The sequence below is a fragment of the Chelonia mydas genome, chromosome 7, assembly GCF_015237465.2.
Source record: "Chelonia mydas isolate rCheMyd1 chromosome 7, rCheMyd1.pri.v2, whole genome shotgun sequence".
Classification (NCBI taxonomy): Eukaryota; Metazoa; Chordata; order Testudines; family Cheloniidae; genus Chelonia; species Chelonia mydas.
In genome coordinates this window covers 103,163,254-103,307,432 of record NC_057853.1, presented here as the reverse complement: position 1 = coordinate 103,307,432, position 144,179 = coordinate 103,163,254, and the positions used below count along the sequence as shown (strand labels likewise).

At 41.0% G+C, this 144,179-nt stretch overlaps 1 protein-coding gene across 9 annotated transcripts; it reads right to left on the bottom strand.

The window, feature by feature from the left end:
• Positions 1–25,080: 25,080 nt before the first annotated feature.
• Positions 25,081–134,692, bottom strand: CHST15 (carbohydrate sulfotransferase 15). 9 transcript variants are annotated; one of them, XM_043551073.1, is made up of 9 exons: positions 122,599–122,698; positions 120,882–121,044; positions 64,589–65,666; positions 61,838–62,177; positions 55,985–56,131; positions 52,249–52,405; positions 36,901–37,057; positions 30,850–30,997; positions 25,081–29,604 (listed from the first exon to the last, which is right to left on the bottom strand). In XM_043551073.1, the coding sequence occupies exons 3-9, from the start codon at positions 65,129–65,131 to the stop codon at positions 29,414–29,416; spliced, it is 1,683 nt and encodes a 560-aa protein (XP_043407008.1). In that variant the 5' UTR covers positions 65,132–65,666; positions 120,882–121,044; positions 122,599–122,698; the 3' UTR covers positions 25,081–29,413. The 9 variants fall into 9 exon arrangements, with proteins under 9 accessions (XP_043407008.1, XP_043407011.1, XP_037759990.1 ...); XM_043551076.1 differs by lacking the exons at positions 120,882–121,044; positions 122,599–122,698 and adding an exon at positions 134,405–134,692; XM_037904062.2 differs by lacking the exons at positions 120,882–121,044; positions 122,599–122,698 and adding an exon at positions 123,917–124,399.
• Between the last annotated feature and the right edge of the window lie 9,487 nt (positions 134,693–144,179).

Below are 144,179 nucleotides of genomic sequence, written 5' to 3'. Positions count from 1 at the left end.
GAGTGTGGCGTACTCGCAGAGATTTTCCCATTTAAATACACTGAAGACGGACTGAAGGGCTGTGCGTCTGTGAAGATAGTATAAAATGACTATTATTCGTTTACGATCCAAGAAAATATTATTTGAACATTCGCAGTAATATTAATTTATATCGGAAACAATATAATGAATATAATAAAAGTTGGCAGACATTTTTTAGGGGGCTTATCTGCTCCCACCCGACAACCTGCTGCAGTGTCTTTTTCCTCCACCAGCTCCGCTGATCAGTGCGGATGCCGTCAAATTTCACGGAGCAACAACACCAACAATAATAATTAATCTGCCTCTCCCCAAACCTGCGCTAAACTGTCTTCCAGCATCACAGGGCTACTTTTTTTTTTTTTTGGAGTGGGGTGGAGGGGTGAGGAAAGGAGAGGGGATGACAGCCAAGCCCAAGAAATTGCCAGAGATTAATGAGTCTTCTCCTTATGAGTGTGTCCATGGGCTTTGTCTGCTCGGGGCTGGGCGGGGGGCAGCGTGAATGGATGGCATAATGTGCAGGAAACACACATACATTACACACGCTGCAGCTCGGGCAGCGCCTCTCCCTCTCCGAGGTGTAAGGGTGGGGGTTGGGGGGGGGGGCGACCTGGCCAATGGCAGCGGCCACGGCAGAGTTGCTGGCAGCTACTGCTGCGGTGGCCGGGGTCGAGCCAGCATGAGCCGGGTCAGCACGCGTGGACCACCACTTTGAGCAGCACGGCCCTAAAGTAGGCGAGATTAGGGATCATGGTTAAAACATAACATGCAGTAAGCCTTAGTAAACCACATGGGGAAATGGCTCCCATTTAATTAGTTTCAGAGGTGCACAGATTGGTGTAGAACTTGCTCACAGGGTTTTTGTGTATATATTATGTCTATTCATTGTCTGAATTATATTCTGCAGTGTCAGTCTGGGTCAAATTTATCATTGCTATTCATGCAATATATCTTGCAGAGCTTGATACACATATATCTGTAGATACTAACTGAAAATTGAATTTAAGAGGATAATTCGGAATTGTTTGGTATTTTACTCAACTACCCTAAGTTATTATTGAGATATTTATTATTTATTGTTCTTTGCAAACATTTATAAGGCTGCCAAACCAGAGTATTTGGACACATTTTAAATGGGAGCAGTTCTCATTATATTTGGGTAAAGTTTAAATACATCACTACCCACACCCTACTCTCGTCCCCTGCTCCAGCAGTATAATGCATCAAAAGCAATGATTCAAACAAACCTAGGAGGTTTAAGTTTACACTGGACATGCTCAGAAACTTAATATAGTCACTCCCTCATTAACATTACATCATCTCTTTAAGTGTATTCACTCCCACACTAGTAACATAATACCGTTTCTTACATCTTTCAGAGTGCAAAGCATAGCCCTGCTCTTTTCTCAAATATTTCCCTGCAGCGTATGCGGAAGCACGGTTACAGAAAGAATCATGTATCTGTAGAGACAGAAGGGATGATTAGCTTTTTTGGTTCACTTTTCAAACATATGGAGTAATACATAATTGTGTGTTTATTTAATTTTGTACATCCTCAGCACAGCTAATATTAACAGCAAGGGGTAGGAATGCAAGCCAAAATAGGGAAAGAACAGCTTAAAGAATATTTAAATAAGTTAGATGTACTCAAGTTGGCAGGACTTGATGAAATTCATCCTAGGGTACAAAAGGATCTAGCTGAAGCAATCTCAGAACCATTTGCAATTATCTTTAAGAACTACTGGAGGAAGAGTGAGGTCCCAGAGGACTGGAGAAGAGCAAATATAGTACCTACCTTTAAAGGGGGGAACAAAGAGGACACCAGGAATTATAGACCAGTCAGCCTAACTTTGATACCTGGAAAGATACCGGAACAAATTATTAATCAATCAGTTTGTAAGCACCTAGAGGATAATAGGGCTACAAGGAATAGACAGCATGTGTAACGCCGACAGACCCTGGTCATTGGCGGGATCGAACCGGACACCTCTGGAGCTTCGCGCATGAGCCTCTACAGCATGAGCTAAAAGCTAACTAGCTGTTAGCTAGGGCTGTAGAGCAGACTTACTTAACTCTCTCTAAGGGTATGTCTACACTACCTGCAGGATCAGCGGGCAGCAATCGATCCAGTGGGGATCGATTTATTGCATCTAGTCTAGACGCGATAAATCGACCCCCGAGCTCTCTTCCGTCGACTCCTGTACTCCAGCTCAGCGAGAGGTGCAGGCAGAGTCAACGGGAGAGCGGCAGCAGTCGACTCACCATAGTGAAGACACCGTGGTAAGTCGATCTAAGTACGTCGACTTCAGCTACATCATTCACGTAGCTGAAGTTCTGTAACTTAGATCCAACCCCCCGCCCTCCCCCCGCAGTGTAGACTAGGCATGAATGGTCTCGGTGCCACTAGATGGGGCAAAACACCACACACAGGAGGTGTGTGGGTTACACATGGATGTGTCAAGAACAAATCATGCCAAACCAACTTAATTTCCTTCTTTGACCGAGTTACTGGCCTAGTGGATGAGGGAAATCTGTAGACATGATATATCTTGACTTTAGTATGGCTTTTTACACAGTCTCTTGTGATATTCTCATAAGCAAATGCGGGAAATGCAGTCGAGATGAAATTTCTGTAAGGTGGGTGCACAACTGGTTGAAAATGTAATTATCAGTGGTTCACTGTCAAACTCGGGGGATGTAACTAGTGGCAACCCACAGGGGTCAGTTCTGGGCCTGGCACTATTAGATATTTTCACTAATGACTTGGATGAAGTGGCAAGTATGCTTATAAAATTTGTGCATAACACCAACCTGGAGAACAGTACTTTGGAGGACAGGATTAAAATTCAGAATAATCTTGACAAGTTGTAGAATCAGTCTGAATGCAACATGATGCAATTCAATAAAAGATAAGTGCAAAGTATTTCACTTAGGAAGGAAAAAACAAATGGACAACTACAGGATAGGGAATAACTAGCGAAGTGTTTTAACTTCTGAAAAGCATCTGTGGTTATAGTGGATCACAAATTGAATGAGAGTCAACAATGTCAGGCAGTTGTGAAAAAGGCTAATATCACTCTGGGGTATATTAGCAGGAATTTTTCCATGTAAGATATGGGAACTAACTGTCCCGCGCTACTTGGCACTAGTAAGGCCTCAGCTGGAGTACTGGGTCCAGTTTTGGGTTCCACCCTTTAGCAAAGATGTGGACAAATTGGAAAGAGTCTAGAAGCGAGAAACAGAATTGAAAAAAAAGTTTAGAAAAACCTGACCTATGAGGAAATGTTTTAAAAAAAACCCTGGATATATTTAGTCTTGAGAAAAAAAAAGACTCAGGTAGGACCTGATGCCAGTCTTCAAATAGGGCTGTTAGAAAGAAGAGGGTGATCAATTGTTCTTGATGTCCACTGAAGGTAGAACAAGAAGTAATGCGTTTAATCGCAGCAAGGGAGATTTAGGTAAGATATTAGGCAAAACTTTCTAACTATAAGGATAGTTAAGCATTGGACTAGATTTCCAAGGGAGGTTGTGGACTCCTCATCACTGGAGCCTGGGTTGGACAAACATCTGACAGGGATGGTTCAGGTTTACGTGCTCCTGCCTCAGTAGAGGGGGCTGGACTTGATTACTTCTTAAGGTCCCCTCGTGATGTCCTGTACCTTTAAATGTTTGAGCACTCTTCCCCTCCCCAGTGAAATGCATCAGTCTCCTGCTGGCTTCAATTGTGAACAATTAACATTTCCACAGCAGGTAGCTGTGCTTAAATGAGCTCCTCTGTGTCTGAATCACCTTCTCTACTGGGGCCAGAGAGAACACCTTCCATCCCTACCTTTCTATGCTTGTATGATTTACAAGGAGCTTCATGGAAGAGACTCATTATATAGTGGAATAATGTTCTTATGGTGGAGCACTCAGTTTGGACTTAGGAGAGGTGTGTTCAAAGCCTGACTCCACTATGGAGTTCCTGTGTGAACTTGGGCAAGTCATTTAATCCCTTGGTGACTAATTTTCCCTGTATATCATGGGGATATGTTAATATCCTCATCCTCTGTCTTGTATATTCAGACTGTAACTTCTTTGGGAGAGGGATTGTCCTCCTATGCGTATGTACAGTGCCTGGTATACTAGGGATCCAATCTTGACCTCTACGCACTGCAATAATAATTATTCTTATATATCTTATAAATAAAACATATAGATGTAGTGACTGATACACATGACGAACAGAGGGGTAAATATTGATTGCACCCACAGGAAATCGCACAGCTAAATCGGACATTAAGAATCTCCTACAGTCATGAAAAGCTAAATTTTCAGCTGGGTTTCACTAAAGTCACCATTGGCAGCCTCCATTTCAAGAAAACGTTTCGCAACCCCCTAATTTTGTTGCTACGTGTGTGTGTGTGCGCGTGCATGCAAGTGAATTCCAAGCACAAACCCTAAGCATTAAATAGCTAAGTACAGTATGTATTTAGCTAATACTTGTGTTTGTAAATTTTGTGGGTAGCAAAAAGTATGGGTTGAAATTGTGGTCACAAAAGAAAGGCCATTAAAACTAGTAGAAAAATTCTGAATTTAAAAATTCTTTAACAAATAAAAGGACTTCTCTTTGGGCAAAATTTCACAACTAGCTCTGGAAGCTAACCTTTTGAAAACGTAGGCTGAGATGTCATATTAGGGTGAAAGTGAGCAAAAAATTACAATAACCCTCTGTGCACGATGCACGAGGACTTACTGTGGTCATCTAGACTCTATAAATGACTAAATATAAGGAAAGCAAAGGAAACTCTGAGCCCAACTGCGAAGATTATTCATGATGATTTATTCATTTCAGATGTAGCTTCCACATGCACCTACATCAGTCTAACCTGCAAACCTGATGCTTTGTTATTTGTATCAGTTCTGCTCATTAAAACAAGGCCAGTGTGAAAGATGCTTTGAAGATCACAAGGAACAAAAGTCTGCTTATCATGGTGGGCTGCAGAAATGAAAATCTATAGAACTTGTCCAGGTTTCAGCCACTTTGAGGAAACCTAGGACAAAAGTATAACGGCAAAATGGGACTAAGTGCAAATAAATAAAATACAATACTTTCTTTGTAGTTGAAATACCGTAGACTAACAATAAATTCTATACAGCCTAAACAAATTAGGAATTTTGCTCGTTAGATACTCCCATAGACATAGTACCAAACAGAAGTTAAACAAGGCCTCCTAAAAGAGCAATAGCACACAAAAGAAAGTTCATAGGCCTTTGTTAATCTTGCTGACATGCTCTAGGGAAAATGTGAGGTACTGCACTGGTAACCTGTGCTGTTAATTGAAACATTCTAAGCCCTGAAAGCAGGGAAGTTGATATTTGCTATGGACATTGCTCCATTGCATTGAGTTCTGTTACTGCTTTCTGACCGTTTGAAGCATTAGTACAGAAGACTCATATCTTCGGAGGGGAGGGATAGCTCAGTGGTTTGAGCATTGGCCTGCTAAACCCAGGATTGTGAGCTCAATCCTTGAGGGGGCCATTTAGGGATCTGGGGCAAAAATTGGGGATTGGTCCTGCTTTGAGCAGGGGGTTGGACTAGATGACCTCCTGAGGTCCCTTCCAACCCTGATATTCTATGATTCTGTTTGCAATTATTCCATACAAGATAAATAATGGATATATAATAAAAAATATTCAGTAAGAAACTAGGCTCAATTGCATGTCTATCAACCACATGACTCCTTTGGGAGAGGGAAAAACTGTGTGTAAAATGACAGTTAAGAAAAGAAAAGTATGTTTATCTTCTCTGGACAGAAATTTGATAAAGCAGCCAAAGTGATTTCATTACACTTAGCTTCAAAGACACACAGTAGCTGGCTGCTTTCAGATTGTTATACTGTTGTACCCCTACTGTGTGAAAAAGTCTAATTTTAAAAGGACATGGTGAAGTATTTGAAGCCCAGCTTGAATATATTTTTCAAGTTGCATAGTTTAAAGGGTTTTTCTGTTCGTCATATTACACTTCAGTGTTGTTGGTTTTAAGCCCATTGATACAGCAGGAAACAAGCTGGTCATTTGCAGCAGTAAAATTTCTCCCGACATTACCCCATACCACAGGCCTTACAAAGCTAGGCTAGGCTCTCTGAAAGCAGACTTTGCTTTTCTCTGCGGCATCTGACTTTGTGCTTGTACAGCCCTCTATTAGAGCAGAATCTCAACACCTGAAAAGTGGTCATGAATTCTGCCTCACAACACCCCATGTGAGGGAGGGAACTTTTATTGTCTCTGCAGGGCACAGAGAGAATTCCTGGCATGCCCAAGATCACATACGAACTGTGTGACAGAAGCAGGAATTGAACCACCCTCTCTTGAGTCCTAATGTAGTGTCTCAGCTGCAAGACCCTCCTTCCCCTGCGTTAGTTACTGGCTACTGCCTACATAGTTGATTCGCTGGAGCAAATCTCTGATCCAACAAGGCACTTAATAAAAATTAAGAAAATTTAAACAAAAACATGTGCATATAGCACCACATGTTCAATAGAGCTCAGGACCACATTTTCAAGCACTCGGCGTTCACCACTGGGGACACCGTCAGCTTCACTATTATATATTATAAAATAGTTTAAATTAAAAATCATCAGTTAAAACGACATAGCTTTAGATCGAAGCTAATTCACCTTGGACTATAGCAGGTCTTGTGGGGATACCATATAAACGCCCCTGGTTGGCACACTTACAGTTTCAACCATTCTAATCTCTGAGTCTCAACCCAGGATCATTTCTTAATTCCCTGAAGCCAAGTGAGGACAAGCAGCAGCCCATATTGTTCGAATGAAGAGTTCTTCAGTTCTCTTTACAAGACAGCCAAACTATTCCGGCGTGCTGGTAGAATCCCACTGGAATAAAGTGGCCTCTGCTGCATACTAGAGCTGTATCTGGCCCTTTCATGGGTCTGGATCTTAAATCTTCTACTCCTTCAAGTTCCTGAACCTTACTACTAAAACAGTAAACTTCCTGCCTCCTACAGCTCCTGTCTCCTAAGGGTTTTATCACACCCAAATTCTGAATGCTCAGAATCTTCTGGATGCAGAAGCTTCTGATTTTGATTGATTGCTGAGTTGTTGTCTTTCAAACACTCTTCTTAGTTCATGTTGTGTGTCTTTCAGCCCCCACCTCAGCTTACATAAAAATGCTCCCTTACAGGTATGTTAATTTCTGCTTAAGTAATACAGACTTCTATACTCATAAGAATAAAGACCTTTTAAAAACATTTCAGATGAATGTAAGCACATGAAAACATTCTATCACAAATACAATAATCATAAATCATTACAAAAGTTATATTGTCCTTAAACCAAAGTTAAACTGCTCAGGACTGCCATCTAGTGACACTAAGGAGTACATTTAACATACAATCAAACTTCCAGAGCTGCCATAATAAGAGTTATAATTATCCTTGTAGACAGCATGGCTACTTAGCTTTGTGTTTGGAATAAAAGCTTGGGGAACGATCCTGTTCTGTGATACACAGCGCTAACCGAGTCTTTCATGGTACATGCCTATGCAAGGATGGGGGCCTTAAGTGTCTTTTGGGGAATTATTTAGGTCGGTTTTTAAAGTGTATTTACTTCTGAGGCATGGTAAAACTGAAACCTGCAAAAGATAAACAATCATTTCTTATTTTAATGTACAAATATAAAGCCAAAATATGTTTGGGGCCTTAATACCAGACACATTTGGTATATGACTTTGCTGGAAAATAAAAATTTTAAATACCTTTAAATAATTCTGTAAAGTCATAAGCTGATGGCTTTATATAAACACCAATGTGTTACAGAATAAATGCATCTGTGAAGTAGATATATATAACAGATGTGTCAGTAGGGATGATGAGTATGTCTTTTTTCTGTTATACGATGCTGTGGGATATATAAATAATGCATCTGAATAATAAACTGACAGAAGTAAGGCTGTCAGATTTAGGTTTGCCTCCAATATTGCTTGGCATCATAGGAAAATGAAGTTGTCACTTAGTGCCATCTAAATACTGTAATTTATTGTGTACAGATTTGGGGCCAGATTCTTCAGTGCACTGGATTGGAGTTATTTTTAATTTATACTGGTGTAGCTGAATGGCCAGAATGTGGCTGTTGCTCTGTATATCAATTTGCCTTTTAAGTGATCGACGAGTGTGTGTGTTATGTATGAGAGAAACAGGGGAAAAATCATAGCTAATGTAAATATCTATGTTTGGATACAGTCAATACTAGGTCAAGTCTCTCAGGCCTTACACTAAAAACCCAGAGATTAATGCTGTTCCAGTTCTTTTGTTTTTGTCTTTTCCACAACTCTCCCAAGGAACTTTTTATGCTGGTGAAATTGAATCTTCAAGTGGAGGAAAGGAAAGTAATAAATGTAACTGAAGTTGCCCCTCATGCTTTCCTTTGGGGCTTTCAGACAAAACCAAAAGAATGTGAATTCACAACACTCTCATCTCATTTTTGTGGCCCAGGTTGTCTTCCAACATTACCCTCATGGAGAATCCCCCTCCGCACCGCTATCCAAGGATCCCATTTTTCCACACAGAATATATTTGGTGGGGAAGAGAGTCCCCTATAGCACCATTCCCTTTCCCTGGATGTCACAGAGCTAACAGTGTGACGGAGGAATGGGTGGGGCATAAAGTGGAAGGCTGGGGTGGGCTACTGGACTTCAGAAAAGCAGACTTTGACTCCCTCAGGGAATTGATGGGCAGGATCTCCTGGGAGAATAACATAAGGGGGAAAGGAGTCCAGGAGAGCTGGCTGTATTTTAAAGAATCCTTCTTGAGGTTACAGGGACAAACCATCCCGATGTGTAGAAAGAATAGTAAATATGGCAGGCGACCAGCTTGGCTTAACAGTGAAATCCTAGCGGATCTTAAACACAAAAAAGAAGCTTACAAGAAGTGGCAGATTGGACAAATGACCAGGGATGAGTATAAAAATATTGCTCGGGCATGCAGGAGTGAAATCAGGAAGGCCAAATCACACCTGGAGTTGCAGCTAGCAAGAGATGTTAAGAGTAACAAGAAGGGTTTCTTCAGGTATGTTAGCAACAAGAATAAAGTCAAGGAAAGTGTGGGCCCCTTACTGAATGAGGGAGGCAACCTAGTGACAGAGGATGTGGAAAAAGCTAATGTACTCAATGCTTTTTTTGCCTCTGTCTTCACGAACAAGGTCAGTTCCCAGACTACTGCACTGGGCAGCACAGCATGGGGAGGAGGTGACCAGCCCTCTGTGGAGAAAGAAGTGGTTCAGGACTATTTAGAAAAGCTGGACAAGCACAAGTCCATGGGGCCGGATGCGCTGCATCCGAGAGCGCTAAGGGAGTTGGCGGATGTGATTGCAGAGCCATTGTCCATTATCTTTGAAAACTCATGGCGAACGGGGGAAGTCCCGGACGACTGGAAAAAGGCTAATGTAGTGCCCATCTTTAAAAAAGGGAAGGAGGAGGATCCTGGGAACTACAGGCCAGTCAGCCTCACCTCAGTCCCTGGAAAAATCATGGAGCAGGTACTCAAGGAATCAATTCTGAAGCACTTAGAGGAGAGGAAAGTGATCAGGAACAGTCAGCATGGATTCACCAAGGGCAAGTCATGCCTGACTAATCTAATTGCCTGCTATGACGAGATAACTGGTTCTGTGGATGAGGGGAAAGCAGTGGACGTGTTGTTCCTGACTTTAGCAAAGCTTTTGACACGGTCTCCCACGGTATTCTTGCCAGCAAGTTAAAGAAGTATGGGCTGGATGAATGGACTATAAGGTGGATAGAAAGTTGGCTAGATTGTCAGGCTCAACGGGTAGTGATCAATGGCTCCATGTCTAGTTGAAAGCCGGTATCAAGTGGAGTGCCCCAAGGGTCGGTCCTCGGGCTGGTTTTGTTCAATATCTTCATTAATGATCTGGAGGATGGTGTGGATTGCACCCTCAGCAAGTTTGCAGATGATACTAAAGTGGGAGGAGAGGTAGATACGCTGGAGGGTAGGGATAGGATACAGAGGGCCCTAGACAAATTAGAGGATTGGGCCAAAAGAAATCTGATGAGGTTCAACAAGGACAAGTGCAGAGTCCTGCACTTAGGACGGAAGAATCCCATGCACGGCTACAGACTAGGGACAGAATGGCTCGGCAGCAGTTCTGCAGAAAATGACCTAGGGGTTACAGTGGACGAGAAGCTGGATATGAGTCAACAGTGTGCCGTTGTTGCCAAGAAGGCCAATGGCATTTTGGGATGTATAAGTAGGGGCATTGCCAGCAGATCGAGGGACGTGATCATTCCCCTCTATTCGACATTGGGGAGGCCTCATCTGGAGTACTGTGTCCAGTTTTGGGCCCCACAGTACAAGAAGGATGTGGAAAAATTGGAAAGAGTCCAGCGGAGGGCAACAGAAATGATTAGGGGACTGGAACACATGACTTATGAGGAGAGGCTGAGGGAACTGGGATTGTTTAGTCTGCAGAAGAGAAGAATGAGGGGGGATTTGATAGCTGCTTTCAACTACCTGAAAGGGGGTTCCAAAGAGGATGGCTCTAGACTGTTCTCAGTGGTAGCAGATGACACAACAAAGAGTAATGGTCTCAAGTTGCAGTGGGGGAGGTTTAAGTTGGATATTAGGAAAAACTTTTTCACTAGGAGCGTGGTGAAACACTGGAATGCGTTACCTAGGGAGATGGTGGAATCTCCTTCCTTAGATATTTTTAAGGTCAGGCTTGAAAAAGCCCTGGCTGGGATGATTTAGTTGGGGATTGGTCCTGCTTTGAGCAGGGGGTTGGACTAGATGACCTCCTGAAGTCCCTTCCAATCCTGATATTCTATGATTCTATGATAATAGAACATGCATTCCCAAGGCCCTCAGAAAAGTCAGCAGAGACTCAGTGCTGCTTGTGGGTTCATTAACAGATCCACCACAGCCCTCTGCACTGGGGAAACCTTTACAGAGGTGTGTGTGTCCTGCATGGTGGCAGCTGGGGGAAGGACTAGAAGTTCAGTGCCACTGGAACTATGCTCTTAGGGTGCCAAGGAGAGCCACATGGGGTCTCGGAGACAGTGGGGAAAGCCCCTGTGATGTGCAACAGAACCACTGCTCATTTTTTAGAAGGGAGGAGCAGAACCCATCCTCAACCCTCTCCAGAAGAAATGACTCAAGGCAAATTCCATGATGGAATCTTCCCAGAGATTTCTTCTTCCATGCATACTTCCATGGCAGGTTGTGACCAGTTCAGTTTGATTAGCCATGAACTCATAGTAAAGTAACTTTCCAAATGCCATTCCTTTCCCTTACATTCCTTCCATCAGAAAGGGACCCAATGAAATCCACCACCAGCAGCATCACTCTGGTGTTAGCCTGTGCTGAACTTTCTCTAGTTCTTACATTAATAAGTCATTTCTGATACTGCTAAATTTCCAGGTGTATCCTGCCCTTTTGTGGTACTTTGTTTTGTTAATCCTACGCAAGTCCTCAATGATACTGTAAAGGTACCAGAAGTTTTAAAATTCTAAGCTATATTTGTGTGCATAGGGGAGATGGATCATTGACCATCCTTGTTGTCCTTTGAGAACATTGCTTTGAAAGGCCCTGTAAGATGCAGCAGGCTGTTAGAAATTACATTTTTGTAATTTCCACCTACAGGCCCAGCATCCCATCATTTCCATCAACAGCTTCACATTGGGAAATCCAAAATTGTGAGGATGGCCTTTAAAATAAAAATTAAAACCTTCTTTTTGGCATCTGTAAATCCACTGTGTTCCAACTTCCCCCAATCAGAACCTGCTTCTCTTGAACAGCTACATCACTGAAATGTCTCTATCTATGAGTCAGGACAGAGAGTCACCTGAAAAAACTACCGGTATGGACCACAAAACAATGCCAATCTGAGTAAGGTCATACAATCTAGTCCTTCCATGTGGAGTAGGGTGGTACTAACCCTACAACAGTCACAGGACAAAACCATCCTTCTGGTGCTGGGCAGAATGGCTCAAGATGGACAGCAGCAGCACTCGCTGCTGGTAGAGCTGGGAGAGAAACAGTTTTCCCATCCCACAAAACTTTTCAAGATTTCAACAATTTTCCCATTGCACATCAAGACAAAGCCAACACCTTCCAAAGTTTTCCACCAACACACGCGCACACACACACACAAACACCCAGAATAGCCAACAACCCATTGGTCATACACTCCATTAAATATTCATTGGGCCAAAGAGCTAGGATGACTGACTCTATAGCCCAGTGGGTGGGTCACTCATTTAGGATGTAGGAGACCTAGGGCCAAGTTCCTGCTCCAATGAACATTTATTTATACAAAGTGGAATAGCTCCACCAGGGAAGACTGAGAAAGCACCCACTCCATAATAGCCAACAGTCTGGTGGTTAGGGAACTGTGACCCAAAGACCTCTTGGCACCAGAGGGCAAAGCAGGGCAGCGAAAGGGTGACAGGGATCCCCTGGGTCTTGCATCTACATACTAGTTCACCAAAGGATGCCATATAAGGTCTGTACTGAAAGCCTGTGTCACACTGGACCTCATAATCATTGTGAAATGTACATATAAACATGAGCGAGCAGTTATGAATATATACGACAAATTATGTTCTCTATGTCTGAGAGCTAAGGCAAGTCACCAAAAGGTGATCCACATACTCCTGTTAGGCAGGGGGGATGCTTGTCTCTCTCTGGCTGTTCCTGGACAAATGAAGTACAGTAGAACCTCAGAGTTACAAACACTTCGGGAATGGAGGTTGTTCATTATTCTGAAATGTTCATAACTCTGAATAAAATGTTATGGTTGTTCTTTCAAAAGTTTACAACTGAACATTGACTTACTACAGCTTTGAAACTTTACTATGCAGAAGAAAAATGCTGCTTTTAAGAATCTTCATTTAAATGAAACACTCACAGAAGCAGTTTCCTTACCATGTCAAATCTTTTTTATAAACTTTCCCTTTTTTTAGTTGTTTACATTTAACACAGTACTGTACTATATTTGCTTTTGTGTGTGTGCGTCCCTGCTGCTTCCTGATTGCATACTTCTGGTTCCAAATGAGGTGTGTGGTTGACCGGTCAGTTCGTAATTCTGGTGTTCATAACTCTCTGAGGTTCACAGTAGATGTTTATTTACCAGCAGGCTACTGGCTATTCTGGTCTCTCTCTGGTTTTGACCAGACATTCCATCCTGTGCCTGAGAACTCTTTCCTGACAAAGTTTCGTAAAAACTGGCACATTCCCGCAAATAGTTTTGATTTTGATAAATTGGTATTTTCCAATGAAAAAATGGTTTGTCAAGAAACTCCCTACCAGCTGTAACTACTGGTCTTCTGTAACAGTGTGCCCTGCGCTCCAACTAGCTTGATGGAAGCTTGTTTACAAACTGGTTGGCTAACTGGCTATGCTCCCTGAGCTGGACAACTGCACTCCTATAATGGCTCCTGACTTCTCAAGGAGTCCATCTACACGGCAACATTTCACACCTGGTTTTCCAGTAGCTGTGCAGCTGCAGGGTGCTACGAACAGCATGAGTACTAGTGCAGAGAGGGACCAGGTGTTTTTATCACCATGTCATGGAATTCCCTGCCCTGTGCCTACTCTGGCAGGAACGCTGTGGCTAGCACTTTCACCCACCATAAGATCTGCCACATTATGCGCCTTCATGGGGATATTTCATGTAATCTCAATGAACTGTCCACCAGCACCACCAATGCCAAACACTGTCATTCAGTAAATATCTCCTCCAATGTTGTTGCAGCTGTGTTGGCCCCAGGATACAAGCATCCTGAAATAAATCTTTCCCAACTCCCCTCTTCTGGCCTTCAAACAAACCCTGAATCTCACTAAGCCCATCATCCAAAGCAAGTTCCCCACAGACCAGGGCACTCCAACTCAAAGCAGCACCAGACCCCACCAGAAAAGCAGATGCAAAACCTGTAGACAATCTCCACGGCTACAATGATCAACACCCCCCACGACACACCTTTCAAGATTCATGGTTCTTACACATGCCTATCAGACCATGTAGTATACCTCATGCAGTGCATCAAATGCCCCAATAACAACTGTATGGGTGAAACCAAACAATCAGTACATCCTTGAATGAACTCGCTTTATAAAAATGATAAAAGACACCATATCATTTGTGGGTGAACATTTTTCACAAAGTGATCACTTCGTATTTGATTGTTCAATACTCGTCCTCAGAGGAAACCAGCACAACACCTTCAAAATACAAACCAGGAACTTAAATTCATAACTCTTCTAGACACCAAAAACCATGGACTTAACAGGAACACTGGTTTCATTTCTCATTATAACAATTTGTAACTCACCCCACTGCTTGATTCTTAATTGCCTACTTCATTTTAAATGGTTTCCTACAATGTTTCAACTCCTTATGCATAATCATCTAAATTATAATCCTCAGTTGCCCACTTCAACATAGTGATTTATGCTTAACAATTTGTCTCAACTTGTATTTAGTTCAGACACTCTGATTTCTTTCCCCCAACCTGTAGAAGAGCTCTGTGTCTTGTCCCTTCCATCAAAAGAAGTTGGTCCAATAAAAGATATCACCTGACCCACCTTGTCTCTTCATCATAAATGGTAATACAGAAATACGAGAGAGAGGTCATGGCCTATTCTTTGAGTTAATAGCTTTACCCCTGCAATATTTGTTACCCAAATATTTGTCAGGCTCTTTACAATGATTTATAATAGTGACTTGTCTGGCTGACACTGTCCTTGATAGTTTTAAACTATATATTAAATAACTTGTGTAAGTGTCACACAGAATATCTCTAACACCCACTCTTTCCTCTTCTTAAATTCATATGTAGATTAAGCCTCTCTCCAGAATTCTTAATACTGCAGAATATCCCTTAATTGTGTTTTCCCACAGAGAATACAGATCAGAACTTTCTAACTCTTCATAATTTGTTCTTTCCCCAACTTGAATGTATACAGTGCTTATTAAAGTAAGGACATGAAAGCACTTGCTGGAAGCAGTTGTAATGCAGTTAGACAGTGTGCAAGAATTTCTAGGGACCCTTTCTATCATGCCTCATTCCAGACCTGCACCTCCTTTGGTATTGTGTGGCCAACTCTTACGATTTTGTCAGAAATCTCATTATAATTATTGTTTTCCTTAAAGCCCCAGCTCCTGAAGTCAAGTGGATATGTGATGATTTCAGTATTCATTCTTAAAGAAAAAGTAAGTTTCTAGCCCTCATGGCTTTGGAAAAAGCTTCATAATGTGGCCCCAGTGCACCCTAAAGGCTCAAAAAGCAGAAGGCAAATAAAAAGAACACCAAATCTATTATTTTTACATAATCTCATGATTTTAAAGCCAATATCATGATTTTTTTTTGTGAGCCGGACTCATGGTTTTTGAATATGTGGAGTTGGCAAAACTGTTTGGTAGTTATTTCTGGGGCATTTCTGCAGTAGAGAATGACAGTGGTTCTGCGCAATGAAGTGCAGAATGGTTTTGATATTCTCTGGGGGTCTAAAATGAAACCTCCAGGGTCATGTTCACATTGAGACTGAGGACCCAATTCATCCTTAAGTTATTCTATTATCAATATTTATTTGTATTACCAAAGGAACTAGGAGCCCTAGTCATGGCCCAAGACTCCATTGTGCTAGGCACTGTACAAACGCAGAACAAATGGACAGTCCCTGCCCCAAGGAATTTACAATCTACGTATAAAACAGGAGACAACAGACTGACAGACTGTGAGCGATGAGAACAAACTGGTGAGTATGATAGGCAGTGGTATCCGTGTACCAACAGCCTAACCGCTGTCAAGTTTGTTTTGGCATCCCAGCAAAGGAGAGTTTTGAGGAGGGATTTGAAGGTGAATAATGAGGCAGTTTTGCAGATGTCCACAGTGAGCATCTCTCAAGCTGTGAGGCAGCATGGGAGAAAGCACAAAGGTACTTGTATGAAATTTAACAAATGATCAGAGGTGAGCACTGACAGCTCAATAACGAATGAGAGATGATAGATAGGGTGGGGATTAACCATCAAGGGCCTTGAAAATGAATGCAAGCAGCTTATGTTTTATTCAATAGACAGCGGGGAGCCCCTGGAGGGTTTCAAAGAGAGAGGTAGCATGATCAAAGTGACGGGTTAGGAAAGTGATCTTTGCAATAGCTTTCTCAATGGACCTGAATGGGGAAAATTGCATTTGTCAAGGCCAGAGAGAAGGATATTTACAATAACATAGATGCAAGGGATGAGAGCTTGGATAAGAGTTTTAACTGTATGAATAGACAGAATGGCTGTCTCTTAAAGATTTTATGCCGAAAGAATCTGCAAAATGTAGACATAATGAGGATCTAGAGGGAAGTCCAAGTAAAAGATGATGCCCAGGTTGCTGATCTGGGGGACAGACAGATGGTTGTGTTGGCCATAGTGATCAAGTCTATCCCTATTCAGAAAAATCCTTAAGAATATGCTTAAAAGTCCCACTAAAGTCTGGGATTTAAGCACATGCCAAAGGTTAATCATACACTTAAGTGCTTTGCGGAATAAGGATGGATGACTGACTAGTTGGCAATAATTATTCTTTACTTAATAATCTTGTTCCGTTACCCTTTCTCCTAAATTGATGTCACATAAACCCTGAGAACCATGACCACGTACATAAATAATGTCAATATTACCTTTTTCCTCTGATGAACTGCTCCTATTCCACGTGTCCCAAGCTAAAGGAAAATTTTTATTAATACAAGGTTAGAATCCCAAATAATCACTTGAAATAATAAATCACAATACACCTCACTAAAATGTTATAAACATAGGACCAGTGCCACTAAGGGCATTCCAACTACATCCATTTACAACACCCAGAGATATGGCATGTTTGGTGTTATAAGGTTTTTGTTAGTTTATTTTTTCTTCTTTCTTGCAGCCATTTCAGCTTATCAAAAATTCCATTTTTCTTTTTCCCACCTCCCCCCCTACAAAAAATAGGTCTTTACTCTTTTTCTTAATTCTCAGTCTGATTTCTTCATTCTTCTTTTTTTTTTTTTTTTTTTTGACTACATCTCCTGGTTTTATTTTCCACAGTGCAATTTTGACCTATCAATTTCTCTTACCACTCTAAGTTTTTATTTGGCTCAAGTGCATTTTTATGAGCTTGCTTTCTTCATTTTCACTCCTTTATGCTATTTTGTAAACGTTATATGTTGCATCTTTTTATTGCTCTTTTATTTAGAATTACACTGTTATTCCATATACTTCAGGAGAGTTATTCTGCACTGTGTCCTCTTTATGCATAGCTGATATAAGGTTGGGTAGTGCTTAGGGTTTGATTTTATGGAGGCCCATAATTATTTCTAACTCTCAAATCAAGTATTTCAATGTGTACTTCATTTTTTCAGGTTTCAGAGTGGTAGCCGTGTTAGTCTGTATCAGCAAAAAGAACGAGGAGTTCTTGTGGCACCTCAGAAACTAACAAATTTATTTGAGCATAAGCTTATGCTCAAATAAATTTCTTAGTCTCTAAGGTGCCACAAGTACTCTGCATTCTTTTCATTTTTTCAGTCTCTTTATCTTTTATTTTGGTATAAACCTTAGAGAATCATAGAACCATAGGGTTAGAAGGGACCACAAAACTCATCTTGTCTAACCCCCTGCCAAGATGAAGGATTTGTTGTATCTAAACCAGTGATACTCAGACCTCAGTGGTTCAGGAGTCAAATTATCAACCAACATTAACCAAAAGAGCCACAGTCGTGTGAATTCACTGTTTCATTTACTATAGTACAATATATTCAAATTTATACAGTATGACAGGGGAAATATTTAGTTATATATAATTCTCACCACAAAATGACTGATCAAGTATTATTATTTTATCAACTACAATTGGTTAATAACATAGTAAAAGCATCCTGATTGGTTAATCACTTAGATTGGTTAATAATTAAGTCACACAGTGTTTTAATATCATGTGCTGCAAAGAGCCACAGGAGACACTTTAAAGAACCATTTGCGGCTCCTGAGCCTCAGTTTGAGTATCACTGGTCTAAACCATCCAACACAGATGGCTATCCAGCCTCTTTTTGAAAACTTCCAGTGAAGGAGCCTCCATGACTTGCCTAGGCAGTTTGTTCCACTGTCCTACAGTTCTTACAGTTAAGAAGTTTTTCCTGAGATTTAATATAAATCTGCTATGCTGTAGTTTGAACCCACTGCCTCTTGTCCTGCCCTCTGTGGCAAGAGAGAACAATTTTTCTCCATCTTTTTTATGGCAGCCTTTCAAGTGTTGGAAGACTGCTATCATGCCCACCCTTAATCTCCTCTTTTCCATACTAAACATATCCAGTTCCTTCAGCCTTTGCTCATATGGCTTGCATTCCATCCCTTTAACCATCTTTGATGCTCACCTCTGGATCCTTTCCAGTTTTTCTACATCCTTTCTATACATTGGTGTCCAAAATTGGACATAGTGTTCCAGCTGAGGCCTAACCAGTACCAAGTAAAGTGGTACTATCACCTCCCGTGACTTCCATGTTATGCCTCTGTTAATGCAAGCCAAAACTGCATTTGCATTTTTTGCAAAAGCATTGCTGTTTTCTTATTTTCTTCTTTTATTTATTTTGTACTAGTTTATCTTCAGGCATATTTTATGGTAGTATGATTTTTTTAATCTAACCATTTTTTTAAATTTGTAACTCAATGTCCCACTTAAAGTTGGTTTCTTGAGCTCTGTCTATGATCTCGTTTGACAGAATGACCAGATTGAATTATAGAAACTTGTAGCATGTTCAGTTTAGCCAGCTTTTGGATACTGCATGAGGAGGAGGATCTGAAGGGGCTACAGCCAGTTGGCTAGATTTGATTCAGGGCTGAAGTAAGGAGTAGCTACAACTGGGTGTCACCCTGAGGATAGGATTGAGATGATAACAAAATTATGAAGAGAAATAAGTATATAAATAACGCTGACCCCTTCTATGGCTCCTTCCATATCAGAATTTCAAAGGTTAGGTTGAAAACTAGACAGAATTTTTAAAAAAATAATTCTCAACATTATTGCAAATGATGACTACTGTACAAACTGGTAAAAACCAAAACCGAAAAAAAAAGTGTTATAAAATATTTTGAATTTTTCCCCACAAATCATTTGTTTGAAATTTCAAAATCTGAAAACTTTTTCCCACTCAACTCTTTGCAAACAATAATCAATTGGGACTCACAGTACCCCAGGATATAGGTAACCCCAACTATCTGATGGTCTCTGGGGAAATCCAAACATTTTGCACAATGACGGGGACTGACCAACAGGTTTTAAGTCTGACCCCTCAGAGTTGCATTTCCCTGGAGCTCACCCTTCAAATCCTGTTTACTGGCTTCCTTGATAATATATATTGTGAGACAACTTCTTCAAGGCCACAGATAGCTAGGCTGTGAGAGTCCCCCTAGCTTGGAGTTCAGTGAACAGGACCCTCTGCAGCAATCTAGCAACGCTGGTTGTCTTGGCTGGAGGAGACTGGAGCTGTGCTGTGGAAGGTGTGGAGCACAGTTGAGAGAGGATATATTGGCTTGGGAAGTAAAATAACCACCAAGATGCATAATCGTGCTCTGGTTCACCATGTTGGTATTGTATTAATTCCTTTTTCACGGTAAAGAGAGGTTAGGTAATTTACCCAATATCAAAGTCAAATCCATGACACAGTTGGGAAGAGAAAATTTGAAAATCTTGAGAACTAGTCTTTAGCTCTAATCCCTAGATGATACTGCAGTATAAGCTAGGTGAGGGTTGGGGAGAGGGTGGTTTGGCAGAGAAGAATCATACGCAAATATGTGAGCAACACCTGAAATTCACACAGGCAGTATCCTCATGAGTCACCATTTCTGTGTGTTATTAAGGCCTGAATCAAAGCCACGGAAGTCAATGGAAAGATCCCAGTTGATTTTAAATGGGCTTTGATCAGGATTTGGCCCTTCCAAATGCCATAGGAGCTATTGTCACATCACAGCACTGACTCCAGCCCCTTCCCATCCAACTTCAAATGCAACGCTTCCCCTTTCTTAACATAGAGGGACATATTTTTCAAAGTGTGCAGCACCCCAAATGTATTTCATTTAAAGAGAACATGTGGCTTAAACCGTATTATTTTGTGACACTAAGAAGCAGTGTTCTCTAATAGCACATCTGTATTTTTCTTTAAAAAGGTGTCATGTACAGTAGCTCTCAGGTACCACAAGTGCCATGTGATGAGTTACCACAGCAACTGCTGCTTTGGTAACAAATAGCCGGCTGAAAGCTCTTGTAGTTTGTATGTGCTCTTTCATCATTTTCACCCTAGGTTTTCCATGTCTGCTATGCATAACCAAAAGGTAGCCACATCGTGTACCATGTAAGGGGGGGGAAGGAATTGGTAAGCTTCAGGAAATAGTAAATTGTGCTTACAGCACGTTCTGTGCTCTCTAAGCTTCTGCCCACCCATTTCTGCAATCTACATGGAAAATAATAAAATGATCTATGCATAAATACAGGCCTGAGAGAATTGTTGTTTTTTTAATCTGACTTCACAGGTTCAAACTCAGACTGAATGCTACTGTTAAGATGTTTATCCATAGCTAGATACCAGTTATAATCAGGGGCATCGTTTGTAGGGGGCAGGTCCGGATTATCTCTCCTGTGGGCCTGGGGCTATGACATTTTGTGGGGGCCCTGTATACAAGTTTTTTTCCTGGGAGGGACTTTGGTGCAGGAGGGGGCTGAGGCAGGGGATTGGGATGCAGGAGGAGGTGTGGGGTCTGGGGCAGGAGAGGGTGTGGAGTTTGGGTGCAGGAGGGGATTCTGAGCTGGGGCAGGGGGTTGGGATGCAGAAGGGGGTGCGAGGTGCAGGCTCCGGCTGGGAGGCGCTTACCACAAATGGCTCCTGGCTGGCGGCGCAGCAGAGGTCAGGATGCCTGCCTGCCTGCCATAGCCCCACACTGCTCCTGGAAGCGTCTGGCTGCTGGCAAGTTTCTGTGTGCCCCTTGGGGGGAGGGGGACAGCGGGTCTCCATACGCTGCCCGCGCCCACAAGCTGCAGGGATGGTGCTGGGGGCAGGGGCAGTGCACAGAGCAGCCTCCCCTGCACTTGCCAGGGGCCACAGAGACGTGCCAGCAGCTGGCTGATTCAAGGAGCAGCGTGGGACTATCCTATTGGGATCCAGGAAGTGGATGCTGCTAAAGGATCCCCCTCCAGCCTAAGAGGGGGATCCACAGGACCTGGAAGGCAAATGGGTACGGGGGACAACTAATGAAATATCAGGGACAGGAGTGCAGTCAAAGGGTCAAACAAAGGGGAACTAGATGGGGGACTATGGCAGGCAGGTAGCCTGCCTGAGCACCCTTTTTAGTGGCCCAGAGATCGCTTCCTGTAATTTATTTTTGCGGGGCCCCCCACCCCTTGAGCGAGGGTCCTGGGCTGCAGTCCTAAAGCCCCTGCCTTAATCCAGCCCTGGCAGGGGGCCAGAGGAGATGGCTACCTCCCACCCAGACTTCATGCAAAGATTAAAGGAGCAAAAATGCCATACATTTCTTATTTCTCCTCCAGTATGGTTCTGCTTATTTTCTGTGGCCTGAATTCCTTCTCTGCCCCCACTCCCCAACCATTGCCTGCCTTCCTGGAGCAACTTTAAGACAACCCCACAAAGCTGAGTTGTCAGTTACAGCAAAAGCAGCATTTCAAATCTTCTGACAGTCTAGTAAGCTGGAAAATAGCTCTTGTGCATGACCGTTGGAAACGCATTACAAATGAGAAGGGTTTTTGTCGTTGTTTTGTAAAGTGAGCTTTTCCAACGTCACTTCCAATGGGGAGCTACTCACCATTTCTCACATAAGACACTAACCAGTGAGCTGGGGCATTTTAGAGTACTTACAACACTATGGACCTGTTTTAGAGCCCACTGGAGTCAATGGAGATTCCCGTTGACTTAAATGAGCTTTGGACCAATCTGTACAAACTCAGGTTTAAACACTGCAGCTTTGCACCCCATGCTGGGCTGCTGCCTCTGTATAATTTAGGCCGAGGAGCCCAGCTAAGTTATGGTAACCTCCTTGGGCTGCCTTATGGACTGCAGCACTGCTTGGAATTGCTCCAGCACTGTGTTATGGCTCTGCTCCAGATATGCTCCTGTGTCAAGTCACCTGCCCTAGCCTGCTCCCCCTACACTTGGGCTCCTGAGAGGATCCTCTGAGGTTAGCCTTATGGCTGCCTTCTGCAGTGCCTATGCAGGAAGAATCCTGCCTTGCCAATTCCAGAACACTGAGAGCCCCTTTCTGCTATTCCAGCCCTTTTACCCAGAAGTATCCTCCAGCACCGCAGAGTACACGGATCACAAATATCCTTGCCCAAGAGGATTAGCCTGTGCCTTGTACCTCAGAATCTGAACTATTTTTATTTTGTTTTACTTTGCCATATCAAAAAAGCCTAGCCTCCAAGAGCAAGTCGTTACAGTGAAATATATGCTTGCCCTGGAAGCAAGAGGTTGAGGACTAAGGGCCTGCAGTGGTGCTGAAATGCATACAGCTCACTACAACTCCCTGCCGAAGGTGTACTAGTGAGAGCAGCACTTGTTCTTATGAAATGTTTTTGCTGTGCATTTAACTGACTGAGGCATTAAGAAAATTATATGTACTTTACACAAGCAATTGTTTTTATTGAGCATATGGATACTAAAATGGCAAAAAAAATCTCCTTCCCGTGAAATGTAATGTGGTGATTACCGCTTGGATCTTTTAAAAAAATTATTTCTGTTAAATGCAGCTTAATATATACACTGCAGGATCCTAATGCTGTACCGCAGACTTGAGCCTGGCAGTCATTAGACCCCTGCCATGCAGACTTGACCAATAATCATTTTAAATGCCTTTGTATTGATTGATGCAGAGCAGAGAGCAAGCAGAGTTTTTACGAAAGTTGATATTTAAGAACAGAGGTTCCCTGCAGAAGCTTACCAGTGCTGAAATCAACTGAGGCTAGTATCTGTCAAGGGATTGCACATGTGGGGCCTGATTCAACGCTCAGAGACTTATACTGTAGTCTTTAAGGCCAGAAGAGACCGTCCTGATCATCTAGGCTGACCTGCCCATCACAGGCCATAGAACCTCACCCCCCACTCCTGCAATAGGCTCATAACCTGGCTGAGTTACTGAAGCCCTCAAATCTTGATTTAAAGAATTCAGGTAACAGAGAATCCACCATTTACTCAAGTTCAAACCAGCAAGTGACCTGTGCCACACTCTACAGAGAAAGGTGACCCCCCGCCCCAGGTCTCTGGGGAAAATTCCTTCTGACCCCACAATATGGCATTGTTAGCCCCTGAGCATATGGGCAAGACTCACCGGCTAGACACCTGGAAAAAATTCTCTATAGTATCTCAGAGCCCACCCCATCTAGTGTCCCATCTCCGGCCGTTGGAGATATTTGCTAATAGCAGTCGCAGATAAGCCATATGATATTGTAGGCAATGTCATCACACCATCCCCTTCGTAAATGTATCAAGCTCAATCTTTAAACAAATGGAGTCTTTCCATGGGCTTCAATGGGTGTTGAATCAGGGTGATAAAGAACAATGTAGATTGCCAGTGGAAGTGCTGACCGTCTCCTTACCAGAGCTGGCTTTAGGATTTTACACCAGCACCCCCATAGCCACAAGAATATTTTTGGCAGCTGCTCTGCCCCATTCAGTCTTCTCTGCCTAAGGGTAAGCCCATCTACAAGTACTGATTACTATTACTAAGCAGCAGACTTCACAGTCCTATGTTGAATTAAGACTTTTGGGTCCCTGGCACAGGATTGGCAATTGCCAGAAGTTGGCTCTACCTTTAACGAGATCTGCACTAATGAACCCTTCTGTACAGAAGTCGACATTTTATCATAGTCTGTTATTTGAGCTACAGTAAAAAAGGATCTTTCAGAATGAGGCAACATGGTCTAGAGCCTCAGTTTCCCCACTTCTATAATGGGGATAACAATACTTTTCCTCTAAGAAGCATTGTGAAGAATCATTACTCAGTGGACATAATCCTGAGAGCCAGACATACACGGAACTCCCACTGACTGTACAGGGGAGCTTGGTGAGTGCCAATTGCTGCCAATGTCAAAGCTCCCACTGATTTAACTGGCGCTGGAACAAAGTCATGGTATTCTTACGGGATCAGGTCCTATGTGTGAACAGTCCTCCACAAATGGTTCGGCTTGGGCTCACAGTGGATTGTACCAATGGAATCTTGGGGACAAGGGCCTCTGGTGGGGGAAAGCCCACTTGGAAGGCATTTGTTGCAGCACGATGTGCCTGCAGTGACTTCTCTGAAGGGAACCCCCCATGGACAGAAACAGACTCAGCTCATCTCCCAGATAGTATCTCCTGGCAGGGCTCAGAAGGCGCCTGAACTAAAATGTAAAGCTATCCTCACCCATGGTGGAGCCCCTGGGGAAGAGCAGCTGTGCAAATGCTGCACATCATGCTCCAGTGCATGGTCTCCATTACTGGAAGGATGTGCAATTTAAATCTTTCTGCACCAGCAGGGATGAATTAAATCCCTGAAATGTTAAGCATCATTATTGTATCAAAGACTGAAAATGTATCCATGGAGTGGACATTAGCAAATATGCATAAGTCCTCATGACAGTAATTAAAAAAGGTTTCGCACCTCTTTTTCCATCCGCTGCAGACACAGGGTTGAGAAATAAATTCCTGTTTTATACAGTAGGACAAATATTTGTTACTGAAATATTCTTATTTTACTCCTTAGAAGAAATAGAAGTTGGTTTATTGGACAAATAATATTTCCCCACATTGACCATACGGTGGCACTGCAACATAAGCATTTTTTTTTCTAAACGAGGCACCATAATATTTCAAAACCATGACGAAACACAGTCACTCACACAGTACAGCATGTTAATATTACACATGCCTGTATTAGATTTACATGTTGTATCTACATGAATCACTTTCTGCCACACAATTTTGTCTTGCCTGTTATAAAAGACCCTTTGGCTTAGTTGGAAATTATATTAATTCTTGGCAGGAAGACATTTTCAAAGCTGTAACAACTTCATTGTTTAATCGCCAGTTTATTAAGCTGAAGCATACAAGCCTATATACTGGAATCAATAGACAACAATGTATCATTTTCTATGTAAATAAGAAAGTCTGTCTATCTTGGTAAGAGGCTTTTGTTGTTGTGTTTTTACTTCATTTTTTTTCCACCTATCAAAAATTCGTAGATTTAATGCCGAGGGTCTTACAGAAAGCACATTTTGCATTCTTCTGCCGTGTTGTTGAACTTTACTACAGTGGAGACAACATTTGGAAATGGCCCTTCCCTTAGTGACTCTGGGACCAGGGTATCTCCAGCTTTCCTGATTACTATTATTCAAGAGGAATAAGTGAAAACAGTGGGTGAGACATATGTATTCTATGTATTTCAGGTTGTAAAGAGCCACTGACACACTTTGGCAAGCCTTAAAACACACTATACTGAAAATATATACATATTTTAAACTGAAGTACCATTATGGGGTTGCTGGATGGCTCTGTACTAGAGCAAACAGCACTACTACTTATGCCTCCCCTACCTGGTTTACCCCATCCATAGTGTCCAACAGTTACCATCACTGAATTATTGTCCAGCAGAGGAACAAAGGGTCTTGGGAACTGAACTATCCATCTTCTGACCCACAGAGAGCTTCTTGCCAAGTCAGGCTTCAAGTCCCTGGATAGGCAGCACTGGGAAGCTTGCATGATGCTGCCCATACTATACCTGTCCTCTGGCTAAACAGAGGGTTTGGATCTCGAGAACTGTCAGTGTGGCATCTTTGAAGACTACTAATTTACCAAACGCTATTCTACTGAGAGAGACACTAGTTTGATATTTTCTTTCCAATTCTGGGAATCAACAGTGATATCTGCACATAAATGGAAAAGTCCCATCTTACCAACCTGCTCCTGCTGTTTTACCCAGTGATGTCATAAACCTGTGTTATGATGCCGCAATTTGTCAAATTGTGATGTCACTTTTAGGCAGCACCTGAAGAGATGGGGCAATAAAAGCAGCCTAGTTAGAAAGAAGGTCACTTCCATTTTCCTCATGACTACAGTAACCTGAGAAATCAGTAATAATAATTGGCATTTGATAAAGTACAGAGTTTGTTGGAGCGCAGCAATACATCTTAAATCCAACCTTAGGACACAAAACCATGTATAAAACACCCTAGCTCTTCTCAGATATTTCTCTTTGTTTTTACATTCAATGAAGGCAAACGTAGACAGAGATCTAGCCTGTGTACATTTAGCAGCACTTCTTTTGAGCACAAGTGAAATCTGATCTTTCCAAATCTTCAATCAATCATTTTTTGGAGTATACTAGTTCCCCCCCCCCCGTTTTCCATTTTTGAATCCATAAACTTTGTACCAATTATCAGCTGGCATCCTTCCGATATGTTGCTGTACATGATCTGGTTGTGACCCAATGGTCTCTGGCTGTGGTCCCATTATTGTCCAAACTTGAGTAGGAATCCTCCAACACAAAGTCAGGGTGCTCTGGGCAATAATGTTGGTGAACAGGTAGGATGTGTTCTTCTGTACCATGAGTTAGAATTGAGTAATGCCCCAGCATGGTGCTGGGGGCAAACAAGTCTTAATACAAAAGTGTTGATCACTAAAGGTTAGACTGTGATTCAGGTTATGCCCCACAGACTGGAACTAGGGCAGGAAGCCTGGAACGCAGCATTCCCCAAGGACGGACGACAGCCAGCTGGAATACAGAAGGAGGCAGGAAGTAACCCAGGGAAGCTGACTTGAGGCTGACACAAGATACCACAGGGTGAGCGAAGGTGGAACCTGGTGGAGCGGGAGGGCCCATGTTCCTCTTCCCTCACCAAGAATTGTACCCATTTGGTGGAGCTGCTGCCTGGAAACTGAAGCCACTAGGTGGGGTTGCCGCCAAAAACTGTATCCATTAGGCAAAGCTGCTGTTTGTGGACTGCACTCACAAGGCGAGGTTGTCACCAGAGATGAACCACTGGGTGTAACAGCCACCTGGGGCCCTAACTGCCTCCCGCCCACAACCCTTTGCAACCACTGAATTCAATGGGACTATTTATGTGAGCTAGCACTGCTCAACATGGATGAATGCTGTACAATTCTAGCTCAATGCAATTTGGTCACAGTCATTCCTGATACAAAGTGCTAACAAAAATATCTTTAGCATTTATCACTGGCAAATCTGTACCACCAGTTCAGGATCTGTGCTATTGACAACTGAATGGAAACCAGAGAAAACGAACCAGTACAATGAACTCCCACAGAAAAATGTTTTTGGTAGTTTTCATCCACCTTTCCTGACTACTGATTCTGGTATACAATAGGGCTGACCACATTATTCAGTGTAAATAATATTTGTTGAAAATTTAGACCTTATTTCTGTTCACAGAATGTTTGAATCAATTCTGATTTCAGCAAATATGTCAAATATCGTAAGTATTAATTGAATAGTTCTCATGAACAATTTTGAATATAAAATGTTTGTGACCTAAAGAAGAGCTCTGTTTAAGCTTGTCTCTTTCACCAGCAGAAGTTGGTCCAATAGAAGATATTACTTCTCCCAACTTGTCTCTAAACTATTAACATTTGCTGTGTGAGAATGGGTCACCTGCATCCCATGGTATTGTTTCTGCTCTCAGATTGGATGACTGAATCTTTTTAAACAGGAGATTTGCAAATAGTGAATACCCAATGATGAACTTCTGACATGAATTTTCATTTGTGAAATGTTCAGAATTTGTGAACAATTTCCACACTATATGTCAGTCAAGGGAGAGGTGGTAAATAATAAATATGACTGCACAGACAGCAACGCAGTGAAGTCAGTATAATTATTTGCAAATATGTTTGCGCATCTGTTTTTTATTATTATTCAGCCAGCTCTACTATGGACACAGGCACAAGAGCAAAATAACAGTATCCAAAAGTAAGAGCACAATATACTAGTTAGAACTGGTTCTTTGGACTTTGGTGCATCAGCTTTAGTTGATCCAGTTTGGAGTCATTTCAGTGAAGATATCACGTAGTCCTTGAGAGAAACTATACTGAAATAAGTGTCTTTATTTGGCTATAATCCACTCTAATTTTTTTTAAAAATCAACTTTACAGTTCGAATATGCTGGGCCAAATTCCGCCTTCAATGAGATTCTGTGGGTGTAACTGAAAAGTGAATGTAGCTTGCTGTATTTTAAATAAAAAACATGAAATATTGCAAAGCTGAACTTACTTTGAACAGGGAAACAAAGAATGTGTGCAACTTCATCAGTTTATCTGCACCTATCCTACTAGAATGAAAGGCATTATATTGTCATGCATGATGCTGTATGATACCAGTGTATGAATTTAGTGATTAAGTTTTAAATGGTTTCAGAAAATCAACATGTTTCTTTATAATGGAATACTACACAATAATTCATGTAGGGCCTGATCCAAATCCCACTGAAATAAAAGACTTCCACTGATATCACTGGACTTAACATAAGACCCATTATTGGTTTCTTGGGAAAATATGTAGATGAGTGGACTCTACATATGTGCATTTAAATAAATAAAATTAAAAAAATCAAATAGAAACTTGTGTATTTCTGTTATTCTATATTATGCCAAAAAGTGAATAGCTTTTTCTTTAACTTAATACTTTCAAATTACTCATTCTTGCACTGAATATGCAATTCTTCTCTTACTACAAACTGTAGCATATTAGAGGAATTAATTAGGTTTGGGAATTACTTAAACGCAGTAATATATAAAAACATAACCAAGTGACTTTTCAATGTATCAGATTAATGGTATTACCTTACATTAATTAACTAATCTGGGTGAACAGATTCTGCACTGTGTTGATGCACTGTACTTATAAAAAAAGAATTTTGGATTTAATTCAAATAAAGATTTTAATGGCTAATGGATATTTTTTATTACTTTGGAATGAATGAGGGGAGAACATACCTTGAAAGTGACGACATAAGTGTAGTTTTAAGAGACCAATGCTAATTATGTATTGTACTGTTTTAGAGAAGATTAAACTTCAAAACCACAGTCAGACAGTGTAAAAGAACTCCTTCATTCCAAGGCTATTTCCATACTGCTCTGTTGCTGGGGGGGAAAGAAATGGCAAGAGATTGATAAGCAGGATGTTTTACATTCTCACGAGGAAAATGTGATCTAGCTTCAGTGAAATATCGTATGCTAATGGAAGAGAACTCTCATCTCATTAGTTTTGCTTCTCCTTGGAATGGATAAAATGTAAATGTGCACGCAAAAATAGACTTTAAAAAATAAAAACTCCTTAAAGCACTGTATTTGTGGAAGTGAATTTACATATTATGTCTTTTTCCATAAAAAAGCATCATCAAAAAGAACCTGCGCCAGTTTTGTATTAAAAGGCCTATAGAAGTCTCTTAGAATCGCCTTTGTTGTTGGTAACATGGGTCCCAGATTTCGGTCTTCAGGACGTCTAGTGTTTGAAGCAGGACTCTTTGTAATTAGAGCTTCTTGTTTCTCACTTATAGGCCCTGCAGTCAACAGAAAATTATTTTAATGTATTTCTTCCCAAAATGTTCATGGTAAAGAATGTAAATGGCCAAGTAAATAGGTTTGTCAAGAAAAGATTAATGGAATTTTGGTAGCAGTGGTTATGTTCCAGAATATTGGCTACGGGTTTAGTTTCGTAAAATACATTACAGTTAGAATACATGGAAATACTTTGTTTTCCTTTCATATTAATTAATCATCCATGCAATAAGCAACATAAATCATTTCTAGAGGTAGAGATGTGTTTTCAGAAAACAAATAGGACAGTAAAAATAATCATTGATGTGCATTCTTCGGTAACAATTATTTCATTTTATTCCCTAATTTTTGTTATGTTATGAAGGAGCCACCTGATACCTGTCAGGGTGAAGTTCACCCAGTCAAACAGTGCAGCACTTATTTCTGACTTCAGTCCTCTTTAAGGACTTTGGTGGGATAAGTGGTGTTATGACGACTCTTAGTATACGAGAAACTTTACCCCTCCTGAATGGTACTTGTGCACTGCAGGCTTGATTGTGCTAGCACTGACCTCTTTCAGTGCAACTTAGATGAGAGGAGCAGGGGCCAGACCCCTTATGTGTCCAATCTGCTAAATCTAATTACCTAGACCAATGTTTGGACTCAACCAGGTTAATGTGCAGCCACATCTCCATAATCCTCCTCCTACTGTCTTCCCAATATCAGGCATTGTTCTGTCTGCCAATGTTGTTCTGACAATCAGCAACTGATGTCTCAGTCAATGACAGTCAAAACATATTCCCCAAGACACTAGAAATTTTGCCTTTTATAATACTCAGATTCTGGATTTGCTGATTTGGCAACGAAACACATCATACCATTGAAGCATTTCACCTGGCTGTCTAGATCACTTGGGCCAGCTCTTGCTCCTGCTGCAGTTCATGACAAAAACTCCCACTGACATTAACAGAAGTAGGATCAGGCCCTACATGCTCGAACACATGCACGAAGTACCAGGTTTCTGATTTTATAACATCGTTATTAATTCTTTGTACACTTTCTTGCACTGTCCTTACTCAGACAAAACTCCCATTGAAAACAATGCACGCTTTGGAACCAATGGTAATTTTGTTTGAGTTAGGACAGCACAATTTGCCCCTCTGTGAACACAGATGCACATCTTGGATGTTGTCTCTCCATAAGCATTAACAATCCAGAATGTAAGCATGACTTTTGCACTTCACTCAAACCAGCTAGGTGATGCCTACCTAAATCCAGAAACTGGAACACAACATGCATGGTGTATTTAACATTGGACGCATGATCCTCTAAGCGGAGAACTAGTATCTGACCCTTGTCGAAAACAGTCAGCCAGTCCAAGAGATACACAACATAAAGGCCAACCTGTAGCCTCACCTACAAAAAACAAAACAAAAAAGTTGAGTTAATTCATTGATTCTATCTTGTATCAAAATTAATGAATATTCATCCCGCTGTTCTCCATGGGAAGGAAAATCTATTTTGGATTTGATCTAGAAGATTTTAAAAATATGATGCCTAGAAAAAGTTTAAACCTTGATCATGTAGCTCTTATGCATGAAGTAGTGCTATTGACTTCAGTTGGGCTACTTACATAATTAAATCCTTCAGAGTTGGACCCCTATATTTGTAAATTATATCTCAATTCAGTAAGGGCCTGAGCCCAGGTGCTTAGGGCCTCGTCCTGCGAAGTGCTGAGCACTCTGACCCTCAACCATTGAACTGAATAGGTATTCATGGAGATGTTTAAAGCTAAACATATGTACAAGTACACTCACCTTCATCAGGGCCCAAAGGTGCAGATCTGAGCACAATGGTAGCTCAAGGCACTCAGCACCTTTCAGAAATGTCTTACAAACCTTATGATGTATTGGGGTTGCAATTCATTCCTCTTATCTTATCAAACAAGCATTCTGTAAGGATACTTTATACTCACAGAATATACCAAACAGAAAATACTTCCATAAAACCTCTTCGGTTTTGATATGATCAAAATATCTGCACCACCCTTCAGCTGTTGGACTGTTCCGTAGAATGGCATGAATTGCTATGGCACAAGCCTAATTTTTTCAAGCCAATTAGAATCTGTTATCTTTTGCTTGATGAAGAACGATCACCGGATAGTTGGGCCTGGCAGATTCAACCTCACAAATGTCCAGAAGGAAAAGGTCACCAACCTTATCTTAAAATGAAGATGGCGGAGGACTTGTGTACTATTAAACTATACTCCTGTTAGTCAATATTAGTAATTCCTAGAGAACCAAACAGATGCTCAGATGCTGAAGTTAGGGGTATGGCATAAATAACTAGATAGATTTAGTAGTACACCGGCTAACTGTTCAACAGAAGACTTATACTGTATTATACTGTAGAGGAAAATATGATCCTTCTCTTTTATGTGAAGGGACAAATTTTCAGTCTGGCATTAACCTGGTCTCCATTTTTGCTCGATTGTGCACGAACATTTAAGGGTGCAGTTTAGGCTTCTTAAAACTCCAAGTTCCTGTTTGTACCCATGTTTGTTTCTTTTTTACTCGTTCAGACACAGAAACAGAAAGGAGGATGTGAAAACCTGCCTTTGATAAAAGAAGCTTGGTGCACCTTGGAGTCACAGTCAGCATAGAATTGACAAAAGCAGACAACTATGTCTTGTGCTCTTTTAGTTGACTTGAGTAATCGCAGTTATGACCCAAATACTGCTGAAAGAAGTCAAGTTTTGAATCATTACTACAGCAATGGAGAGATTATTATAATTAATCTATAAAACAACCTACACATCAATAAACAGGAAGTCATTTGAAAAGAAACACTCTGCTTTCTGAATTGCCAGTAAAGCACAGAAGGAACATTAATCTGATCCAACTATTGTCAGATCATTGTTATTAAATTACAATTACAAATCAAGAACATAAATGGAATATTCTGGTTTCTACTTTTATGAGATGATAAGTAGAGAAACTAATCTATGCAACCTGACTCAAAATCTATTCAAACTTAAAGAGCCAATTTTCCAAAGCAATCTCTGCATATGCACTTTCAAAACTGCACATCTACATTTTGGGCACTTAAGTTTTAATACCTGAGTTTTTGCAAGCCGAAAAACTTTTGATTTGCATTAGAGTAGCTGTTTGCATGTACAAAACAGTCTTTGGGCACACAGATTTAGAAACTGACATTCAAAAGTTCTCTCAACAAATTCAGTCCTTACTCTTGGCTCAGATGTTATGTGGAATATTTCCTTTCTGAGTAAACAGTTCCCACAGTTTATTAACTCATTGTATTATTATTATTTATTTGTACCATATGGTACAAAGTTCCTCCTCTGCCTTGGTGGGTCCTGCGCTATTGGTGGATTTGCTCGCCTCAGAGATTCACGGCAGCCCTCAGTTTGGCCACTTTTGCTATGGCTCAAACCTGCCGTCCACTCAGCTGACCTCATCACTGGCCAGCAGGGAAAAAAGGAAAGAACAATTTCTGCAGTCTCTCTGGCCCACCTAGTGGGTCGGGGGACAGGCCAGGGACCTTCCCCTCTGGTGGGACCCACAGTCTAGGGCAACTCCTCCTGTATCCAATAGGCAGTTGGGGGGATTGGGGGAACCCGGGTCCTCCCTCTACTCTGGGGTCCAGCCCAGGGCCCTGTGGATTGCAGCTGTCTACAATGTTTCTTGTAACAGCTGTGTGACAGCTACAACTCCCTGGGCTACTTCCCCATGGCCTCTTCCCAACACCTTCTTTATCCTCACCACAGGACCTTCCTCCTGATATCTGATAACGCTTGTACTCCTCAGTCCTCCAGCAATATGCTTTCTCGCTCTCAGCTCCTTGCGCCCTCTTGCACACGCCTCACTAACTGAAGTGAGGTCCTTTTTAACCCAGGTGCTCTGATTAGCCTGCCTGTCCTAATTGATTCTAGTAGCTTCTTAATTGGTTCCAGGTGTCCTAATTAGCCTCCCTGCCATAATTGGTTCCAGCAACTTCCTGATTATTCTGGAACAACCCATTATCTTACTCAGGGAAAAGGGACCTGCTTAACCTAGGGCTAATGTATCTACCTTCTATCACACTCCTGTAGCCATCTGGCCTGACCCTGTCACACACAGTAGTGCCCAGAGGTACAATCATGATCATTACAAACCATTATGCCAGGTACTGAACAAACATACAATAGAAGACAGTTCCTTTTCCAAAAATCTTACAATCTAATAATTATGGTTATCTTAGAAACTGTGACCTGACATTAGTTTTGGGCTGCTTGTGAGTTACAGGGTAACCTATGCAGCAAAATTCCTTAGGTACATATTGTATATAATGCAAAAATTTAGGGAAAGTATCCCCACCACCACCATTACATGCCAGAGCTATAAGCTCTAAATAATTTATTTTAACTATTAGCCTCACATATTGCAGTATTACAGGATCAGAGCCACATTATTCTAGACACTATACAATCATACAGCAAATCATCTACGTGTATTCCTCATCTTTATTCCTCTTTCTCCCAACAGGATGGTACTGGGGCAAGTAAGAAACCAGTATCAGTTGTATAATGTAGGTTGGGATACTGTATTTTATAGCATTACTGAGCTTCTACCCAAACAGAGAATTCTGGGATAGAATTAACACTCACTTAATCCAGTAAGAACTTCAAACATGAAGTCCCTTGGTTGTCCAGGATAGTCACCTTCACTTCTTTTTGGACATCTGAAAAAATGGCATGATACACAGGCCTGTGTTTTGCCACTGTTGTTCCAAAACAAAATCCCCTTTTCAGGAAAGTCATTTGCTTTCCCCCTATAAATTATGCAGTGCAACTGAGCATTTCCCAAAGAATCCTCCCTGACTGCAGTCTCTCCAATTTTAGTTTGACACCCCTGGCTCTCCTTCCCTTTCTTTGGTTAATATACTTTCTATTGATGGTAAGTGAAGATAAATTGATGAACGCCCCTTCTCTGTACAGAGGGTTACTTATCAGCAGTGGCAATCACTATGCTACTTTTTCTTCTAGTCTCTTAGGAGTACTTTTTTCTGCTGTAGTCACAGACCTACTGATCTAACATCCAAGGTCATAGAAAAAAAATCTAGTCTTTCAATATATAACAAATTACACATATATAGACTTTGCCAGCTATGCCTGAGAGGAAGCTGAAAAGTCCATTCAGGAGCCTGGCTGGCATTCCATGCTTTATTAAGGATACCCATTGGTAGCTTTCTGGAAATATAAATGATCTCAAAAGAAAGAACAATGAGTTAATTTTCAGAAGTACCTTCTTCAAGGTGCTGTCTAAGAAGAGGAATAAACTGTGGAACAAATGATGATGGTCTAGGCACCTGGAGGAATACGAGGGGTCTGAGCAAGTGTATTCATGCCACAATGCAACTACATTTGTGCAAGGGAGACAGTTGGCAAGAACTGCATTACAGTGGTGCAATTCCCAGAGTGGGCATGATAGTCAGTCTCTGAGGAGGAAGGAGACTGTTGTAGCCAAAGATTTTAATTTTTTGTTCATTTATTGTGCGATGTTATGATTAACTAATATGTTATGTCATATATAATCGTTGTATGCTAAATAGAGTTAAGTTGTAGGATTATAGAAGTACAAGATGGATCAGTAGTTAGAAGTGACAATTATGTATTAGGTATCTAAGTAAGTAGGGCTGAAACACAAGGCCTACAGGCTGAGACCTGTAAGATGTCATCTTAGCCATACTAGGCCATAGGCTTAAAAAATGCTTGGCATAAGTAAGTGACCAAAGATACTGTGATACTGTGAAAAATTAACAGCGAAATGTTTTGCTTACAAGATACCCAGTAGTCATATTTTTCTAATACATGCCTTAGCTGCAGGGTACACTATGTGCATAAATACTAATGAGGTATAGTCAGAATCTCATTATAAAAAGAGGGTGTCCAGACCAGGAAAACTGAGCTCCCTATGGGAAAACTCCAGCAGGAACCATCCCGCTACTAAATGATCAACTGGCAAGGAAGCCATCAGACCTTAAGAATATCATTAAGGATGTGAGAATAGCTATATTTATAACTTGTGCAGAGGTCTTTATAGAATTTTTATATGCATGAGTAATCATAACTTTAATTTTAACTTGAATAAAATTTGTAAAACAGACTAGACCTTGTACTTGTAAATGTGGGAGTGGTCCAGATCCTTGGTCTTTATGTGTTCCTAGAGACTAAATCTGAAACAAGTAGCAGAGGTGACTTTCTCTCTGTTGAGCTTGAAACTGTAGCCACTAGAGCCGAACCCCTGCTGGTGTAATACCACATTACAAAATTCACTTTAAATTAAAAAAAAAAAAAAAAAAAAAAAAAGAAGGCTATTCTGTCTCTCTTTCAACTTCCATTTCTGGACGACCGGAATAGCAACAATAAGGAACATGGGGCTTGATTCCCATTCCCAGTACGGGAAAGACTCTCACTGACTTCAATGGGCTTTGGCTTGGGCCTATGATGCATGATTTCCTCTGAGGTTTTTAGTAACTCGAGGAAATGACGATGAGATGAAATTTACTGTAATCTGGAGAGAGAGGAGGAGTAAAGTGTCCTTCCACCCAAATCAAGAAAATGGGAGGTAAAGGGCTAGATCACACACACCTGGTGCTTTACAAATGCATCCCACAGTAAACATGAGATACTGCTATGTATCTCTAGATAGATAGATAGATATTTGCAAAAACCCTTTTTTCACCCTCAAACAAAATATAGAAACAAATCAACACTAAAAATGTGGATTTTGGACCAAGCACACTGAGATTTAGCCCTTTTCTGCTGTGCACAGTTTTAAAAAAGCGTGAGAGAGAGCACATTTAATCTAGCTATCAATAGCCTTTTCTTGGGAAAAAAAAAAATCCAGCATAAATGATGTATTCTTACTTGCAGTTCGGAAATTGCCTTATCTTTGCCAGAGCTATTTTTTGGATAGGTTTGCAAGTGAAGATTAAACTGTAATCTTTGCTAAATGTGTTCTTCATGCTCCTGCCCACGAGAACCAATGTATTTTTACTGCTGGCGCTCATCAGGGAACAGACTGAAGAGACAGCTGAGCCAGCACATCAGTTTTTACATGCATGAATATATTTTTATGTCACCAACTTAAAAAAAAAAAAAAAAGGAGGAAAGTTTGTTGGTAGTCACAAACTGAACCACATCTTGATTATAATTATAATTATTATTAATAGTTTGCTAAGGATCCTGGTATTTTAATAATCCAGACAAAATGTTCTATTGTTAAGCAAGGAATCAAAATGTTACTGGAAATACATACAGGCATGGCATTGTTCAGAGTGTTGTTGTAGACACAGGCTCTCAGTGAGTAATCCAGCATGCAATTTTCAAACAGCTGCAGGGAATCTGCCACTTTTTCATGAAAGTCTTCTGCGGATTTATTCGCACTTGCAAAGTACAGATAATCCGAGTACAATCTGTGAATGAAATACATGTGTAAATGATGAATGAAATTCAAGAAAATCAATTTATATTATTGAAAATAAGATAGCAACGTTACTTGAGACAAGAGGGCCTGAATGTAACATTTACCCATTAGTAGCTTATCCAAAACCTGCTGAAGTTGATTTCAGCAGGCTTTGGCTCAGACCTTAAGGGTCCAATCCTGTGAGTTGCTAAGCATCCTCCACTCTTATTAAAGTCAGCATCTAACAGGATTAGGCCCTAAGTAGTTAGGAGCCAATGCTTTTCTGAAGAGAAACTCTTGAAATATATCTTTTTGTTTATTTTGTATTAATTATTGTTATTCTGTATTGCAGTAATGCCTAGAAGCTCCAACTAAAAAGGGTCCTATTGTGCTAAGCTCTGAATGAACCCATAGTAAGAGACAAACCCTGCCTCAAACAGCTTACTGTCTAAACAGACAAGATGGACAAAGAGTGGGAGAAGAAACCGAGGCAAAGAAAAGTAGAGTGACTTTTCCAAGACAGCCCGTAGGAGAGCTGGAAATAGAAACCAGGTTTCCTGAGTCCTAGTCCACACTGCCTCTCTGTATGCTTGGTATGCAACGTGATGAGGAGCTGTATCGTGGCACAATCTGTGGTCTCACTCCTGCTGTCTCTATTCAGGCAAAGTTCCCATTTAGTTCAATAGGAGTTTTGCCTGAGTAAGAACTACAGCACCTACGGTCCACATATATATACACAATACCAATATTATCAGCAACCATGCTGCAATACCTTGCTCTGCAGCTATTTACTAGCCATCTCAGCCATACAAATTTGAATTACAGTGCAAATGGCAGGGTGCACTGTGATTTCAAATATGAAATATTTGTGCAAATCATTTCAAACATTTATAGTTGCTTAAATATTACAAGACAAAGATGACTTAAATTCTGGTTCATTTGGATGGAAATAAAAGTGTAAAATGAAATATTTATTTTATTTGTTTTTAATCCCTGGGACTCTGATTAGAATCTCTAGATGTCAACATCATTTTAAAACCGAACATAAGGGAAATGCCAGGATGTGACAAACAAAAGATAGTTTATCACCCTTTGAATGAGATACATATGTCATTTTCACCTGTTTGGGGCTCATGAGATATATCCAGAGTCCTGAAAATTCTGCACCACTTCAGAGCCAATCGCTGCAGCAAGGGTGAGAGTACAGAAGTATTAGGAGCCCAAAGAATCCATTCTTGGACACAGAATTCGAGAGACCCTGAATACACTTCACTCTCCGTAAGAGCATATGTTTATGTAAATCATGATCTAAATGTAAAAGTGGATTTTATTTCACAGCTATAATGCTGGAGGAACACTGAATCCACTTCCATCTTCGATGCCCTTCCCATTTTTATTAAACCAAAAATATCAGGCTGGCCAGAGATTTCCACAGAAGCTTTAAAATACTACTTTTTATTTAGAGAGGTTAGGCCCTGTTTCAGCAAAGCACTCTGCACACGAGCACTCCCACTGGAGTCAAGCATGTGCTTCAGTGCTTTGGTGGATCAGGGCATTTATCACAGTATAAGTTTATGAACTCCTAACTCATCTAAAAAATGGAAAGACAGAAAGAAAGGACAAATGAAAGGGTGAGAGTAAGTAGAGGAGAGAGAGGCTGGAGGAATAAAAGGATAGCGTTTCATATAGACAGACTTAATTTCTGAACTTTTAGATTTGTTTTTAATTTCATTTTTACATATTCAAAAAACAGTACTGAAAACTTGAGAAAAATTGAGAAACTGATGATGAGACACTAAGGGCTCTGTGCAACCTTTTCTCAAACCAGTGAACATCGACTCATGCAAGTAGCCCTATTGACTTCAAAGAGTATGTCTACACTACAGCTGGAAGCGTGCCTCCAACCCAAGTAGATGGACTTGCACTTGGTCTGCTTGAGCTAGAGTGCTAAAAATAGCAGTGTGGACATTGCATGGGCAGCAGCTCAGGCTAGCCACCCGAGTCCAAGCCCACCCAACACCCTGGATCCGACACAACACCATTGTGGGATGGGCAGTGGCTAGCCCAAGCCACTGCCCATCCCACAATGTCCACATTGCTATTTTTAGTATGCTAGCTGGAGCAGAGCTAGTGCAGGTCTGTCTATCCGGGCTGGGAGGCTCTCTCCTAGCTGCATTGTAGACATACATACCCAGTGCTCGCTTAAATAAGACTTCACCAATATGAATAAGGCTTGCACAATCAGATCCTTAGCTGGCAATGTCTGGAGGAAGGACATGATTTGTATTTACTTCAAAAAGCAAAAGATAATCTGTAGCTGTCTGTCACCAGAGACCCAATTAAGAGCCCTGTCCAGTATGGTTTCTAATTTTTGGCCACTCCCCAGCCCAGCAATTCTGTTAGCAGATTGAAGAGAATTTCCATAGAGAAATATAGATCGTGTTTGGAAAATTTAACTGGTAGGCAGTCAGAGCTTTCTGTTATTACATTTCTGCTCCTTGGCAAAATTTCAAGTGTGCATTGATTCCTCTAGATTTATCTGCAGAAGTGGTATGGGATTGGGCCTACATTAGTTGCATCTTTCTGTTTATGTACTGAAACAAAACTGGTTCACCTGTGTTGTTGAAGTTAACAGTTTTTAGCAATATTCTACTACAACAGGAGAGAGGATTAGAATTCAAAATTATGTTAATAAGTTGGATAATTAATCTGAAAACACTAATATGAAATTCAATAATGACAAGTGTAAAGTTCTGCACTTAGGAAGGAAAAACCAAATACACAAATACAACATGTAGTATGACTAGTTAGGCAGCGGTACTGCAGAAAAGGGGCTTTTAGTGGATTACAAATTAAATGAGAGTCAACAGTGTGATGCTGCTGGAAAAAAGGCAACTGTCACTCTGGGTTGTATTAACAGGAGTGCTATATGTAAGCCATGGGAAGTAATAGTTCCACTCTACTCGGCACTAGTGAGGCGTTAGCTGGAGAGTCCAGTTTTGGGCACCATACTTTCAGAAAGATGTGGACAACTGGAGACACTCCAGAGGAGAGCAAAAAAAAATATATAAGTAAATATAGGGAAAATGTGAAAGAATTAGGCTTGCTTAGTCTAGAGAAGAGAAGACTGAGAATGGATGTAACATCTTCAAATATATAAAAGGTTGTTATAAAGAGGACAGAGATTAATCATTGTCCATGTCCACAGAACGTAGGACAAGAAGTAATCGGTTTAGTTTGCAGCAAGGGAGATTTAAGTTAGATATTAGGAAAAACTTTCAAACCATAAGAATAGTTAACCACTGGACCAGGTTACCTAGGGAGGTTGTGGAATCCTTCTTGGAGCTTTTCACAAACAGGTTAGACACACATCTGTCAGGAATGATCTAGGTACACTTAACTCTGCCTTGACACAGAGGGATAGACTAGATGGCCTCATTAGGTCTCTTCTCGCCCTACGTTTCTGACTGTGCACAGTCACAGACACATTTCAGTGCTCTGTTTAAGGACTGCTTCTCATGGCCACCAATGGATTTAATCCTGTCCTGTTATTTTTGCTTATAGGAAATACTGATACTTTTTAAGTATCAAGCGCCTCAGCCTCTCTACTTCAAAATTATTCTTCTCTTTAAGGAGAAGGCCATAGAGTTAAAAGTAAGCTATAACTGTAACTGTATGATTCTCAAGCACATCACTCCAATCCAGTCGCAGAAACACCAGTTCTCTTAAGGAACGTGTTGACAAGATTCCATGATGAGAAGTGAAGGGAACAGGCTTCTGGCAGGAAAATCCTACTATCCATCCGGAAATTTCAATTCCCCTCCTAGCACCTGAGGGAGAGAACCAAGGCTCTGCATATTTCCCATCCATCTGCAAAGATGAGGAGGGAAATACCAGTTGAGCAGCCAAATGTTGGAGATAGATTCTAGGAAAGCCATGAAGAGGTAGGGGGGTGGGAGATCTTACTCTCTCACAGGCCTCCATGCAGTCCTGTAGGGTCAGGCCACAACCTGCCCCTAAATAAACGGATTAGTGTAATCTGATTAAAAAAAAAAGTGTGGTAATTGTCAGAGTAGAAGGCACCAGCTTTTAGTGTTTGGCTGATGAAGGCAGGCAGGGAAATGTATGCCCCTTTAAGCCCCTACTCACTGACAAGAAACAGCCACTAAGTATTTGGCTGCCCGGATTATTTTGCTGCCTTAGGCATCTGTCTGTTCTGGTGTATATGGAAGATCAGGCTGCAGAGTAGAGGATATGAGAAAAAGATGGGGGAGAAGCTGAGGGACAGAAACAGCAGAGTTTAGTTATATGTGGCAGGCATTAAGCACGCAGCAGTATCTTCTCCTGGAAGTGTATAGTAATACATGTGCGTGCAAAGACTGCTGTTTGCTAATGGCACGTTAACAAAAACCCTAAATGAGGATCAGGCTGGAAGAATCTCTCTCCAGGAGAACAGGATCAGGCTGACAGTTCTTGCCATCCAGGGTACAGGAGAACAGGCGCTTGCAGGAGGAACGGAGCCAGCAAGAATCATTTTGAAGATGAGCCATAACTGCAGTTTGTTTAAAAGGTTTAATTTTTCTGATTATTTGTTCTAATCATCCAAAATAATGTTTTTAAAATTGAAGAGCTGCTGACAAATTATGGAAAGCATTTCTCTCTCCACTCAACTGCCTACATTTTCTATATTTTTTTCCATCTGTTTTTCAATTCTAGGGACATCTGCATGAAAATAAAATCTTTGTTGATTAGGATTTCAGCTGCTCCTGGTACTTATTGCTCACTTGAAGTCATTATACTCAATCATAAGTTAACACAAGTAAATAACGTGGCCATGACTGTTATGGCACCCACAAAGGATTATGAAACAACTCAACCCTGATATAAGCACGTGCGACTCCAATTGAAACCAGTGGGACAATTTCTGATCTCAATTGCACTGGGAATCTACACAACTGATGTCACTGGGAACTTTCCCATTGAATTCACTGGAAGCAGAATCAGGCCCTAAATGCAGAATGACTGTATTGAGCCAAAGGACAGAATAAGGGGTTCGTGCGGTGTACTGGCTGTCCAAGGCCCATATGAGCCTTGCAGCAGCTGAAGACAAGCCTGGCCACACCCCTTCCCATAATCCTGACTGCACCAACACATTCCAGAATGCCCTCTGTACCAGCAGTCTCTTAATGTAATTGACAGCAGAATCTGGACCAATGAGAGTTGCAGCCTTTTATGACAGGGCTAAACTCGCTCCTATGATTTCAGATGAGGCACAAGCAAAAAGGGCCAATGAAATCCTAAACAGACAGAATCTACTTCCCTGTAAATACCGAGTTAGTGAAATGGAACCCACTTTTTGTCTCACCCATATTATAACTGGCAAAGTGAAACACCCATATTACAGAGGGTGGTAAAGTAATGAGAAAATTCTGGATAAGTAACATGAGGGAGGTACTTCAACCAGCTCTCTTGCATAAAATTACCATGTCTTAAACCCTAAGATCAGGAGGAGCATTTAACAGTTGGGAAATGCGTTTCCTGACACAGAGGATAGGAAGAGCTGGCATGGCTCTTTATCGCTCACAAACAGGGAGGGGCCACTCTGGCAGTTCCTGTTTTGCAAAGTCATGATGTCAGGAAATCTAGTCAAGGAGAAACCACAGCAGATGACCTGCCACCTAATACCATGCAACCTGACTGGATACACCAGCATCAGGGGTGGAGCTGATGTGATGCTCCTGGGTTAAACATTTCAGTGCCAACTCCCACTCTCCTCCACCAGTGCAAATGGAAGGGATGTGCCCTGCTTTATTACGAAACATGTTCAGAATGCCTGCCTGGGATGACTTCTTATTAAATATTTATATGTTGATTGATGTAAATCAAAGCAATTTAGATAACTGATTTTAATCATGATTTCAAATCAGCAAGCAGGAAACTTTGATTTAAGTCATGCTTTGCATTTGTACTTTAGTTATTTTTTTGAAGAGTTTGATTCTTATTGGTTGATACCAATAAACCATATTGATTGGCAATTAAATATAGCCTTCACATTAATTTTGGTGCTTCATTTGGCTCACAAGAAGGATACACTACACTACACACACACTTATTTAAGTAGTTATATCACTTATTTATTAAAATTCCTAAATTTTATATTTTTAATTTGTTATAAAATGGTGAATGATGCATTCTTTATTTATTAAAAGGCAATTAATTTTTACTTGAGATTTGTGTCAAGTTATATTTTGATGGAAATTCAATTAAATATGCACAACACTAGCATTTTAAGGTCTTTTTATTGAATAAAACTACTGTAAAAGTGCTGGATAAATAAGGAAAAAAATTATCTAGAAGCTTATCAAAACATGTTTTGCATTTAAAACTAACTGATTTATTACACAAAAGCAAGTATTATTGGTAATTAGTGAATTGAATGGATTGTTCTGATTCATATGTCCTTCAGGATGCTAGGATTAGTAGATCTCATCCTCTCCAATTAATTTTTATTCATATGCTGGGAAAGGGAAGCAAGCATTCCTGCTTTTTCAACTCCCAATTGGTTTCTTAACTTTTAGTGAACTAGTCACTGAACTCAGCTTGTTGAATAAACTGAAATAAAGAAAATATTCTCTCTGCAGCTGCTGTTGTGAAAAGTCAGTTTTTCATTTCAACTAACTTTGTTTCTAGGTACTTATATAGTGGCTTCCACCAGTTCAATAGTTTGACTTTCTTTAAAATTTGGCAGCACACATGTGTTGCTTAATATTTTTTGTATTTAATTTAAATAACTTGAATAGATTATAATAACTTTAGGCCTTAGCTTAGGTTGTCAATTTCCAATTGAATTTTAATTAAATTGTATTATGTTAGCACCCAAACGTCCCAATGGGGACCCATTGTGCTGGGCGCTACACAAACATACAAGAGACAATTCCTGCCCTGAAGGGCTAGTCTTCACCCATCACCTCCTTCCTCCAGATGTAGTTTAGTGCATGGTTTCTAGCACAGTACTGATAAAATAATTATCAAAATTTACAGGACAGGAGAGAAGATGGGTTTGCTCTTCCCTCTGTTGATGAACTGGAATTTCACTGCTGACGTTTATCTCGGACTTAGTTAAAAATGGAATAAAACTCTGTAAGAGTAATAATGGGATCTCACCTTGTAATCACCCAATAAACATTTAGCTAGTTCATGTAGATACAGGAACTGATCAAGACATAGGCACTATGGGTATCTCTACACTGCAATTAAACAGGCACGGCTGGCCCATATCACCCGACTCAGGCTCATGTTTAATTGTGGTGTAGACATTCAGGCTCAGGCCCCCAATTAAACAGCTCCTTAGCCCAAGCCACACGAGCCCGTCAGCTTACATAGGCCAGCCATAGGTTTTTAACTGCAGTGTAGACATATCCTATGGGGCCAATCCAATGCCAACCGAAGTCAATGGCAGTCTTCCCACTGGGTCAGTGGGTGTTGGATCAGACCTCAGAGGCACAAGCCTAGTGTCTCAGCTCAAGAGTTATGTGATGACATCAACTGATGATCTGACTTTATATTTCTAAAAGCCTGAAAACGTGACCCAAGTGATATCAGTGCCTGAGTCTGTAGACAGCCTTTAACTATAGTTCTGCTCTCAAATGGGAGAACTGCCCCATGCATTTTAATGGGTTATTAATTCAGCATTCTGCTGTTCTGGGGGCCTCTGACAACACTCACCCAGAGGGATAGTATGCGTGGGTAGCCCTTGCTGCCATCACCCTATAATGTTTTTTCTGGGGTGGTAACCTGCCCAAACAAACATGTTTGTTGGACCCCACCAGCGTAGTAGATGCCTTTTCCGTGGGTGAGCCATGGCAGTGTGGCAGGGCACACTGAAACCCATGAAGCGTGTGTCTAGCGCTGGAATTATTTGGTGCAGCCCTGTTTTGGATAGCCTCATTAGAATTATGTGCTTTCCCTCACCCCCATTTTTGTGGCCCTCAATATATTGCCTTTATCTTTGAAGCTGTGTATCTGGCCAGATGTGTCTAGCTCAGTAGTAAAGGAGAACTAACGTCAAAAGTTCTCCAGTGCTATAAAAAATTGGAGGAAGTACACCACTGTAGATTCTTGCCACTTGTGTGTGGCATTAGAGGCTACCTAGAGAGGCATGGCCCACAACCACAAGCTACAGCATACATGGGAAACTTTGGCCCAAACTGTGTGGTCCTTATAACATCAGTGAAGACTACCTACTCTTCCACTAACCTCTCAGGTCCCCTCACCGCTTTCCTGTGCAAGGTAGGGACCTTTTACCGGAGACCTCATCCTTGAAGGATGGTGAAGCCCTAGCCTGCAGATGGTTGAACTGCCCTGAAAATATATATTTGACAAAATGTGTAGTTGCCATGAAGGGACTGTGGATCATGCTGCACAGCTTCACTCTGCTCCTCAGGGCCTCTGTTCTTTGCTTTTGCTACCCTCTGCACCACACTGCAAAGGAGAGCACAGTACAAATCCCTCTCTACTGACAGCCTGCTAGGGCACAGCTGCCCAGGGAAGAGCTAAAACATAAATGGAAAAAAAAGCTGTTTATGTCTAATACACAGGAAAAATAGTTCAAGAACAGTTTATCTTTGTAAAAGTTCAACCCCATACCACTGCCAAAGTCAGCAAGACCAAGGATGACCTGTTAAGGAAGTATTAGCTGTGGAAGTTAAATATGCCCCAGACATTTTAGCTTAGTACTTTACCAAGTCTTTCCAAGATTTTAACAAACAAACAAAAAAACCTTGTATAAAGAAAAGGAGGACTTGTGGCACCTTAGAGACTAACCAATTTATTTGAGCATAAGCTTTCATGAGCTACAGCTCACTTCATCGGATGCATTCAGTGGAAAATACAGTGGCGAGATTTATATACACAGAGAACATGAAACAATGGGTGTTACCATACACACTGTAACGAGAGTGATCAGGTAAGGTGAGCTATTACCAGCAGGAGAGTGGTGGGGGGGAGAGGAGGGAAGAAAATAACAGAAGCCACTAGCCATCACCTTCAGCCCCCAACTAAAACCTCTCCAACGCATCATCGAGGATCTACAACCGATCCTGAAGGATGACCCATCACTCTCACAGATCTTGGGAGACAGGCCAGTCCTTGCTTACAGACAGCCCCCCAACCTGAAGCAAATACTCACCAGCAACCACACACCACACAACAGAACCACGAACCCAGGAACCTATCCTTGCAACAAAGCCCGTAGCCAACTGTGTGTCCACATATCTATTCAGGGGACACCATTATAGGACCTAATCACATCAGCCATACTATCAGAGGCTCGTTCACCTGCACATCTACCTGCACATCTGTGATATATGCCATCATGTGCCGGCAATGCCCCTCTGCCATGTACATTGGCCAAACTGGACAGTCTCTACGTAAAAGAATAAATGGACACAAATCAGATGTCAAGAATTATAACATTCATAAACCAGTCGGAGAACACTTCAATCTCTCTGGTCACTCGATTACAGACCTAAAAGTGGCAATTCTTCAACAAAAAAACTTCAGAAACAGACTCCAACGAGAGACTGCTGAATTGGAATTAATTTGCAAACTGGATACAATTAACTTAGGCTTGAATAAAGACTGGGAGTGGATGGGTCATTACACAAAGTAAAACTATTTCCCCATGTTTATTCCCCCCCACTCCCCCGTTGTTCCTCAGACGTTCTTGTCAACTGCTGGAAATGGCCCACCTTGATCATCACAACAAAAGGTTCCCCCGCCCCCGCCCCCCCATCCCGGCTCTCCTGCTGGTAATAGCTCATCTTACCTGATCACTCTCGTTACAGTGTGTATGGTAACACCCATTGTTTCATGTTCTCTGTGTATATAAATCTCCCCACTGTATTTTCCACTGAATGCATCCAATGAAGTAAGCTGTAGCTCATGAAAGCTTATGCTCAAATAAATTGGTTAGTCTCTAAGCCCTGGTCTACACTAGGACTTTAGGTCGAATTTAGCAGCATTAAATCGATGTAAACCTGCACCCGTCCACACGATGAAACCCTTTATTTCGACTTAAAGGGCTCTTAAAATCGATTTCCTTACTCCACCCCTGACAAGTGGATTAGCGCTTAAATCAGCCTTGCCGGGTCGAATTTGGGGTACTGTGGACACAATTCGACAGTATTGGCCTCCGGGAGCTATCCCAGAGTGCTCCCTTGTGACTGCTCTGGACAGCACTCTCAACTCAGATGCGCTGGCCAGGTAGACAGGAAAAGAACCGCGAACTTTTGAATCTCATTTCCTGTTTGGCCAGCATGGCAAGCTGCAAGTAACCATGCAGAGCTCATCAGCAGAGGTGACCATGATGGAGTCCCAGAATCGCAAAAGAGCTCCAGCATGGACTGAATGGGAGTTACGGGATCTGATCGCTGTATGGGGAGAGGAATCCGTGCTATCAGAACTCTGTTCCAGTTTTTGAAATGCCAAAACCTTTGTCAAAATCTCCCAGGGCATGAAGGACAGAGGCCATAACAGGGATCCGAAGCAGTCCCGCGTGAAACTTAAGGAGCTGGGGCAAACCTACCAGAAAACCAGAGTGGCGAATGGCCGCTCCGGGTCAGAGCCCCAAACATGCCACTTCTATGATGAGCTGCATGCCATTTTAGGGGGTTCAGCCACCACTACCCCAGCCGTGTTGTTTGACTCCTTCGATGGAGGCAACACGGAAGCAGGTTTTGAGGACGAAGAAGATGATGATGATGAGGTTGTAGATAGCTCACAGCAAGCAAGCGGAGAAACCGGTTTTCCCGACAGCCAGGAACTGTTTCTCACCCTGGACCTGGAGCCAGTACCCCCCGAACCCACCCAAGGCTGCCTCCTGGACCCGGCCGGCGGAGAAGGGACCTCTGGTGAGCGTACCTTTTAAAATACTATACATGGTTTAAAAGCAAGCATGTGAAAGGATTAATTTGCCCTGGCATTCGCGGCTCTCCTGGATATACTCCCAAAGCCTTTGCAAAAGGTTTCTGGGGAGGGCAGCCTTATTGCGTCCTTCATGGTAGGACACTTTACCACTCCAGGCCAGTAACACGTCCTCGGGAATCATTGTACAACAAGGCATTGCAGTGTATGTTTGCTGGTGTTCAAACAACATCGGTTCTTTATCTCTCTGTGTTATCCTCAGGAGAGTGAGATATCATTCATGGTCACCTGGTTGAAATAGGGTGCTTTTCTTCAGGGGACACTCAGAGGTGCCCGTTCCTGCTGGGCTGTTTGCCCGTGGCTGAATAGAAATGTTCCCCGCTGTTAGCCACGGGGAGGGGGGAGGGTTGAGGGGGTAGCCACGCGGTGGGGGGAGGCAAAATGCGACCTTGTAACAAAAGCACCTGTGCTATGTATGTAATGTTAACAGCAAGGTTTACCCTGAAAGAGTGTAGCCACTGTTTTATAAAATGTGTCTCTTTAAATACCGCTGTCCCTTTTTTTTCCTCCACCAGCTGCATGTGTTTCAATGATCACAGGATCTTCTCCTTCCCAGAGGCTAGTGAAGATTAGAAAGAAAAAAAAACGCACTGGTGATGAAATGTTCTCTGAGCTCATGCTGTCCCCCCACACTGACAGAGCACAGATTAATGCGTGGAGGCAAATAATGTCAGACTGCAGGAAAGCACAAAATGACCGGGAGGAGAGGTGGCGGGCTGAAGAGAGGGCTGAAGCTCAAATGTGGCGGCAGCATGATGAGAGGAGGCAGGATTCAATGCTGAGGCTGCTGGAGGATCAAACCAGTATGCTCCAGTGTATGGTTGAGCTGCAGCAAAGGCAGCTGGAGCACAGACTGCCACTACAGCCCCTGTGTAACCAACCGCCCTCCTCCCCAAGTTCCATAGCCTCCACACCCAGACGCCCAAGAAAGCGGTGCGGGGGCCTCCGGCCAACCAGCCACTCCACCACAGAGGATTGCCCAAAAAACAGAAGGCTGGCATTCAATAAATTTTAAAGTTGTAAACTTTTAAAGTGCTGCGTGGCATTTTCCTTCCCTCCTCCACCACCCCTCCTGGGCTACCTTGGTAGTCATCCCCCTATTTGTGCGATGAATGAATAAAGAATGCATGAATGTGAAGCAACAATGACTTTATTGCCTCTGCAAGCAATGATTAAAGGGAGGAGGGGAGGGTGGTTAGCTTGCAGGGAAGTAGAGTGAACCAAGGGGCGGGGGGTTTCATCAAGGAGAAACAAAGAGAACTTTCACACCGTAGCCTGGCCAGTCATGAAACTGGTTTTCAAAGCTTCTCTGATGCGTACCGCGCCCTCCTGTGCTCTTCTAACCGCCCTGGTGTCTGGCTGCGCGTAACCAGCAGCCAGGCGATTTGCCTCAACCTCCCACCCCGCCATAAACGTCTCCCCCTTACTCTCACAGATATTGTGGAGCACACAGCAAGCAGTAATAGCAGTGGGAATATTGGTTTCGCTGAGGTCTAAGTGAGTCAGTAAACTGCGCCAGCGCGCCTTTAAACATCCAAATGCACATTCTACCGCCATTCTGCACTTGCTCAGCCTGTAGTTGAACAGCTCCTGACTACTGTCCAGGCTGCCTGTGTACGGCTTCATGAGCCATGGCATTAAGGGGTAGGCTGGGTCCCCAAGGATAACTATAGGCATTTCAACGTCCCCAACAGTTATTTTCTGGTCTGGGAATAAAGTCCCTTCCTGCAGCTTTTGAAACAGACCAGAGTTCCTGAAGATGCGAGCGTCATGTACCTTTCCCGACCATCCCACGTTGATGTTGGTGAAACGTCCCTTGTGATCCACCAGGGCTTGCAGCACTATTGAAAAGTACCCCTTGCGGTTTATGTACTCGCCGGCTTGGTGCTCCGGTGCCAAGATAGGGATATGGGTTCCGTCTATGGCCCCACCACAGTTAGGGAATCCCATTGCACCAAAGCCATCCACTATGACCTGCACATTTCCCAGAGTCACTACCCTTGATATCAGCAGATCTTTGATTGCGTGGGCTACTTGCATCACAGCAGCCCCCACAGTAGATTTGCCCACTCCAAATTGATTCCCAACTGACTGGTAGCTGTCTGGCGTTGCAAGCTTCCACAGGGCTATCGCCACTCGCTTCTCAACTGTGAGGGCTGCTCTCATCTTGGTATTCATGCGTGTCAGGGCAGGGGAAAGCAAGTCACAAAGTTCCATGAAAGTGCCCTTACGCATGCGAAAGTTTCGCAGCCACTGGGAATCGTCCCAGACCTGCAACACTATGCGGTCCCACCAGTCTGTGCTTGTTTCCCGAGCCCAGAATCGGCGTTCCACAGCATGAACCTGCCCCATTAGCACCATGATGCATGCATTGGCAGGGCCCATGCTTTCAGAGAAATCTGTGTCCATGTCCTGATCACTCACGTGACCGCGCTGACGTCGCCTCCTCGCCCGGTATCGCTTTGCCAGGTTCTGGTGCTGCATATACTACTGGATAATGTAATGTGCTCCTAATTGCCAAAGTGAGCTGAGCGGTCTCCATGCTTGCCTTGGTATGGCGTCCGCACAGAAAAAAGGCGCGGAACGATTGTCTGCCATTGCTCTGATGGAGGGACAGGCGACTGACGACATGGCTTACAGGGTTGGCTTCAGGGAGCTAAAATCAACAAAGGGGGTGGCTTTACATCAAGGAGTATTTCAGGCAGGACTTCACGGAGGGTTCCAATAAGAAATGGTGCACCTAAGTAACTGTTCTTATTGGAACAAGCAGGTTGGTCTGGCCTCTGATTGATACATGGCTAGATTTACCTTGCTGCACCTTCTCTGTGAGTGACTGCAGTGTGACCTAGAGGAAGGAGTCCCCTAGATGGGGGAGGGGGGGAAAGCAAATGAGTACAAAACAAATCTGGTCTATTTCTTGTTTTGATCCACTCCATCTATCTTTTACATCTTTGGCTGGCAGCAGACGGTGCAGAAGGACTGCAAGCCATCCACATCTCATGGCCGCTTGGCAGAAGATGGTACAATAGGACAGCTAGCCATCCTCATCTCTTGCCTGTCCGGCAGAAGATGGTACAATAGGACTGCTAGCAATCCATATCGCCTGCCTGCTCACCATAAGATGGTTCAATAGGACTGACTGCAGGACTAAAGAGAATGACCTGGTCAAGTAATTTCTAATGTAGTCCCTGCACCCATGTCTGCCCAGGCACTCCTGGCCGACGTGGCCAGGAGCACCTCGGACATGACGATGACGGCTACCAGTCCTATTATACCGTCTGCGGCTACAAGGCAATGGGTTGCTGCTGCTGTGTAGCAATGCAGTACCACGTCTGCCAGCACCCAGGAGACATAGGGTGACGGTTACCTGAGCGGGCTCCATGCTTGCCGTGGTATGGCGTCTGCACAGGTAACTCAAGAAAAAAGGCGCGAAACGATTGTCTGCTGCTGCTTTCACGGAGGGAGGGAGGGAACGGGGGCCTGACGATATGTACCCAGAACCACCCGCGACAATGTTTTAGCCCCATCAGGCATTGGGATCTCAAACCAGAATTCCAATGGGCAGTGGAGACTGCGGGAACTGTGGGATAGCTACCCACAGTGCAACACTCTGGAAGTCGACGCTTGCCTCGGCACTGTGGAAGCACTCCGCCGAGTTAATGCACTTAATGCACTTAGAGCATTTTCTGTGGGGACACACACACTCAAATATATAAAACCGATTTCTACAAAACAGACTTCTATAAATTCAACCTAATTTCGTAGTGTAGACATACCCTAAGGTGCCACAAGTCCTCCTTTTCTTTTTGCGGATACAGACTAACACGGCTGCTACTCTGAAACCTTGTATAATTTGCTTATTTGGGGGCCATTCTCAATCTTCCTTTTAAATATTCTGCCCCTTTGGAGATGTAAACCCTACTACCCATTGTTCCGAATTTGAATTGAAGCACTACCCAGTGCCAGTTATTTTTTTTCAAATGTTATTAAAATTGAAAATTTCAAAACACTTGGAATGAAACCATAAATATTTACAAAATCTAAAGTTAATTATAAATCAATAAAGCTACAGGGATTTTACAAGTATTAACACTTATACCAGAAAAGAACTAGACCTCGGGCATATAAACAGTATAAGTACATTTATTACAGCTTTAAGAAAAAAAACAACTCTTGTTTCTAGCGAGAAAGAATTCCACGCATTGCTTTATTGCTAACCTTTCAACAGGATCCCTCAGCATGACGATAAGTTTGGCATGGGGCTGGAAAGCATGGATGAAATCCTGGATTAAAAATGGAGGCTCTCCATCAGTACTGTTGTCATAGAAGAAAACCCAGGCATTGTTATCCCACATTGTAGAAGCACTGGCCTCTCCTAGAAATGAAAAGTATTTACAATGAGTATCTTTGACTAATTTTTTTTCTTTACATTGGCACAAAAGATATAGATCCTGATCCTCAGCTGGTGTAAATCAGCCTGGCTCCATTGACTTTGATGGACTTACGCTGATTTACACTGGCTGAAGATCTGGCCCATCTTTCTGCAAAATCAGGAAGCTCTTACTGTTTAAATGTAGTTATAGTTAAAGACACTTACATAATTACACAAATTATCACTATCATTACGCTGTACTTCTGAAAATGGTTGATGAATATGCCAATATATTTAACTTTAAAAGGGTGTGATCAATTATATAATGCACAAAATTTGTACTCTAGTGTTACTATAACTATTTCCTACTGTCCAGACAGGAAGAACTTATATCCATCAAGATTTTCAATTCCACCTTATCTTGAAGGTACTTTCTAAGAGTTACTTTTAACACTTCCCTAATTGCAGGGAACTAAGCCCTAAGTGAATGACATCATTTGTAATTGGCCAGCCAGATAAAAATGTAAAGAACCAGACCAGACCAATCAGCGTTGCTGAGAGATCCACAGGCAATGTGGGAATAAAAGCATCAGTCAGCTTTGCTGTTACAGTGTATTGAATCTTTCCTTCTCCTCGGTTATTATTGGAGCTTTATTGTACACCATAAGAGATACTGTACAATAGCATCATGTCCCATAGTCTCAAGTACAGATATGCACTTAAAAGGAAGACAAAAACTGATTTCACAATGAATAATAAAATACAGTTAAAGACCAGATTCTGATGTCTTTAGGTCAAGAAAAAACCTTACTCTGAAAGCAGTGTCATTTATTTTAATAGGACTACTCCTGGAGTAGGTTGCTACTCAGTAACTACTCAACTGAGTAAAGGATATCAGAATCTAGCCAATAGTGCGACATACTACATCTGTCTTTTAAAACTGTACTGTCTCCTTCTGCTGAGTAACACTAAAATTTATGAGACAAAATTTGCTTCAACAAAATGTACGCTTTAGCCTTTTTCAAGCTCTCTCTTTTTGCCAGTGTGAGAGGCACTAATTTCTGTTAATGAGTTTTTGAACCAAAAGGGATGAGGAAAAAAAAAACACCTTGTAACTGATAGTTCTGTGATTTAATCATGTACAAGTACATATATGCAAATATATTCTTATTGTAAGGAATTTTCCTTTTCTCTTTCTTTGCCTCCTCTTTTTCTTTGTATTTGAATCCTCATTTTGGAAAAGTCCAATCAAGTTTTTAAATTTAAAATAAAAATTGCCAAAGCCTTTATACTAAATAAGCATTTATCACTTCCTTTAGGCTCCACTTTTACTTAATGTACTTCCCTAAAAGAGCCTGGAAGTCATTAGAGACCAGAATTATTTACTGATATTCTCATTCCCATTGTTTTGACAGGAGATACTGGGGCTCTACAGTCTAAGACTGGAAGTCCAGAAGATCTTTGATTTCTAATTCCAAATCAATTATAAACACTATTACATGACCTTGAGCAGATTATCTGACATGTTAGTTCAGTAGCGGTCAGTTCAGCTCAAAAGCTGGGTAAAGTGGAACCGCAAAAGACTAAATGCAGCATTGGAGCAAAATCCCCCCACCAAACCAGGAGTGAGAGTCTGTATTTGTATTAGCAGTGTAACAAACAAGGTCCAGTGCTGTAAATATGTGTGAAGGCATATGTGGAATATAAATCTTGCATGGACTGAATAAGAGCAATGCATTTAGATATATGAGTACTCTGACAATTCAGATTGGCACAGCTTCACTGAAGTCTATGAATTACACCGATTTTAAGACAGAGAATTTGCCCCACAGCTCCAGCCAATTTAAGAGCTCTGTTAGGCCCCAGATGCATTGGAACCAATGTTGTCCTGCTGTGTGGGAAGAGGGTAGGAAGTGAGGAATCCAGACAGACAGTGGGCTCCATCCATCCTATTGCACAGAGGTGTTTGAGGGGCCAAGCAGCTGTCCAGGGCATGGGTGCAGGCACAAGCATGAGTCCATATATTCATGAATCTACCCACCAAGGAAGCAGTGAGCAGCAGCTACAGAGGCTACAGTAACTGTGCCAGAAAGCCTCTGAAAATAATCAGCAGCCTCTCATCCATCTAGCCAGCCAGCTATCTCACAGACATAAGCGTGGTGTCTGAACAATTAAAATATTCTTTCTCGCCTTCACTCATTTGGAACTCTTCTGCACAACAACCCACATAGGACCAGATTCTGCCATCCTTACCTAAAGGATAAGAATAGTGGAGTCTAGTCCTTACTTTGCATGTGGATTTGGCCCACATGTTTACTTTTGTATACATGCTCTCAGTTTACTCATTCAGGGGAGTGAACTTTAAGCTAAAGATGCTGTTTTTTGTGCGGTTAATTCAATATAGCTTGTGTTCGGAACCAAAACAGGATGACTGTGAGGAACTAAAAGGAAAAAGAAATTAATTCCTACTCATTTGACAGTGTCTCTTTACACTGAATACAGATTTAATATCTGTAAAGAGAGTACCCTATTCAACACATGTTGAATTAATCACTGTTATATCCACTGCATTTATTTATCAAATTATCATAGCACAATCAAATATATACTAATTTTTCCTATGGACTTAAAGCACATACTGTATGATTAAACTGCCTACTTTCATTAAAGAATAAATTTACACTGTCCTTATCTTGAGATTAATGGAATAAAATCATGTCATGTTTTCATAAAACATTCTTGTGAATTTATCAGATTAATGATTGTAAATAAAAAAGTCCTGCTTAGAATGCCTGAAGCTAGAATAACAGTGTACTCTATAGGTCTTCTAAAGATCTACTGTTTTATTTGAGAAAATATATTACCCAATAAAGGTATGACTCAAAGATGGTTAGAATTTGAAAATACTGTTACATGACGAAGTTAAAGGAATGTTTATAGTTTTAATTAAATTTCCCTTTTTAATAATCTGAAGTTTAACAATGCAGCATTCTAAGGAAACCTGATTTTCATACATCATGTAGACTGTCTCTAGACTAGACTTTTTTTACTGAGGTCATAAAAAACTGATTTAATGAGCATAATAATTCAGAACTTTTCCTGCAAACTTAATAAGGGCCAAAGTAACCTTAGCGATAAGGGAAACTGAGACTACAGAAAAAACATGAACTTTAGAAAAAGCTGTAACAAGAGGTAAAAGTACTTAAAAATGTACGCTGCTAATTTAAATAAGTGAACTGAGTTTATCTAAGTGTTCAATACTGTGAAAGTATTGTAGACTGTAATATAAAAAGCAGGACTATCTGCAGATGTCCCTGATGGCAGAACTTCACAGGACCCAATACTGCAGTCTTGCCAGGCACAGCACATCCATTTAGGTAAATGAAAGCAACCTGCCTCCAGAGGAAAACAAATAATGCACCTATCTGTAGATGGGGGCCTTAACTGACATGAATGACCCTCTGCTATGATTAACTTACCCCGGACACAAGACACTTTGATTAAGCTTATTTTACCATCACTATAAATGTTACAACTAATATAGTACCACTGACATATTTTCATAAGGAGTATTTGCAGTACCAATGATGATGTGGTTCATCTTGCTGTGCCCTTTTGTTACATCACTCTGTAACACACCCTGAATCTGATGTGCAGCCAAGTCAAACAGATCAAGGTAATCTTCCACTGGGTAGCGATCATGAAATCCATCCCTCAGACGAATTATTCCTAAAAACAAAACCCTAATGAGTAAAAAAAGAAGCTAGAAAATGAAACTCAAAAGCCAGATCCACAGTTGGAGTAAATCAGCAAAACTCCATTGACATCAATAAATCTACAGCATTTTACGCCAGCAGAGAATTAAGCCAAGGACCATAACATTAAGATAAAAAGCCAATTATGAAGTAGTTGTGATTCAAGATACTACAATACTAAGAAATAAATTAATTCTGAGAGGAAATATTTTAAAGTGCTATGTTTTATAGACCCTGAATGAATAGCTTGAACTTTCTTCTAAGTTTAGCTTTTGAAATGAACATAGAGAGCCAGATTCTGCTCATTTACACCAGGGTAACTGGAGTCACTTGACTTTGGATTTACACTGGTGTGCCTGAGAGAAAAATCTGGCCCTGAATCTGTCAATTACACCCACATTTAACAAATCAGAAAATCAGCAGATTAACAACATGGACTGTCTTCCAAATTTGAAGAAAACAGCACCTTTCTGCAATTCCTGGCTTTGACAACAATTTTGCTTAAGGTGTGAATGGATTTCACAGACACTTTCAAACAAGATGGGAAGGGGGAATTAAAAAATCTGGAGGAGATGTTTTGTTTATTAATTCTTTTCACCTACCAATCTAATTAACAATAATAGTACATTGAACTGGTAACAAGATTATTTCAAGGTATAATTCCTATTTTATTCTTTTGGGATGGATCCAATTCCTATGAAAGCCAATAGCAAAACACTCCAATCCCTATGCTACTTTTTCCTCTATATTCACCTTGCAGTATCACCAGCCCTCATTCTTCATCTCCAGCATCACCAGCCCCTCTTAGGTATCCTCTGCTCCTTTTCCCTTTTTTGTGCCTGCTCTCTCCACTTGTTGCTGATCCTCTTCCCATTTCCCCATTCCCTCTTGTGTGTTCCCCCCAGTCTCTGCATTCCTGCTTCTTATTCTAGAGATTAGTAAGGCCCAGCTCTGAGAAGCTGCCCTTGCCTTACTTTGATTTACCCATCCTGGCTCTTCAATTGCAAATTACGCCAATTTAGATCTTTGGGAGTCTAAGTGCTAGGGAGTTTGTTAATGTAAGGAAATCTAATGTTACACTTTACCTCTGAATTTGGCCATCTCTCCCATATGCACCATCATGGCAGACACAATCAGCCGAGATGCTTTGGCTGACAAGCTCTACGTTTAAACATCTGGAGATTAGAAGCGGGGTATTCTCTGTGGAAGGTTCTAGGATCTGAAATTCACTCCCTCCATTGATCTGATAGAACTTGAGCCTATTAACCATCAGGTCATGATATAAGGCTTATCATTTATTTCCAGGCTTTTGCCAGAAGGGCTGACTGTGAAGAATGAATTTGATTTTAATAGATTTTTAAGACTAGGCGAGAATGCATTATGATCATCTACTCTGACTTTCTGCTTTGTACAGCCCATAGAATTTCACCCAGTGATTCCTAAAGTAGAAGGAATTGTTTCTTTCCTATTATGTCTAATTTGGTGGGGGGAAATCTATTTGATTGTACTTGTGCTATACTGTGTGATTCCTAAATTATGACTGTGCACTCAAAATATCTGGTGGGCACATTTTAGAAATCTAAATATAACAATAAATTAAACACATTATTTATGGTAACAGACAAGGAAAAACTAATGTTGAAAAGGAGATATCTATCTATCCTTTTCTTCATTTGTTTTGTTTCCCCGTGTGTGTGTGTGTGAACACACACAAATATAAAATGTGTGTGTAAACAGATATAGATACCTCCTTTTCCATGTGTGCAGGGTCAAGATTTATATGTCTAGCCAGAGAAATGCAGAGTGCCTCCAATCTCCATTCAGCCAAATACTGAAATCCTAACGCAGGTTTTACTCAGTCTTCACTCAAGGATATTTATATAAATAAACCATTTGTGGTACATATATGAACATTACACAAAATATGACAGACATTATTAGAAGTGAATCAGGAAAGTTGGGCTTTTCTAAGGTCTAGTCTACCCTACAGAGTTAGGTCAATGCAAGACAGCTTACATTGACCTAACTATGGAAGTGTCTACACTTAATTTCACTCCTGCTGACGTAACTGCCCTGCTATGCCGACTTAACTCCACCTCCATGAGTGGTGTACAGTCAAGGTCAATATAGTTAGGGCAACGCAGTGTCAGTGTAGACACTGCATTGCTTATGTTGATTGTTATTAGCTTTCAGGAGCTATCCCACAATGCCTGACACTGACAGTACAATTGATACAAGTGCTCCCGTTGAGGATGTGCACCGCTGACATCAGGAGCAAACTGCAGACATGCACAAGCAATGTGATTATTGTGGTGACTGTACGCCGACTTATGTTAAGTCAACTTAATTTTGTAGTGTAGGCATGGCCTAAGTCTGAGCCAACTTTCTACCGAGCTGCTGTTCCAGAAATGAAACACTGTTGTGTTTTCACTAAGGGCTACTTTTCAAGGGAGTTTAAAGAAGAAAACAAATAAAACCTAAAAAGGGCACGTAACAATTTCCCTGTGCAGGATATAAAATCCCAGCAAAATAAAAAGATAAAACACATTAGCTAATGCAAAAAGTATATGCTTTTAAACCAAACTAAGGAATACAATCATAAAAATGTACGACTTGAAAGGACCTTGACAGGTCATTTGGTCCTGTCCCCTGCATTGAAGCAGGACAAAGTACTACCCTGACAGGTGTTTGTCTAACCTGTTCTTAAAAACCTCCAACGATAGAGACTCCCCAGCCTACCTAAGTAATTTATTCCTGTGCTGAACTACCCTTACATTTAGGAAGTTTTTCCTAATGTCTAACCTAAACCTCCGTTGCTGCAATTTAAGCCCATCGCTTCTTGTCCTGTCCTCAGTGGTTACAAAGAACAATTTATCACCCTCCTCTTTATAACAATTTTTACATACTTGAAAATTTATGTCCCCTCTCAGTCTTCTCTTCCATAGACTAAACAAACTCAGTTTCTCCCTCGTAGGTCACGTTTTTTCATAGATATTAAGGTCAGAAGGGACCATTATGATCATCTAGTCCGACCTCCTGCACAACGCAGGCCACAGAATCTCACCCACCCACTCCTGCAAAAAACCTCTCACGTATGTCTGAGCTATTGAAGTCCACAAATCATGGTTTAAAGACTTCAAGGAGCAGAGAATCCTCCAGCAAATGACCCGTGCCCCATGCTACAGAGGAAGGCAAAAAACCTCCAGGGCCTCTTCCAATCTGCCCTGGAGGAAAATTCCTTCCCAACCCCAAATATGGCGATCAGCTAAACCCTGAGCATATGGGCAAGATTCACCAGCCAGATACTCAGGAAAGAATTCTCTGTAGTAACTCAGATCCCACCCCGTCTAGCATCCCATCACAGGCCACTGGGCCTATTTACCATTAATATTTAAAGATCAACTAATTGCCAAAATCATGTTATCCCATCATACCATCTCCTCCATAAACTTATTGAGTTTAAACTTGAAGCCAGATAGGTCTTTTGCCCCCATTGCTTCCCTTGGAAGGCTGTTCCAGAACTTTACTCCTCTGATGGTTAGAAACCTTCGTCTAATTTCAAGTCTAAACTTCCCGATGGCCAGTTTATATCCATTTGCTCGTGTCCACATTGGTACTGAGCTTAAATAATTCCTCTCCCTCTCCGGTATTTATCCCTCTGATATATTTATAGAGAGCAATCATATCTCCCCTCAACCCTCTTTTAGTTAGGCTAAACAAGCCAAGCTCCTTGAGTCTCCTTTCATAAGACAGGTTTTCCATTCCTCGGATCATCCTAGTAGCCCTTCTCTGTATCTGTTCCAATTTGAATTCATCCTTCTTAAACATGGGAGACCAGAACTGCACACAGTATTCCAGGTGAGGTCTCACCAGTGCCTTGTATAACGGTACTAAAACCTCCTTATCTCCACTGGAAATACCTCGCCTGATGCATCCCAAGACCGCATTAGCTTTTTTCACGGCCATATCACATTGGCAGCTCATAGTTATCCTCTGGTCAACCAATACTCCAAGGTCCTTCTCCTCCTCCGTTATTTCTAATTTATGCGTCCCCAGCTTATAACTAAAATTCTTGTTATTAATCCCTAAATGCATGACCTTACACTTCTCACTATTAAATTTCATCCTATTACTATTACTCCAGTTTACAAGGTCATCCAAATCTTCCTGTATGATATCCCGGTCTCTCTCTAAATTGGCAATACCTCCCAGCTTTATATCATCCACAAACTTTATTAGCACACTCCCACTTTTTGTGCGGAGGTCAGTAATAAAAAGATTAAATAAGACTGGTCCCAAAACCGATCCCTGAGGAACTCCACTGGTAACCTCCCTCCAGCCTGACAGTTCACCTTTCAGTAGGACCCGCTGTAGTCTCCCTGTTAACCAATTCCTTATCCACCTTTCAATTTTCATATTGATCCCCATCTTTTCCAATTTAACTAATAATTCCCCATGTGGAACAGTATCAAACGCCTTACTGAAATCTAGGTAAATTAGATCCACTGCATTTTCTAGGCCTTTAATCATTTTTGTTGCTCTCTTCTAGGTTTTCTTCAATTTAGCTACATCTTTCCTGAAGTGTGGTGCTCAAAACTGGACACAATACACCAGCTGATGTCTTGTCAGTGCTGAGTATAGGGGGGAGAATTACTCCTCATGTCTTGCATGCAACACTCCTGCTAATACATCCCTGAACGATGTTTGCTTTTTTTGCAACAGTTTAACATTGTTGATTCGTATTTAGTTCGTGATCCACTATAACCCCCAGACCCATTTCTGCAGTCCTTCTTCCTAGGCAGTCATTTCCCATTTGGTATTTGTGCAGTTGATATTCCTTCCTAAGTGGAGTAGTTTGCATTTGTCCTTATTGAATTTCATCATTAAATTCAGACCATGTCTTCAGTTTGTCAAAACCATATTGCATACTAATCCTGTCCTCTAAAGCACTTACAACCCCTTCTAGCTTAATATCAATCACAAATGTTATGAGTGTACTCTCTATGCCATTATCCAAATCATTGGTGAAGAAAATGAACAGAACCAGACTCAGGACAGATCTCTGTGAGATCCCGCTCAATATGGCCTTCCAGCTTGATTGTGAACAATTGATAACTATTCTCTGAATATGGTTTTCCAGTCAGTTGTGCACCCACCTTATAGTAGGTTCATCTTGGCTATATTTCTCTAGTTTGTTTATGAGAAGGTTACGTGAGACAGTACCAAAAGCCTTACTAAAGTCAAGATATAACACATCTACTGCTTCCCCCGCATCCACAAGTCTTGTTACCCTGTCAAAGAAGGATATTAGGTTGGTTTCGCATAATTTGTTCTTGACAAATCCATATTAACTGTTGCTTATTACCTTATTTTCTTCTAGGTGCTTGCAAACTGATTGTTTTATTTGCTCGATGATCTTTCTGGGTACTGAAATTAAGCTGACTAGTCTATAATTTCCTGGATTGTCCTTATTTCCCCTTTTTTAGATGGGTACTATATTTGCCCTTTTCCAATTCTCTGGTATTTCTCCCCTCTTCCTCGGATATACTCCTCTATCATTTTATCAAAAGTTAATGGGGGACTTACTCATAATTTGCAGAAGGGACTACTCTTTGAAGAGTTATGCTTCCATTTCAGTAGCTGCAGTTCTTTTGAAATGTTAGAATACAGGTTTACTCACCAAATCGCTTTCTTGTCCACCAGTGTGGTTCTTTAATTGCTGAGAATCTAACGTCTGGGTGTAACCTGAGCCTGTCATAAAGATCAGTTGTTCCACATTTTGGCTGGCCTATTATGTAGAAATGAGGAAGACAGCGCAGCCGATAGTGCTTATCCTTATAATGATACAAGTGGTTCCAAAATACTTTTCTGAGGTAATCAAATATGGTCCGAAAACGCTTTGAATACAGTGCATATGAGTTTGTTGTGTAAGGATCTGTGGTAGTATTGCCTCTATATTCTTCATACCAACAAGGATTCTTGCTATTTGGAAGGAATTTATTAGGAATTACTGAAAACATCTGCAACATAAAGAACAGTAATTTCAGTCAAGGCAGCAGCAAAGTTTATAATCACACTTTCTTATTTAACACAATTAGTGAACACAATGCAACCACTATCATCATAATCTTTCTATTTTTTTTTTTTTTTTGGCAATTGCACTGTAGAGATAAACCTCTCCTGCTGACCGAACTGGAGCCAGATCCTGCACAGCTGCACGAGGTGGAGAGAGGGTGCAGAGCTAGATGGAGAAAGGAGAATATTCATACACTCATTCGTTTTAAGGCCAGAAGGGACAACTATGATCATCTAGTTTGACTTCCTGCATAACATAAGCCATAGAATTTCACTCACTAATTCCTACAGTGGAGGAATACTTCCTCCTGAATCCATAAGTGAATGTGATAAATCCCAGTAATTTATGGTGAAAGTACTGCACTTAATCAAGAGTCATACAATGCCTCTCACAGCTCCCCCGGAGAATATGCATCCCCGAACCACACCTATGACTGCTGGCACTTTTAGAGTCCAGCCCAATTCCTGTCGAAGACAATGGAAAGGCTCCCAGTGACATCAGTGGGGATTGGCTTAGGTCCTAAAGAAACAACTGAGTCCAGAAATATTTGAGAATAAAACTGAACAGATTTTCCATTGTATTGTATCACTTAATACCAGAAGTTTTGTTTTTGTTGTTTTTTTTTGGGGGGGGGGGGGTGAGGTGGGGGGGTCGCTGGGGGCGTTAATGAAGGAAAAGATTGAGGACAAAATCAATGTAGTAAAAAACCGTCTTCTGCTGTCAGCTCTATCAGGTCTAACCAGAGGCACTGTATGATTCTTTCTTAAGTGCTGTACTTTGATGACAAATTGAGCGCTTCCAGCCTCCATTCAGCCAAATCCTGAAATCCTAACTCAAGTTTTACTCAGCCTTCACTCAGGGATAAATCCCATTTCTGATTTTACTGAAAGACTTCCCAATTTAGCCCATTGACTCCAATGGCAGCTGAGATGCTCGGCCTTCTCAGGATCAGGCCTTATCTTTATGCTGCGAGCTCAGCTAAACTCTGTGGAGCCTGCTGGACTCTGTAGTACTGCTTAATTTATGGAATCCTTAAAATAAGCTTGCAAAGAATAATCATTAGGAACACTGATTTAGCCAAAGATAAAATAATCAGATCAAATTAACTTCCAGTTTTTAATTCTGAAATACAAGATTTGCATGAGTGATTGGAATACCAATTACTAGATTTCTGGGAAAGTACACTAGCATTCAGTTATTAAGGGAGGCTGTTTTTTATTTTATCAGTTAAATGTTTTGGCACATCTGACTAACTCCTCTGAATTATTTTGAATAAAATGACAAGGAATAAGTTCAATGTAATTATACTACTCTTGCAAGATTGTCAGACTTCTTGTCTCAGATGTTCAGATCATTTATATAATCCATCTGTTTTGCCTGTGGCTCAAATACAAATACATACATACATACATACATACATGCATGCATGCATACACACACACACACACAGAGACATGTGCATGGAATAACAGCAAATTATTGACTAAGGTGAAGATGCAAATTTACAAGACTTGTGTGCGGTCATCCCTGTTTTATGGTTCAGTAACATGGACTACACATGCTAGGCACATAGGGAAACTGAATAGTTTCCACATGAGATGCCTGCACAAGGTCCCGAAAATAAAGTGTGAGGACAAAATACCAAACACAGAGGTGCTGGAGCATGCAGACTGACACACTTAGAAACCACTATCCAGAAGAAGAGGTTGCAATGGCTTGGTCATGTCAAGAGAATGGGAGAAGACTCTATCCTCAAGAATATTTTGTATGCTGAGATTCGAGCCAGCTCTAGAAAGTGGGGTCACCCTTTATGTGTTACGACGATGTGTGCAAAAATGACATGAAGTTGTTCAGCATCAATGTAGAAAGCTGGGAGGAGCGCACAGAATCCCAGTGCAGAATGTCTGGCACTGGACACAGCTCAACATGAAGCAGCTTTGATCTAGAGGTTGGAAGCAAAGCAAGAAAGAAGAAAGCAGCATGCTGTAATCTTGGACTACAACTCAGACAACACATGAAACTGTGAAATTTGTAACAATCTGTGTTGCTCTCGTTTTGGGCTTGTCAGCCATAAGCGGATTCATCAGGCACTTGATTAGACTGCTTATGCATATACCATGGTCCAGTGATTTGACAATTGCATATTATAAATATACAGATGTATCTATCTATCTATCTGTAGAGACAAGTCTGCAGCAGTTGGTGTTCCAGATCCTCAGCTGGCATAAAGTGGCATATCGACTTCAATTGAGCTATACTGTTTTACCTCATCTGAGGATCCAGCCCAGAATACTTGAAATAAACAAACAAAAAAAAACATACATCAGTTTCAGGGGGAGTTTAGTTTATACTTACATGCAGTTCTTGTTTCTTCAGGTCTTCTAAATCTGGACGTTGTCTGTTTATAAACTCAATCTTTGAAGTAATAGTGTCAATAATTAATTTAATGCTTGGATAATCCTTTACATATGAAATATTAATTTTAGAAGGCTGGTAATGGTCTTTCATTTCACTAAGGCTTTCATTGTCCATTAAGTTTGGATTGCCAGTAAAAGCTCCATAATGGAATGGCGAAGGTATTAGCAATAGGCCATGTTTGGCTCCAGTCAGTATGTATGATGCCATCACTAAAGTCATTATTATCAACCCAAATATCAAGCTGCATAGCTTCCCTTTCCTCAAGCAAAAAAATCCATTCCAGCTTTCATTATGATCAGTCCTTACTTCCAAAACTGCAAACAAGTTCATCTGCTTACTATCCACATACAAAGGAATTATATTTTCTTGTTTGCACACAGGACACTTCTGGTTATTATGATTAGACCCACGGCATCTGAAACAGTGTTTGTGCAAGTCATTTGGTAATAACTGTATGCAACAATTAATGCAATGCCTCATATTAGTACCGTTAAACTGCTATATTAATGAGCCATGAATAGCCAGAAAATATTTCTGATGCATACAAATTATTTTTTGAAAACTTGAAATAATTTAATTCCTTGCATTATTATATATGTAGTAATTCAAAAAGCCAGGTTCAAACCAAAACACCTAAAATATGCTGAAATTAATATACTGCCTCAGTCACAAATGAAAAAAATACAAATAAAGGTACTGTGGACATGTTTCATAAAGATTTGGCTCCTTAAGGGAAATCTAGTAAAATAAAAAGCAACCACAAGTCTTGCTCAAGTTTTTCCCATTGAACAAAATGAGATGGAAGAAACTTCACTATATAGTGTGAAAGTACACAAAAAATAAAAAGACCTCATTGTCCTCTGATGTATTTAGGAGTAAGCAATATATGTAGCCCAGACAGAAGGTGCCTTGGAAAGTCCCATATGCTCTCAAAAAAGGTAGGTTCCAAAATGGAGTGCTGCTTCTGAAAGTTTCATCTACATAAAGGTAGCTTCAAAGATCTGTGTTGCATAACCTAAAATAAAACAAAACAAAAAATATATATGGATATATGCCAATGGATAAGCCATTACATTAATCAGCTGCAATACAAGTACGATCTATAACTTGCAAACAAATTCTTAGTTAATTTAGCAACTTTAATTGAAATTTATCTTCTACTTAAAAACAAAAAAGTATAGTTACAAAACTTAAACACACTGAAAATTTGGAAACTCAGCTAAAAGTTTCCAATGAACTATCACTCTCTTTAACCCGTAATTAGACTCAGATTGAGAGCCCTTTGCTCACTCTCTTGATCTGTTACTCGTGTTCAAGTTGCACCATTGTCTTCAATAATTGCTCACCATTGTAAATAAACAGTTTATAATCTGGCCCTTTCTTTGGAGACCTCTTCAATTGAATACATGAAGGCCCTTAGGCATCACAAACCAAAGTGTTAGGGCACTTAAGTTACCTAGAAAATCATAGGAACAACACTGTGATCCACAAACCTAGGCTCCCTATACGATGAATGGGAAGAGACAAGTGCCTTAGAATATGATTCACAAAAGAGAGCATGGTAGAGGGCTCCTTACCTAAACCAGCCAATGGGAGATGCTGATGTGCTAAGGCCCACCCCTTTCTCAGAGATAAGCACCTAAATCCAGGCTGCAGGGAGGTGCCTACCTCTAATAGCTATCCACGAATGGGAACCCCTCTCCTAGCTTAGGTGCCTATATCATTTCTTGTAGGAACCAGTTAGGTGCCTGACTCACTCCATGTGAAACAGCCAGAGCCACAGACAGTAGTGGTTTTTCATAGAGTCATAGATTCCAAGGCCAGAAGGGACCACTGTGGTCATCAACGCTAACCTCTTGTATAACACACGCCATAGAATTTCCCCCAAAATAATTCCTACAGCATATCATTTAGAAAAACATTCAATCTTGATTTACAAGATGTCAGTGACAGAGAATCCACATGACTCTTGGTAAATTGTTCCAATGGTTATTCTCACTGGTAAAAAAGTATGCCTTATTTCCAGTCTGAATTTGGCTAGCTTCAACTTTCCACCATTGGATCATGCTAAACCTTTCTCTGCCAGAATGAAGAGCCCCTTATCAAATATTTGTTTCCCAGGTAGGAACCTATAAGGTTAATCCAATTACACCTTAACCTTCTCTTTGGTAAAATAAACAGACTGAGTTCCTTGAGTTTAACAGTATACGGCAAATTTTCTAACCCTTTTTATCTTCCTGTGGTTTTCCTCTGAACCCTGTCCAATTTATCAACATCCTTTTCTAATTGTAAACACCAGACCTGGAACAGTATTCCAGCGGGATTTACATCAGGGCCATCATGTCAGTGGTGACGACTTAATAACTTTTAGCGCAGTGGTTAGGGCACTCACCTGGGAAGTGGGAACCCCAGGTTCAATTCCCCCTTGCCTGGCAGAGGGGAGAAAAGATTTGAACATGGGTCTCCCACCTCTCAGCAGAAGGCTCTGATGTCTGAGACTCCAGGATATTCTCGTGGGGCTTCCCTCAGTCTGTCCTTTTGAATCTGCTTGACTGTACAATAATACTTCAGTCACTGGGCGACACACACACACACAAATAAAATGACTCTATAGCCCAGTGGTTAGGGCAGGGGTGGCCAACCTGAGCTTGAGAAGGAGCCAGAATTTACCAATGTGCATTGCCAAAGAGCTACAGTAACATATCAACAGCCCCCCGTCAGCTTCCCCCCCCCCACTCTAGCACCGCCGATCAGCACCTAACCCACCATCCCTGCGCCTCCCGCCTGCTGCGATCAGCAGTTTTGTGGTATACAGGAGGAGCAATGGCATGGCAGACTCAGGGGAAGGGGAAGGGGCCTTTGGGGAAGGAGAAAGAGCCGCATGCGGCTCCAGAGCCACAGGTTGGCCACCCCTGGGGTAGGGCATCTACCTGGGGGGCAGGAAACCCTGGGTCAAGTCCCTCTGTTCCAAACACTCTTCATTTATCCACTGTGGAACAGCTTCAACAGGACCATAATGAGGGACTTAGGCACCCAAAAAACAGAACTTATTTGCCTAAATCTGGGTTTAGGCACTAAGTAGCATCCTGGATTCCACCCCTTCTGCTCAGTGTTCAAGAGTCTAATATGTGAATACCCAACCCTCTTCCTGTTCATGGAAACTGCCTCTATTATATTCCCAGATCAGAGACAGCATCAAACAAAAAGCAAACTCACACAACTTGCACAAGCCCCTTTGCTGCTCAGTCCTTTCACAGGGCACCCACTGCAACCAGAGCTGTCGCCTTTGACCTCCTCAGCAGACTGTCAATCCTTGAAGGAACAGAGCAGAGGTAAATCTAACCCTGATATTCCCTTATGAGTGCTACAAATCCATTTAACCAGAGGGGAGGGGTAATAGAAGCAGTGGCTCAAAAGGTTGGAAAGGGGCGTTTCTGACAGTTTCTTTCAACACTGCAGGGCCTTTTAAAGACAGAGTGGAGTGTCCAGTTGAGTGAAGGTTGTGGATGTGCTGACAGTCAAGAGCAAGACCTCAAGATAGGAGCTCTGGTAGTTGGACTGGGTAGCTCTGGGATGTTGTGGGGGGGCTACAGATGACCCATGATGCACAGAAAAAGCATTGAGAAACTTACCATTAGCAGTCAGTTTACATTTTGGAAAGGCACTTTTGCAATGAAATGGTTAGGAATGTTCTGTTTCTTCAATAAAAATATATATTAGCAGTGTCATTTGATAGCTAAGGCCCCAGCAAAAGCACTTAAGCATGTGCATATCTTTAAGTATGGGAGTAGTCCCACTGAAGTCATAGTAGATGGAGTTCCTTTGATCAGGGTAAAGGCTGGATACAGTACCTCATGCAAAGACTTCCAAGCACTGAAGTCTTCAATGGCACTACTCACAAGCTTAAGTTTACAGGTGCTTAAGTGTTTATCTAGATTGGGGCCTAAATCATTGTCATTTAAATACTTCACCATACAGGTGCTCATGTAAAATCAGGGAGCAAAGTCATTAATAACTTCTTTATTTAAAAGCAGTTTTGTTTCAAATTACCTTACTACAGGAAGAATTCAGAGCAGAGAAATCAGAAGTGATAAATCCAAGCATTAGCTTCCCAAAAAGAGTTACATTCTTTTAACTAAGGCCAGAAACTTAATTTTTTAGTATCTTAACTCAAAATCAGATATGCTGATTTGCTTCAAATCTTTTATTTTATTTATTCATTTAGTTATTATCTTCTTTTAAGTTTCCACATATTCAGGAAAAAAAATTAATTTGATTTGTTTTGTTTTCGACAAAGCTAGGAGGGCAGGGTGTCCAACAGAGAGCTTTTGGGGTAACAAACAAAATATACTAGCCTCTGGTATATTTAATATCTAATAATCCTTTGGTTTGGGCAAAGTAAGCCAGAAAAGCTTTTAAAATAATTTTGAAAAAAAAAAAACCAACACTACAGTGAATGTAAAGTGAGAGGGATAGCAAAATGATGAAGGAAGCCAAGGAGGAAAACAGCTGGGATGCATTGTTATCAGTGGGTAATATTTAATTTTGTTTTTAATATACCAGTAAACTGTGTAAACGTCTCTGTTGAGGGGGATCTTATTGAAGTCTCTCCCTTTCCCACAGTCTTCAGAAAAAAAGATAATAAGAATCAAATACCAATAAGTTAGAACTCAGTACAAAGCCTACTGAAGACATTGGAAAGACTCCCATTGATTTCATTGGGCTTTGGGTCAGGACACTATGCAGTGGAGATGTGGACACTGAAAGAGTTACCACTCTGTAGCATGAAACAATACCAAAATTACAGTTCTGATTAAATGTATTTTGACATACAGCATGAAGCCAATTACGGCTTCACCGCTCCTTAAAGAGCTGAAGATTAAAAGCTACTTAAATACTCAGTCTCCCTGCAAAGTGATACCATGACAAGAATGTGCACAACCTGAGTATATACAGTACTCCAAAGTAATCCGATGCTGGGCAAGAACAAAGATGCCTACTTCCAGAGGGTGAATATGCTTGGTCTGTGTTCTATGAAGTGTTCTATGAACACTTGGTCTTGCTAAGTGTTCTATGAAGCTGAATACAAAGTAACAATTGAAGACCTAATACCTCTTTACAAATCTCTGCTATTGAAGTATTTCTCCCTTGAGCCACTGTCACCATTGTCAGACAGGGGAATAACGTGACTCACTTAAATAAAAACATTGCACACTTAAGTAGGCAAAATGTGATTGATGAAGGAGAAATAGTTGAATCTGTGACAGTGCTTAAAAAGCATATTTCCTATACAGGAGTCTCAAAAAGAATTACACATCAAGAGCCAAATGGCCTAAATAGGGAGCAGTGAGGTCCATCCTGTCCCATAGCGAGCTTTGGGGGAAGGGATTGTCCTCATTTAGGAGGGTGCAACCTGCTCCCCAACATGTGGCTGGCTTGGCCCACATGCTTTTATGGAGTGAGGTAGGCACATGATCCTTTCTCCTTGCTTACCATCAGGTTCTGTAGGCTTCCAAGAGCACATCAAGGGCGTGCTCATTTTTTTTTCTCCACTTTCCCTGTGCCATCCACACAATGGCCTGCCACAAACTGGGCTTCAACAAGGTTGCCATTTAGAGCAGTGATTTAACTGGATTTTACAAAACATCAATTGTCCCCGATAGCTAGTCCCTGAACTCAGAAAGTGATAACAGCCTCTGTTCTCCTCCAAAGTTCCATAACCGTGTTTTCTCTAGTCCTCTGTCTCACAGGACTAGAAAGAACAGTACAGTATTAACAGATTACATTTACCACCTAAGCGAAGAGAGTAGCTTGGGAAACTGCAGTTCTCAATACACACACATACACACACACACACAGAAAATAATTCAGCTAAGCAAGTTAGATAAGGAGGAAGGGGCATATGAGATGGAAGTATTGAATGCCTTATGGTCCCGAAATACAAGCCAAAACATCCTTATCTTGGTCCCTGTTTTCTATTTCCTTCTTCTTCGCACATGTGAAAGGAGATGCCATTTACTCTGCATTGCTCTAGCACTTTCTAAGCCACATTGGATCGCCAATCATCATGCACCCTTCATACATAGTTTTTATTTCAAAATCAGACAGTTATGTTCCAAAATAGGAGCTGCAAGGAGAAAATGGAAACTAGAGGCTGAACCACAATGGTGGGTTGTGTTGGAGATGAGAACTTCCACAGAAATAAAAAAGCATTCTATTTTCTAGGCTTTGCGAGGGCAGCCTCAATATTAACCTGAGCAACAGAAGGATCATAAGCAAACCATTTATAAAAAATTGTCATTGAGAAACCCTGCAGGTTAGATAATTGAAAGTCCCTTCCGTGCAAGATCAATAAAGGGCATCCAGTTTCCCCATAATAATCATAGGAAATTATTGCAGATAAAAGCTGAGATAGCAGAGAAGAGAGAGCGTGAAGAGTTCAAGAGAACATTAACTTTAATCCGGCGGAGAGAGAGAGACACACACTAGGTAATTAAATGATTGTTTTAATACAATTAATCTATGGCCTTGACTAAGACAGAGAACCTTCTGCCAGCTTTTATGGTATCCCTAAAGGCTCAATACCATCTTCTGACTATTAAATGAAAATACATTTTTCAAGGAGCCTTAATCAAAATATGAAATAAAATAGATGTTTGGTTATTCATATTTAAGAAAAAATGATTCAATAATATCAGTATGGCATAGAAAATCTACTAACGAATTGCTATAATAAAAAGCAACATGTCATCCGCAAATAGGTCCAATTTACAAACAATGTCCCCAATACAGACATGCCTTGGTGAGCTCTGACTTCAACTACTGTGATGGTCTCCCTGCTTCCCAACTTGCCACGGTCCATCAATCCAAAACGCTGTTGCTATGATCATCTTCCTTGCCTGCTGCTGCTATCACTACCCTTCTCCTAACCCTTTATTAGTTTCTTTTACTACCAAGATCTCATCCTCATTTTAAAGGCCCTGTACAACTTTTTCTGCTTGACTTCCAAACATCTTTGTTCTCTCTTCTTCCTTCATTCTATCCAAGATTCCAGCCTAATTCATCCTTTTGTTTCCTTTTCTCACTATTGCCTTCCTCCATGCTAACCATTATGACTAGGAATCACTTCCTCTGCTGACACACCAAGGAACCACCATTTCTTTCAAATCCCACCATAATACAATTTTCCCACAAAGCTTATTACTGTTAATCCACGAAGGAAAGAAGGGTCACAAAAAAAACTGCTATATTTTAAATCTATATAAATATATATGTGTACACACATTTATAAAGTGCACATTTTGCACCACTTTAAGATAAACCTACCTTCTGATCATCTAGTATATTATTTCTTATTACTGATGTGTCATAACGTACGAGTCCTGGCACTTAAAAATAACAGCTCCCTACCTTGAGGAATTTGCAATCTATCTAAAATATTCCACAGCAAGGAATGACAATACACAAAGGGTGGAGAAAAGGGTGAGAGAGGACATGGGTGAAAGAGCCTGAGATATACTTGCTTTCAAGTATGTTTCTTGAAAAATCTATTTTTGTTTCTGATTTTAAAAACCTGTATATATTTATCTTAAACAATACATATTGAAACTCAAAGCAGTGTCCAGAATGAAGTCTAAGGTGAAGGTCAGTGATGAAACTAAGTTCTGAAGAGGGTTATGTCAACACTGCAATGAAAGACCCATGGCAGCGAGTCTGAGAGACTGGCTCAACTAACTTGGACTTGTGGGGCTCCACCTGCGGGGCTAAAAACAGCAGTGAAGATGTCTGGGCTCAGGCTAGAGCCAAGGCTCTGAAACGCAGTGAGGGAGGTGGGTCTCAGAGCCCAGCATCCAGCCCGAGACTGAACATCTAGACTGCTGTTTTTAGCTCTGCAGCCGCAGGCCCAAATCAGTTGATCTGGACTATAAGACTCACTTCCACCTGTTTTTTATTGCAGTATAGACATACACTCTGATGCTGCATGTTACGCAGGGTTAGGAGGAGGTGTTTCAGGCATAGGAGCAACATACGAAAACAATAATTAACAGGCGCTTTGAAACCCCAAACCCCATAATATAAGAACTAGGGGCCACCAAATGAAATTAATGGGCAGCAGGTTTAAAACAAATAAAAGGAATTCTTCTTCACACAGCACACAGTCAACTTGTGGAACTCCTTGCCTGAGGAGGTTGTGAAGGCTAGGACTATACAGGGTTTAAAAGAGAACTAGATAAATTCATGGAGGTTAAGTCCATTAATGGCTATTAGCCAGGATGGGTAAAGAATGGTGTCCCTAGCCTCTGTTTGTTAGAGGGTGGAGATGGATGGCAGGAGAGAGATCACTTCATCATTACCTGTTAGGTTCACTCCCTCTGGGGTATCTGGCATTGGCCATTGTCAGCAGACAGGATACTGGGCTGGATGGACCTTTGGTCTGACCCAGTATGGCCATTCTTATGTTCTTATGTACAAAAACAATAATTAACAGGGGCTTTAAAACCCCAAACTCAGAATGATATTACAGATGAAAACATGCACCTTGGGATGAATAAATGATCAAAATAATACTAAATTGTGACTGAAGGGACAGCAGTGGTGTCCTGGGGTTGTGGGGGGAGGAGATAAGTTAATCATTCTAGTTAGATGAGATCAAGCCTATCTAGGTGTAGTCTGCACTTGGATGGTTGACTAGAGGATGAAAAAGATGGAGTTATTATAGGGTCTTCTGCTCTGGTCATTAATGTAATAAACTAATACTGCTACTAATGATACAACTACTCTACTATTTATAAGCATCATTGTCTTCTATTGTAGCAATAGCTATTTTTGCCGTTTAAAAAAATCCCTTAATCAGGGTACAGAGCAACTACTATAGAACAGCTCACTGTTTACAGAAGTAATCTCTCTCATATTACATATAAATAACCCAAATTCATAGCAACGTTGGCACTGCAGCAACCCAGGCAAGTACCAATTGCAGCCATATAACAATAGCCAGGAAGACAGTAACTAATGCAGGATCTGAAGTGAGGTGTGATTAAATACTTTTATAAGCTCCCCAAAGGAATTCTACAACTTCCAAATATGTCTCCCAGTTAACAGCAGTTGTGTATGGATAGCTCCTGCATCCAATCTAAGTAAGCAGATGAGAGGTCCAACTGGCCCAATACCCACAGGCTGGAAGAGAGGTATATGTTTTTCCAAAAATTCCATAATTAAATGGCCAGAGAACAAAATACAATGCAGGTTGGCCTGCTGCTCTTAATACCTTTGGAATTTGCTGTGATTCATTAGTGATGCCTTGCAGAGATCCAGTAAAATCTCCTCAAGATCTCGTTTCAAAAGAAAACTTAGGGTATTCATTCGCATTAAAACAAACATTTATACAATATCATGAATTTAAATGCTACTTCGAAAATATATATCCTACAACCCCTTATGAAAGTGTTTAACGTTACTGACATGAGTGGCTTCACTGACCAACAGAATTCTTCAGGTAAATAAAGTTAAACACATACAGAAGCATTTGAGAGATCAGATCCTTAGTGAAAGACATGTTTCCTGCCCAAAGGAACTTACAGTCTAAATCAAACAAATCAAAGATAAGACAAAGCATAACCATTTATGGAAGACACCATGAGGAGATATGATTAAAGGGAAAAAAAAGACGAAGAAAGCATTCCTGGAAGAAATTAGAGTTTTAATCCCTGTTCCAAACAGTGGTGTGGGTATGATTGTGATGGAAGGCTGAATGACTAGAAAGACCAAATCAGAGACTCAGCAGTATCATAGTATTATATATGATATATATACAAAATATACAAAATCAAGAAGTGTACTTTTGTAAACACATAACAAAAATCCACAAAACAAAGAAATATCCAAAAGAAAAACAGAAAGCCTTGACAGAAGCAGATTACAAAAAAAAATCAAAGCAAGAGATGACCAAGGCACAGAGAGTTTTATCAGCAGAGAAAGAGAGAAGGAGAGAGACGGTTCAAGGATTACACTAGGATTGTGACCCCAGGCTACGGGAAGGACAGTGGAGTAATCAACAGTTATAGAGAAGGGAGGCAAAGGGGAGGGTTCGGGACAAAAGAAGTTCAATTTTGGCAAGACTAAGTTTCAGATAGTGATGGGGCATCTGAGAGAAGATGTCGGAGAGCGAGTTTAGGAGATGCGAGACTGGGCAGAAGAGGAGAAGTCAAGGGTAAGCAAGGCAGATTTGGGAATCTTTAGTGATAGAATACAGGAGATTGAAGCAGATGGGGTCCCCAAGCATGAATGGAGAGAAAGAGAGAAGAGGAGGGACCCTGAAGGACACTAAAACATAAGAAGAAAAGGAGTACTTGTGGCACCTTAGAGACTAACCAATTTATTTGAGCATAAGCTTTCGTGAGCTACAGCTCACTTCATCGGATGCATACTGTGGAAAGTGTAGAAGATCTTTTTATACACACAAAGCATGGAGAGGGAGGAAGAAGAGCCACCAAAGGATACATAGATGGAGTGATCAACACTGGGATACAAATAACTATGTGGCATACAGCATGTCTCTTCCCTATACCATATCCATACTAGAGTTAACTCCTCTGATTTCAGGAATCCTAGATGTTAATGCAGTGTCAAGTGAATAGCTCTAATCTAGTTCCAGAACACTCTTCTTTAGGTCTTTTCCTTATATTCTCAGAAAGACCCCATGGTGTGCATTGCCTAAAAAGAAAGTTAATCAGATGTTATTTTCCAGTCCTTTGTTAAGAGGAGATTTAGAGACTTGTCTTTTGATGCCATTAACTGAACAGATTTATCTGAGCCACCATTATCTGACCACTCAAGTCCTATATGAGAGGTATTTGACTGATATTAATTCTCATTCTTTTTTAAAAAGAGCTGTCAAAACTATACTATCCAATGCAGGGTTTGTGGGTCTTAGAGAAAGTACAGAAGGCTTCCAAGTCCTATGGAATTAATGTCCCTATGTTACTAAAATTGACTAGAATTTATTGAACTCTTTTCAGGTGGAGAATCTTTTTACGCAACTCGGATATAAATATTATGAACTGGAGGAGAAATAGTGCTAACTGCCTCTTTGATGGCTGAGGAAAATGCTTTAATAGGAAGTTGAAATATGCCAAAAAAAAAAAAAAAACTATGCTAATACCACTGTAAGGTTGAGATTTAATCAAACAAGTAATGAAATTGAGAGTTGAAGGTTCCGTCAGCAACCATAACTGCCAATCTGTGCATATGCATTACAAAAGGGCCTTTTATTACATGATCAATTTGAAGATCCACCACTGGGCAACATAAAAGATTACTCAGCAAACAGAATAAAAATAAACTGATTTTTTTTATAACTGTTAGATGCCTTTTATATTATTACACATTTGTCATGTTCATGTAATGAAATACCCATCTGTAGTGCACACATAAAAGGGTGGAGGTAATTCCTAAATATAATTATCTCCTCTTTCCTTGCCAAACAAGGATCTCAAATTTAATTAAGTTCATACCACAATCTTTCACTACCCCATACAGAAAAAAAGTAGTCAAAACAAATGTTACAACTAATCTAGCAGCTCCATGTTATACAATAAGCCTTGGACTGTTTTCCTGATGTGACTTCATTATGTTTTCCTGCTACATATGGATGCCTTCCTTCAATATGTATCTTATATTCTGAGATCTAACATTTAGCACTTCCAGTACACAGCCCTGATCACAGATATACTTTCAGCTTTTACGTTTGCTATATTTCAGGAATGAAAGTAGGATATGACTTGAAGAAGGATGTGAATTTTAACCAGAAGAAAGACCATGAAACATTGGAGTTAGAAATAAACAATTTTGTGTATTTTTTTGTTTCTAAGTTCCCAGTTCTAAAACTTCAGCCAGAATATTACTTGATTTACGTAAGGAGCAATTTATTTGGCTATTCTTGAATAACAGCATGTAATTTCCTGCTGTTGAAATGAATGGTACATTATTTATGGCCATCCCCATACAGCGTTTGACAATTGTATATAAACATATACCAGTCTTAACCTAGTTCACCAGTCTTTGAGATTCAGCATCAAACTTTTGCAGTCCCCTGGGCCAGCAAGCGGTCCTCTTCATAAAATAAAGGAGGAGCTGAGACTCTAGACTGTAGGAAGCATGGATTGGGTATAAGGAATGATGCAGAGGAGCAGAAAGGGGAAAAAAAGAACTAGCTATTTTAAAGACATAACCCAGTCTCACAGAAGTCTACGTGAATTACTCCACTGATTTCGGTGGAAGGATCATGCTCCTGAAAACATCTGTTGGTAATGGGACAGTTTTCTCCAATTTCCCTTTCTACACTGCTTTCGCTGGCCTGTCATCCAGGGATGAATTGGGCAGAACAGGCAGCAGATACCAGAGAGACAAATGTGACAGGTAGTACTTATCTAAGGCAAGAAGCTAACAATGTATGGCAGATCTGCTGTGCCTAAGAACTTTGAGAGGAACATAGTAATGATCCTGGAACATCAACCAGCTTCTGCTCCAGAGCTATTTAATGTAACAAAAACTGGCCAAATCAGCAACATAAAACAAGTGAAATAGTCTATAATTCCCATTTTTTGTATTTTGGTATCTAGAAAGAAGATATTACAAGTTTCTATTTTTTAAAATTAAAAATCACAATAGCTCAAAGAATTTCCTCCCCCCCCCCCCCCCAATTTTTCCCCTCTTCCATAAATATAAAAGAAGCAGACTACAATAGATATATGGCTAATACAAATTGCTTTCATATGCTAATAACTAAATCACTCATCTATGTAATGGCAGGAGATAAAACAGATGGAGTAGTTCCCATTTTTCAAAACATGATAATATATTTCTTTTATTTTTCAGTTATCTGGTCTTAATATTTGATGTGTTATCTTTCATATAATTCTGTAAAATACAGATGTAACTGAAACTTATAAGACTTGCATTAGTCTCCTTGCCTGAACCCCACATTGTATACTGACTTCATTATTCTTAAGTAATTTCAACCTTCCTTAGTATCACATGAAAGCAGCATGCTTTTAACCTATTTTAAACATATTTAAAACATACCAAATTTATAGTTGGCCAAATCATCAACTGGCATAAATTAGGATAGCTCTTTTGATGTCAATGGAGCTACCTCACTTGACATCTCAGTGTCAGTCTAAATGACGATCTGGCCCCAAGACCTTTTAATAAGAAGAATCTCTTTTTGTGCATTTTAGGGCCATACACTCACCTGCCATGGAGAAGAGAACACACAAATATAAAATAAGCTAAAATCTAAATATGAAAGATAGAATTGAAGATGTCACATAGCACTCCACTTACAAACACCATGTAGCAGATCTTGTTTAAAATCCAGCCCCAACTCTGTGGCCAGAGATCCCATCAGCAGTGGAAACAATCTGGTGCTGCTGTGTAAGGGAGGCCTGGATTTGGATTGAGGATACACAGGGAGTGGGCAATCCAGCTGCAGTGGGTTCCTGCTACAGAGTTAGGGGCTTCACAGGACTACTCCAGCCACAGAACTTAAGTAGTCTCCATGGAATGGTTGAGAAAGGGCTCTGTGGACTTGGGAAAATGATGCCTTGTCCTTTCTCCCAGGATGCTGGGCTTCTGCATTAGGTTGAGGATTTGGCATTTGATATTGTTACTACAAGTGTTTGAAAAACGTGCTCTTTTCCAAGGAAAATTTTGATTTTTTTTTTTCAGGAAAAAAATGAAAATTGAAATATTTCCATATGGAAATACTGCCATGGTGCCTCATGCTCCCATTCTCCTCTAAAAGACAGGCTCTCTCACCAGACTATCTCCCATGATGTGCCATGGTCTCTGATTAAGGCGAGGTGAGATATCCCTGGCCATGGGTACATTATAGAAGATGCAGTCCAGCTGGGGTGTACTGCCCATGGAGGAGAATGGGGACATGAGGAAACCAAACTACACCTCCATGAGGCACCATGCCAAGTATATGAACAGAAATATTTAGGTTTTCAGGCTTTTGGTTTTTTGATGAAAAAAATCAAAATTTTCAACAGAAAGTTGATAGTTCCATGAAAAACTTCCTTGAGTCAAAAAACACTTTTGATGGACAATTTTTGACCAGACCCAGTTTTATTTTATTCCACAGCTGCATTTTCTAGGCATGATAGGCCTGATCCAACTGTCACTGAAACCAACAGAAAGTCTCCGACTGACATCAGTGGGAATTAGATTAGGCCCCTAACACCTTCGCCATACTTAGCCATCAGTATATCTTGTGTCAGATGAAACATTCCTGTTTCAGTCTGCTCAGTAGTTTCTATGGGAACAAATGGCCTCTAATATAATAAACCTAATGCCCTTCTTCAGGCCTAAAATAGGTTATTTTATCAATAGTTTTATAATTGTTTTAAGTGATCTGGACAAATGTTTTCAATACCTGCGTGCTTTCCATGACAAATCAGGAAGATATATGCAATTCTCAACTGGGGCTAGTGTTAACATTTGTTTTGTTGAAGTCTTAAAAGTAAAGCAAACTTAACATACTCCACTACAGCAACTCAAAAATGCACCTCTTTTTTATTAATATGTTACCCTCAAGATACTGTGAATTCAATGTTGTAAGTAGTTTATAAAAAAGCTGTGGGTAGCCTTAAGCGAAAAAGCTATCTACAGCTATATAAGGATAAACTCTCTATTAATGTGAAGGCAAAAAAGGAAATAAGTTGTTTTTCTTAATTGAGACCTTTATAACATTATCAATCCTTTATAAAAAAGAGTTGAATTTCAGTATCCAGGCAGAACATCAATAATAATATAATTCCACCTCCCACCCACTGCACTGCATTTCCAATTTACTGGATGCAACCTGGTTCAGGTTAGCAGCAACTTGCCTTGTCGTTGTCTGGTGATAATTCAATGGCATTTTTAAAATGAGTTGATGAACTCAGTTTTGCTGATAAGTGTAGTAAAAGACAAGTGTTAATAAAAAAAAACCTGAACACCATCATCACTGGCCCTTCTTAGCTAGTGATTTCAGCAGAAAGGGAAAGGATTGAATGGGAGTGGACACTGAATTATGTTTTCTCTAAACCAGGTTGAGTCATTTTGGCAGGTCATTGTGGGGAAATTTACACTACTGCTGCACATGCTGTACCTGCTCAGTGAATAAATATATAAGCAATTAAAAAATCACCTAAAAGAGGAAAAATGGGGGGGAGGAGGGAACAGAGGAGAACTAATTCTCCTTCTGCTGGATGATGAACATATTTGGCTTCTCACATTAACCTTCTGATGATAAACTTTGCCTGAACTCACAGCTATTTACTTCTGAGTAATCAACTAATCTGCTCCTCTCCCAGCCACAAAAAACTAAATGACATGAGAAATTGTTGATCTCTGCAACTTCACCACAAAAACTTCTTGTAATGGTTTTGAGAGCCCACATGACTCATTAGGAAGGTCAGCAACCTTCTGCAAAAAGCTTACTTCCTTACCTGCTAAAAAAAGGTCTCGAAACTCAACCCACGGGGAAAAAAAATACTGTTAAAAAAAAAATGCTTGTCAAATGATTTCCTTAAGGGAAGCACTAACATATTCCTTTTGTCAAAAGCTAGAACATTTGGCAACAGTCAAAAGATTATATACACAGCTTGCATAACAGTTGTTCAACTCTTATCTTGCCATAACTGTTTAAGGCCCCAATCTTGAAGTCTTTAGTAAAGCCGGAAAACACCTACTGAAGTCAGTAGTTTTGACAGTAATAATGACTTCAGAATTGTTCCCTAACACTTAAAATTTGCCCTAACAGATTGAATCTAAACATGTTCTAATTCCTACTCACCAGCATACTTATATAAAAAGTGCACACACTGAGCCATATCCTCATTTTGTGTAAACCAGCAAGCTCCACTGAAGTAAATGGATCTACAGCAACTTAAACCAGCTGAGGACTGGGCCCAGTCTTTTTGCATTTATTTCTTGAAAGAAGCTTGACAATTTTTGAGCCTGGTTCTCTTTTCACTTACACTGGATTTTAGAGCTGGTCAAAATCTGTGGGGAAGGAACCCCACAATTATATTCTGTCCTGAAATTTCCCATAAAAAATTTTAGTTACAGAGGACGTTCACAAGAAAAATTATTTTTTTAAAAAACAAAACCCTATTTTTAAGTGTGAAATATTTTTGGTCAAAAAACTTTGCCCAGCTCTAGAGGTTTTACACCTGTGCTTCTCCAGTTTACTCCCGTGTAGAAGTAGACTGTCCATTTCTATATTTTATTTTCAGAATAAAATTATTTCTAGTCAGAAAATACAGTAGAAATCTTGTGTACTGATGGGAATCAGGCCAATGGCTTCTCTGGTATTGACACTGAAGATAGGCTAAGAAAGATTTTAAGGCTTGCCTGGGAGTAAGACTCCCATGATGCTTTGCAATTAGATGAAGAAGTCTAACCAAGAATGGAATTTTACTGAACAGTAATCCTTAACCTACTTTGACAGCTGTTTTAAGACATATATTTTTATCATGTGCTAACCGCAAGATGTATAACCAATGAAATTATCCAAAAAGGACAAACACTGACTAACCATCAGGTGCTAAGACAGTTGGAAAGTTGTGATGGGACAGGGAACCTTGGAAATAACAAATATGTATCAGAAAGAGGAAATCGATATGGATCAGAATGATACCTAACAAGGGTAACAAGAGCACAACAGCCCCTAAATTACAGGGGAACTAAAATCAGCAGCAGACTGGATGCAAGCTGTCAGAAACTACAGGGAAGGTCTTCCACAGCTGTTGGCAATTGTATGCTTCTCTAAGTATGTGCTGTCTTTGCTAACTGTTTGATTAATAAATCCAATCAACGTATCGGTATTCTATTATTAAACTAAGCCGAACCGGAGAGAACACTCTCACTAAATGAATAATCACAGTTAAAATTCCTATCAATTCTTGATTTACAAATGATTGATAATTGATTGATTAGCCACACCGGTAAACACTGTGCTACATTAGAACCAGCTCTTTAACTACCATTAGCATTTGGACTACATTGTTATTGATCTGTATTTGGGGTAGACAGATTGTGTGTCTGGCTAACAACAAAAAAAGACCAACACCAGGGCCTTTCCCAAAACTGAACGCCATTTGATATTCACATCAAAGATTTTAGTAGGAGCAACAGAGCCTTGGGCAAAGACTCTGCCCTGGAGTGAACTGGACCCATAGAATATTTCCAAAGAAAGGGAGGAAGAAAAAAAAAAAGGCATCATTGACAGTTACCTGGCCCATGATACTATATATTTCAGATGAGAATGCTTTGACATATGTCAGAGCCCATTGCCAAGCTAGTATACCTGAGTCCTTCACCTCAAAAACACAGGGTGAAATTCTGTTCCCACTCACACCTGAGGTGTAACAGAGCAGAATTTGGCCTATAACACCTCATCCTTTCAAACACTTTTAAAAAAACATTGTGGCCCCTGATGTGTAACATCTCTAGCCATTCATATTTTAATATAATTTAGTTTCTATGTGTATCACATATATTTTCACTCCAGAAACACTGACTCAGATTTATACTGAATAAGAAACAAATTGCACTTTAGTAAAATTTCATCTTTACATAAATTACTCCAGCACAAGGTTCCACAGAAGGAAACGCACAAAAATGGCCACACTTAGTACAAAGTTTCCAAAATTGATGTGTGGTCAAGTTTAATATAGCTCTTCCATTCTGATAGCTACTCTTAGCAAACCTCCCTATATTGTCCTTGAGGTCATACCACAAAATTAGAGATGGTCTAAAGGATGCATTCCATTTGGATCACATTCTTTTCTCAAAACAGCAACTTGGAAACATATCTAAAACCACAGGTATTCAGAATAAAACTAGAAATCAAAGCAGTGTAGGATGCCTCCATTTGACTACTGCTGAAACAGTTCCATACCACAATTCCTCATTAGCAGGAATTAGGGATTGGGTCAACCAAGAAATGTCACAAATGCTACAAAATACCACCATACTGTTTATAGTAATTAAGTTTCATCCATAATCAACAGAAAGCATATAGTATTCACTTGATGATCCAGAATGACAGCCAGCTTTCCAGTTACAGTAAAGGGACCACCTAAAAAGAAATTATACTCACATCAATTTAATTTGCACATTCACTGACATATTACCACTGAGGAATTTTCAAGTTGCATTTGCCATATTTATTTTTCTTTGGTTATATTACTAAAGGAAAAGAATCAGCTTTTCCCATGATAAGGACAAAAGGAGTCTCCAAAATGCCAGGCCAGTTGGAGCTAAGAGAAACAGTGTGACAAGTCCAACCCCACAGCAAATATTTTAATTAATTTTAAAAGGGTCTAACAATCAATATGCTTTTCTAAAGAATAAATCACACTATCATCCCATGTTAAAAGGAATAAAATAAAGGAGAGATTTAAAGTCCCAGTAAACATGAAAACAGATTCTGTTATGGAGCTCTTCCACTCAGGACATTTTTACCACCACAGTCTATAGGGTTTGGGGGTTGGCAGGCAGGAAAGCCTATTGTGTCTAAACACAGCTCCCCTATGTCTTGCAGTCATGCTATAGTCAAAAATAAATAATGAGTACTTCTCTTGAGAAAACTCCAAAGGCAAAGAATTGGTCTAGTATTAACAGACTTCCCTTATCAAACACAGACTGTTTTTCATCATACATTTCTTTCTGACAGCTGAATGTCCCACTTTATTTTCAAGCTTCCAAGTCTCCTTCCTCATCTGAGTTTCTGGACAGATATTGCTTGTAATCATCTAAAGTAGCTCTTCTGCAGCACCTATTTCAAAAGAAGGGAAGGGTGTATTTCCCTATATTCAGATAAAGGAATGGGAACAAATGTATCTTCTTTCCCATCAAACTAAGTTTTAAATGGGGGAGGGGGGGAGAGATACATTTGTTCCCATTCCTTTATCTGAATATAGGAAAATACACCGTCCCTGTTTGTTCTGTATGGCTGGGTTGCTTGGGTCTGCAGAAAAATAACATGCCAATCAACATTAATGTCCTTTATAGTTGTAGCTGACTGCAGCATTCAATACCTGCTGTGGGAATCTGGAAAGGATATAGCAACTGTGTCACCCCTCCCCACGCGCCACACCAGGTTGCTGCTGGGAAGTTCTACTCATGTTCCTAAATGTTCTTTTTAAGACACATGAAGACTTCTTGAATAATTAGAGCCTAATTTTCAGAAGTTCTGAGCACACAAAACTCCAACTGAAGTCAATGGGAACACCAGGGGCTCAATATCTCTCAATACCAGTTGGCACCTCTTCCTCTGCAAAAGGAACTGAGAATTTAACTTTGCTTTCAAATGTATACATGCAGTTCTCATTTGAGACAGATGTAATACTGGGCGCATATTTAACTGGTTGGGGCCAGATTGTGAGCCCCTTACCTACACTGGCAAGCCATTACTCATAGGAATAGTTCTAGTGACCAATAACAGGCTCACAACCTGGTCTTTAGTTACTTCAGTAATAAGCATGATAGAAAGAGCTCTCAGAGGAGAATTTGGTCTTGAGTCTTTTTTTTTTTTATAAAAAGATCAAGAGAATGCAAACTACAACTGTGTCCTGATGCCCTAATTCCCTGGTGATGAGCATGTTGCAATAGCGTAGACAGGCTTCTTGTTCATCCCTTGAGTGAATGTTGCAGAGGCTAAACACAATCTGGCCCTACAATGTTTAGAGATATATATAAAAAGTCTAGAAACAAAAGAAAAGATGCCATTTTCCCTGTCATTACTACTCTTGAGATGAATGAACATATTTTCCTACTTCTTTTTAGGAGTTTACTATAAGGTCCATCCTTCCTCTCAATTCACAGCAGATCTGAAAACACAACTGTTCGACCCTTAACTTTTCAATGCCAAAATGTTATAGAAAACAAAGGCTTCTTAGTTACAGAGGTACATGAGCACAGATCATGATGCAATGTAATCTTCTATGATCTACTAAACTGCACTTCAACTCAAGAGTATGATTAATGTAGCAAGGGTAATAAAAACTGCATATTCTCATCTCTATAAAATTAACTTTTTGAATTGCAAACAGGAGATTAATTACAATTCTTCTTAAGTGGCACTTTGCTGCTGTAGCCTAATTTTCAACTGATATTCTTGTATCTGCCTGCATCAATCAAGAGTTATTCAAACAGACGTGTTCAGATTTCTTGGATCTGTTCAACTAAACTAGATCTACATCCAATCCAACATACTGTATTTGTAATATTTTGACTGATATAAGGTTATTAAAACTCACATTCCAGGAACTTGTTTTGCAAGCAAAAATCACATGAATTCAATGCCAGGAAAGCTTTTAAAATCTCAGTGTGAAAAACAAGGGAAAAACAGGAAAATACTGAAGAATTTACAACCTGGGTGCTATGTTGGTGTAAGGATTTCTGCATCTGGCCTTTAAAGAAATAAGGACCTGAACCAGTGAATGTTGAAATTAATGGAAAGACTCACCTTGACTTCAGTGGGTCCCAAGTGCTTGTAGTTAATTCACTAATACAGCTACAATTTCCACTACACTCTGTCTCCCTTCTTTGCTAATGGCAGAAAAATTCCCTTCATCCAGTCCTTCAGCCAATTTCCAGTTATCCACACATCATTACAAATTGTCCAGATAAGATCACTACTGCACTTTTTAACAATTCTGCAGGCACATTATCTATCCCTGATGCTTCCTCAGGCTTCATTTTCATAATAGCAAATACCACTTCCTCTCATAGGATCGATGGCTCCAGCTCCCATGCTCTCTTTTCTGTCATCCTCCACTATGAGTGGCTCTGGTAAAGCATACAGATTGGCACAATAATTTCAGCACCTGAGTTTAATATCATCAGTGAGAATTCTGCCATCATGATCTCTTATTATGTCTGATCACAGGGAAAACCTTTCAGTAAGAAGTCTTACCACTGGGAACATACCTTTTGGATTATGACTATTTTAAAATTCTCAGATTCCATACATTTTCGCTTCATATTTGCTCATCTCGCCTCTGACTCGGTGCGCTCACTTTCTTATATTCTCTCCTATGTTCTTCCATCTCCAAGTCATTCTCTTTCACTCTGTCACTTTTTTGCCAGTTCAAACACCTTCTCAGTTAACCACGATGCAGTCCAATCCTGACTTTTCAGAAAGTGTGCTTTGGTGGTTTCAACAACAACAGTTTTGATTTTATTCCACAGTTTGCAATCACATGTCAGCAAAGTTCTGCTCTCCATAATTCAGGATCTCAAGAAATGATGGGTACAGACAGAACTATCACTGCAACAAACTGGTTTCAAAGAGGCTGAGGCATGCATGACCAAATAATGAATATCCATCAGATCACTGAAGAATGTGGAGAGTACAATCACCCATTGATCATGGGCTTTATTGACTATTCAAAAGCATTTGATATTGTCCAATATGACCATCTTGGGAGGATACCGGCAGACATGAAGATTCCAAAGCATCTCACTGAACGTATGACAAGTCTCTACCACCAATAACAGACCACAGTAAGAACAGCAGTTGGAGACAGCGAGTGGTTTTCCACTGGTCAGGGTGTGAGACAAGAGCGTACTTTGTCCCCATGCCTCTCTAACACGTATGCAGAATTTATTGAGACACAAGCCTTGCAAGGTTTTGACAAAGTGGAAGGAGTTGGGATTTCCATGGTGGACACCTCTTAACTGACCTCAGACATGCTGATAACATGACATTCTTTATTACAAGCACCAATAAAATGCAACATATATTGGAATATGTAAAAACAGTTAGTGAGGAACATGGACTATTCCTGACCGTCATGAAAACAAAATGTATGCATGTTGACATGACTACTAAAACAGAATGCAAGAAGACATCACGATTAATGGACAAACTCAGAGGCAGTGGGTTAATTTAACTATCTGGGATCATATATATCCAAACAAGGAGGCTGTTCCAAAGACATCAGAAGACGACTAGGAATGGCTCATTCAGCTATGGCCTCCCTTAAGGAAGTGAGAAAAAAGTGATATCTGGAAATGTACAAAGGTGTAACTGGTGAAAAGCCTAATTTTTTCCATTCATGGATGTGAATCCTGGAAAGGAAATGCTGCTGACAAAAAAAACCTGAAGTTTTTGAAATGTGATGCTGGTGAAGACTCTTGCATATCTCCTGGATGGACAAAAAGGTGAATGCTTATTATTGGACAGAAGCAGACCCTGATGATGGAAATCGACACAAGCTTATGTACTTTAGTCACATTAGGACTAGAGATGGAAATAATCTAGAGATAGTCATAATGGAAGGAATGGTGGTGTGTCATTGTTGTAGGTGTGGCTAGCAAGGAGATGGATGGATGGTGTGTAGCAGGTCACTGGTAGATCACCTGCTGACTGCTCAAAATTAGCGACAGATTATGAGAGCTTCTGAAAATTCTGCTGCAATATCACTGATATTTAGACATAAATAACTGGATTTACCTACTTAATTTCCATTAAAAACTGCCTTTGATACATTGCACAATATTATAGACTAATATTCTGCCCTTAGTTACATCCATGCAAAACCACTGAAGCCATATGAAGCTGTCATAGGTGTAACACAGCAGAGTTTGGCCCACTATATTAATAAGCAATGTAAAGTGAAAATGTTAAAGTTTTAAAAAAGGTTTATCTTTAGCACTATAGTTTAGAATCAAAGTGCTATAATTTCACGGCATGAATAATCTAGGATTGTCTATTTCTCACCCAAATCATTGCAAGAATATTGCATTGGCACTACTGTGGAAGCACCTTGTTTAGAAACCGGCAACAGTTAAATGTCAGGAGCAGTAGCTTCTTTAATAATATACATTTACAGGGGAAAGAACACCCTGTACCTTTTTGTCAGTGCTTCATTAACTGGGTAATGAAAAGAGTACAGGAATACACCCATGAAGAAGCCAGGTTAAACATGGCTCTAAACCACGTGTCCACAAGACTACTTCAGTTACGTCTGCCATAGATACAAGATGGAAGTTAAGCCAATTATGCAGCGATAGTAAGGTTTAATGAGCATGCTAGTAAAACAGAACAAAACTCTCACGGACTGACATCCTGTCTGCAGGATTAAAGATTTAGGCTGAATTACTGTTTACCAAAGATGTATAACAGTAATGAGGAATAAAGTATGTTGACCTCAGAAAGGTACAGGAATCATTCTCCTGGGACAGGAGAGCATGGTTTACGGCAGCTGACTAGCAAGGAGTCTGTACCAAGAAAGAGTCGTGTTTATCCCCCCACCCACTCCCCACACACACACACACACACACACACACACACTTTATTGCACACTGCCTACTTCAGCCTATACTCAGCGATACACCGCCTGAACTCAAGGTGAAACTGTCACATTTCACTCCCTTTGGCTGCAATATGTAAGGGAAAAAGACCAATGGCAGGTCCCCTAGTCTAGCTCTACCATGAGTGTCAGATTACCATTCAGCCCTGCTATTTCGGCAATTAGAAGGTGAAGGTGTCCTTAATCTTAAAAATTGAAGTCAGTAAATGTTCCTAGTTTGTGCTAGACAAAAATCATTCCATTACTCTTCATTACAAGAGACATCAACTCCTCTTCGATATTAATTCACTTCTGTTCTACCGAGATATGAAAATGCAGCATAACATAGCTAAGATCGTAGAAAATGTTAACACTAAATCAGTCACTTTAAAAAGGGATTTATCTCTCTCTTCTTGATTACCAATATAGGGCCATTGCTTGGAAAAATTTTGTCCTATAGGTATTTGCACAGCCCGTGCCAAGCGTTTCTAGCTTGGCATATTGCAAAATGGTGGACATTTAAAAAAAATCACATTATTTTGATTAACATGTTGCTCTTTTTCCACTTTAAGGCTTACATGATTTTTGCCAGCTGCTATCTCAAGAAAATTTAGAGCTGGAAACCAGTTCTTTACACCATCTGAAAACTAATGCTTTATGCCAGTTTTCAATGGCATAAAGCATTAATCGCTAACTGTAGATGTTTTTGAGTTATCAGCTGCTAACTTAAGGATTCTTTAGATGGATGAATACTATTATGAGTAAAAGGAATAAATGGAATGTGAACAACATAACATCGTCATTGTCTGTTTATTCTGTGCTTTGGTAAAACATGTTTTTGCATACAACCACATGCTTCACTGAAATAATGCAACAAAATGCTATCTACTAGAATTCATTTAACAATACTTTCCACTCTGCAATAAATCAGTGCTCTTGGTGTAGGGGGCTGTTTTAAGATAGGTTCTTAATATTGGTATAATGTAGTTGTGACCAGAATCCCAGGGGAGCCAGCTGAGGTCACGCAATTAGGGTGAACTGCAAAGAATGGGGCAGCCAATTCCCAAAGCTGGTGGATATTCCAATACTTAGATTTACCAAACCAGCTTCTATTATACCTCACTGGTTACTCCGAAGTCAATAACACAGTTCCATTAAAGTAACCCAGCTGCAGGCCTCTACCTAGACACCCAAGTCAAAATGATGAGGATTACTGAAAATCTTATTCACCACATAAAAAAAGGTTCTACCAATCCCAAAGGATCAGACACATTACTTCCCAGGTTAATGAATATTCCAGACCTTTCCCAAATTACACACTTACAGCCAATTCTTATTAACTAAACTAAAATTTATTAAAAAAGAAAAAAAGAGAGAGAATAGGTTAAGGGATCAGTGTACATACAGACATGAGCCAATCTTGAGACTCATTTTCAAAGCAGAGATGGAAAGCTTTGTAAATGCAAAGAGTTCTTTCAGAAATAGTTCATAGGTTATAGTCCAATGTTTGTATTCAGGGCGGTCCAGTCAGAACTGGAACCTCAGTCCTTATGGTTTAGGTTTCCCCTGTATGAAGCCTCAAGCAGATCCGAGACACACAGGATGAGGACCCAAGCCATTTTTTATACAATTTCAGGCCTTCTTTGAGAGGTTGGAGTCCCTCGGCGAACAACAGACACATTTCCTAAGCATCACCAGTAATTATTCACACAGATCAACATAAGTCAATTGCCAGTTTTTCTGCCATTCGCAGGTGATTTGCTATACATTTCAAAGAAAGATGAATACAGCAATATCCTATATTTATGGTTCATTTAAATGTTAAGATGTTCTGTTGATCTCTGAATTAACAGAATACAGCATAGAGAGGGACTGTCTGATTACACTGTTGACCTCTACCTATATTTTTTTTATATTATATATACACATATATATGCTATATATATGTAAATACACAAAAAAACAAAACATTATCTCCCCTTATGTTTTTAAGGGTTGAATTTGAGTGATTTATCCTGCAGAATGCTTCTGGTCATCATCACAGTAGTATTTGTGTGACAATTCTAAATCCCCATGTATTTTAACAGCTGCCTACCTGATCATTACACTACAAGAAAAGGGATTTTCTCCACATCCTGAATTGATTTCTCTTAATAAATCTGTTTGCCTAAACCCCACAACGAAATTAGATTTATCTTTATGAGTCAAATATGGAATCTTCTCTAAAAGACATGCGTTAAAAATGGGTGGAAAAAATGTATCTAGACTATACATGACTACTGTGTAAGTATTTTTTTCATGAATAGGGCACTTCATCTACTGCTGAGTGGGTGAAAAGAAACATACACAGCTGCATCCTGAAAAGACAAACTATTAGAGTCTGTCATTAAAGTTTCTTGTAAATTCAAACGAAAATTAGTCTACCAAAACTAATCACTGATAGCAAAGGACAACTGTGGTTTTGCTTTAATAATTTTAAAAAAAAGTGTTCCATGCTTAGCAATAACTTTTACAAATTTTCAACTTACGTTTTTAAAATATTAACACAAGGTATAAAAATCCATCTAATTAAAGCACTAAAGGATTACACACTCGTTCCATAGATAGATGGTTGATTAGTAAATTACAGTCCAGGGACAGGACAAAAGCAAGGTCTAAATATTCGTAAGAAAACACAATAGGGAAGCCCCTATTTTGGAATGTAAAAGTAATGTGGCATCACTGGATGAAACCCAAACTTCCCGCAAATAACTTCTGGCTACAACCAGAAGCAAACCTTTCCTATGAAATATGTGGCTTCCAAAGTCCTAGACAACGTGTTTCTATTCCAGCAGTCATATGACATTTATTTCCAGCGTCTCCTTCCCCATTCAACAACTACACACCAATGAATCTAAGGCTTGAACTCTATCACTTTTCTCTTATTCTTTCACCCATCCCTTAACAAGTGTAATAATTTTATTGACCACTTTATAAGATACTACTCCTCTCAATTGTCTCCATATGGACAAGCTTAGTTTGTGTCACAATTAGTATTTTTCTATGTGGCTTATGCAAGAACTGTCACTCACACTTGATATAGTACTTACGACACGTTCATAATTCATAAAAACAAAATCAGAGTTTAAAAACTAATCACTACCTACATCATCCACTTCCACCAACACACACATGCACTATAACATACAACTCACCCTTTCACCAGCCTGTCGGCATTTAGGAGTCTCCAATATAGGACTTAAATCACTATGGATATGTCTACACTGTAGCTGGTAGCAAGCCGCCCAGGCCAGGTAGACAGACTCACGCTAGCAGGGCTCAAGCAGTGTGCTAAAAATAGCAGTGTGACCATTGTGGCTCAGGCTGCAGCTTGGGTTCTCAAGCCCACTCAACCCCCGAGACTTAAGAGCCCGAGCTGAAGCCCAAGCCGCAGCATCCACACTGCTATTTTTAGTGCAATATCAAACCTTGCTAGCATGAGTCTGTCTACACGGACTGCTCCCAGCTGCAATGTAGACATACTCTACGAGACCTGGTCTATCAACCTATAACTTGGTCAGGGGACCCAGTTACAACACAGCAAAATGTTGTAGCATACATGGGCCCTAACCAGGCCCCAGTAAATATGTTAAAACTCAGAGAAACACAGGACAGTCCACACCACAACTGTGTGACAAACTAAGACACTTTACTTTAATTGTATTTTTAGTACAGATATGTCCTATCCTCAATATAAATGTGTGTGTGTTTAGTTTCAAACTCCTAACTTTGCACGTGGAAAGAATACAACCAATGATATCTGAACACAAATTATGATGTACACAACGTGCACTTTACATCAAACAAGTAAGATAAAAACCTCACACCTTTCCCCACCAAAAATTCACATGGAAAGAAACCAGGAAAAAACACCAATTTTGCATAGTCGTTAATGAGTCAAGAAGAATTTGGCATGCACTCTCTCACTCTCTCTGCTGAAAAGGCAACATTTGCTATAGCACAACAGACAGTGTTAATTTGTAGTCATGAGCCAAACCAAAGCAAGTACCTCAATAGATTTTTATTATTTTTATTTTTCAACAGAGGTGTTAACTACTTAATTCTTCTCGTATTAGAAATATAGACTGGCTCAAACTAAACCCAATCTAAATTGTAAATTATAAAGGGGTCAAGGGTGCTTTTAAGGCCCAGTCTTGCATTGAGGGGGTGGAGAATGGCACGCACCCTCCACCCCCACCAAAAAGCAGAATGTTTTCTGAAGCACCATAGGGTGAAAAGGAGCATGCCTGATGCCATGCTTCTTCAGGGCATTCTGTCTACTCCTCCAACCTGCTAGCTGGTGAGCAGTAGGGAATGGGGCTGTGTCCCTGCCGGCGCCCTATTCCCTTTGGGGTGTGTCTTGTGCCTCAGGGGACACATGGAGGAAGAAGTCACGGTGGGAAGTCACTGCAATTTTTCCCCAGTATCCCACAGGAGCACAGGACACAAATCTTTCTGCCCTCTAAAAAACGCCACACGCTCTGCAGAGCAGCAGGGCACACTCTAGCCCAAAGTGAGCAGAGGAAACGGAATGATCTCAGGTGCTTATTCTCATATAATAGTTAACTGATCATCAGCTCTGTACAAACATATTGAGACATAGTCTCTTCCCCCCAGAAGTTGCAACTGAAATCAGACAGACACATATAATACGGAGTGTTTTCGTTCGGCTAACAGAGAGATCACTTGCTGAAATGTTTCTCACGGGGAAATGTGTTTTAAGGAAAATGGAAAGAAAAAAAGATGATCATATTGTGAGCAGTCAAACATTTACATTTGATTAAATAACCCAAATTCTATCAATTACTGTTGGCAGCTAGCCTCTCTCAGAAACACAGGCAAAAGCTTGTCTGTTGGTAAGTATTCAGAAGCTGGCTGTTCTGTTGAAAAGGATTCCAATTACTAACAAATATAGGATCAATTTACCCATTTAAGGGCAGCTCGTTTCCAGACATCCCTAAATTTAGTTGTTACATTTTCTTGTGAGATTTTGCTTCCACAGCAAAACACCAAAATATATGGAATGGGTTCAGTTTGTTGTAGCCACCCATGATTTCAGTCTCCACCCTATGGCATCAGCATGAGCAATATTCAAGGCCCACTGTCAACAGTTTTATGAAAATCATCATGGACTCTCAAAGATGCAAGGAACTTCACCTCGGAGAACATAGTTTCACTTCTGATCAACTCCCTCAGCATTCACTGAAGGAGACATGGGACCCTTTCATGAAATATTCCATAGAGGAGAAACCAACAAAACAACCCCAAAATTTCAGTCCCTGATGCCAGAGTAATTGAGTTAGAACATTTGACCTAAAAGGCTCTATAGAGACCTAAATAAAAATCTCCAGAAAAATTCCAAGCAAATACCACCCAAGGTTCTATGAACCCAAACTTTAGTATTGTAAAAGTGTTTAATCCAAGAACCATCTTTATTTAAAGGAATTCCTAAGTATTGAAATGCATTTACCGACTCTAATTCATCTTTTTCAATGTGCCAATACTATTCATTATGTCCCAGATCAAAGACATAAATCTTTGATTTCATGAGATTAATTTAATAACTTGGCTTTGGCTGCAAACACATTCTAGGCCCTTAGAAGCACATGAGAGTAGGATGCACCATGAGCATACAAAAGTATTCGGACAGAATCAACATCCCTGGGAAATGGGAAAAATAAAATGTGAAAAATAAGTTGCAGTTTGAAGACTGTTTATGAATTTGTTAACGTACAGATGTAACAGAAAAGATACCAAAATAAAACCTTATCAGAAGTCACTTAGAGAGACTGGGAGAGTTAGCCCTCATTTTAGAGTACGGTCCCATTAAATATTTTGTGATCCATCAGAAATTTGCCTGCGTTGGTGGCAACATGGTGAGAGGGAATGGACTGGGTAGAGGGGGGAGGGTGTCTTTGGGAATATAGCTTGCTTTGCCACTTGCTGAAAGGCACTAAGCATGTAGGTTTTCTTGTAATTCTTTATTCTATTAAAGTAGCATCTAGAGACCCCAAACGAGGTCAGGGCCCCATTAAGCATTTCTCAAATGCCCCCAGAGGCTTTTCTTGCGACCACAGACTCCTGGGCTGTGATGTGGGGGAGGGCAGAAGCAGCAGCACCTCCCCATCCCTGTTGCTCCTGGATGCACCACTTTGGTGTTGGTTTCTGGGGCCACCAGCAGGGGTTAGGCTCTGCCTCCCTCTGGAGACACGTGGGGCACAACACTGGAGGAACAGTCAGCCAGTGAGTTTCTCACCTTCCCAGGGGTGGGGGAGGCTCAGGTTTTGGGCTTTAGCTCTGGTGTGGTGGCAGTCTCTGGCTGCTGGGCTTTGGGCTCCAGCCCCAGGGTCTGGCCACATGGCTTCGACCTCTGATCCTGGGCCCCAGTTGTGGGGCTTCAAGCTCCGGATCCCTCATGGCTCCCCCAGCCACCCACCCATCCCCATTGCCCCTGGTGCCCGCTGCCTCCCCCACACCTCTCATCCAGGGCTTAATTTGTCCCCAGACTTGCCAGTGCTGAGTAAATCTGCTGTGAAAAGTGATACTTATGTGTTTGTTAATATCACTTTTCAAAACAGACTTATTAGCTAGAAATAAATAAACTACAATGATTTGGACGTCTATATGTGCATCTTTATTTGTTTTTCCTAAAGCTAATTAAGTATTTTAGGAAAAAGTGTGAGAGCAGGCCACAGGCACCGACTCCGTGGGTGCTCCGGGGCTGGAGCACCCACGGGGAAAAATTGGTGAGTGCACTCCCCGCCCTGCCCCATCCTGCCCCAGCTCACCTCCACCTCCTCCCCGAGCTCACCGCATCCCCACTTCTCCTCCTAGCTCCCAGCGCTTGCCGCTGTGAAACAGCTGTTTCACGGCGGCAAGCGCTGGGAGGGAGAGGGGAGGAGGGGGAACACGGCGCGCCCAGGGAAGAGGTGAGGCCCGGGATTTGGGGAAGGAGTCCAATGGGGCAGGGAGGGGGCTGAGTTGGGGAAGGGGTTGGAATGGGGGCAGGGAAGGCGCAGGAGGAGGCGGGGCAGGGATGGAGTCCGGGTGGGGCCAGGGGCAGGTCGAGCACCAACCGGCGCCAGGAAAAGTTGGCACCTGTGAGAGCAGCCACCAGCAAGAGTTGGTGGCTGCACTCCGAGGCCACCAAATAATTTGTCCTAAGAACCCCTAGGGGCTGCACATATACATAGTAAGAGACTCTCCCAGCCCTGAAGACCTTATATTCTAAATTGATGACACAAAGGGTGAGGGAAAGGAGGCGTTATTATCCCTATTGTACAGATGGGGAACTAAGATACAGAGAGATTAAGTGAATTGCCAAAGGTCACAGAAAGCCTGCGGCAGAGCAAGGAAACTGAAGCCAGGTCTCTTGTATTTCAGTTTAATGTCTTAATAGCAAGCTTATTCTTCTCTTTTAAAAATGTATATGGCAGTCAGCTAAAGATGACAAAAACAGCTATAAATAAAATATCTGTTTTTTCACGCAGACAATGCTATGAAAAATGAACATGATATAAGTAAGGTATATGCAAGTTGACCAGTACTAATAAGAGTCCAGATAGTTAGTCACATTGCAATTCTAGAGATGTTAGAAATGTGTTATTTTGGTAAGTGCCTCACAAGACTAGAGAGGTTTGAAAAATGAATGCATGTTGATTTGTTTCATAAGCAATACCACAATGATGTACGTGCCAATGTTTTTATGTGATATGAAGAGCACCCTTACAGTCACAGAAATCTCTCTTCCCGCATCATGATAAAAACTCAACTTATTTTTATGCTTTTTGCTTTCCTTTCCAGGAATGCTCTTGTCCCTTTGATTGCGTATTTTACTGCACAACACAATGACTTTCATAGCAGCCTTACTTAACTGTTAGTTTCAACAGAGGGTCAACCTGGAATACCTTCAAAGCTAGTGATTGTTGAGCCAATTATAGTCCCAAGGACCTCTGGCATGCTTCTGCATAAAACTGATCCTTGTAGCCCTTGAGAAACTTTAAAACAAAACAAACTAACTTTTCCTGCAACTTTACATAAACCAATTTCTCAGGGCTGTAAGGAACATTTTCTTTAAAAAAAAGAAAAAAAAACAGACGAACTTGGGTAGATGAGGAGCTTAAGATAACAAACAAATTGTAAAGTAGCTCAGTCTGAGGCCAAATGAAGTTGACAGTGTCACTTTTACCAAGCTTGTTGAAGCTCTTAGGGATAGCAGCCCCTGCTGCAGGGATGTTGATGTCTCCCCAAACATGCTCCCTTTACCTGCAGAGGCAAGGAGGTAGTTCTTTTCCTCTCCTCTTTTCTCTAAATAGATATAAATAATTTAAAATATATATATGTTTGCACAAACACCACAGCAAACTACTACCAATCCCTCTGTGATGCAAATTATGATCTAGACAAAGAGCAAAGAAAATCTGTATTGGACAAAGTCACTTAGACCTCTACTCTATACTGTACTCTTTTAAAAAAAAAAAAAATTTCAACAGCTTTGTCCATGGAGCTTCAATAGACCTTCTCAGATTCAGATCCAATGGAGCTTCATATGGATCCTAATGCAAGAGCCAATATTTTTGGCACTGTCCCCTTGGGACATCCAGCTTTTGGAAATCTCCTCTTTCTACTAATTCATCTCTTCCCACATGCCTTTAAAAGGAGAGCTGCATCTGATTCTTCTGTCACTTACACCAGTTTTCTACCACTGTAGCTCCAGTGCAGCAGTTCTTTATTTACTCTGCTGTAACGGAGATCAAAATCAAGCTCATGGCTGACTTTATAAGACTGACCGAACTGGACATGTTGAGAGAGAAAAAAGGAATCAGTATATAGAAATGAGCTCTCGGATGCTGTTACAGGAAAGCCTTGCAGTAGATCAAATGGAAACATACTATTTCTGTCTTATATTTGGAGGGGGTATACCAAAAAGAGGTATTTTTCAGGCTCCAGACTGTGACAGCCACAAACTGCTTCATCATTTCTTAATAGAGAGGGACCTGGAATGAGGTTAAGCTGCTGAAATTTTGCAAAGCGGGGGTTAGTAATGTGACTACAGTATAACATTAATCCATAAAAAGAGGTTCAGGAGAGCTGGCAGTTTCTCAAGGAGACAATATTAAAGGCACAACAGCAAACCGTCCCGATGCAAAGGAAAGATGGGAAGAATAGTAAGAGGCCAATATGTCTCCATTAGGAGTTCTTTAATAACCTGAAATCAAAAAGGAATCCTGCAAAAAGTGGAAACATGGACAAATTGCTAAGGAGGAGCACAAAAGAATAGCACAAGAATGTAGGAACAAAATCAGAAAGGCTAAGGCACAAAATGAGTTAGACCTAGCAAGGTATATAAAAGGCAATAAGTTGAGGTTCTTTAAATACCTTAGGAGCAAGAGCAAGACAAAGTAAAATCATAGGCTTCCTACTTAGTGAGGAAGGAGAGCCAATAACTTGATGACTTCAAGGTGGCTGGGGTATTTAATATCTATTTTGTGTGATTGTTCATTAAAAAAGGCCAATGGTGATCAGATACTCAACACAACTAATATTAACAAAAAGAAGGAAGAAACACAAGCCAAAATAGGCAAAGAACAAATTAAAGCATATTCAGATAAATTAGATGTATTCAAGTCAGCAGGGCCTGATAAAATTCATCCTAGTGCACTCAAGGAACTAGCTGAAGCAATCTTGGAACTATTAGCAAGTATCTTCAAGAACTTATGTTTCAGGAGAGGTCCAAGAGGGCTGGAGATGGGTAAATATAGTACCATTCTTTAAAAAGGGGAACAAAGAGGACCCTGGGAATTACAGGCCAATTAGTCTACCTGTAATACCTGGAAAGAGACTGGAACAAATGACTAAATCAATTTATAACCACCTCAAGGATAATAAGGACTAGCCAGCATGCATTTGTCAATAACAAATGTTGCCAAATCAAATGAATTTCCTTCTTCCATAGGGTTACTGATTTTGTAGAGGTAGAGAGGAGGAAGCAGTAGACATGATATATCTCAATTTTAGTAAGACTTTTGACACAGTCCCACATGACATTCTCCTAAGCAAACTAGTGAAATGCAGACTAGATGAATTTACTATAAGATGGGTGCACAACTGGTTGAAAGACTGTAAAAGCGTTATCAATGGTTCACTGTCTAACTAGGAGGATGTACCTAGTGGGGTCCTGTAGGGGTCAGTCCTGAATACAGTACTATTCAGTATTTTCATTAATAACTTGGATAATGGACTGAAGGCTGTTGCTTATACATTTTGCAGCTGACACTAAACTGGAAGGGATTCCAAGCACTCTGCAATACAGTATTAGAATTCAAAAGGACCTTGACAAACTGGAGAATTGGTCTGAATTTAACAAAATGAAATTCAATAAAGACAAATGCAAAGTACTACAATTCTGAAGGGAAAATCAAATGCACTACTACAAAATGGGGAATAAGTGGCTAGGTGGTGGTACTGATGAAAAGGATCTGTCGATTATAGTGGATCACAAATGGAATATGGGTCAACAATATGATGCAGCTGCAAAATGCTAATTCTGGGATATATTAACAGGAGCGTTGTAAGTAAGACACAACAGGCAATTGTCCTGCTCTACTCAGCCCTGGTAAGGCCTCAGCTGGAGTACTGTGTCCAGTTCTGGAAGCCACATGTTAGGAAAGATATGGACAAGCTGCAGAGAATCCAGAGCAGAGCAACAAAAATTATATAAAGTTTAGTAAACCTGACCTATGAGGAAAGGTTAAAAAAATGGGTGTTTAGTCTTGAGAAAAGACAACTGAGGAGGAACCTGATAACAGTCTTCAAATCTGGTAAGAGTGTTATAAAGCGGACAGCAATCAATTGTTCTTCATGTCCACTTAAGGTCGGACAAGTGGTCATCGGCTTAATCGGCCACAAGGGAGATTTAAGTTAGATATTAGGAAAACCTTTCTAACTATAAGGGAAGATAAACTCTGAAATGATTTCCAAGGGAGGTTATGGAATCCCCATCACTGGAGGTTTTTAAGAACAGGCTGGAAAAATGCCTGTCAGGGATGGTCCTGCCTTAGCATAGGGGGTTGGACTTGATAACTTCTCAAGGTCGCTTCAGCCCTACATGTCTATGATTATATAAGCCTAGCTAAGTACACAGTTCTTTCCAAAATAAATCATATGCTGATAATATTTCTTTATTACATGTCAGTATTATAAACGAGACTGATACTCAAACTCACGATGAAATAAATCCATCAATTTTTATCTATATACACACACAATGTTTGGTTTTGAAGTTATATTTAGTTTAGTTTTCTTCCGATATTTGCATATAGTACATATACACGTTAGTTGGTCTACTGGAGCTAGTCTTCTGCACGAGAGCAAAGAACTCTTCTCAGTATCATCTAGTTTGGCACCCTTTCCCTGATTTCTATTTAAGATTTATCATAACTGAGGGCAGGACTGTCTCCTCAGTAAAAGCAGTTGGAGGAAGTTCAAAAGGAGAAAAAATCAGCAAGGTCCTCCTTGAAGAGCTTCTCCTACATTATTCACCCTGAACCACAGATCTGGCCCCCAAACTCTGGGCTCCGCAGAGCAGGAATTTTGCCTCCATCCCAGATCTGGGATCCCAGCACTCTCCAGCAGCTCAGCTTCAATGCAGCCATCAACTGGGTAATTACCTCTTGGATCTCCAACATGAAGATACTGCATGGAACCGTACTACCTTCCTGCCTAAACTCTGTGAGACAACTACAGGCCCTTCCATTTTCAGTCAGGTACCTGCCTCCTCCTCCCATGTGGAGATGGCTCTCCCTATCCATACCTTCCATGCAGATGGCAGGAGATCCATGATCTAGTTCATTCAATGTGTGAACCATGGACGTTTTATCAAGCCATGAGTGATTGTGTTGTGAAGACTGGTGGTTCATGGGACTGTCAATGGGGCATAGAAATCTACAACATTAATCTAGCCCAGATCAGTAGTGAATAATACTTGTGTTCCAATGGGACAGACATCCCCATTTTTGTTTTATTTAGTTATTTTTCATTGATGGTGGGGTACATGGCACTTGAAACTGGCACATATTTGTATATTTTAAAAATCAAGATAAATAAATACAATCACCACCACCACCACCACGGCACTAAGCAATGCCCTTACAGGAAGTCAAAGCTCAGAAGCCAAGGACTGAACAAGTCCTAAGAACTAAACTCCTGATTCTTAGAGGTGCTGACTTTGGCCCAGGGCTGAAGCATAAATGTGCAGTTTGCTCAGCCATTGCCCATGACTGGGCTCCAACTCTGTCAGTATAGCACCTTTGGTAAGCAGCAACAAAAAATATATATATCATCAGTACTTAAAACACAGAGCCAGACTGATCCCCTCACTTCCCTTAGTGAGATGTCACACATAGGACCAGTCTAAATGATTTAATTAACGCTATTTGTGTGAGTAACCGCTTACCAATATCAGTAAGGGGTTAAGAGTTTGTGCGAGTGACTGTTTTCCCACATTTCAGCTGCTTTTACAGTAATCATTCTTTTACTCTTTGAAGAATTAAAAATTGTGGATGAATGGCCATTAATTCAGAAGTGACCCTTCACTTCTCTACAGACACTATGTTTTTTTAAGTCTTGCTTTCACTTGCTGTCAATATACTTGCTTTGTGTTATTTACCCAGTCCCATGTTAGTTTTTGTCTTATCTTGTTTCTTTTAACTTTCCTGGGGATGTATGCATATTTAAAATGCTATATTTATCTCTAATTCTTGGACATTTCATATGGTAAAGTTACGCAGGGCATAAAATGTCCTTTTATCCTTGTGAAAATTCAATGACCCAATTATTTTTTAAAAATGAATGAATTTTAGAATGAATGTTATTGTCATTTAAGATTCTTAAAACATTCATCTCTCTTATCTATGAGAACTAAGTGGTGTACACTCCAGTATGAATGCAAAACTCCTAACCCCCATTTTCCCGACTCTTTGGTAAAACTATCTTCCACTGTGAACAGATTTCTTAGAAAGATCCATGATAAATTAAAGAGATGTTCAAAAAGTAAAATAGATTAGCAGCATCCTGATCTAGATTTCTTGGTAAACTGGGTGCAAGCAAACAATGTGTGTTTTAATATGACTAAGCGTAAATGTACGCATCTGGGAACAAAGAAGGTAAGTCATACTTACAGGATGGTGGACTCTATCCTGGAAAGCAGTGACTCTGAGAAAGATTTGGGGGTCAGGGTTGATAATCTGCAGAACACGAGCTCCCACTGTGAAGCTGTTGCCAAAAGAGCTAATACAATCCTGGTGTGCATAAACAAGGGTATCTTCAGTAGGAGTAGACAGGTTATTTTACCTTTGTATTTGGTACTGGTGAACCAATACTGGACTACTGTGTCCATTTCTGGTGCCCACGATTCAAGAAGGATGTTGATAAATTGGAGAGGGTTCAGAAAAGAGCCACAAGAATGATTAAAGGATTAGCAAACATCCTTATAGTGATAGATTCAAGGAGCTCAATCTATTTAGCTTAACAAAAGAGAAGGCTATGGGGGACTTGATTACAGTCTATCAGTATCTGTATGGGGAACAAATATTTAATAACAGGCTCTTCAGTCTAGCAGAGAAAGGTATAACATGAGCCAACGGCAGGAAAAAAGGCATACATTTTTAACGGTGAGCATAATTAACTATTGGAACAATTTACCAATGGTCATGGTGGAGTCTCCATCACTGAATTTTTAAATCAAGATCATAGAATCATAGAATATCAGGGTTGGAAGGGACCCCAGAAGGTCATCTAGTCCAACCCCCTGCTCGAAGCAGGACCAATTCCCAGTTAAATCATCCCAGCCAGGGCTTTGTCAAGCCTGACCTTAAAAACCTCTAAGGAAGGAGATTCTACCACCTCCCTAGGTAACGCATTCCAGTGTTTCACCACCCTCTTAGCGAAAAAGTTTTTCCTAATATCCAATCTAAACCTTCCCCATTGCAACTTGAGACCATTACTCCTCGTTCTGTCGTCTGCTACCATTGAGAACAGTCTAGAGCCATCCTCTTTGGAACCCCCTTTCAGGTAGTTGAAAGCAGCTATCAAATCCCCCCTCATTCTTCTCTTCTGCAGACTAAACAATCCCAGCTCCCTCAGCCACTCCTCATAAGTCATGTGCTCTAGACCCCTAATCATTTTTGTTGCCCTTCGCTGGACTCTCTCCAATTTATCCACATCCTTCTTGTAGTGTGGGGCCCAAAACTGGACACAGTACTCCAGATGAGGCCTCACCAGTGTCGAATAGAGGGGAACGATCACGTCCCTCGATCTGCTCGCTATGCCCCTACTTATACATCCCAAAATGCCATTGGCCTTCTTGGCAACAAGGGCACACTGCTGACTCATATCCAGCTTCTCGTCCACTGTCACCCCTAGGTCCTTTTCCGCAGAACTGCTGCCTAGCCATTCGGTCCCTAGTCTGTAGCGGTGCATTGGATTCTTCCATCCTAAGTGTAGAACCCTGCACTTATCCTTATTGAACCTCATCAGATTTCTTTTGGCCCAAACCTCCAATTTCTCTAGGTCCTTCTGTATCCTATCCCTCCCCTCCAGCGTATCTACCACTCCTCCCAGTTTAGTATCATCCGCAAATTTGCTGAGAGTGCAATCCACACCATCCTCCAGATCATTTATGAAGATATTGAACAAAACCGGCCCCAGGACCGACCCCTGGGGCACTCCACTTGACACCGGCTGCCAACTAGACATGGAGCCATTGATCACTACCCGTTGAGCCCGACAATCTAGCCAGCTTTCTACCCACCTTATAGTGCATTCATCCAGCCCATACTTCCTTAATTTGCTGACAAGAATACTGTGGGAGATTCGTTGTGTTTTCTAAAAGATATGCTTGAAGAATTATTTTGGGAAAGTTCTATGGCCTGTGTTATACAGGAGGTCAAATTAGATAATCACAACGGTCCCTTCTGTCCCTAGAATCTATGAATATATGGAATCACAGTCCAGCTTAAGGAGGAAACTTTTTTCCCCCCCACACAAAAACTACTACAAATTATAGACTAACGAATTGCCACACAGATTGAGTTTCAACTTTGTGTCCTTTGTTTACCTGGGGCACAAACTGCATGGAATTCTATACACCATACAGAGACATCAAGTGGATGAATAATATACTGCTAATAAACAAATAGTTTCAAACCTAAACTTCAGACTACCTTTTTTTCTGGTTATTTTTAATTTGTTGCTTCTTAATAGAGACTTGTATATTTATATTTATCTTATTGTTAGGTACTATGATCCATGAGAATGGTGCCATCTAAAGCATACAATAGATATGGGAGTGACATATGCACATCAGGGGGAAAATGTGTGTCAGGTACACTTTCAAAGCATTACACGGGTTTAGCCAGGCAACTCCGATGAAAGTCAATGAGAGCAATGCAGCTAAAATTTCTGCATAGAAAATTTTGAAAATTTACCCCTGAATCATGCTTAAGGAATTTAATATCAATTCAGTGTTCTCAGAACATTATTTCTTTTCAGAGAACCCTCGTGCAAAGATAAGAGTTATTCTTTTCATTCTGAGGTTAGGAGCACTGCGATCACCAGTGTGAACATTTAAACATGTTAAACAATGTCTTTGCTGTCTTCTTTTACTATTTCAACTGTGACTGCCTCTGGTCAGTCAAAGTCTTATTTTCCCAAACATGCACGTCAAACATAAGACAATTAGCACTCAGTATCTTTTATGGGATCAGGCTGAAATAAAATCCCTTGGAAAGCAAGATCTGTGCAGGATAATTAAGACTACACATATGGCCCAACCAAAACTAGAAGTACAAAACTTACAACACTGCAATTTCAAGGTTCATAATCATGGCTTCATCAGTAATAAATATTTGGGTACGCAGAATTTAATTCTATAAATATCATCCTTGTGGAAGGAAATGGAATAGAAACACACTTGCTGCATTTATCCACACGAAAGTTCAAGGATATTCCTACTAAATAAAGAGGATGGCAAGCTCCCCTAAACAATGCAATGTTCTTATGAGGATGTGCTGGGAGAGACTTCACTTTAAGCTTGAAAAGGGGGAAGAAAGGTCACTTACATAGAAAGTCATGTTGCCAACAGGACAAAGCTAGGAATGTTGCCATGACTAGTTCTGAATACTGCTACTTAACAAAGAAGACTCTCAGAGCTACCACCAAGACCATGAAATAAAACAATATTTTTAGCAAAAAATTGAGACTTGGGAATTTCACATTTTGTTTTTAGGGCCTGACCCTCCTTAAAAATGCACAGCTCCCTCAGGATGCTCAACACCCTCAGCATCAAGGTGAACAAAAGATACTAAGTGCCTCCACGGTCTGCACTCCTTCTGCTAGGCAATTACTGATTTATTATTTCAAAAGGAAATATTACTTCATTCGTTTTCACACATTAAACTACCATCCTGGTTGGCAGTATCTTCTATAGAACACTTCCTGGATGATCTAAAGAGGAATGGGCAGCCCTCATTCCAGGCTCAGTAACTCATCAAGAGCTAAAACATTTCAAGTTTACCTCATTCTGAGAGTAAATCCTGACCCCACTCAAGTCAACGGCAAAACTCACAAACTTTAATCAGGCCAGGATTTCACGCTGAATGTTATCTGGAACACATCCCCCTTACACAATACCTAACTTTAAATCCTATATTGTATCATTAAACACAACATTGCAAATAATAGTGCAATGGGAAATGTAAGCATTTTTTAAATGAAAGAAACAAAAGGTCATCATTAATTATTTCTATTATTTGAAAAAAAATAAATTTGGAGAATTCTTGATTCAATAATACGAAGGTCTTTAAAAATGAACAAACAGAAATTGTCATCAAGTTTCCATTTATTCAGGTTTCCATTTATTCTCTAGCTGTAAAATAGCTTTTTAATAAAAAGAATCAAATTAATCTGGCAAAATATCTAAAGGGGTGTGGGATACCTACAGGGGCACTTGTATTTCTACAGTACGTTCTTAAATGTTTTTGTCATTTATTAAGCAATGTGCCATGGCTGAAGAAGAGCCTAAAAGGCTCGATAACTTACTATACTCACTTAAAGGGTACCATTAAAAAAACTATTAAAAGCCAGCAGAAGCTTTTTACACATTTCATTGTATAATTCCAGAACAACTTATTGTAACATTTAAAAAAAGTACATATTATCAGCAAGAACATTCTGAAGTGCTAAAACTGTGTCTAGCAATCATCAATGAGTGACTCTGAAATATTTTTTCAATCATAAAATGACCTTAATCTGATTTAACAAAACTAAATAGCAGTGACATTAAGTTAAAAGCTACTCATTACTGAGATCTAGCAGCATAAAAGTACTAGACAGTTACAGTAGACTGTTTCTTAGGTTTTTACTACCTTACCTGGAAAAAGATATGCCTTATTCATATATAGCCTACAGTACTGCTTAAACCACTCCTTTGTAGGCTGGCAAGGTAAGTCAGAGTATCACGGGTCCTTTACGTCCTAGGTCAGCAGATGTGGGTATTCCACAAGTGTACAGAATGGAGGGCTGAGTGCCACTGCTGGTACTTGACCTAGGTGGCTATATAAAAATCTAAGACATAGATGTGACATCCCTGAGGGTGTGACCTGAACCACTGAACTGCTGTCACCTTAATTCTCCAGACCAGGGTGTCTCTTACACTGCTCTCCTAGTGAAAAGCAGCCTCTCCAGGACCGGCTCACACAGTCATTAGCATGTAAGGGCACAACCAGAAAAGTTACATGAATGCTCTCCCTGCCACTCATGAACTACGCACAGGGAAACCCCAGTCAGTTCTCTAGTTCCAGACTTGCATCCCAAGAAATATGTATCTTGCACTGCCCAGTTCACTCACTACGTAGCCTAAGCTCATATAAAGTTCATCACTCCATTAAAGGGTAATGAATATGGAACAGCCTTTGTTAATCTGAGTAGAGATTCCCCAGACACTTCAATCAAGAACATATTGGTTTAGATAAAACATTAAAACAAGTTTATTAATGAGAGAAAGATAAATTTTAAGTGATTCTAAGTGATAACGGCATACAGATCAGAATTGGTTATGAAAAAATAAATACACAAGCTATTTCCTAAACTTTACCAAGGTTAATAGTTCTAAAAGCAAAACAGGCTGTCTCACCATAAGCTGCAATACATTTCACAGGCTGTCTCTTTCCATCCTGGGACCACCCATCCCACAGTTCAATGATGGTTCCTTTTGTCTTCCAAACGCTCTTGTCACCGCGTGTAGAGATGGGGGAGGAGAGGTGATGGGGAACCCACTGTCTCTTATTTTATAGGCTGCTCCTCTCAGTGAGTAATACCTCCTCTCGCCCTCGCCACCGCCCCCTAACCACCCCGCCCAGGGTGCAGACAATCAGTCTGTGGTGTACATGAGATCTGAAGCATCTTTCAAGTGTCTTCTGCTCTTCTCCAAAAAACAGGAAACTACTCTCTCGCAGATATGCTCATATTCGGTGCCTAACAATACTGAGCAACATAATTATATGCCACCGAAAGAAAGGACAGATACTGTCCCATTTTCACCAGTGCAAATTCAGAGTAACTCTAGCAACTTCAGTTGAGCTAAACCTGATTTACTGAGGTGCAATAGAGATCCAAACTTGACTTAAAGATGCCAATATAAACCTATTTCTCGGACTAAATATTCTCAATTTTTGCCGCTATACTTGGTAAGGTTCAAAGTCTTCTCTGCAAAGAACATAATGTGATGGGTTCAATCACAGAAACCCCCTTAGGACTGTCACCTGATGTGTGATGTGTTGAGACTACTTCTGAGCCACTTTCTCTGCCAGTTTGGGCCTCCAGATCCCTGCCTCGTTGAGCCATACACACCAGTCTGCTCCCACACAGATCCAGGGTCTGAACCACGAACCCCAAAGCTGCAGACGTAACTGAAAACAGCTTAAGAAGTGCTCCTGTCTCCAGCACCCAGACACACAGCTTCCAAAGGGATTCAAACCCCAAATGAATCCGTTTTACTCTGTATAAAAGCTTATACAGGGTAAACTCAAATTGTCCACCCTCTATAACACTGACAAATATGCACATCTGTTTGCTCCTCCAGGTATTAATTACTTACTCTGCGTTAATTAATAAGCAAACGTGATTTTATTAAGTATTAAAAGTAGGATTTAAGTGGTTCCAAGTAATAACAGACAGAACAAAGTAAGTTACGAAGCAAAATAAAACGAAACACGCACATCTAAGCCTAATATATTAAGAAACTGATTACAGATAAAATCTCACCCTCAGAGATGTTCCAATAAGCGTCTTTCACAGACTGGACTCCTTCCTAGTCTGGGTCCAATCCTTTCCCCGGTACAGTTCTTGTTAGCACCAGCTCAGGTGGTAACTAGGGGATTTCTCATGACTGGAACCTCCTTTGTTCTGTTCCACCCTATTATATAGCTTTAGCACAAGACAGGAATCTTTTGTCTGTCTGGGTCCCCACCCCTCCTTCTAAATGGAAAAGCACCAGGTTTAAGATGGATTCCAGTACCAGGTGACATGGTCACATGTCCTGTGAGACCCCAAGCCTTCATTTCAGAGTAACAACCATGTTAGTCTGTATTCGCAAAAAGAAAAGGAGTACTTGTGGCACCTTAGAGACTAACCAATTTATTTGAGCATAAGCTTTCGTGAGCTACAGCTCACTTCGCTCACGAAAGCTTATGCTCAAATAAATTGGTTAGTCTCTAAGGTGCCACAAGTACTCCTTTTCTTTTTGCAAGCCTTCATTCTTCCTGGCCTGACTCACAGGAAGGCTTGCAAGTAAACAGAGCCATTTACAACCAATTGTCCTAGTTGATGGGAGCCATCAAGATTCCAAACCACCATTAATGGCCCACACTTTGCATAATTACAATAGGACCTCAGAATTATATTTCATATTTCTAGTTTCAGATACATTTATTCAAATAGGATGACCACACAGTAAATTATAAGCTTTGTAATGACACCTTAGAAGAGACCTTTTGCATGAAGCATATTCCAGTTACATTATATTCACACTCATTAGCATATTTTCATAAAATCATATGGAGTGCAACATTACACCCTCCTCCTGAACTTACTGCCAGAGACTTGGACACTGTCCATGGTGAAGGCAGTATACCTAAAATTCCTCTTTGAGCTCCCCTCTGGGTCAGACACTCCTGTGTCTCCCAAAAGGGAAGATGACCCTGATCCAGCTTTGGTCTCACAGCTACCAGCTATGACAGACCCTTCACTGGCCAGAAAAATTGCCCTCTTTCACTCAAGTTGGGCTTGCTTCCAGCTACAGAGTCCTTGGGGTCTGTTCCCACCGCAGCAGTCACCAGGACCCCAACTTCCACCTACAGGATACATGTCTCTGTGCACCCCTTCCACTCCAATACAGCCCGTTCATGCTTCTGGGTCTCAATTTGTGCTGGTCTCTGGGCCTCAATTTCTTCGTCTTTTAAATCCAGGGTTTGCTGGTGGGCAGCCTTTTCTTTTTCCAGGGCAGCCTTTTGTGCTTCAATCTGAGCCCGTTTCTGGCCCTCAAATTCTTTGTCTTTTAAGTCCAGGGCTTGCTGGCTCTCTCTCTTTCCTTCTTAGCAATTTGTAACCTGTGCAGTTCTAGCTTCTTCTGAGCTTAACCTATTTCGCTGATTTTCCTGCCTCAATTCCCTTACCCGAAATAAGCAAACAGAAAATAACAAACCAGTAACCACTTTGTCTGTTCTCCAGCCACCACACTCAAAACTCACTTAAAACCACTACCAGTGTCTCAAAGCAATCAATCAGTTGTGCACACACCCCGCTTGACTACACCACTGTGATGGGTTTGGTCACACAAGTATTTAAAATAGTCTGGTAGTGTGCAAGTGAATGTTTTCCCTTTCTGATAATGGGACTCATTTAGTTTAGGTACACCTTCTCACATCTAATTTCTTGTTTAAACTATTTTGAAGCTGGTATAAATAGCTTTGCAAAGAAATTCTAACACTAAACGTCAAAAGTGATTGTGGTTTCATCTTGATTTATTCTTCTATATTCCCCAATCTGAGGTACTTAACTGTTTTATAGCATTATTATTTATAAAATTTCTCACTTTTTTTTTTTTTTTTTTTTTTTTTTTTTTAACTTCAGGAAAGGCTCCAATGAGACACTCAGAATCCGGACCAGTAATACTCAACCTTAAATAGCTGCTTTGATATGGAAGAGAGTTGCAAAAAAAAAAAAAAAAAAAAAAAAAAAAAAAAAATCACACCGTAATTGAGAAGTGATGATCCTTGTATTACAAAGTTGTTTTTTCCCAGTGAAGTTGAGTCATTGTGACCGATCTTTATATATGCAATAAATAGAGCCATGACACAACGATCATCATGTAATCTCAGGCAATCACTCTGTGATTTATTCGCTTTCTAGAGCCCCAATGCCAAATCAGGGTCTGCTGGCATAGATCCATGCTCTTGTGCAGAGTCCAATTGACATCAACGATGCAGGGATCCAGCTGCTTATCCCAATGCACAAAGAGAAGGTTACTCACCCTGTGCAGTAACTGAGGTTCTTCAAGATAGTTGTCCCTGTGGGTTCTCCACTTTAGGTGAACCTAAATCCCTGCACCTGTGATCGGAGAATTTCAGTAGCAGTGCCTGTTTTGGTTGCACATGCGCTGTCCCTATCTCGTGCCACATCTGTCGGCTACATAGCGCTGTGCGAACAAACCCCGCTCAGTTCCTTTTCTACCACAGAGTCACTAGCAAAAAAAGCCTCTGAAGTAGAGGGGAGGAAGGTGGGTAGTGGAGCACCCACAGAGACAACCATCCCAAAGAACCTCAGTTACTGCACAGGGTGAGTAACCTTCCCTGGGGGTGCTCCACTTTAGGTGACTGTAGAACAGTGCCCTTCGTTGGAAGGACAGGGCTTCAGAGTTGAATTTGTGAAGGATGATAAGACAGTAAAGTCCCAGCAGAGCATCTGATGTCAAGTCCTGCTCTATTGCATAATACTCTGTGAACGTATGGGCTGATGCCCAGGTTGCTCCTTTACAGATAGCCTATCTTAACAATGTACCCATCATGGATATCGATGTAGAAAATGACCTGGTGGAGTGTGTGCAAGTACCTGGTGGGTCTGTAGATGCTCTTGGTGATAGTAAAGGTCAATGTATACAGACCATGAAAAGCAATCTTGGATGAAGCGGATGATTGTAAAATGTCCCACAGCTTGTGTTGAAACTCTGAAACTTCTTCTAATGGTATTTCTAATGAGTTCGCATCCTCTTAAACTCCTCTTGGAATTGTTTTAAATCATCACCCATCATGGTTGGTGGGGGCGTGATGGCTTCGTCCAGAGACGAGGAGGAGAAATTGTAGGTGGGGTAACCTCCTGATCAGAAGTTTCCTCCAGCTCTTTGAATGCCTCTTCCAGGAGGTCACAGGGTCCAGGTATTGAGGGCGATGAAGAATGTCTCAATCTATCCCTGTGGGTAATGGGAGGCTTAGAATACTGCTGTCGCTACGCCACCCACGGATCCCAGTAGGGCCACTGCGGCTGGAATGGCATTGGTAGTGGTATCCATGGATGTCTATACCACCCATGGGTTTTGGCCCTGGGTTGTTATCCAGGTTGCTCAGGTGGACCCAGTCTGGTGGCTGTCTGGATGGGCAAGGAGTGACGTGATGAGTAGATCTCCCCATCCTCACTGGAGAAAGGAGGAGCTGATCTGGATGGTGGTGTAACTTAGTATGGTACCAAGCATGCTGCAGTAACACTGGTACTGAGGAAGGGAGATTCTGGTGCTGAAGAGACCAGGAGGTCTTTGTGTTTCAGTACCAAGACCATCGGTATCTAGGAGGGCATTGTTGGCGATGCCGATGGAATTACAGCAATTGTCAGTACCTATGATTGAGCGCTATGCACTATCAAGGCAGAAGATGGGGACATAGACTGTAGCGCTGCTCAGCGCTACATGTTTGAGCAGCTCCTGGGGAACCAAGGAATGGAGCATAAGTTGCCCTTTGCTGCTTCTCTCTGACCCTGCCCGCTTGGGTCTTTGGCTGTCACGGTACCCATGGTACTGGAGGGTCCTGCCACCCCAGAGGTAGTCGGCCTCAGTGAGGTCGGTACCGAGAGTATCTGACAGGTTGGGGATAGTCTCTTTTTAGCTGATTCCCATAAAGAAGAGGTCATAGCCTGTTTTTTGGCCACCTTTTTGGAAGAGTGATCTTTCCTCTGTGAGGGTGATGGGGAATGTCTGTCAGATGACATTACTGGAGACTATTGTCCAGGAGGGGTCCACAGTCCTGGACTGGAAGCCAGGTGCATGACTTCTCCATCAAGAGAAGTTTTAGCTTAAGATCCCTTGCTCTTCTGGTGCAGATTTTAAGATTATGGCAATGAGAGCACTTTTGCGGAATGTGTCTCCCACTGAGACAGTGGACAAACCGAGTGTGTCGTCAGAGACCGGGATTGACTCCTGTCAAGTTAAGCAGTGTTTAAAACCCAGGGATCCAGGCATGCCACTTAGAATAAAGTTTCTCCCAAGAGAGAGTATCTATACTCTGCTAAAGAATATAATAAGAAATGATACTTAGTCTAATAAAAAAAATTCTTCTAAATAAAGAAAGATAAATGAGGGAGAGAAGGGTAATTAAGCTAACTAACTGGCTTCTAAAATTACTAACTCCAAATCTATATTTTAAGATAAAGGCAAACTCGGAGGCACTGCTGATTGCTCCATCTCAAGTCAAGGGCAGTAGACAAGGAACTCGGGCAGGGGAGTGGTCACACAGTGATATACAGCCGCCAGAGGTAGCGCGAGATGGGGACAGCACATGTGCGACCCAAACAGGCACTCCTACTGAAATTCTCTGATCGCAGGTGCAGGGATGCAGATTCACCTAAAGTGGAGCACCCACAGGGACACTTCTTGAAGAATAGGGCCTATTACTCCTCTAGTTTAACAAATTGGTATCCATCCAAGAAACTGCATGATTAGTAGTTCCAAAGAAGACCCCAAAAACTCTCTCAGACCTCAGCCAGCAAGCCAGACTTGATTACTTGTAGGATGAGCAGTCAAGTCGTCTATAGTCCTACAAATATAAATCACTATTGGCAATGAGGGGATTTGACCTGAGGGGCTCTCCCGGAAAATCTGTGAGGAATATCTACCAAATTCCTTAAACAGTTGACACTCCTTGGGGAAATGCTATCTAAAGTATAAATCAGTTGAATGAAAAGCTTACAAAAGTAGACCTTGATTAGATATTAGAATCAAAGAAGTCAGAGATGGATAATATCCTTAGATCATCCATTTTATATTCATGCAAAAGTGCATTCCTCATAGGACATTTTCTATATTTTATCCAGTCTAATTTAAGAATTCCCAAGGCATGAAGCTTCCACCAGATCCTTTGGGAAGCTACTCCAAAGCCAAGCACATTTCACCATCTGGCATATTTTCCTAATATTCAGCCTAAATTGTTCTTCTTTTAATTTAATCCCATTTCTAGAAATATCTATACTGTACCACACAAAATAGAGACTCCTCTTCTGCTTGGGATGATTTAGATAGTGTTGGTCCTGCTCCGAGCAGGGGACTGAACTAATTGACCTCCTGAGGTCTCTTCCAACCCTAGTATTCTGTGATTCTATAATTGGTGTTAACACCTTCAAGAACAGGTATTTGTAAACCATTGTCATGCCCTGCTTAAGTCACAGATGAGTTTAATATTAAATATAAAATCAACTTTCCTCACACACTAATTCAAATTTTCTAGAACCCAAACAATTTGTTGCTTTCCCTGAACTCCCTCCAGTTTGGTGCAAAAATTAAACACAATATTCCTGGTCCTATCAACCACAGCTATGTCGAGACAGACTATTCCTACTTGCTCCATGAAAGAGATATGCAGCATACAATGGCATTTGTGTTTTTTTTCTGAACCCATATCACATTACACCTCATGTTTAATTTGCTGTCCAATATCTCTCCTAGCTCCTTCAGTATTCCCGCATCTCTTCCTTCTCCTAGATGAATGCATTTCAAATAATTCTCCTGTTGTTTTAAGTTTTATTATTTTTCCCCCAGATGTCTTATAGAAACTTGCATTTTTCAAAGGCAAATCTTATTTTGGTACTTTCTACTCATGTTTCTTATCTCTATATTTCTGTGTATTATTTCTTTGATCTCACAGCTCCTTCCTCTTTGGGATAGACTGGGTCATCACAGTTATCCAAATTTAACCAAAAGGACTTTAATTAGACTACATGTACCTCTGGTAAGGGACCATATCTATGTATTTGTACAGTACAAGCATAATGGGATGCTCATCAAATACATGTAATAAGTAACAATATTGATGAGGCCTTCTGCAATCTTATTAGCTTTGTTAAGCAGTAATCTTGGAATAAGGTTAAGTTATATTTAAAATGACTATTTTCTACAAGATGAAGATGGAAATCTTTGCTAAATGTATATTTCTTCATACTGAAAAGTATGAACAGAGTAAAAAAATCTCAGTTTTAATGAGTTTCTGTTAAAAACATATATTGCAGACTCTGTATATCACAGAGAAACAGTATACTTAAAATGCAGACAATGTACAACAAAATAGAAATATTTATAAAATTAAGTATGTGCATTATAAATCCAAAGGCTTGTAAATTAGCTTATAAATTTGTATATACTGCACACTGTCAAATATAAGAGAACATCTATCATCCAGTAACTGCAAATGCGGTGTGGTTTCAAATCATTGGGCCCCATTCTGCAATTCTTAGTCAGCCAAAACTCCAGCTGGAATCATCATAATGGTGTTATTTGAAGTAAACAGGAGTTTTGCTTAACTAAAGCTACAGAGTTGGGCCCATAATGCAGTAACTGAGATTTGACGGACATTAGCTTTTATATTTCAGCTTGCTTTTGACCCACCTGCATCTGTCTAATTTTGCACATTTTGGCCCCTGAGCAGTTACAGTCAATGAATTCTTGATCAACTGCGGAACATTATTGCTGACCATCTTCATTAACACTGACCACCACAAAAACGAACAGCAATTTTTTATTTTTTTTTTAAGTACATCAGAAGCAGGAAGCCTGCCAAACAATCAGTGAATGATCTGGAAAGGTGGGGAAAAGCTGTGAGGTTGCAAAGTTTGCAGTTGATATAAAGTTACTCCAGCTAGTTAAGTCCAAAGCAGACTACAAAGAGTTACCGAGGGATCTCACAAAACTGGGTGACTGGGCAACAAAATGGCAGATGAAATTCACTGTTGATAAGTGCAAAGTAATGCACATTGGAAAACATAATCCCAACTATACATACAAAATGATGGGTTCTAAATTAATTCTTACCACTCAAGAAAAATATCTTGAAGTCATCATAGATCGTTCTCTACAACATCTACTCAAATGTGCAGCAGCAGTCAAAAAAGCTAACAATGTTAGGAACCAGTAGGAAAAGTACAGATAATACGGCAAAAAATATCATAATGCCACCACATAAATCCATGATATGCTTACACTTTGAATACTCTGTGAAGTTCTGGTCACCCCATCTCAAAAATATATATTAGAAATGGAAAAGGTATAGAGAAGGACAACAACAATTGTGTGCAAGTGTGTGGAACAGCTCCCTTTGGAGGAGAGACTAAAAAGACTGACTGTTCATCTCTTAGAAAAGAGATGACGGGGGGGGGGGGGGGGAAAGGATATGATAGACGTCTATAAAATCATGGCTGGGGTGGAGAAAGTGAATAGGGAAGTATTATTTCCCCCTTCATATAACACAAGAACCAGGGGTCACCCAATGAAATCAATAGGCAGCAGGTTTAAAACAAACAAAAGGAAGTACTATTTTACACAATGCATGGTCAACCTGTAGAACTCATTGCCAGGGGATGCTGTGAAGGCCAAAAGTATAACTTGGTTCAAAAAAGAATTAGATAAATTCATGGAGGATAGGTCCATCAAAGGCTCTTAGCGAAGATGGTCATGGACACACCCCCATTCTCTGGATGTCCTTACACCTCTGACTGCCAGAAGCTGGGTCTGGAGGACATGAGATGGATCGCTCAATAATTGCCATGTTCCATTCATTCCCTCTGAAACATCTGGCATTGGCCACTGTTGAAAAACAGGACACTGGGCTAGATGGACCATTGGTCTGACCCAATATGACCGTTCTTATGTTGTTTCACAGACACAATCTACTTGGGATTTACATCAGTTTCACACAACAACTTCTGGCAGACACACTGACTATGTCTGAGAAACACTGGGTGGGAGGCCCAATAATGTAGTGTTCGTTTTTATTAACATTCACACTACCATTTTAATTAATGTTCACAATCATATTTTGGATTCCTGGCCTCTGGCCAGAGTGGAATGAGCACAACTACACTGTTTCTCTCCTTATCAGCAACCATTATTACTTGGCATCTTAATTCTGTTTGTTCTTGCTAAGAATCATGTGCTAGAAGTTCTCTATTTTATGATTATCTAACCTATCATGAAGGATGGTATGGTCCTTAAAGCTAGCATTTATAAGCAGTGTTCAACAGTGCCTAGAAACTAGGCATAACATAAATGAATATTCCATGCAAAAGCCACATTAACCCTTTGCCCCTAAAGTGCCATTCATTGCCTACAATGGCTATGTAAGCAAAGACTTGCAGTGCTCTCATTGCACTCAAGTTCCCAGATAGCCTGCCTCTCCTGTTCATTATGTAAAAATCAGATCAAGCAACCAGTCCAAAATCATGATCACATTTTCAGTTATTTGGTCAAAACACACAAGTGAAATGGTCATAAGGACAAATAACTAGCGTGACTGTAAAACATACCCTTAATTAAATAGAAACATTACGTTCCACCATGCATACACTAGACTGACTTAACAATCTGTACATAACTGTGCAATACTGATAAATGTTCAATCGTATGGACACATCAATGGAATCTCTAGACTTCAGGTTGCATGGAGATTTGCACTTTAAAGCACTATTAAAATCTCTCAGTTTCACACTTTAATTGTTGAATTTAATTTCCAATTTTGCTACAATAATCCTTAGACAACAATGGAATTTTAGTTTTTATTTAGTAAAGCATTCAATTTAGTATATTTTTTGTAAAATAAACTAAATTTGGACAGGATATATTTTTTAATGCTCCCGATTAAAAATGTCTTCATTTTCCCCCATATATCATTAGCTCCTCTAGCTAAATAACCAGAGTCCCCATCAAGGAACATGATAGGATTCCAAGTCATTCGTCAGCTGTTCAGGATGAGGGGAAAATAGGTGGACTATGTGCGTGGTGGAGGGAGACACTGAAGGCTGAGAAGGGGAACTGATGAGTGCAATATAAATGGGAGACAAACCCTCAGCTGATGTACTTTGTTGTAGCTATGACAAATTACACCAAAGAATCTGCCCTGGAGCGTTGAATCACTTAGCTGCATATTTCCTTGAAGTTCTGATCCATAGGCTATAAAGTCTAGTAACCTTAATGTTAATGAAGATTCTTGTCTGAGAATGTAATGGCACATATTTTAGGTCTGGTTCTTTTCTGCTGAGTTGATGTATCTGTACAGAAGGAGTTAAACATGTGGCTGTTCTAACTTCCTAAATCAATATATCATTAAGGCAAGTACAGTTCATTGGTGTTAGTTTAAATCTAAAGAAAGCACATCGGACATTATTAAAGCGAACAATGGAATTGCAATGAAAACCTAAATACATTGCTAAGTACAAGATCTACAACTTTGTTTTTTATCTGATTCATACACAAATGTGAGGAAGCACTAAATAATGCATGGTTTGTTTAAGAATTAATAGGCTATATTTACACCTGTTTAGCAGAGAAATTTTGGTAAGATCTGCAGTTATTTTTTAATTTTTGTGTATTATTTTTTCTTCAATGTGGAAGGGCTAACACTCCATCCACTTAACAACCTGGCCTTAAATATAAATAAATCCTTAGAGAAATGTATGAGTGTTGTTAGGAACATCGATCATCATTGGAAAAAAAACCCTGCACATGTAATTTTGCTGCAGATGTAATTTTCAGAAACAGAGGCACATTTTCCCCCAGTTTCTGCCATATGCTGCCTAGTGGCACCAGTATTAAAAAAAAATCCCCCATATTTTACAGTATTTACGATCATTTAAAGGACACTTTGTGGTTATTGTGGGGTGGAGATTAAATGACATGTCAATTGATTTTGAAACTGTCTACGTATGTCAAACTGATTGGTTTCACAACTGGTTTTGAACTCTGAATAATATAAAGTTACATTTTGTGTCTACCTTGCAGATTTTGTTTCTCAACACAAAATGTATCTCCAGCTTTAATTATGCTTCAGACATTACTTTTACTTAGTGTTCCACATTTTCAGTTTCCTTTTATCAATCCACTCAGTATTTTTGGGGTACTTATTTTTGTTAGACACTAAATCTTTGTGTGATTGTTGTGTCCTGCAGCTCTGAAGCAGTTCCACAGTGTAAAACACAGAACACATACTAAGTGGAGGTCGGAAAACTAAACAATGTTAATATCGTGCTATGATTGGCTCACAAGGAGACGCTGCCCGCCTATCTCTTTGTGTCTGTTTAGTTTGAATTTAAACAATCAATCCTCCACAGATAAAGATATGTAATGTCCCCTATCCACCTAGTTGCTTCCTTTACTGCCAGTCTTCTAATGGGTTTGGATGGATGGGCATGGGTTCTTCTGGATCCCCACACAGCCAGTCCTGTCCTTTCTGTGGCTGGGTCCAGATTACTCCCAAAATGGCTTCTCCCCCCTCCAGGGCTCCCAGGGGCAGGCTTCTCACTCCCTATTGATCAGGCTAGCTCTTCTTCCTGGGCTTTCCCTTGTCAATGATGTGACTCTGCCCCTTCATCTGAGCTGGCACGCCCGCAATCCTTCCCCAAACCAACAGAGGCCCCCATTGTTCTACATAATGTCTCTCCTCTCTTCCTCTGCGTTGCCTAGCAGACTGAGTCTGCCCTTGGCTCCCCCTTGCTACCTGGGATTGTGTACCTCTCCCTGAACTATCAGCACACAGAGCCCTAGGAACGTAGGTAAGCTCCTTGGGGTTACAGATAGATACAGTAAAACGGTAAATATACAAATCTTTCAAGAAAATCAGTGGTTAGAAATTTTCAAGAAAAGTAAAGATGGGAGTGATGCATTGTGCTACAAATACTGCAGCACTGAGGTCAGTGATCGCACTGACAGAATAAAGGAGCATGTTGAAAGCAAGCAACACAAGAAGCTTAAGGAAGAAAGTGGGCTTCAGCATAAACAGACAATATAAGGAGCTTTCACCAGAGCTTTAATGAAAGAGAGGACATAGCACAACTGTGTCAATGAATTTGTGTGTGTTCTTTGTTTCACCAGACAACCACTGTTAATAGTAGAGGGGTCTATTGGTGACTTAGTGCATCAATAATGTCTAGCATCAAAAACCCTTCCTAATGAGACAACCTCACTGGTAAGTATCTGAAAGAAAAAGAAAATGCTTTAGTATCTAAGCTGATGGAAATATGGTGTCTAGTCTGATTTTTTGATGAGTCTCCTGATGCTTTCGACCGTCCGATTCTTGGCCTTTTGTTTTCATTTCTTTATTTCAAAGCAAATAAACCTACATTGCTTTGTGCTGATATGACAGTCATCCCCTCTGCTGACAGACATTTTCTCAACACAGCAATAACTGACATGTTTGAGATGTACCAACTAACTTGGGAAAATGTGGCCAGAACTAACACAGATTCTGCTTCCTACAAGGCTAAGTTTTCCCAGGAGATTACACTCAATCAGAAACCAGCACTGCTAGGTATTACCTGTCCTGCTCATCTAATTAACTTTGCACTGTCAGCAGCTACTGCTACAGAAGAAATGAAAGACGTGAAATCTTTATAATTGGATTTGGGGCCGTTTTCAAGCATGCAAACAAGTCGAAGGCTTTGTTTAACACAGAGCGAGATGAGTCCAGATTACCTAACCCTGTTGTGCCACACCTGTGGATGAGCTTGTACTTCACTGCCTGTCATGTAAATGACACGCGGACTGTGCTAATGTGTCTCCTAGATCATCCTGAGTTTGTTGGTTCTAAAGCACAAACTCTGAAGGGACTGGCAAATCCAAAATAACTGCCAGATACTCAGCACCAAGGTCATGTTAATTGCTGAAAACCTGGAATCATTATGTGACATGCAGAAAACACTGGCGTTTTCTCTAACTACTGCCCACATGTTTGCCAATACAGATGTTTACCGGATCTTGACAACCAAAATCTCAACTGAACTGAGCACAAAAACTGAAGGAGAAACACACGGTGAGAAAACTCAGCTGTTTCTGGAAATCTTTCCCACCCTGGAACATGCAAAAACCAAAAAAGCATTCAAAACCTTCAAACACAACACTCAGTGAGAAATGGGAAATGACCGTAGCCCATAATCTGAATTCCCCAAGTGTTCGGTGCCAAAAATATTTTTTTAGAATGCCCAGGTGTGGCACTTCTTCCTCAGGGTGAAATCTGCAGCAGACTATGGTCTTTATGCCACTGTGTTTCAACCATTTGCCACTAAAGAAGAAATTTCAAATCTGAAAGGGGAATTTACTACATACATGAACTTGCCTAATCCTGACAATGCAAAACTGGATGTGCTGGTTTTTTGGAACAGTCATCAAGACACACTTCTCAGCTTCAGCAAAGCGGCACATCAAGCTTTGAGTGTACCCCCTGGATCTGTTGAGGCAGAGTGCATATTTTCAAAGTTGGACTACCTCCAAGCAGCAAGAGGCTCAACATGAGTGAGGATACTTTGAAGAAAATTATGCGTGCGTATGCAAACCAGGATTTCTGGAAAAACAACTAGCTCTGAGAGAGACAAAATATACCTTTGTACATTAAAAAAAAAGTTTCAATTATACAGTAATAAAATGTGTATATTACAAAAGTTTTTTTTTTTTTTTTCTTTTCCCCAACCCAATTTTTCCCTTTTTTTTTTTTTAAATTTGAACCTGATTTCATCCCAGTTTTAATGTTTGGAAAGAAAACACTGAAAAAAATCCCAATTTTTTTTCTTTTACAAATAAAAACTGAAAACATGAAACAGTACTTTTATTTTAAAATTACCAGCCTGTCTCTAGCAAACAAATTAAGATCTGAGCAGATTCCAATTTCTATCTGGACAGTAATTTTAGGAAAACCTAATGTCAAAAATGAACAGGTAAGAAAAGCAACTGTCAAATTTTGCTGCACTAAACTATTTAAGCAAATTGCCTATATTGATTAAATGAACTGAAAAAAGTATCAATAATACATGATGCATATATACAATACTGGACTATGCATCTATAACGAGAGTCTTGTTAGTACTTGTGGTAGACTGTCTAGTCCAGTCCTTGTATTTAGCCACATGAAATAACTGAAATATCAACATTCTGCTCTTATCTTCTCCTTTGTACACTTTCCAACCATTGTAGTTTTAGCTTAGTAAAGATAATTAAGTCCATTATAGCATCTTCGGTTATACCAGCAGAATTATATGTATTTTGTAATGCAAATTTCAACTGGTTAGCCACATTCCTCTTATAAACCCTCATGTAAAACATTTTGCATTTGTAACTGGATTTTCTATCACAATTCTTGAATCATAAAATCAATTTGTGGTTGACTTCAGAATATGGCACTGGACTCGATGTTGACTGGATTTACAAACACAAGTATGTTGTTCTGGATCCCCAAGGTTCCAGTATCATCAAAAAACTGGTAGTGTTCACTGACCTTTCATACAAGTTGTTCCTTCTTCTCAGCATTTAAATTAATTTTCTTTTTCTTGGCATGTGAAGAGCTAATTGACTACTCTGACTCAATGCCCAGGAGTGTGAAGTGGCACCAGCAGCAGAGAATACGAGAGGTGGCATCAGAGGTGACACCATTTGCATCACTAACATGAACAGAACATTTAAAGACAGTTATACCATAGTACAGGGTGAAAAATACCAATTTTTACGATTACTGGTTTAAGGAGATGCCCCCTTTTTGGCAAAAATCAAAAGTAGCGTATAGTCAGCATTAAGCCAAGTACTATTCGATTAGACAGTTGTTGACACAAATGAGTAAACAAGGGCATTTTTCAGCTACCCCTTCAAAATATTTACTCTTCATGAGTAATTCCAATGAATACAGGGCTTTGAATTTCAGCCTCTAACCTGTTCTTTTGATTACTCTATTTTATAAGTAGATGATCATTTTCTGGACACAAAACAAAAGGTGTATGTTGGAGCTGCATCAGATGATAAAGATCGTCCATGGCTAATCATTCCAACTGATTCTATTTTAATTACACATTTACAAGCAAACTAAAGCAGTGTCTCCAAATCAAGGGTTACAGAATGAAATCTATATCTGAAGGTTTCATAACTATGTAGACAGTACCATGCTAAAATACTGTTCTGTTAACCTACAATTCAAACTGTGATCCCTGCAGAGCAAGGCTGTAGTATTATGATAAAACAAGGAGTACAGAAAAAGGAAGATCGCCTGTGACATCTCCAAAGTTCAGACTGATTCGTAGCTTAAAAGAGTCAACCACAAGCTGTCACTAAACCTTGACTACATTCTCAATAAATGCATACTATGAAGCTATTTTTAATTGTCAACAGCTTGCTCTTAAGAAACATCTTTCAACATCTAAAAATGTGCATAACTGAATGACAATAGCCATCCACAACTTTATTCAAGGTACGCGCACACCGAGTTAACTGAAGGAAAACGCTCCAGATAAAAGCTGTTTTACAAATGTCTTCTCTGACAAATCACCATAAAACTACTGTAATTAGCCAATTGGCAGTTCTTAGGCAGACAGGCATCAACCCAATAGGCAGCCCAGCACAATGACAGCAAAAATTGCATTATTGTAATACAGTAATTATGAATTTCTTCCAAGGCCTCGCTACAGCCGGCTAACATTTTCACATTTTAAAAAAGTCAAGTACCCCCGATCTGTTTACAGAATGGAAATGCTGAATAGCTCAGCATCCAGGCTAAATCCCTGAGCATGCATATTAAGAAATGACTAACCAAGAATGTACATAAAGAAGAGTAGATTACACACCTTAGCATGTTACCTAGTATTTTCCCAGAGGGGGTTTAACACTTGTCTGTTAAGACCCCAGAGGTAGTCCCTGCTCAATCAAGGATGCTGGTCCTGCTGTCTTTGATGCAAAGATATTCTGGGCAGTTACTGTCATATTTCACTTTGCAATGTGGGGGAGGGGGAAAAAGTTAAAGCATCTTGCCATCACCAGCAGTTGCTACTGAAAACTGTCAGCAAGAACCACCAGCACATGACAAAAATCTCTTTCTCCTTCTGTATGGAGAGTGTGACCAACACAAAGAGCATCAAACCCAACAAGGATGGATACTTACAGACCTCTCTCAAAGCAAATAAAACACAAACTCTTTCTAGCAAGAAATCTGATCACACAAATCTACATACCTGCACACAGAAGCCCAACTCCCCTACAAGTACCCCATAACCCTCTGTTATAGACACAGCCCATCCTCCCTAATTCCCGTATATCTACATCCCAACACACATTCACACACACACCCCTGTATGAGCACTCTCTCAACCCCCCTATGCATACACACCTTTACCCCTCCCCCAGCAGATCTTATTACGTACTTTATTACAATACATAAAGTAATAGCTAAGCTGATCTTAATGTAAAGGTTGAACTATCACAGTATCAGCAAGTTATTTCCGTAACAAAGCAAAAAACCGCTACCTCACAGCTGTGTGTGGTTGCACGTCCTTCGGGCAGTAAACAGGAAACGCAGACCTCTAAATAGCGAATGCAGTAATGAAACAGATATGCAGAAACGTGTGGATGGTTAGGTTAAATACCTGCTTTACACACCTCATTGTGTATGTTCCACGGGTAAAATTCCTGCTCAGCCCTCCTGAGTCCCGTGTGTGTGTGTGTGTGTGTGTTGGTGTTGTGCAGGTACAATGCCCGCTCTGCACGCCTCAGTGTGTGTGTGTGTGTGTTGTGCAGGTACAATGCCCGCTCGGCGCTCCTCAGAGTGTGTGTGTGTGTGTTGTGCGGGTACAACGCCCGCTCGGCGCTCCTCAGAGTGTGTGTGTGTGTGTGTTGTGCGGGTACAACGCCCGCTCGGCGCTCCTCAGAGTGTGTGTGTGTGTGTTGTGCGGGTACAACGCCCGCTCGGCGCTCCTCAGAGTGTGTGTGTGTGTGTGTTGTGCGGGTACAACGCCCGCTCGGCGCTCCTCAGAGTGTGTGTGTGTGTGTGTTGTGCAGGTACAACGCCCGCTCGGCGCTCCTCAGAGTGTGTGTGTGTGTGTGTTGTGCAGGTACAACGCCCGCTCGGCGCTCCTCAGAGTGTGTGTGTGTGTGTGTGTGTTGTGCAGGTAGGATGCTGGGTGTGCACTCAGTGTGTGTTGTGCAAGTAATACGATGCCTGCTCTAGCACGCCGGGTGCGAGGGCAGCGGCAGCCCTTCTGCAGAAGTTCCCGGCGCCTCTCCTCTCAACGCGGGGCGCCTCCCGTGATCAGAACTCGGGGCGCTCCTCTGCTGGTCGCTGAGAAATGCACGTCGGGTCGCTGCCTCCCCCTGCCCGGCCCGCAATCCCTGAGGCAGCAACTTCTCCAAGCGGAGCCGGCCAGAGACCGGAGCCGCTGCCGCCGCATCCCTCCTCCCGCCCGCGGCACCCTCCCGAGCTCCCCGGGCTGCAGCCGCCCACCCGCCCGCCGGCTCCTTCCCACCCCGCTCCGGCCGGCAGAGCGTGGCACTCACCGCTTCCCCGCCTCTCGCCGGTCTCCTCGCCACACTTCCCCCAGGGGGCGGCGGGGGGGCGAGCCTGCCCGGCTCCGCTCGGTTTCCAGCCCCGCAGCCGCGAGGCGGGCAGTGCGGTGGGTCCGCCTGGTCTGCAGAGCCAGCCCGCCCCGGCCGGCCAGACACCGCCGCCGCCCGCCAGTCCCCAGCAGCGGCGGCTACGAGCCCAGCCAGCGCTGAGGAGCCAGGCAGCGGCGGCCACGTGAAGCGGCGGCGGCGGCAGGCAGGGGCTTGCCAAGCGTGCGGCCGCCGCGGGGAGCGGGCGTTACCCCGCCGCGCCCCTTCCCCCGGCCTGGGCTAGGGCAGGGGGCGGAAGTCTGGCTCGTTTGTTTGCGCTTGGAGAGGAGCTGCGAAGCCCCGGCCGAGCGCTGTGCAGCCCACGCGAGACTCCCTCGCCCTGGCCCGGGTATAGCGCCCTGCGTGTGCCGCGCCAGGGGACTCCCACGCCCAGCCAGAGGAGCCGCCCGCCTGCAGGCAGCGGCAGAGCCAAGGCAGAAAGCCGCTGCTGAGGGGCTGCTCCAACTACTGCAGCTGCTGGCCCTTCCACTGGACCTCCTCTCCCCCAACACGCACCCCACGCCCAACAGACTCTGCTTCCCCACCTGCCCCCCCCCCAGCCATTTGTACTGTGCTCTTCAGTGGGGCAGACTGAGCAGGGTTAGGAGAAGAATGATCTGGACCCAGGCCCTTGCCCATCCTTTTCGAGTAGAGGAAGGCTTCAGCCCTACTGCGCAGCCTGCGAAGGCAACCTGGCTGCAGCTGCCCCCTCAGCTCCCATCACTGTGCTTGTTCAGGTGGGGCTGGGAAGGCCACAGTTCCATTGTGTAGGCCCAGGTACTCTGGGGAGGACCAGAAGCCTAGCTGCTGCTACCCACTTTAAGTCCTGGGGAGACAAAAGGCAGTATCTGGAGCTCATCTAAACAGTCCTCTTCCTCTCCAAGGTTAGAAAGGTCCCAACCTCACTGCCTGGTCTAGGGACCTGAGAGGTAACACGGCTTTCATTGGCAGCTCAGCTTTCATTGCCAGTATCTCAGAAACAGGCCCATCACATAGTCCAGGGAAAGGATAGGCCATGAAGGACCTTCAAACCAGCAGCAACATCAGCTCCTGGGGAGGGCTCTATTACCCTTGTAAACAGATGGGCCTTGCCCAGAAAATGGGCAGATTCTGGCTGCTTTGGGTGCAGGTTAAAACCAACATCTTAAATTTTAACTGGAAGCCAGAAAGTTGCCAGAGCAATTGATGGAGCACAGGTGTGATATGCTCCTGAGAAGAGGCTCCACTCCCCCAGCAAGCAGCCACATTTTGCAATTGCTTCCAAATGGAGTTAGTTGTAGACTCACACCAAAGGGAACATTGCAATGGCTTAATGTTGAGGTCACAAAGGCACAGATGCCGGTAGCGAGAGCTGTGTCCAAACTCAAAGGCTGTACCTCGCCTGTCAAGTATAAATGCGGGGGAAGGCGGAAAGCTACTTTGGCCATAACTTCTCCTTAGTCATTCAAATGTAGCTGTTAGTCCAACTAAGCACTTAGGTTATCTACTGGTCAGTAATGGCAGGCAGACACCTCCATCATCGGCTCCAATATAATCTTTCACAACTTTATTCTCCCAACCCACCAACAGCACCTCTTTTTTATCATTTTGCTCTCACCCATGTTTCAATGTCCATCAAACCTTAGCTCAGTTGCTCTTGCTAGTCCATCAAGATGAAGACGCAAAGCTGTGTGTCATCCGCATACAGAAAATAACTAAACTTCTGCAGCTTAATCTCCCTGCATATTCCTGAAGGCATCAAACCACAAACAGATAGATATAGCACAGTGTCAGAAGATAGAGACAACTCAAATGACAAAAAGCTGTTTGTGCATCCAACAAGAGATAATTCTATCCCTTCTGGCAAATCTTTCCTAAAAAGGAGATTCCCGTGTTCTTATATCCGATCATTTGTAATATCTTAGAGAAAGCATCTTTGCAATTATGTCCTTTCAAAGGAAGAAAGTCATTATTTCCCTCATTCTTGAATAGATGAATGACCATTAAAATCTTTTAAGATGTGTTCAGATTCAGAGGATGGACTTTACTTCTTTCCTAAATCCTGTTGTTACAGGATGTTGCCCCACAAACTTACTTTCACTTGGAACGTGACCAGCTGAAAAAGCAAAACTAAACATTAATATACCTGCAGTATGATGCTTACATTGTAGAGGGAAAATACGAACTGCATGATAGGATTCACAGCAGCCTAAATGAGAGCCAAATGCCTTCAGCAGTACCAGTCCAATCAGGTAGATTTGCATGCAGTCCTAAGATTGGGGCCCCAGAAAAAGGTTTAGCAGCCAATTTAAATTCTGCCCAATGTGAGGAAGAGAGAGATGTCTGACCAGCTTCTGGAGAGATCACAGATTTATCCATTAAGGCCCACCACATAGAAGGATTTGGGCTGTGTAGGTGCAGCCCAATCTCAGCCATCACTAATGTAGTAAAAAAACAATTATTCTCAAAGCATGGTGATTAGAACATTCAGACTCAGATTGGAGCACTCATCTTTTGGTTCATGTGCATTTTTCTCTTCTACTGTGGGCTACATGCTGGGCCAGTCTTATCGGAGCAGCAAAAGAAAAGGAAGTTATGTCCATACTTCTGTCATTTATAGGGAAAGAAATTTCATAGGGAGTAGACCAGAGATTGACAGACTGTATGAGGATGGGATGGTTATATTGTACCCAATTAATATATATATGCTGCTGGTGTATATACCAGCAGCAAAATAAATGTTGAGAAAACATTTTGCTATTCTGCTGAGCAATAAAGGCAAGAATAGCTCTCAGTCCAAAGCCTCCTGCCTTGATTAACAAATCACAATGGAGGAGAGGCTTGTTACTGGATTATTCACGCAGTGTAACCAGGCACATTGTCTGGGTTGTAGACAGTAGAGTTTCCTTTAAAAAGCATTAATCACCAAAAGTTGTGGTGTTGCTGTGAGTTGCATGTGCTTTGCAGAGGCTGCATGTTACCAGAATGGGAACTGTAGCCCTTTGCATTTCTTTCCCAATAGTGATGTGCTCAGTGATTAGCTTTAATGTGCATGTTCAATATTCTATAATGTTAGAGTTAACATTTCATTTACTTGTAGCTAAGTGCAAAGCTGGTGAATACTACATCCTAGGGATATCTAAATTTGTGGGGGTTTCTTTTGAAGTGAAATCATTTTTGGTATAATAAAATGCAAAGCAGAATGTTTCTATTATTATGATGATGACGGAATCATCACTGGGAGCCAAGCAGTTTAAGTATTTCCAATGCGTGATTATTCACCCACAAAACTAAGTTTAACTCTAAAGGGCTGATTTAAACCCATAGCTGCCTACAAATTCAGCTTTAAGGCCATTCCTGTGCACATATGGCTCTGGGTGTATCAGACAGTCTCATTCCATGTCAGATGTAAATTTCTCCTAACCCTAAGATTAAAAAAGGGCTTAAACAACAGATTCCAGTTCACCACAACTGATTTTAAGACATCTCCCTGGGTAAAACACCTGGGTAGATACATGATACAGCCTGTAATTTTAAAAAGTTACATATTCTGTGTTCCTATTCTGGGTTAAATATGACCTGCTTATGCCTCAAGGACTCTGGACAGCATTCTGCTTAGCAAGAATTTTGCATAATCATATTTTCAGACTTTTTTCTGTCTTTTTTTAATGGTGTTTTAATATCTAAGACATTGCCATAAAAACAGGATTCATCTGCTCACATGGCTTACTCCCCACAAAAGTCATAGGGGCAGATCCTCACCTAGTATAAATTAGCATAGTTCCACTGACTTCAGATTTACACCAACTGAGGATCTGTCCTGTAATCGATGTAGGGGCCTGATTCTGTTCCCACTGAAGTCCACAAGAGTTGGATAAGTTCCTAGGTTCTAATGGTACTAGCAAATAGGTACTCCATAATGGTAGTCTTATCACTCCACAAACGTGAATGAATTTATGTTTGCAATACCGCAGTGAGGTAGAGGAGAAAAAAATATAAACCTTCTGTGACATAATAAATCACCTCTGTAGCAACTAATTGTGATGTCACAGAACATTATGGCTTCAGAAGGGAAATAAACAGCAGGAGCAAATGAGTTCTTTAAAACCAAGATCCTGTTCTCACACAAATGAATCATTATTAAAAGAAGGAAGGGAGGAGAGATTTATACTGAGTATCAGTATAACCGTCTCTAAATAGATTGATTTTCATAAGACATCAGCTCCTGGCCCCCCTCTCTGTAAATATAATGCATCGCTAGTTCCCACGTGCACCTTCCCCAGCACACAAAGATGAAGTCACTTTTCAAACAAGTTTGTTCATATTGCTTGGCTCTGGGCAGGTTTATCTGTTGGGAAAAGATAACAGAAAACTCTTTACTGATGTTGATGAAAAGAAGGCATGTAACTGGCAGCATCAATGTGTGGGTTCTAAGGGGTGTTTTATACACATGTAGTTCCCATTGATATTAATTGGACTTAAGTGTGCACATCTGGAGAAGAAAATAGACCCCTTAACTTGGCAATCAGCAGTACAGAGTCTTGATAGCCAGATTTGTCAATTTTAAAATTAAGGTCAGTGTTTGTGCACAGCTGTAACGGGATTCTGATTTTGGGAGTGGGAGTGAAGGTCTGTTGTTCTGTGTGCCTGTTATATTGTTAGGGTCTCTAAGTTATTCCCACACACAGATAGAAATTTGGGAGTTTCTGCCTTGTCATTTTTTTCAGAAGATGGAGATTCAGAGAGAAAAAAGTTCAATCTCTCAAACCTGCCGTACTCAGGAGATCCACTGAAGGTCTGGTCCATCCATGCTGTACCTTATGCTTCTTTCTACATCACATCCCAGTCTCACCTGCCTCAATGGTAGCATTGGCCACTGTCTCACAAAACCTTACTCATGGGATTTTGCTATAGGATAAGAGGACCAGCATAAATTAATGAAGATAAAGGCAACACTCACTTACACCTACACTTCCGGTGTGTGTAGAGAGGAGGGGACATAATGCCTCCAAAGCATGTGAGTCCTCTGGCCTGTACCCACCCCACAACACACAAAGCCCATTGTCTTTGGAGCACCTCTGCAGATGGAGGAAAATGTGGGGGAAGGGGTATGTTGTCAATGAGGCTGCACTTTCCCTCCCGAGAGTCCTTGAGAAGTATCTACCTGAACAAGCATCTCACAGCTCATGGAAGCAAAGAGATAACTGGGGGGGAAATAAAGTTACTACTAAATGCATCCGATGAAGTGAGCTGTAGCTCACAAAAGCTTATGCTCAAATTTGTTAGTCTCTAAGGTGCTACAAGTACTCCTTTTCTTTTTACTAAACAGTAGTTCCTTCCAACAGGTGGAGATCTCTGAATGGGGAATGGGAGTTTTCATGTGGTGGATCCAAAAAATGCAATGTGCTGTAAATTACGCTCCTGAGATTCCCACAACACCACTGATCGATAGCCCCCCGAGCAGAAGGTGTGCATGCCCCTGGTGTCCAGCAAAGCTCAACTTTATGGGGGCACTAACTGCTGCTGCACGTAGTGTCTCTTTTGGGCAAGCAGGGGTGGGGAACACCAGCAGCCCAATAACCACAGAGGATACTCCAGCCCTTAGTCTGAGTTATCAAGCTGGGCTCTGAGGAAGGATTTAGTGCTGTTGGAAGTTAAAGGAAATGATATTCTCCTTAATAGTCTGTTCTCCCCTTAGTACTATTGCATATGTCTCATTTAAACTAATAGGAGAGAAGTATGCTGCTGAGGATAAACTGTTGATTTTGTTATTACCATGGTGACAAGCACACTGACAGATAGACCACTCACTTTAATTCTGGGGAACAGGAAGATGATCTCTTAAAGCTTGAAAACAGATTTTGCTGTTTTCCTTACAAAGTTGCCCTTGGGAATGATGCTTATAGGCACATAAACTCCTGGACCATACCCAGAGTCCTTTACTTTGTCTGAATTCTCACTGAAAATAATGGGAGTTTTGTCTGAATAAGAACAGAGTCAGAATTGAGTAAACGTCAACATTTGGCCTATCTGGAAATACATCCCCAGCTTTTAAATGTTCAGATTCAGTTTTTTATTCCTAATGGTACATCCTTGTAATACCCTTCAAGAAATACTTGAAGGACAAACATCAGTGAGGCAAAGGAATTATTTAGGGTATAATTTCCCCTAGTCATTATTTAGCCAAGTTATACATATTTTGTTTCCTTAATCTTTCTTCAAAAGTCAATCTCTTCAGCCCCTTAATCATTTTTATTGCTGTTCTATTAATTCCCTTCCATTTGTCTACAGTTCTCTGGTGCCCAGATCTGAATGCAGAATTTTATATGTGATCTCACCACAGCAGCACAGAGAGGAGATATTACCTCCCTGCTACCTTTATCACCAATAACTTATTGGAATCATGGAGAGCCAGAAATTGATTCAAATAGCTTTAAACGGATAGAGGGTTCAAAAATATTGTAACGCTTTTGTGGCACTGCTTACATCAAGCCAAACATCAAGCCAAGTTTAGCATGCTAATTTACTACAAATGTACAACATTTTAAATGCTTGGGGAAATTAAGGCATTAAAACTGACTCAAGCACAACCATGTGATTCTCTAAAGGAATATGAATAGAGTTACACCATTTAGAAGACAAATTAATAGGGTTCAAATTAGTACTAGAAATAGCTCACACATGGACATGTCCTGAGGGTTTCATTACTGCACATTCTATAATTCACAGGTATATGACAGATCAATCAAAGACGACTCGGAGTAACAGATCAGCTGGAGTGAAAGGACAAGACTATGTCTATTAGGAATTGGGCCTGGCATTGGGGCTGGTGCAGAGCTGCTCTACCTGAGGAAGAGCATGTGTATCTCAGGATGGCAGATTTCAGAGTAACAGCCGTGTTCGTCTGTATTCGCAAAAAGAAAAGGAGTACTTGTGGCACCTTAGAGACTAACCAATTTATTTGAGCATGAGCTTTCGTGAGCTACAGCTCACTTCATCGGATGCATCCGATGAAGTGAGCTGTAGCTCACGAAAGCTCATGCTCAAATAAATTGGTTAGTCTCTAAGGTGCCACAAGTGCTCCTTTTCTTTTTTCAGGATGGCAGAGTTTCCAAGAGTGCAGGGGGCGTGGGTGCACACAATTAGAGTATAGCATGCCTCCCATGAGCTCGCTGTCTAAGCACACCTGGCTAACTGGGAAGGAGAAAGCAAGGCCATTGCCTCATCTCCTGCCCAACCTTTTCGGATGACTAGCACCCCAACAGGCACTTGGAGGAAGCAATTCCTGTGCTAAGGGTGCTCAATACCCAGAGTTAGTCTGATGCCAAAGTATGGGGTGGGCACGGAGCTCAGAATTCTAAGAGGGCTAGAGGGAATTAAAGAACTACTTACCTTCCTCATGAGGAGGAACCCCCGTAACAGTGAGACCAAGAAGCTTGCAGATATTCTATGAGCTAGCAGCCAGAGGGGTTAAATTTGATTGGATCAAGCCCTTATTTGCATTGAACTTTTTAACATGGCAGAAAAGTCTGCAGAAAACCTCCTGTTAAATGCATGACAATATACAGCACATGAAAAGATGGGAATTCATGTGCTGTATATTTATACCTACTTACTGTATTTTCCACTCCATACATCTGATGAAGTGGGTTATAGCCCATGAAAGCTTATGCCCAAATAAATTTGTTAATCTCTAAGGTGCCACAAGGACTCCTTGTTAGGGGGCTTATTCCTTCACCCGCTTACTTCCCTGGTCCTTCTCGCATGAACAGAGAGCAACAATACCCGAAGTCCAAAGGTGCAAACAATTCAATGTTTATTGGGGTGAACTTCCAGGAAGCATGATTCCAGTTTCCTTCCTTAGTATCCTCCTTCCCAGCTCTGACACCACAGAGCTTTACACCTGTGTCCCTGTTCCCATTCCTGCCCTTAGCCAAACATTATTCCAATTTCCTTACCCCCATTCCCTGTTCCCATTTCCGCATTTAGCAAAACATGATTCCAATTTCCCCATTCCCTGTTCCCATCTCCCCCACCCACTCACTTCCTGATTGACTGCAGGCTATATAGTAAAATTTGAGTTCTGCTTTGCTATACCTTAACCAATCATTTTCCTGAAATTTAACTAACCAATCCTAACATACTGTAACATTATTATGTAACCAATTATATCCCGCCACCTTAATTAGTTTACACCCAGCAAAAGTAATTATACAGCAGGCAGGAACAATCACAGAACCAGACAGAGATTATACAGACAAACAATAGCAAAGTGGGAACTATAATGACAAAACAATACAGAAGTGAGGATTTCACATCCCAGCTATTGATAAGTGAGTTCTTGCCAGACAGGATGCTATCAAACTAAATTTCCTTTTACATTTTTTAGGTACTTCCCTTTCTCTGGAGGTGATAGGAATACAATCCTGTCCTGATGGTGCCTAACAGCCCAATAGCACCTTATTTCAATGTGACTAGTTTGGAATGTGAGGATGTGACTGTTCGCTTCCCAGCTTATGGTTGCCTCTGCTGCTTAGCCAAAGGCCTCAGCCTAAGAACAGGAGCTCAGACTGTCGCAGTAAGAGAAGGCCCTTACACCAGCAGACAGTGATTTTGATTCTTTCTTTTATACCTCTAGAACTAGCCAAGCGATAAGAATACACCTAAATTCTTAAAGTACAGGCCTTTGCAGACAGGCCTGAATATCTATATCCTAACACTCCTCATTGTTTTTTCTGATACAGACTAACATAGCTACCACTCTGACACTTATGCTAAGCAATCTGTTCCACTTTACATTTAGCTGTGAGCCTTGAAGTACCTTTCCCAGACCTGAAGAAAAGCTCTATGTGGCTCAGAAGCTTGTCTCTATCAACAGAAGTTGGTCCAATAAAAGATATTACTACACACGCACACACACACACACCCCCTACCTCTCTAATATCCTGGGACCGACATGGCTACAGCTATACTACATATTCCACTCTGTCATATACGCGAAGAATATCACCTCCCAGAAACATTACATATGCTAATATATTTCATTGCTACAGATAAGGAATTGTAGGTCACTGGGCCATTTTGTATGCACTTCAGTGCTCAGCATAGCTTTTCTTTTCATGTCATTTATTATTCCTCCCCCAGCTCCTGACTACAAAATGCAGTGTTTAAAATTTGATCAGTGATGTATCCTAACTCGTCCTTGAATTATACATGTTTCTTATTTCTCTTTCCTTAACCCCTCTTTTCACCTTAACTACCTCAAGAGAAATCAGAATGAAGTTTATTTTACAAGCTGCATTCCCCTCATACAGTACTTTTCTATCCCTTACCTCTGTTACTCCTCAGTCAGAACCTGACCATGTGTTTCTTGCACACGCAAAGCCACCATTTACTTCAGTGGGAGCTGTGGGTGTTCAAGAAGCATAGATCAGGCCCTTTATATACATACACATTCTCTCTTTTCAAGTGACTCATAAGAATTATTTATTCTGGACAAATATTTCCATGCTGCCGGACAAAAATTATGTCTCCGTAAGCCATAAATCAAAGATATTTTCAACTGTCCTAAGACCATTTGGTTAATATTGATTCAGCTGCTATAAGTGCACAGTTTATGGAACTTACATTGACTTCACCGGGATCTCTGTACAGAAAGGATGAGATTCATCCCTATGTAAAGAGCAAGCTTAAGGCCTGCTTAAAATGGGACTTAAATAGTCTTATGCAGTGCCTCTGTATGGGCTGAATTTTCCCTGGAGCACTTAACGGATCAAACTCTGTACCATATTCCAGGGGGGTGGAAGTTGCTCACTTTTAGGATATAAAAATACAGTCATTTGATTTACCAGACACCATATGGAAGTGTGGAGATGGAGTACCTCTTGTTTCATTTAAAAAAAAAAGGGGAGGGGGGGATGACAATCTCCCTGATACATACAAACTCATCTTTCCTGAACCAATAAACTGAATAATCCTCCTCTTTTTTTTTCTTTGGGGGGGGGGGGGGGGAGAAGAGGTGGGGGAGGCAGGGGAATGGCTAACTCAGCCTTCATCACATAGTTGCTTCATTTTGCAACAGTTTTCAATACATTTTAAAAGATAATTAAAAATACGTATCAACATCATCATTTTCAATTACTACCATAGTTGCAATGAAATTCTGGCTTCAGGAATATTAAAAGAAACATTGGGAAGCAGACAATAAAAGTTTAGGCCAAATTCACTCCATTGAGAAATAGGCCAGGAAAGTAGAGCTTAAGCAATGCAGAACACCTGGGCTAGCATTCTGTAGAAGGGTGAATTTCATGCTAAGTGCACAAACCTTTGTTGTTACCCCATCATCAGTACATATGTTTCTATTCATGGGTTAAAATATTGGCATACTTGCCTTTGCATGAAGTCTCATCTTACCAGTAACTTTCTGCAGCCTGGTTCCTCAAAAACAGAAGTATAATAGAAGAGCTTCTTCACACAAGCTAATTTCTTGCTGACTCAGACAGTTTGGTGTGGAGCCAAATTTCTCCAACTTCTGTGGCTTTGCATCAGAAATTACTATTGTTGAATAGATCTTTGCTTGTAACTTACAATATACTCCAAGAGCATCACAAGGTATTTTATACATTTTGCTACTTTTTGTACATGTATAATGCCTTCCTCGGAGATTTAGACAGGTTTTCCTTCTCTTATTCTCACCACTATTGGTCTTATCAGGGCAGGAAGGAATTTAGAAGTAGTGTCTGTGAGTAACCTCATGCAGCTCATTTAAATTCTTTGTCTGAACTTCCTAATTCACCCATCTGTACAATGGGGGTGATAAATAATCGTCATCATAATAAGCACTTAGTCCCTGACATCACACTCAAATACTCCCATTGATTCCAGTGGGACTACTCACATGTGTAGAGTTCAGCAGGTCTGTAAATGGCTGCAGGATCAGGGCCTTACCTACCATCCAATGATTTTTGTGCGGATGAATTAATCATTTAGTGTTTGAACAGTGCTTTGAATGTGTAAAATGCTATAGAAGTGTTATTAATTATCAATATTGTTAGTCATTATTAGTGGTTAGATCAAGGAACTATGAGTCAGAATCCCTGGGTTTTATTGCCAGGTCTGCTTCTCACTGAGAGCTACAGAACAAAGAGCCATGAATAAGAGCTCTGTGTAGCCTGAAAGCTTTTCTCTTTCACCAACAGAAGTTGGTCCAGTAAAAGATATTACTTCACCCACCTTGTCTCTCTAATATCCTGGGACCAACAAAAATACAACACTGATCCTGAACAAGTCATTTAATTTCTCTGTGCTTCATTTTTCCTGTTATTAAAGTGCCTACCTCTGTGTGATGAGAAGTTTAATTATGTTTGGGAGTGATTTGAGAACCTTGTATGAAAGGTGATATATAGATGCAAAGCATAATTATACAACAGAGACAAACAGGTTATTTCACCTCTGTACAAAGAGTTAGCACTAGTCCTATGCACCATTTCATTGATAGTGGGGCTTTGCACTAGGCCTCTGTAGAGGGGTGAGTTTCATCCACTAAGTAATGAGATACATACTGAGCCAGAATTCCACACAGTGAGAGTCAAGGTCCATGCACTTTTGCATTTCGTTTGGAAAACTTCTTTATGCAACTGCAGGAACTTCAGGACACTGGTATGCACAAATGGGGTACTTAATGATTTAACATTCATTTCTGGGTATAAACGTGGAATTTGTATGTTAACTACAAAAGAATGTGGACATAAAAATGAGCCTCTGTTCTAGAAAATCTCATGTACAGTATTCAATGTTACGGGTAGTCTTTGTGATGATTCTATAAATAAATCCACGTTAAGGATGATTTTAGTGTCCCCGTCTGAAAATTAACGTGCTTCGTGCATAAATATATTGACTCAATAAGTTCCAGGTTCCATCATCAAGGTGTCCGCGACTATTTCCGGTTTTCTGACAGTTATCAGATGATATGTTTATTTTAATTGCATATTTCTGGAGACCTAAAGTTATGCTTTTGGTTCTGGACACTTGATACTCTAGTAGCTTGACACAGTTGTTTTCCCTAGTGCCATATTTGATCACATGGTTTTGGAACCTACCTACCTTTTTTCACAACTTTGGTTGCCGTGATAACCCCTGGCAGTTTTTAATCTATTCAGCTCACTTTTTGTGCCTGAGAAACTGGCTGCTTGTTTCTGTCTGTTGGGAAAAGTTTTATCTGGACAAAATAAAGAATGCTGTCAGCATAAACCCCAGTAGAAGGTCTTTTTTGATTTTAAGGACCGCTGTAAATCAGAATGGTTGATGAAGCAGCAACAGCACATTGAAAGGTGAGAGTACAAATATCTTTAATGATATTTATGTTCCATAATATGTATACATATATGATATAAAATGCATCTATTTATCATTGCAATAATAGATACTAATAGTGATGCAAAGCAAAGTTGACAAGTGGCCATTCTGAGAGCTACATAAAGCCCTCAGGACATATGTGACAATCCGACTAAAGTCACCGATGTAGTGAGTACACATTCAAATCCTCTTGATTCTTCCCCCACACACACTCCAAAGAGAGACAGGAGTAACTACTTGCAGCTGTCACAACTGCCCAGCCCCAGGGACAAGTACTGTATCTTCTTCCAGCTTTAGGAGCTATCAACTTTCAGCCTCAAGAAAACTGTCTTTTCCCAATGTAATACCGATCTGGCTTCCCCCAGGGACATCCATACCCCAAATGTGTTGAACATGCTACCCTTAGATAGTACAGTATCATGCTCATGTATTTCATCATTTGTTCAGTCCCTTATTGTCACCTTCAATAAGTATGAATAATCCAGTAACGTAATCTACTATAAACTCTCGGGAAATTTGACCCACAGTGTTTCCCTGGAAGTTGCTGGCGGATATTAAAATGTTGACTGCTTCTCATTCCCCCCGCCCCCCCACTTCCTTCTTTCTTTACAAACACAGTGACCCTAGGATAATGAAATGCAGAAACATACTATAATGCAATGTCATGGCTGAGCTTCTCACTGTGTTAAATGGGGCAATTTTAAAGTTCCTGACCACAACCATAGCTTGAGGGCTTTTGCCCATACTATATGAATTATTTTCCTATTACCATTTATGCTGTTAAATTTTCTGTATTAGTATATAAAATGTCTTTGAACTATAAAAAAAAATATATGAGCAGTGTGACAGAGTTCAGTGTGGTAGGTATAATAACTTTAAAATACCTGACTTTTGTACGTTTAAAAGAAACAGTGCCTGCCCTTGAATAACTAGGTTTTTGCATTTAAAATATCTATGCTTGACATCAGAAACCTGGAAATATCCTTTGATTGCACTTTCAGTAGTTTGGCTTAACTTCCATATTTTTGATAGCTCTTTTTCATAATGGATTATGCTGTCATAATAGATTATGGAACATACTACTTGAGTATAATTGCTCATATAAGAGATTTTAGCTCAACAGTGTTTATAATAAACCTAAGCAAAAAGCATGCATGCCATTTCACACACTCATAAATTTGAATTTGACCTTCAGATGAATGAACGGTAAATATTTTGGACATATGCTTAATTCCCTTATGCTTTAATATTTTAAGTATTTATTTGGAGAGGACAGTCTCTTTTGTTTAAAGTAGACATGTGAAGGGGCCTGTGACAGGGCTCTCTACTCACTGCTAGGATGGCGCCTTCTGCTGCTGCAATGGGGATTAGCATCGCAAGGTCAACACCCCTTCCTGGGGTTGCACACTGACTCTCTGCTGTGCTCTCTTGGTTTGCAGCCCCTCACTTGCTCTACGAGCTGCTACTGCCTCTTTGTAACTCAGCCCTCCACCCAGGTCATTATATGTATTTTGTCTTCTGGGATACTAAAGTCTTCCGTCAGCAGTCCTAAGCAGTCTTCCCATATGCTGCCCGTTCACCAGCTACTCCATGTTTTGGCCCAGGGCCCTCTAGCCAGTAGTCAAGGTCTGTTCCCTCCTGGACCTTACTGCCTTTCTTTATGGGGTGAACACCCCACCACAAGGTCTCTAATAGCACACCCTTACCACAAGACTGCCCCATTTCCCCATGCCTGGGCACAGCATTGCAAGGGGTCTTCATCATTGGTGACCCCTCAGAGCCACTTCTTTGGCTCTGCAATGGCCTGTCTCTCTCTGTCTTTTCCCAACCATCTATCTGGGTGCTCCAGGGCTTGGTCCTTTAGCCAAGTCACATAAAAGTTCAGTCCCCTTCCATAGTAACAGAGATCCAACCATAAATTGGAATGTCATCCAATTAATAATGTTGCAGCTCCTCTTGGGCTACACTGAAGTTCTCCACTTATTAGCCCCTGCAGAGCTTCCCCTATGCTACTTCCCCTAGCAGATTTTTCCCCCACTGCCTCCCCTCCCTAAGGCCTGTAGCAGCTTCCCTTCAGGGCTTTCCCTGCTCTTTGTAGGCCCGAGCTCAAGGATCCCCCACAAAAACCTACACAGATCCCCGGGGGTCTTCAAGCATGGTTTCCCCAGGTCTTTCCCCAAGAGACAGAGAGCTCTCCTTATTTCTTTCTCCTGAGTTTTTTCACCCAGACCAAGTTCATAGCTCTATCTAAGTAGTCCTGACTCTGATCCATGGCAGCTGGGATCTCTCCTTATAATTAAACTCCATCACACCCAGCGGGGATCACTAATGATCATTACATTAATACGTCACAAGCAAGGCTGAGTCTTAAAGGGCCACCAGCCTGCAATAGGTCCCAATACAAGAAGGGAAATACTGCTGTTAGATGAAATGTTACTGTGAGATACATACAGAGATACATGATTCATCATCTTTTACTCTGTTTTATTATAAAAATTAGGACCAAATTCACTACTAGTGTAAGCTGGCACAGTTAAGTCAACAGATTTGTGCCTTCTTATGCCAGTGGTGAATCTGGCCTGCAAGGTTTGGACTAAACCTCCTGTAGCTGTATGTTGGCATACCAATTGCAAGGCAAATTTCTGCATGAAGAAAAGCTGTTAGCACTAAGGCTATTGGTCAGGAACAGTGAGTCAGTGTACAGTCATGGTGCAGCAGCAGAGGATACCGCCTAGAGACCTGGCAGGCGTGGGTTCAATAGCAGGGTCCTTACAAAAATGTCTTCCATTACCATGGCTTACTGACAGGCATTGTATCAGACTTGGGACCACAATTCTGGTGGGAATTTCTCAGACTCCTTGGTGTTGAGTCTCTCACTTTGTCTGCCTATAACCCACAGACTAGTGGAAAAACAGAGGCAGTCAAATTTTGGAGCAGTATCTTCACTGCTTTCTGAGTTACTGCCAGGATGACTGCCTCCTCCTGCTGTGCTATGCCAAATTAATATAGAACAATGCAATCTACGCCTCAACCCACCATCGTCCATTCTCACCAGCTGCTGAGAATTTAACCTTCCACATGCACTGGGAGTTCAAGAAACTCTTGCTGTCCATCAAAGAAACCTATAAATACCATGCGAACCAAGACTGTCAGGCTGCCCACATTCTGACAATAAGGTGTGGCTCTCTGCCCAGAGCCTTAAATTAAGCCTCCCAACTGCCAGGCTAGACTAACAATACCTGGGCCCCTTCAAGATTATAAAATGGGTAAAGCCAGTGGCCTTCTGATTGCAGCTGTCTGAATCCTTGGTGTACCTCAACTTTCATATCTCTCTTTTAAAGCCCCACACTGAGCACACATACCCAAAGCACTACCCATAACAGTCTGTGGACAGGAGAAGTATTGGTCCACAGAATCTTCAAGTCTTATGAATTAAGGGAAGGCTCCAGTACTTTGTGTACTTGGAAGGCTACAGTCCAGACCTATTGCAAGAGTGCCACTGGAAGTATCCTGAGAAACTGGATCTGAGGCCTAGGAAGTGCCCTCAATCAGGGGGTACTGTCAGGAATCAGGGCCTGCAGCAAAGCCAGTCTCCAGGCCGCCAAACAAGTACAGCTGGTGTGTAGTAGATTGCCTGGTTGGATACAGCTCCTGACTGGTGGGCCCACAAGCAATAGCTGCTGGACGGCTGCTCATAGCATTTGTACATGGCTATAATAGCTCCCGAACCTGTTTGTTCCCAGCCCTGCTCCTGCCTTGCCTCACTCCAGGTAACCTGGCTTTGACCTTTGGCTCCAATTCCTCACTTCAGACTTCATATCTGACCCTGGTTCTGATTCCTGACTGCTGACTCCTGCCCCAACCATTAGACATGACCGCCCACATCCTGGTCTGTGATATGCTGGATTTGATGACCTCCGAAGGTCCCTTCCCACCCTTCATTTCTATGATTCTATGATTTTGAGGAATAACAAATTACCCATATTCCATGCATGTATATCTATTTGTTGCTTGTAAAGTCCAGCAAGAGAGAATCTAATGGCATAACAGTAGAAATAATAGACCAATACATTTATCCTAGCAAGTTGCTATGAAACGTTCTGCTCATGGATATATTGGCCTCAATTCTCTACTCAGTGACACAATCTTTATGCCTGCGTAACTCCTCTAAGCCAGGGCCATGAAGTTTTGCCCTTGTGCATTTTGATACTTCTAAACCATAGTTTCAGAAGCCTTTTTCAAATGTCTGAGAGATGAAAAATCATGTCATTCTATTTTCTTTACGGCTGCATCAGCCATTTTGCATCGTATTATGTTTGCTCCTTGAACAGGCTTATGAATTCTCTAGCCAGTTCCTTAAATGTGTTTGTGTGACCCTTTGGAAAGCTACAGACATATCATTACAAAATATATTGTGATATGATAAATATGGCTTTCCATCTGTACATAAAATTGAATTTTCCTCTTCTACTTGCAAAGATTTGTTGAGATAGTTTCAGATAAGGTGCATCATGGTTTATAGGCTCAATGACTTACGTTGTCCTAATATAGTAAGACACTGGCTGATGCACAAAAAGTTTATAAACGCATGGTCTGAATGTATTATAATTACATTCTATGGGCCAGATCCTCAGATGGTGTAAATAACAGGCTCCCTTGATCTGGCCCATTATTTCTGTAGTATCAAATGAAAGAAGGAAACTGAAAAAAGAATTTTTTTCTCTTTCAAAACCATACTAGGACAAATATACAGTACTAGGGCTAAAAACTAGAGTTCTTAAGATCACCAATACCAGTATTCTGTGAAGCTATTATTGATTTATTTATTTATTCATTCATACCTATAGCCTGTGAGTCACTGACCTTCATGTCAAATAGATTGGCCATATTTGTTATAATCGGTTCCTGTTTACGAAATTCACAACTGGAGAGGGAGATGCGTCAGTTTTTAACTTGCTCTTTATTAATTACAGCTTGTTTGTCCATAGCACTTTCAAATGTATGCTGAAGACATTGCTCTACTAAATACTTTCTAAATTATGCTAATTTTAATTTAATATCTTTGGGTAATTCTCTCTGTCTTTTTCATACTTCAGTGAAAATAGATAATTTATATTTGAAATGCTACTTCACTTCTACATGAGAACAAGGACATTGTGGGAGACATGAAGGTGAAGAACCACAACTAAAAGAATATCTGTATTCTATATCCCACATCCCTTTGCTTTTTTTCTTACTTTCTGAGTTCTATTTTCCTTTCATATTATAGATTTGGCTTTGATCCACCCCAATAGAATGAACGATCTTTTGTAAAAATTCTTTTGAGTGTGAACCCTTTTCATCCGATGAAGTGAGCTGTAGCTCACGAAAGCTTATGCTCAAATAAATTGGTTAGTCTCTAAGGTGCCACAAGTACTCCTTTTCTTTTTGCGAATACAGACTAACACGGCTGTTACTCTGAAACTTTTCAGGAAAGTGATAAGAAGTGAAATGATAAAGAAAGACGATTTAGATGGTTTATGTGACTAGACTATTGATCCCTCAGTTCAGTAAATGAAGAAAAATAAAAAGAATATGATTCTGAAGAACATGAATCTGACCAGGACAAGAATGGGTTCTAACAAACTAAATCATTGTAAGGGTTTGTTTTTATTAATATGGAAACTTATCCTGTAGGAATGCAAATCGTTTTAGGAAATCAGGCTCAAAACTACAGGTGTTCTGTATGCAGAATTCTAGCTGAAGCCACTGAGGAGCCCTGGTTGTCCACTTCCCCGCTTTTCTCACAAACATCTTTTGTGCTTCCTCCTTTGCTGTCCCTTTCACTTGTGAAGAACTTGCCACCAAAATTTGCAAAGCCACCAACTTACCCTCTTTTAGGCTCCATGGTGGTTAGCACATGTCTAATTTTTGAAGCACGGGAATAGTCACAATTACCACTCTCTCACACTTAAAGTTAGGCACACATCTAAGTAGATTGCTGATCTGGGCCATAAATCCCCCTTTCAGACCTACCCTTGCTGTAATGCCTAGAAATTGCTACCTTCTGGACTTAGTTTGGCTGATGACCCTTTGTCATGACTACCACCTGTGGCCACTATGCCCTCCTCTGAGAATATGTACTAATGGAAATGCTCCTGTCCCTGCTGTTACTTGTTATGCCACCGGCTTCTACCTCATTTGTCTGTTTATTCACTAGTTGCAAGTTGTCTAAATCCTAGATAGTGAGCTGTGGGGCAAGGACTGTCTTTGTTATTTGTGCAGAGCCTAGGAAAACGGACCCTACTCCCTGTCTGAGGACAGTAGGTGTCACCACACTTTAAATAATTATTAAAAGAGACTGCAAGATTGGAATCTGTTGATCTCATCATGATCACTTTAGGTACTTACATTGCCCCCTTTGCTGTAGTGTCTGAGCCGAGTGTCTTTCTCCTAAAAATCTTCTAACCGGAGGTGGAACTCCCAACTCATTCTCAAAAATGCAAAAGTAGCTTCTAAAAGACAAGAACTAATAATACTTGGCATTTATACAGTGCTTTTATATTCAGTGTACAATCACTGACTGGTGTATATGTCCCATCCATCATGTAACCATAGTGTGTGGTGGTAATGTCTGTGTTCAGTATTAAGGGCACACAAGCCATCATTTTGGTACCTATGTGCCCTTTTTTATTATGCTGCTTTTGATTGTTCATTGTTCATGAGGTCAAAGCTTTTGGCTTCTGTTCTTTGTTGACAGTGCTCCTGATGGTTTTTTCCCTATCCTTCCCTGCCACTTTAAAAGTAGATACAACTTACCTGCCTGTATCCTTTCTTTTCCATTTCCTCAAAAACACCATTCTTGCCACCCTTGTTGGCTCTCAGTTTGCACTGAGTCCTAACTCAAATAACAGCCCCTGCACTGTCTGCCTCTTTGACACACCTGCTGGCCTCAATAGATTGGAATCCATTTACAAAGATTTCTCTAGGGACCATTCTGTGTGTTTTGTGCTGATGCCATGCCAGAGCTCCAGTGTTTCTGCATGGATCTGGATACTGCTCCTCTGGATACTCCATAGAGGAATACAAGGTAGGATAAACAAAAAACTTGTTTTTACCAATGTCATCTACTTGTGTAGCATGGGTAGTAATATCTTCTGGTCTGCAAATGAAGATCCCATGCCCTTGGTATTCAATCACCTATACCTATCGTACCCATATGCCAGTATCCAGTCTTCTACCCATTGGGTGAACTAGTCTACCCCAAATCAGTGCAATTAGGGATTGATCTGCACTGAGCACAGTGCACTTTTCTGAACCTTTTGCACTGAATTTTTCCTTCAGTAGAGAATATATGCCCATTTCTGCCAGGATTTCAGGTGCATCTTACAGCTCATTGCCAACCACTTATCCCTTTCCCCTATCTGAAGTGAGAATTTGGCACATCTTATTTTTGTATCAGATATGTGGAATCTTCTACATGTGAAACTAGAACTGGTCAAAGGCAGCTAAGGGATATTCTGCTTTCTTTAGGGGCAGTAAGGTCTTTTGCTATCTGCCTGTTAGTCCAAAAAAACAGGGAACACCCCAGTGTTTTTTACTTTATTCATACCATGGAAGGAAGCAGTATTGTGCTTCCTGAATTATACGGCACAATGGAAAATACTGGCTGGCTGATGCTGTGATGTCATCCCAGAAAATCTGCTTCCCTTGTAGCTTTGCACCGATTGCTGCATGCCAAGTTCTGAGGGAAGATTTTAAGTGCCTTTATGACAGTGGACTGGTTTTTTTCTTTCTATCTTTTTTCACCCTAAAAATGTTCTTCTGTGCCCAGCCCCTACTTAGGAGTCTAATT

Coding starts and splice junctions, on each gene's coding strand:
- CHST15 (XM_043551076.1), bottom strand. CDS start 65,131: ATGAGGCATTGCATTAATTGTTGCATACAGTTATTACCAAATGACTTG. Junction 62,178..64,588: donor TGAAGAAACAAGAACTGCAT/GTAAGTATAAAC, acceptor TTTATGTTGCAG/ATGTTTTCAGTAATTCCTAA. Junction 30,998..36,900: donor CTCTGAACAATGCCATGCCT/GTATGTATTTCC, acceptor TGTTTTTTGTAG/GTGAGGCTACAGGTTGGCCT.